The sequence below is a fragment of the Schistocerca serialis genome, chromosome 11 (assembly GCF_023864345.2).
Source record: "Schistocerca serialis cubense isolate TAMUIC-IGC-003099 chromosome 11, iqSchSeri2.2, whole genome shotgun sequence".
Lineage (NCBI taxonomy): Eukaryota > Metazoa > Arthropoda > Insecta > Orthoptera > Acrididae > Schistocerca > Schistocerca serialis.
In genome coordinates this window covers 78,813,588-78,938,528 of record NC_064648.1, presented here as the reverse complement: position 1 = coordinate 78,938,528, position 124,941 = coordinate 78,813,588, and the positions used below count along the sequence as shown (strand labels likewise).

Sequence of the window (124,941 nt, the reverse complement as noted above, 5' to 3'; positions counted from 1 at the left end):
CCCACTCATCTACCCCAGCCGCCTCTCATCATTCATCTTCTACTCCCGGCCACTCAGTGTTCACCTCCTCCCACTCCCATCTCTCTTTATGTCTTCTCCTGCTCCTCTCTCAGTCCATCGCCTCCTATCATCTCCCCCTGCCTCCACTTACCCAGTCCATCATTTCCTGGTCCCTCCCTCAGTCCATCCCCTCCTCTATCCATTTAGAAATTCCCCAGCCATGCCCACCCACATATGTAGCCATTACTAAACATGTCGATAAAGCAGGCTGATAATATTCCCACAACAAACATATTGTGGATTGCAGCTTACTCATCAGGGACTTGAAACCAATCAGAGCCCCTGATGTCATGCAAAGAAAATCGATAAACCAGGTTAATTTTACTTGATCCCAACACACTGTTGTTCAGTACAGCCTACCCACTGTAAAACCATTTTGTACAGTCGATTAGTAGGCATCACAGCAAAGCAGATTCCTAAGACCAGCCACCTCTATACGAACACAACATGCCTATTATACGGAGCAGCTGATATGGCATGAGCTGTCAAAATACGATATGGTCCATATTCCCACTCCAATCGACCTGGAAGGCTACAAGACGAGCAGTGATGATGCTCATACATCATGTAGTTTGTTTGTTTGTCATATTTCGGTGAAATGGGTCCAGGGGTTTAGTGGGAGGTCATAGGCAAACACTACGAGAACAAAAGCATCCGGACACCCCCACAACAAAAGCATCCGGACACCCCCATAAACATAAGTTTTTCATATTAGGTGCAATGTTTGCTACCTACTGCCAGGAACTCCATATGACCGACATCTGCAGTCATTCGTCACCGTGAGACAGCAGAATGGGGCGCTCTGCGAAACTCACAGACTTCGAATGTGGCCAGGTCATTAGGTGTCACTTGTGTCATACGTCTGCACGCGAGATTTACACAATCCTAAATATCACTAGGTCCACTATTTCCAATGTGATACAGCACAAAAGCGTACAGGCTGATCTCGTCTGTTGACTGACAGAGAGCGCCTACAGTTGAAGAGGGTCGTAATGTGTTATAAACAGACATCTGCCCAGACCATCATACAGGAATTCCAAACTGCAATAGGATCCACGGCAAGTACTATGACTTGGGTGGGCGGTGAGAAAACTTGGGTCTCGTGGTCGAGCGGCTGCTCATAAGCCAAGCATCACGCTCGCAAACTGTACGAGGTTAAATTAAAGTATGATTTCTATTTATCTTGTTACTGGTCTGTTGAATCTAATAAAACATGACCCAGACGTCTATCGGCAGTGGAACGTCCAGAGAAGGCAAGGTTGTTATACAAGTAAATTTGTTTACTTTTCATTAAGAATGTAGAAATGTTTATGTCATTGTTGGTTACCAATAATGAGTTGTTTCAGTCGTTCCCTAACCTTTACACGAGTTAGTTTTCTGTACTGTTCAATCAAAGAACACAATAAGAACAGTGTATTTAAGTAAAACCATATAGTAACTGTTGTAGTTTGTAGATTATTTCTGAAATAGGGATGCCTTTCAAATTTACGACGTATGAATACGCCGATATAGTGTTTATTTATGGAAAATGTGATGGCAATGCTACGGCTGAAATTAACGAATATCGCGGACGTTATCCATCTCGGAGGATTCCGAATGGACGAATCATTAGTGGAGTATTTCGAATGTTACAGGAGACAGGTTCTCTACCTAGCGTTCATAATCAGTACGAGAGCTCGACACGTGAAGACGATGATGAAGATATTATGGATGCTGTTCAAGGTAGCCTGTGTACGGTACACGGCGTATCTCTCAACTGTTAGGCATTTCACAATGTAAGGTGTGATGTACACTGAAGTACAATAATGTGTGACTCTACCATAAACACAAAGAGATCCTGCCCTTCGCTTGGAGTTTTGCACCTGGTTAAAAACTAATCGACAGTTACACAAATACGTTATATTTATTGATGAGGCACTGTTTACTCGAGATAGTATAAACAATTTTTTTAACGAGTACGTATGGTCTGAAGGAAACCCACAAGTAACAGTGCAGCGCAATTTCCAGCAGCGATTTAGGATAAATTTGTTGTCTGGTATAATCAACACTCACTTTATTGGACCATTCATTTTCCCAGGACGTCTAACTGGCATGTCGTACTTACAATTCCTTCAAGAAGAAATGCCCCACTTGCCCGAAGATATTCCGCTTGCTACGCGACTGCAAATGTAATTTCAATATGACGGCGCGCCTCCACATTTCACCAGCGCAGATACTGCACATTTAAATGAACATTTTCCCCAGAAATGGGTTGGTCGTGGTGCTATACGTCTGTGGCCACCCAGATTGCCCGATTTAACACCAATGGATTTTCGTTTATGGGGATGGATGAAAGGCATAGATTATGATGACAAAGTCAATAAACGTGAGGCACTACTTGGTTGCATTATGAATGCAATAGACGAAATTATGAACAAGTCTGCGAAACTGAAAGAAGCAACAAAATCTGTTCATACACGTGCAGCTAAATGCACTGAACTCGGTGGAGACGTTTTTGAACATTTATTGTGATTGTGATTGTATTGAGAAATTTTATGTACTTTATAGAAGTTTCTTAACGGTGAGCTTTGTTTTTCTTTTCGGTTTAACACGAATTCACGTGTGCTGTGGTATAAATAAAAGCAGATTATCTGACACGTTCATACAGTTAACGCTTTTACCACAATTTTTCCAAAATTAAATTCTCTACCACTTCTGTTGAAAACTTTCTGCAATTGTCTCGAATTTAAAAAAACAAATTAGGCCAAGTAGTTAATAAATTTAAAATTTCACGAAATTACGCCTTTGCTTCTCTGGATATTCCGGAAAACTATTGTAGATACACGCCTGGGACACGTTTTATTAGATTCATCAGACCAATAACAACAAAATAAATGGGAATCGTGCTTTACTTTAATCTCATCCAGTTTTGCGATATCTTCATATTAGCGAAGTTGCTAAATTTTAGGCAAAATTTTTACTAGCCATAACTCCGTAACTAAACATTTGCATATCTTCGTGAATCACCCTGTATATGAGGACTGTACAGCAGTATTCCAGCAGATCTGTACTCCTTCAGTTGTCGGATCTGACAAGTTTGCATCGAAAGTAGCATGCGCTCGGGAACCTGTGTCTACTGCACACAACATGTAACAATAGTTAGTGTGACCAGTGGCGCCACTACGTCGACTGTGCCGTAAGATTCAGTAGCTGCTGAAATGCGAAGATGACGGGAACCGATACCGGAATGCATATCAAGAGTTGTTGCGCTAGAGGTCGTAGAAACATTTGAGAAAATTGTGTTAAAACTCGATACCACCTCTAGCTAGTCTCGTTTTCACAGATACCGATATTAAGGAGGATAACATTGAGAACAGGAGACCGTCAAGTTGAGGAAAGTGATACGCACGGCACATCGCACAGTGCTGGATGAAACACATAGCTTACCAGATGTGTGAGTTCTGTTCTGTGCCGCTGCAGCCAGTGTAGTGGGCTGTCGCGAAGATCGCCTTTTATCCTTATCTTGGGCACTGCCGGACTACTCTGTCCGCAGTCTGCCCTCCGCTCCAGAACCCCCCCCCCCCCCCCCCTCCTCCCGCGCTTCCTGGTCAAATTTTCTCGGCGTCCGACATTGGAAGTATTCTTGCGCAACGCCTCGTAGCACTGACCTCAAGGGCACGAGATAACTATGGCAACCGCTCTGCTGCTCATTCTGACTTCGCGGCATTTTCCAAACCGACTCCGTGTTAGCCAGGGACCTGCTCACAGCAGGGTGCTCACATCAGAGCCTGTTCCAGTCCATCCCCTGACAAGCACGCCATGAGGATGCAAATACCGTCAACACTGCGTGTACCCTTGACAGTGGCCTCCATTCGGCTACGAAGGAAATACACGGATTTCGTATGACATGGACCAAATGATGATTATCTGTAGAGCTACTAGTCGGGGGTGAGCTGCGATCAAACGCTGTTCCAGGAACTCGCAGACTCGCATTTCTATGGGACTAAGATCGATAGATTTAGTGGGGCTAATAAGATGTGATTGGGTTCCTGAGCGTTTGTCAAGAGGGGAACGTATCCATTCAGTCCTGTGAATGTGGCTGTTGTAATCTATCGAAATGGGAGTGTGTACAGCATGCTCATCAGGAAGTGCAGAAGTGAGTGGTAAGGTGGTAGAACAGTAAGCAGGGCACATGGGCTTCTGGAGTGGAATGTTGGCCTCATTTGTGGACACAAAAATTTATTCTCACGACGTTAATTAAAACAGAGCACTCTTAACAACACAATGCTTAATTTGCATTTGCAAATTGGGATGATGTACACCGGTTATTCAATTGAATAAAAGCAATGAGAATAATTCAAAACATAATTTTAAAGAGAAACAGCCTCATGGCCACAACTCCAAATTAATAAAAAATTACTTTACACAAATGTAACCGTATCATAACTACAGTTCTGAGCTCACTAATCACTTGTGAATATGAAAAATTACAATTTGTAAAAGCTATTTGCTTTCAAAACAAATACTCAAATGGTAAGGTCTCATAAATACGTGAATTAACTATTATGGAAAACATTCGGCAATATGATGTTACGGTAGCCTGAAAGATCTATACAGCAATCGGCACCCTCTCGACGTCTGGCGTTCACATCGGCCGCGCGTCTGAATTCCGTGCTCGAGAGCTAAAGTGACACCAGCAGGCAGGAGGGCCTGCGCAAATCAATAACGGCTTCTAGATCACACAAACCCAGTATTAATACACAGTTCACTAAAATCCTAAAACCAACAGCCAAGTACTGGGTAGCGCCAAACGCAGGACGAGATGTTAAACGTTATAGTGTGCCAATCCCAGTTACTGTTAAAGCAATAGTTCATTACGCAGCCTCCAATGACGTCAAATTTCACTTGATAAATTTTTAAACCACAACTAGTTCAAGTTGATAATGATCAGACAATCCGCACACATCGTCAAAAAGCAAAGCGCCATTTGAAGATGCAAAGTTGTTACTATTACAGTTGCCAACGACAATGAAGTTGGCAATTCGAATTTAAATTGGCGGCTCGAGTTTTATACAGAGAATAAGCTTTGACTCATAAAATTGACGACTTAACGTATTAACAATAATAGTAATAAAAGGAATCGCCGAATATCGGCCACACTTGTAAAGCAACAGAACCAGTGCACAGTGCAGCTAGACGGACTTGCAATACCAAGTATCCCACATCCAAGTGGTTGAAGGAATGACTAGCGGAAATCAAAGACGCTACACGGAGCAAAGACATCCGAAAGTTCTACAACAAATGGCTCACCATTTACAGTTAGTCCAGGAGATCGCCGTTAACTTGCACGCCAGGGTAAACTCCGGCGCTCTGCTCAGGATTCCAGACAGACCCGGCTCTTTCAACAGAGCCCGTGTTGGCCGGTGACTGCTTCCGCCAGACCCAGGCGCCGGAGTGTCAACACGGTGCGTCCCCGCAGTACACGGAGCGCCGACCGGCTGCTCGCGGCGCCCCGCGCGCTGCCCTCTTCCCCCTGTCACTGCCGCCTCTCCTCGCGAGCCGCGGCCGTCCCAATTAGAGGGCGCTGGCCAACCTGGACGCCGCAAAGAGCGTAGCTTCGTCACAGAAACTATCTTGCCAAGAGCATCGCAGGATATCACGGCTCAGTAACGGCAACACCTGGACACCGAGAATGTACCAAAGTACAATCGATGGTCCACGTTCACAGTAACCTGAATGAACGGGCCTGAGTAACGGTACACGAAACACCGCGAAAGCTGACTGAGCCGCTTCCAGCGTGAACTGCAGCCTCCACACGTACCGGGCAGAACGCCTCGTTGCTTCTTCGGTGCACTCAGGGCCTCGCGTCACTTGACGGGGGAGCAGACCTGTGATACGTCGGGCCAAACGGCACACCTCCAGCCGGCTACTGCCCAGTTCCTGTGCTGTCTGGCACAGCTGAAGACCAGCAGTCTCGTGTGCTGCTGGCTACCAACGCAAAATGTTCAGTGTATACGGTTCTCTCAGCAAAGTTCACTCGCAAACTTGTCGAAATGGCCATACATACAGTGACAGCAGCAATCAATAATAGGTTAGATGCCTGCTGTCGTTAACGAGGTGTGACACTCGTCTTGCTTGTTACGATCACTGTTCCCACGTCGCATTACATGGAGTGAGCGTTAAGACACGTTGGGCAGTCCGCTTTGGTATACACTCAAATCAGCCACTTTTATTCAAGTTTTAGTCCTACCTTACAATCATTATACAACTTCAGTTGATTGTTTCCGATGAGGTCATCGGTCTTTTAATTCCTGTATAACTACAGCAATCTATATTCATTTCAACGTCCCTACTCTACTCAAGCCTCAGTCTCCTTCCACAACTCTTACCCCCAATCCCCACGTACCTTTACACAATGAAATTGACAATTCATTATTGCATCAAGACGTCTCCTATCAACTAGTATCTTCCTTTAGTCAAGTTGCGTCATAAATTTGCTTTTCCCCAATTCATTTAAGTACTTCCTCACTTAATCAAATGAAAGTATATGGTCCCAGAGATCTCTTCAAGTCTGAAACATCAGATATGTGTAGACTGGAGAGATGAATGAAAATTCATACCAAGGCCAGGATCTGAACCTGTCTGGCCTGCACACTAGGCAGATGTGCTGGTTAGTACGCCACCCTGCTACAGTGGGTTTGCAGAACAGTGTGCACTACCCTTGCATGCCTCAATGTTCAATTAAAATTCCCATTCCTACCAAACGGCCGCAAGTGTGAATATGGATTTGGTTTGGGGAGGGACGTGCTCTGGGATAGTCTGTGGAGTTGTGCAAAGCCATTGTGCCAGCGTGGCGTAATGGTTACTGTTCTCTGAAGTGCGCAGGATCCTCATTTCAAATCCCTGCCTTGGTACAAATTTTTGTCTGTCTCTTCTATCTTCTTCATTTGTTATTCAGTCCATCATACCTTCAACATTTTTATAAATAAAACCATGCTGTAAAAGCTTATATTAACTTCTTGTCTGATCTGATAATCATCCACGATTTACAGCCAATCAAATACCTACATGTCATATTCCCTAACACTTAAACTGATATTACACCATAACAAACACTTCTTCAGTATAGCTTTCCTTGCTATTGACACTCTACACTCTATATCCTCTGCGCTACAGTCTTCATCAATTATTCTGCTATCCAAACAGTAAAAGTCATCTACTTTTTTTAGTGTCTCATTTCCTAATCGAATTACCATGGCACTGCCTCATGTAATTCTGCCACACTTAATTGTCGTTGATTACTAATCTCGATGTTCATCTTATAATATATCAAGTCGCTATCCGTTTATTCCAAGTGCTCTTCCAAGTCCTTCGCAAGCCTTATAAAATTAGGATGTCGTATCCATACTTAAATGTTTTTATTTTTTTACCCTGAACTTTAATTACCTTCCAAAATATCTCCTGGATTTACTTCATAGCTTGCTGCACGTACAGACTCAATAGAAGCGGCGATTGTTTACAATCCTGTCTCTCTCCATTCTCGACACTTATAACCACCTTCTTGTTTCTGTGCTTAATGTGAATAACCTTTCACTACGTACAGTATTTGATCAAAACTATCCAGACTCCCGGTTCATAATGACTTACAAGTTCGCGGCGCCCTCAATCGGTAATGCTGGAATTCCTTTTGGTGTTGGCCCCCCATTAGCTTTGATGACAGCTTACACTTTCGCGGGCATGCCTTCAATTAGGTGCTAGAAGGTTTCTTGGGGAACAGCAGTTCATCCTTCACAGAGTGCTGCACCGAGGAGAGGGGTCGATGTCCATCGCTGCGGCCTTGTACGAAGTCAGCGTTCCAAAACATCTCGACGGTGTTCTATAGGATTCAGGACAGGGCTATGTGCAAGTCGGTTCATCCCGGTTCTTGTCGTGTAACCAATCCGCCACAGGCCGTCAATTATGAACGGGTACTCGCTCTTGTTCAAGGATGCAATCACCATCCCGAATTGGTCTTCAACAGTGGGAAGCAAGACGGTACTTAAAACATCGGTGTAGTCCTGTGCTGTGATAGTGCCACGCAAAACAACAAGGGGTGCAAGCCCCCTCCATGAAAATTACCACCACACCACAACACCACCGCACTACACATGCTGGCAGATGTCGTTCACTGGGCATTCGCCATTCCCACACCCTGCCATCGGATCTTCACATTGTGTATGGTGATTCGTCACTCCACACAGCGTTTTCCCACTATTCAATGTATACGCTCCTTAAACCAAGCGAGGCTCGTTAGTCATTTACCAGCGTGATGTGTGTCTTATGAGCAGCCACTCGACCTTGAAATCCAAGTTTTCTCACCTCCCAGCTAACTGTCATAGTAATTGAAGTGGACCCTGATGCGGTTTGGAATCCCTGTGTGATGGTCTGGATAGATGTCTGCCTATTACACATTACGACCCTCTTAAACTGTCGTCAGTCTTTGTAACTCAACAGACGAGGTCGGCCTGTACGCTTTTGTGCTTTACGAGTCCCTTCACGTTTCCACTTCAGTATCACATGGGAGACAGTGGACCTAGGGATGTTTAGGTGCGTGGAAATCTCGAGTACAGACGTGTGGCACAAGTGACACGATATCACCTGACCACATTCGAAGTTCGTAAGTTCCGCGGAGCTTCCCAGTCTGCTCTCACGATGTCTAATGACTATTGAGGTCGAAGGTATGGAGTACCTGGCAGTAGGTGACAGCACAACGCACCTACACTCCTGGAAATTGAAATAAGAACACCGTGAATTCATTGTCCCAGGAAGGGGAAACTTTATTGACACATTCCTGGGGTCAGATACATCACATGATCACACTGACAGAACCACAGGCACATAGACACAGGCAACAGAGCACGCACAATGTCGGCACTAGTACAGTGTATATCCACCTTTCGCAGCAATGCAGGCTGCTATTCTCCCATGGAGACGATCGTAGAGATGCTGGATGTAGTCCTGTGGAACGGCTTGCCATGCCATTCCCACCTGGCGCCTCAGTTGGACCAGCGTTCGTGCTGGACGTGCAGACCGCGTGAGACGACGCTTCATCCAGTCCCAAACATGCTCAATGGGGGACAGATCCGGAGATCTTGCTGGCCAGGGTAGTTGACTTACACCTTCTAGAGCACGTTGGGTGGCACGGGATACATGCGGACGTGCGTTGTCCTGTTGGAACAGCAAGTTCCCTTGTCGGTCTAGGAATGATAGAACGATGGGTTCGATGACGGTTTGGATGTACCGTGCACTATTCAGTGCCCCTCGACGATCACCAGTGGTGTACGGCCAGTGTAGGAGATCGCTCCCCACACCATAATGCTGGGTGTTGGCCCTGTGTGCCTCGGTCGTATGCAGTCCTGATTGTGGCGCTCACCTGCGCGGCTCCAAACTCGCATACGACCATCATTGGCATCAAGGCAGAAGCGATTCTCATCGCTGAAGACGACACGTCTCCATTCGTCCCTCCATTCACGCCTGTCGCGACACCACTGGAGGCGGGCTGCACGATGTTGGGGCGTGAGCGGAAGACGGCCTAACGGTGTGCGGGACTGTAGCCCAGCTTCATGGAGACGGTTGCGAATGGTCCTCGCCGATACCCCAGGAGCAACAGTGTCCCTAATTTGCTGGGAAGTGGCGGTGCGGTTCCCTACGGCACTGCGTAGGATCCTACGGTCTTGGCGTGCATCCGTGCGTCGCTGCGGTCCGGTCCCAGGTCGACGGGCACGTGCACCTTCCGCCGACCACTGGCGACAACATCGATGTACTGTGGAGACCTCACGCCCCACGTGTTGAGCAATTCGGCGGTACGTCCACCCGGCCTCCCGCATGCCCACTATACGCCCTCGCTCAAAGTCCGTCAACTGCACATACGGTTCACGTCCACGCTGTCGCGGCATGCTACCAGTGTTAAAGACTGCGATGAAGCTCCGTATGCCACGGCAAATTGGCTGACACTGACGGCGGCGGTGCACAAATGCTGCGCAGCTAGCGCCATTCGACGGCCAACACCGCGGTTCCTGGTGTGTCCGCTGTGCCGTGCGTGTGATCATTGCTTGTACAGCCCTCTCGCAGTGTCCGGAGCAAGTATGGTGGGTCTGACACACCGGTGTCAATGTGTTCTTTTTTCCATTTCCAGGAGTGTAATATGAAAAACGCACGTTTTTGGGGACGTCCAGATATGTTGGATCACTGAGTGTATATTTCATCTCAGTGTCTTTGAGAACTCGAAGAGGTATTTCAATCAACATTGTCAAAAAATTTCCCTAAATCTACAAACGCTATAACAAAATGTTGGCCTTTCTGTTATAGAGAAAGTTGCAGGGTAAATGCAGCCTGGTGTATGCCTGCATTTCCTTGGAGCATATGCTTATCTCCCCTGACATGAGTTTTTTGTCACTTTTTGCATTCTTCCATAAATAATTCGTCTGAACATATTGCGACTGTACCTCACTAAATTTGTCCCTGCGGACAGAATTCAGCACGCTGCTCTTAAAGGAACTACATCGTCAGGTGGAAAGGTGATTTCATTTGCATCAGAAGGACGTCTCAAAGGACCGATACTGTTAACATTACATACCGGGTGTTTCCGTAAGGCCGAACAAAAATTCAACAGGACATAGAGATTGCTCCACTGAACAATTTGAGGTATGGAACCTGGGGTCTGAGAAACCAGCTTAACAAGATATGGGAGTATACTCGTCCACCGCTCTGTCTAGTGTTACTGTTTTCCAGCTTATTTACAACTAACACGTGTAGAAGTTTACTGCTGGCCCTCTGAATTTTACTGTTGGCACGACACACACTGGCAAAAGACGTTCACTTTGCATTCGACATACCACACCCTGCCATCGGATTGCCAAACTGTACTGTGATTCGTCACTCCACACAGCGTTTTTCCATTGTTCAATCGCCGAGTGTTTACGCTCCTTACAGGAAGCGAGGCGTCGTTTGCTATTTACCGGCGTGATGTGTGGCTTATGAGCAGCCGCTCGACCACGAAATCCAAGTTTCACTCACCTCTCACATACCTGTCGTAGTACTTTCAGTCGATCTTGATGCAGTTTGAAATTCCTGTGTGATGGTCTGGGTGAATGTCTGCCTATTACACATTACGACCCTCTTCAACTGTTGGCGCTCTCTGTCAGTCAACAGACGAGGTCGGCCTGTACGCTCGTTTCCACTATCAAATCTGTAACAGTGGACCTAGGGATGTTTAAGTATGGAGAAATCGAGCGTACAGGCGTATGACACAAGTGACACCCCAATCACTTGACCACATTCGTAGTCTGTGAGTTCTGCAGAGCACCCCATTCTGCTCTCTCACGATGGTTAATAACTACTGTGGTCGCTGATATGGAGGACCTGGTAGTATGTTGCAGCACAATGCACCAAATACCAGAAACGTATGTTTTTGCTGGTGTCCGGGTACTTTTGATCACATTGTGAATTTTTTTCTCTTCCTTTTCCTACACTCGAATACCAGTCCTCTACCAAAATTAAATTTTGCTCTCCTTTAACTTATGAATAATTTCTTTTATTTCATATTAAATTGTTTCATTTTATGTATCATTTGCGAAGTTGGTTGACGTATAAAACTGTTACTGCTCTGGTTGGTTTTAGCTTCCTGCTTATCTTCGCCATAATAATGCATTCTCTGCGCTGTTTACAGTGCGTTAGCCACGTTTCTGTTTTCTTCTTCATTGTTAGACCTGCATCTACATTACCCCATTTGACTTTGTATTGGTAAACCTATATTCACTTCACCAGAAGTCCTGTCCTTCGTTCTACCACACTTCACTATTCCCACTGCATCTAAATTGAACCTGTTCATTTTCTTTTTAAATTCTCTAACCAACTTAAACGGCTAACGTATTCCCCTCTGTGACCTCTAGAACGCCAGTTTCGTTTTTTTTTTTCTGTTGATGACATCCTCCCGAGTTTCCCCCGCCCAGAGATCCTCATGGAGGACTACCACACCTCCATAACATTTTACCCGACAGTGTGCCCTCATTATTTAACTATACAACAGAGCTGCAGGCGCCGCGCGGGATTAGCTGAGCGGTCTAGGGCGCTGCAGTCATGGACTGTGCGGCTTGTTCCAGTTGAGGTTCGAGTCCTCCCTCGAGCATGGGTGTGTGTGTGTGTGTGTGTGTGTGTGTGTGTGTGTGTGTGTGTGTGTGTCTTTGTCCTTAGGATAATTTAGGTTACATAGTGTGTAAGCTTAGGGACTGATGACTTTAGCAGTTAAGTCCCATAAGATTTCACACACATTTCAACAAAGCTGCAGGCGCTCAGAAAAGTGAAGACAACTAGTAATATTTTGTTAATAGCTTTTCTTCCTCATCCTGCAGCGTCAAAAGACGACAAAATATTTAATGAAGTATGTATGTATTCTCCACACATCTATGTTCCCTCGACACACAATAGGGATTCTTATAAACTAAAACTGTACTCCGTCCGAACAGGTCATGAAGGTCCAACTGTAACCACCGGGCGCCGTGTCACCGTAAGCCTACATGCGTCACTGAATACGGATATGGAGGGGCATGTGGTCAGCACACAGCTCTCCCGACCGTATGTCAGTTTACGAGACTGGAGCTGCTACTTTTCAGTCAAGTAGCTCCTCAGTTTGCCTCATAAGGCATAAGTGCAGCCCCCTTGGCAACAGCAATCAGCCGATCGTATGGTCACCTATCCAAGTGCTAGCCCAGCCCGACAGTGCTCAACTTCAGTGATCTGACGGGAACCGGTGTTACCACTGCGGCGAGGCCGTTGGCGCTAGGGTTTATTGCAGGTCGTTGTTAAGTTCAGCTCTACAGCCTGCCCACTGAATTAGATACGGCCCTCTCTCCCTGATGCAAGAGACATTTAACCCCAGTTTTGGCAATGCTTATTATGGCTAACTTGTTTTAGGTGAAAAGTATACTTGATGCACAGTAGCCATGTTCTCGCTTGCCCAGATGACAAGGCAACCTCTGCTTCGGTATATTGACTGCCGTCCTCTAAAATCACTACACCAGGAAGAACAGCAATTAACAAAATATTTGTTGACGGTATGCAATATGACAAGGAACACACATGATTAACTCTGTAAGTAACATAAGCTATGCACTTTGGAGAGGCTGCTACACCGCACGGTCTCAGGCGTCTAGTCACGGTCCGCGCGGCTCCCCCCGTCGGAGGTTCGAGTCCTCCCTCGGGCATGGGTGTGTGTGCTGTCCATAGCGTAAGTTAGTTTAAGTTAGGTTAAATAGTGTGTAAAAATAGGGACCGATGAGATCATCAGTTTGATCCCAAAGGAACTTACCACCACCCCATCACCTTAAAACTCTGAACAAAGGTGAAGCCAAAACGAAAATTAGAATTTAATATCACTCCTTAGATAGTTTAACAAATTCGGTATTGTTGTTATTGTTGTGATCTTCAGTCCAGTGACTGGGTTGATGTGGCTCTCCGTGCTACTCTCTCCTGTACAAGCTTCTTCATCTCCCAGTACCTACTGCAACCCACAGCCTTCTGAATCAGCTTAGTGTATTTATCTCATGGTCTCCCTCTACGATTTTTACCCTCCAAGCTGCCCTCAAATACTAAATTCATGATCCCTTCATGGCTCAGAACATGGCCTACCAACCGATCACTTCTGCTAGTCAACTTATGGAACAAATTACTCTTCTCTCCAATTCTATTCAGTATCTCCTCATTAGTTACGTGATCTATCCATCTAATCTTCAGCATTCTTCTGTAGCACCATATTTTGAAAGCTTCTATTCTCTGCTTGTCCAAACTATTTTTCGTCCATGTTTCACTTCCATACATAGCTACACTCCATACAACTACTTTCAGAAAAGGCTTCACGACACTAATTCTGTACTCGATGTTAACAAATTTCTCCTCTTCAGAAACGCTTTCCTTGCTATTGAAAGTCTAGATTTTATATCCTCTTTGCTTGGACCATCATCAGTTATTTTGCCTTCATAATAGAAAAATTCATGGACTACTTTCAATGGTTCAAATGGCTCTGAGCACTATAGGACTTATCTTCTGTGGTCATCAGTCCCCTAGAACGTAGAACTACTTAAATCTAACTAACCTAAGGACATCACACACATCCATGCCCGAGGGAGGATTGGAACCTGTGACCGTAGTGGTCATTCCAGACTGAAGCGCCTAGAACCGCACGGCCACACCGACCGGCGTACTACTTTAAGTGTCTCATTTCCTAATCTAATTCCCTCAGCATCACCTGATTTAATTCGACTACATTCCATTACCTTCGTTTTGTTATTGTTGATGCTCATCATATCCTCCTTTCAAGACAGTGTCCATTCCGTTCAGCTGCTCTTCCTGTTACTATGCTGTCTCTGACAGAACTACAATGTCATCGGCGAACCTCAATGTCTTTATTTCTTCTCCATGGATTTTAATTCCTACTCCGAATTTTTCTTTCGTTTGCTTTACTGCTTGCTCGCTATACATACTGAATAACATAATATTCCATATAAATGTCGTGTGGCTAGGGCCTCCCGTCGGGTAGACCGTTCGCCGGATGCTGGTCTTTCGAGCCGACGCCACTTCGGCGACCTGCGAGTCGATGGGGATGAAATGGTGATGATTAGGACAACACAAAACCCAGTCCCCGAGCGGAGAAAAATCTCCGACTCCACCGGGAATCGAACCCGGGTCCTTCGGATTGCCCTTTTTTCGCGCTGATCACTGAGCTACAGGGGGCAGACATAATATCCGGTAAAATCACATTCGATGTTATACAACAGATTTCGATAAATGCTGTTTTCTTTAAGATTCTTAGAAAAAATAGTAACTAAGCACCGATTCACAGGAGGACAGGCAAGCGGTGGTGGTGGTAGGTTCCTATGGGACCAAACTGCTGAGGTCAATGGTCTCTAGGCTTACGCACTACTTAACCTAACTTAAAGTAAGTTACGCTAAGAAAAACACACCCACGCCCATGAGAGGGCTGGAACCTCCGACGGGGGTAACCGCCCGAACCGTAGAAACGCGCCCTAGACCGCGCGGCTACCCCGCGCAGCCACAACTAGGCGGTGAAACCTTGGAACCTCAAGCAGGGCTGCACTAGTATGTGCGTGGGACTCTGCGGCACAGTTTTTGTGCCCGCAGTTCGCAACAGCAGAACAACATAACACTGAGTAACCTACACCTGAATCATAAATCGCAAGAGGCTTTCAAGATGTTCTACTATAAAGAAGCTGGTTTAACGCTGGACTGCTGAATTTCTTTCCTGTGAATACAAAAAAATTGACAGCTGAAGCAAAATTTGGAAGCTTTCTGGTGTGCTTGCAGGAGTGTAAAATCTAACACAGAATGAACTGAATACTTCTGTTTCAGAGACGCTCACGCATAAAATACAGAAAGGGATATGTGAATCGAATTTTGTTCAGTTTTTCTTGTATGTCTTCCCAATACTTCGCTAGGTCACAGCTTTTGCTGGAGTCGAACAAAGATTTTTTTTAAAGGTAATGAACATTCTCAGAGCTACGACGGAGCTGCAGTTATTGTCGGTCATTTGTGTGGACACGTTTTCTAATGCAATGTTGGGTCACCGTTTCGCTCATCATCTGAATTCAGTGCTGTTGCTAGTCTTGTCAGAGGTAAGTGCAGTAATAGTTTCCTCACTTTAAATGGTCTCGTTCCTTCCATTCCACCTGAACCTAATTCACTTGAGCTCTATAGGAGAAATTAAACTAACGAATGCCTTGAGCATGAGCCGTGTGGTGCAGTACAGCATATATTTTGGTGAAATCCTCATATCGCAGACAGTTAGCTTCACTTTTCAACGACAATATAGCTCTAGATAAGTAGAACGATGAAGCCTGTAATTCTGCTCATGGATTTGAAGTCACGATTCAAGATATTAGTTTCCCTCTTTCGACATACTTTCGCAGATATTTTCCCTCTCACTAAAACCGTACCTGATATATTGTAAGGCCGAGTTTATCACACTGGCAAAAGTGTAACACCAATTTGTGCGTTCCAAGCTGGAGTACCTGCCCAGAGCGGCAATTTCACAGGGCGCCAAGTTCATATTCTTGAAGAAAGAAACCTTGTTTTAAATGTCGCCTGAGCATCCAGTGCATGTTGTCTATCAATAATTCATATGATTTTGAAATGCATCTAAGTTGTTTTCTGGATATTTTTGAACACATTCTAAGTTGGTATCTGAAAGGATCATAAGTTATTTTCGCATGTATACATAGTCTAAGTGATATCTCTACCAGGGAATTCCGTCGCGTCTAGAAATAAAGACAGTGGACGGTGCTATACGAGCTGAGCCGAATAAACATGAACGGGTGAATGCTATTTGCAGTTTGTTTATGTGGCTGATTGGCAGTGCGAATTATCAGCGCTATTTTATTAGTTAAATCCATAAATTCAGACAATCAGAGTGGAAATAACTGGTAAGACGGATTACATATTATATTTCTGCGCTTATCCAATAAAAGGAAATTTTGACAGAAAATTTTTGCCAGAGCTACATTACCAGTTGTACACTCCCCGGTTAGCAGTCGCATTAAGGTCTGTTCTCGGTAGAGAGCGGAAAACGAGTCGTACGAATACGTAATGACGCCTGAATGGGGAATAAACGCGTGATAATTGAACCTGTGGTGCTTGCAGGGTTACTGAAATTAACCAGAGAATAATCTTTCACAATGGAAGGAATACTTACAGAATTTTTGATGAAAAGATTCTTGTTAGAACGAGGAAGGAGAGGAAACGGCGACACCATACAAATTATGTGGCAGAATATGACGACTGCAAATTTATATAAAAGATTTGGTTCTACTATTTTTCGATCTCATGAAGGAAACGTGATACTATTTCTTAATATAAAACTTTCTGCTTATAGTAGGCCTAATAGGCATTTGATATTGATACTTCGTGAATTATGCTGTCATGTTACTTACGTAAGCGACGTAAATAAAAATGATCATTTGTGCGAAAACGGACTCACTTATTTGGTGTGTGTTACAATTGCAGCAATATTAGGAAGGCCAGTTCATTTTATCTAGCAGACAGTGGAAAAATAGACATAATCAAGTCGAAAAACCACACAAGTCTTGAGTACTACGCGTATTAACAGTTTTTACAGTATTAGAAGACGACATCTTGATTTTGCATATAGCAGACAGTTTGACGGACTTTGATGAGGTAGTAGATTCTTTCACAGGAAGGAAGGCACGCCATGAAAATCTGTAGCAAGATTAGAGACAAAAAAATTCTGGGACCTAATGATTAAAGAGATGTGTATTGTTTTGATGGTCTCTTGTTTTTACTGTTTTTTTTATTTCTTCCTTAGGAGGAGGCAGGATGTGAAACCGAATGACTAGGAGCAGGAAAGACACTACAGGACAATTTAAATTCCACTGCCCTGAATATACGTTTGATGCCTTCCACTGCGAAATATACACGATCGAATTCCCCAGAGCAAAATACAGTGGCGTGTGATAGACGAATGATGTGTGAAGAAGCGTGGCACTCCAGTTTGGCATACTTAAGACCTAATAACTTGTCTTACAAATCCTCGAACATATATACTTTATACATCAAACCGTCGAGAAAGATGCGCAGTTCAAAATGAACATATGTTTGAATAATTTAATCTTTTTAAATGTTTTACGTCATATCACAAACACTCGAGGTGGTGGGGGAAGGATGGGTTCCACTACGTTCCTGCCTCGCTCGCCATGTTGTAACTCTGCGAACTGAAACAGCCTCTCCAGTGCACCGCGCTTTGTCGGTGTGACGTAGGGAGCCGCCGACTCAGCCAAGGCGAGGCGCCGCATATCGCTTGTGAACCTGTGCCCTCGACCGCCAGCAGTCGCTATCAAAGTTTATTTTGTCTTTTCTGAGAAGTAATTACTCATCAGTGCAGCTGAGCAACAAACAAACTGCGAAGAAGTTGCACATTTTATGATATGTTTAATATACAGGTTCACGTCAGATTATACCGCCGTTTTGGCCGCGGTGGTCTCGCGGTTCTAGGCGCGCAGTCCGGAACCGTGCGCCTGCTACAGTCGCAGGTTCGAATCCTGCCTCGGGCATGGATGTGTGTGATGTCCTTAGGTTAGTTAGGTTTAAGTAGTTTTAAGTTCTAGGGGACTAATGACCACATCAGTTGAGTCCCATAGTGCTCAGAGCCATTTGAACCATACCGCCGTTTTCATTATACAGGGTGTATGAAAAAGAATCATCCGATTTGGCACGTCTACATTTTTGAAACTAACAAAGATATAGTAGGTTGATTCATTAAGTAATGCCCCACATTTTTTCCTCAGAACGTATATATTGTTTAGACTCAGAATTTTGTGACAATATACATCAACATGTCTTGTTCATGTCCTATTTTTCTACGTAGTCTCCATCACGATCTTTGGCTGTACCCCAATGTTGTGGAAGAGCATGTACTCCCCGCTGGTAAAAGCTCTTGTCCTGCGGGCGTAGCCATGTTTTCACTGCATATCTGGCACTTTCGTCATCATCAGAGAAAATCTTCAAGCGGCCCAAAGAGATGGAAGTGGGGGGCGGGGGGGGGGGGGGATGGGCAGGTCTGGACGGTAGGATGGATGCCGCAATGATGTACAACGCAGTTTGGCGATGTGTTCAAAAATGGTTCAAATGGCTCTGAGCACTATGGGACTTAACATATATGGTCATCAGTCCCCTAGAACTTAGAACTACTTAAACCTAACTAACCTAAGGACAGCACACAACACCCAGTCATCACGAGGCAGAGAAAATCCCTGACCCCGCCGGGAATCGAACCCGGGAACCCGGGCGGGTGGAAAGCGAGAACGCTACCGCACGACCACGAGCTGCGGACGGCGATGTGTTCCCGGGTACTCATACTTACGTGCGGGCGTGCATTATCGTGCTGGATCAAGATTTCAGCTGGTTTCTTGTCTGATCGGACATGTCAAAAACGGTTCTTCAGTTTATTCAGACTCTTCACGTATGCCAATGAATTGATGGTTGACTCCCATGGAATCACATCTACCAGAATGACACCATCACAATCCCAGAATACTGCCGTCATGACTTTTCCGGCAGAGAGGGTTGTCTTGAATTTCTTCTTTTGTGGTGAATGAGGATGATGCCACTCCATGGACAGCCTTTTTGTTTCCGACGCAATGTGGCGCACCCAGCTTTCGTCACTGGTAACGATCCTTGACAGAAAGGTCCTTCCGCCGGTCTCAAAACTTCAGATGAAATGGCTTTTCTTTGAATCTTGTGGTCCGCTGTGAGCATTCGTGGAACCCATTGTGAGCGCCTCTTTGCATATCTGAGAGTCTCAATCACTGCAGACGCACTTCCAGTGCTGAGCGACAACTGTAGAGGCAACTGTTGAGTTGTGTTGCGCCGGTCGGCACGAGTAATGGCTTCCGCACGACTCAGAATGTCTGGAGCAGTGGCTGTGACAGGACGTACCGAGCATGGCTGATCAAGGGGTTCTGTTTCTGGATTTCCTAAGGCTGTAACTTTCTTCACGCATCGACCAGCTGTACTCCTATCAACTGCATCATCGCCATAGACTGTACGCAAAATTTAATGGATGTTCACCGAAGTCCGTTTTTCCGCACACAAGAATTCAATAACAGCACGCTGCTTGTAACGTTAGTCGTATGTAGACGCCATGTTGACGCTGTACTACGGCTCTGCCATCTGCCAGAACGGTTCGAAACTTCACCGGGCACAGCACAAACATAAAATGTGAAGCATCAACAAGGACATTTGTCTAACGCATTTTCCAAACAAAATGTGGAACATTACATACTCAGTGACCCTCGTACAATGAATATTCTTTTTTCATTAACTGGAAACTGAAAAAGTTTCTTTTTCATACCTTTTCGTAGGTGTTCAATAAGCTTCCCTTGACATGAATGGCAAATGTCAATCCGATATTCAAACTGTTCCTCACTGCAGCTAGCATGTCTTGAGTTACAGCCTCCACAGCTGCTGTTATGCGATGTCTCAGTTCACTCATTGTTGTTGGTAATGGAGGCAAATAAACACAATCTTTTATAAAGCCCCATAAGAAATAATCACATACAGTCAGGACCGTAGACCTGTATGCCAGTAATGTAAGGGTGAATCATTTGGTCCATTGCGATCGATCCATCGTTCAGTAATCCTTTGATTTAAAAATTCCCGCACTTCCAACTGCAAGTGTGGCGGTGCCCCATCCTGTTGGTAAATGAAGTTGTTCGAATCCAGTCTCCAACTGTGGGATAGGATCGCTCACAAACATATCGAGGCTTGTGCTTCCTGTAACAGTGTTCTCGGCAAAGCAAAATGGACCGTACATCTTTTACCGTCTAACTGCACAAAACACATTAAAATTTGGAGAATCCCTCTCATGTTGTACAACTACATGTCGTTGTTCCGTACCCCATACTCTCGCAGCATTACGGTCCACCTTTCCTTTAAATGGAATGTTGCGTCGTCACTTAACACTAAGGGTGGAAGAAAACTGTCACCCTCCATCTGGCTGACAACGAAATTACAGAACACACGTAGTTGTTAGTTGTTTGTCACCTTCACGAAGAGCTTGCAGGGGCTGAATTTTGTACGGTTTCACGTGTAAACGTCTACGCAACACACGCCAGACGGACATCGGAGGCATGCTGAGCTGTCAGCCTGCACGGTGGACGGATTTCTGCGGACTCCTTGTGAAACTGTGGCGGATGCGTTCGATGTTTGTGTCAGACACTCGCAGATGTCCCGGCGATTTGCCTTTACGGAAAAAACCTGTTTCTCGCAATTGTGCGTGTCTTCGTCTAATGCTCTGTGCTGTAGGAGGATCCACACCATATCCAGTACGAAAGTCACGCTGAAAAGTTATTACCGTCCCGCACTGCACAAAACGCAGAACACAAAACACTCTCTGTTGCCTTTACTAGAACTGAAGTGGGTGCACACTACTGCTACTTGGCGAGAACCATGTAAAACTTGAGAGTTTTCTCTTTCCATAAGTTCATTATTCACGCACGTATCTCAAGTAACGTAATAGTTGGATTTTTACTGGGTCATCGAATTTTACACTTAGTTGATTGGAATCGAAAGAAGGTCAGAAAACTCGGAAAGTACTGTTGCAAGCGCAAAACGAAGCATTTGAGGAAGAGGAAGGGTTACTATATGCTGCTGGAATCGCAGATTGATCGGAAAGCATTTTACATTATTGTTAACTTCTTTGAATTTCTAGTTTCCGAGAATTTATTTTTCAAAGGCGTTCATCTCGAAATGACTTTACTGACATTTGCGTGCAGTCTAACTCAAAAAGTACAGAACCGATCATTATGAAATTTGATAGTATGTTTCTTTATAACATTGCGAAATATTGGAACCACCGTGTGAGATGATATCATGGTTTTAAGGGTATTTTTCTTTGCTTAATTAGAGGAAAACAATCCTGAAAATCGAAGTAAATTGTTCCTACGCCGGCAGACATTTTAATATTCATTATTTTCACCTGCACTGAGCTTCATATTCTTATAAAATAAACTATTAATGTAAAATCAAAAACTTTTTGATTTCAGATGAAAATCAGAATGGCTGCACTGCACGCAATTGGAGAACTATACTCACAACCTTTAGGGGACATCACAGCCTAATTTTGTTAATTTTGGCTGAAATTATTCAAAATAATTCACAAAAACTGTTCGAAATATGAATTGACTGATATAAAAATGGCTTAAAATCCTGATTAAATCTTCCCACCCCAAAAGAATCTCGAAAATTCGGTGTCAAACAGCTTCCTCATGTGGTTTCCCCCATAAATCACAAGATTATCGACAGCTTTATACACTTTTAGGCACGAACGGCTTCTCCTCCAACAGGAAGGATATAGAAAAGGCCAAGGACCGTTTGGAACAGCGAGAGATATGTAGCAGTCGAGATCTTCTCAATTTTGTAGCTCTACAAATCTGGTCATCAATTGTAGGGCGCATCGCTGGATCGAGACCACTGCCGTGGCTGGACGTAGTGCTGACGGCAAGTGCGGGGCGCCCCCTGAGGGCGAGTAATTGTGTGTCCGGGGTGCGTATCTCGCAGAAGGAGAGAGGAAGGCCACTGAAATGAACACCTCGTGGTGGGCAAGTACGTCGCTGTCGGGGAATGCAGTGGGCTGAGGCTGGGATCGAACAGCATCTGTGGTCCACGTGGCTTTCTGCTAGTCAGAGGTTCCAGCCACCCTGTTCCGCGATCGCTTATTGTGGTGTCACCGCCAGACACCACACTTGCTAGGTGGTAGCTTTAAATCGGCCGCGGTCCATTAGTACATGTCGGACCCGCGTGTCGCCACTGTCAGTGATCGCAGACCGAGCGCCACCACATGGCAGGTCTCGAGAGACTTACTAGCACTCGCCCCAGTTGTACGGACGAGTTCGCTAGCGATGCACACTGACGAAGCCTCGCTCATTTGCAGTGCAGATAGTTAGAATAGCCTTCAGCTAAGTCCATGGCTACGACCTAGCAAGGCGCCATTAGTCTTACATAGCTTGTATCTAAAGAGTCTCACTTGTATCGTCAAGAGCGATGTACCACAAGGACGGATTAAAGTTAAGTATTCCAGAATCTACGTACTTTTCTTTATAGCATTCATCACGTATCCTGTTTCAGACCTATCTCTAGTCTGCGTGAGTGTAACGCGTGCCTATCGGCTAATTCCGAGTGGCGTGGCTGTCTTGTTACGCCACAACACTTATCTCAGTCTCTGCAATTCGGGGCCTTGTGCGATGGTTGAAAGGAGGGACCGTATTTCGCGGTGAAACAGTTTAGAAATACCGAATGCATCACTTTGCATTACGGTGGCAGAATGGCCACTGGGCGACAGAATACGCGATATGAATTCACTTACAGCCTTTGCGTAAGAGCAAGAATTCTTAGTGTTTCGGCTAAAATCACATGGCAGAAATATTTAGAACGTCAGACCTATGCAAGGGTTATCGTTGTCGGTGCGGAGGGGGGAGGGGGAAGGAGTGGGGGAGGGAGGGGGTCTCGAGGAAAACTGCGGACAGAGTGGGTGGGAGGCGGCAGCCCAGTCCAGCACAGGAGGCGAGTCTCGCTGCCGACCACCACTGCACTGGCTGCCGCGGCGCCCGACGTGTCTGGTGAGTCTCCACGTACTCCTTCCATCAACGTACGGTAGGTATACACTGTGCGTCTAACTTCCCTCTATTTCACATTCTTGTGTTCTCAGTGTTATCCACGCTTAAAAGCGGCGGGTATGAAAGCGGGGTTAAACTAAAGGGAGACTGATATGTTTTTCTCTTTTCCCAACTATTTTCCTCTACCTTTAGCGCGACAGCTCTTATTATGAACTCCTGTATTGTCTCACGTCAGCTATGATCTTTAGTAAATACACCTTCTTACAGCACAGTGTAAATAATGGTGCTGCCAGCATTAGTTATTATTGTACGGAGTTGGATGGTTTTGATACAGGTTCCAGAACGAATGTTGCTTTTGATGTATACTTGTCGGACCTAAATGACAACTGAAGCAGGCGAGGCTTCCGCAATGAAATTTTCACTGCGTAAAAGAGTGTGACTAGTGTGAAACTACCTGGCAGAGCACTTTTCCGCGAAAGGCTTATGTCCCGAATTCGAGTCTCGGTCCGGCACACGGTTCTGATCTGCTAGGACGTTTCAGGCGACAGTTGCTGGAAGACTTCTACAGAGTGGTAATATACGTAACATCTATCTGCCAGCTGGAAGAAATTCAGATCCTCTGGGTTCATAAATGTTTTTACTAAACTAAGTAACAACATGGAGGAAAGTTGGATGTTGAATTTATGTTCAGGCTGATTCCAAAAGTTTACTCAGCAACGTTGTGCACAACAGTAGGTGTTCGAAACGACGACTAATTGGAACGCCTACAGCCTTATCTGTGCAAGTACGTGACATACACGATGCCACATATCCCAGTCACTAGATCGAATGTGGAGACCAATTTGCATGTCTCCTGTGCTCCCCTCATCGGACGCCTCTTAATGTTTTTTATGTCTTCTCATATCAGCAACGGCGTCTACATGACACGGTGTCTGTAAAAGTTCAGTTTCGTTAACACATGTTGCCGTAAAATTTACAGTCCATCACTCACGTTGGATGGTGTCACTTTATTTGAACTCACACTTTTGAGAACGTGTGTTTTGGTGCTGTCATTAAATAATCTGTGCAATACTTAATCAGTTTATTGCTTCCCATTCGCTCAAGCTCCAAGTCGGTACACACGTTTTACATCAAAGTCTGCACCATTGCTGTAGTTCAAAATCTCACTCTATTTCTCAGACCATATAATTGTTTTATTTCGTACACCTCCTCTCTTTGTGTGACGTATACTCGTGTTCTGTAACAACTATTGGTATCTTCTCGTACTTCCCTTGTCTTCATCCTTCTTCTTGATAATCTTATATCGTTTCCGTCGATACACAGCTGAAATTTTAGTTCTTGGACCTTTTCTCTTTCCTCCTCCGTGCCTTCGGACTTTTCTTCCCCGTCGATAGTTTCGAAACGAATAGTGTGATCTCCACCTACATTTTAGTACTTTAATGCGATAGTGCTACTGTGTTAATATGCTGGCTACTTAACCTCTGCCGGCCGAAGTGGCCGTGCGGTTAAAGGCGCTGCAGTCTGGAACCGCAAGACCGCTACGGTCGCAGGTTCGAATCCTGCCTCGGGCATGGATGTTTGTGATGTCCTTAGGTTAGTTAGGTTTAACTAGTTCTAAGTTCTAGGGGACTAATGACCTCAGCAGTTGAGTCCCATAGTGCTCAGAGCCATTTGAACTTAACCTCTTCCTTAGTCCCTGGGTGCTCAAATTACTTCCACTCCCTGCGTGCTATAGTTCTTTTCCCTCCGACTATTACTTTTCCTACTCATAAAACAAGACTTTCCTTCTGCCCACCTTTACACAGCCACATACCTGGTTCAGCTAACTCGCTTTCGTCTTCACAAAATTTGCACAGGTTAAAATTCTCGTATCGGACTAAAGTATTCTCGTTTACGCACAGAGCAATAGGAATCTTATACACACTGCGTTTAATTTAGTTTAAGATCAGTAACGCCTACTTGTGTTGGCAACAGGTAATTATTGCATGTCTGAAACCTCACTTTCAAGTCGCTAGAAGGCGATATAGTTTTATGAGGATTAACAACAAGAGTGTGCCCTTTACCGATATCTTTAAGGGACCTCGCGCGACATTTTCTCCCATTCCGAGGCAGTTTCATTCCTCCGACACCCTATGATTTCTGTTATGAAGGTCTGACTCCACCAGTGTAGAAATGATGCCGTTAATGCCACAGCTAATTGTCTGCTCTGTAGAGCTTTGTGGCTCACAGAGTGAAAGAATTTGACAACTTCGCAAAATATACAGCGGGATATTTAATTTTGCTTACCTCTGCAATCGTTCAGTTTCTGGGGTTCGGTTGTGTTTCCTCTATACACAACTCGTTGCGAAAGGCAAACAGTGCGGCTGGTAAGAAGTTTTGGTCAGTCACACAAATCAGTATTCTATCCGAACCACATTCTCATAGACTTTTGAAAGGAATTGAAGGACTCTAATAGGTCTGTAACTAATTTCGATTATCTGCATTTTTACAAATCTCTGTTTCCAAACGTCATTGAAGTCTGTCAGCAAGTACGGCCCCAGTCATTAAATAATTACAGACTTAATTATATTCCTATCAACTCAGGACCAGATTAAAATAGAAATAAATCTAATGCGCCTGTACTGGGCTTGTTGTCACTTTGAAGAAGTAACCAGAGTCGCTATGGCAGAGACTGACACGCTAATGGGTCGGACCCACACGGTAATCAGGTTATGAGGAAGCTATTTATTTTAGTAGGTACCTACTATGAAGATGTGGCACTGATAAACTGTTTTTCATAATTCCTTAGTTTCTCGTCGTAATAAATTATGCTTCGTTTCTCCACACATTCCCCATCCACAAAATTCGTAGGAATTACCTCTTAGCTCAGATACTAAGTACACACTTGGTTACAGCAGTTATAGCTGTATGGCGCTCTACTTAGCGACTACGATAGGTCGACCATTATCTGTAGAAGGTCAGAAAGGACTGAAAACTGTACTTCTGGTTGTAGATAAACTGAGGAAGGAATGAGGTAACAAGTCCGCATGAGCGCTTTACATTATGTCCAGAACACACGTGATCACACTCCCATGCATGTACTGACCAGGTATGTAAGCGTACTTTAGCATTTGTGTGTAGTTGTTGTAGTAATGGCGTTAGTAGCAGTAGTAGTTTTTTATTAGTAGATCACTATTTACAGGCATATCGGACACGTCCTGGTATTACAATCTAGCAACGATAAAATAAGATAATTCACATATAGAGACATTTGTAGGCTTATAGGTCTAGAATGGCAAGAGTGTGACAAATAGTTAGCCGCGGCCTTATAGTAGGAATAAACCTAGCATTTATCGGAGATAATTTACGTATACCACGAAAATCTAAATTAGGGTGGGAGAATGAAGAGCGGACCATCCACCCTCCCGAATACAAGGCCAGTCAGTTTAAGACAGTGCTACCTCATTCGGTTTATCCATTGCATACAGTACTTCAGGCGGCAGGGAACTCGGTTGGAGGGGTAAGCTACTACCTGAAACAATTTACAACACAATACGAATTCATCAAACACGCTCGATGTCTTGAAAAATTACAGAATTATCTGTGTTACATGATAACAAAATTTAAATGTAGTTATTACTCTGAGGTCATCTAGCAGGATTACTCATGCTTCACAGCAGAGGTTACTTCGAACTTTAGACCGAGAAAGGCATTTAGTTACATTCAAACAGAATGAAATAATTTGTCAAAAAATGAAGGAATCATTAAGTGAAATTAAATGTATATGAAAGGAAGGGGAAACTACAGCCGTAATTCTTCCCGAGGGCATGCAGCTTTACTGTATGCTTAAATGATGACGGCGTCCTCTTGGGTCAAATATGCCATAGGTAAAATAGTCCCCCATTCAGATCTCTGGGCGGAGACTACTCAGGAGGACAGCGTTATCAGGAGAAAGAAAACTCCCGTTCTACGGACCGAAGCGTGGAATGTCAGATCCCTTAATCGGGCAGGTAGTTTAGGAAATTTGAAAAGGGAAATGGATAGGTTAAAGTTAGATATAGTGGGAATTAGTGAGGTTCCGTGGCAGGAGGAACAAGACCTCTGGTCAGGTAACTACAGTGTTATCAACGCAAAATAAAATAGTGGTAATGCAGGAGTGGGTTTAATAACGAATAAAAAAAATTGGAGCTCTGGTAAGCTACTACCAACAGCATATTGAACGCATTATTGTGGCCACGATTAACACGAAGCCCACGCCTAGCTCAGTAGTATAAGTTTGTATGCTAACTAGATCCGCAGATGATGAAGAGATTGATGAAATGTATGAGGAGATAAAAGAAATTATTTAGACAGTGAAGGCAGACGAAAATTTAATAGTCATGGGTGACTGGAATTCGATAGTAGGAAAAGGAAGAGAAGGAAACGTAGTAGGTGAATATGGAATGGGGGTAAGGAATGAAAGAGGAAGCGATCTGGTAGAATTTTGCACAGAGCATAACTTAATCATAGCTAACACTTGGTTCAAGAATCATGAAAGAAGGGTGTATACATGGAAGAGGCCTGGAGATGCTGGGAGGTTTCAGATAGGTTATATAATGGTAAGACAGAGATTTAGGAACCAGGTTGTAAGACATTTCCATAGAGCAAATGTGGACTCTGAACACACTCTGTTGGTTATGAACTGTAGATAAAAACTGAAGAGACTGCAAAAAAGTGGGAATTTAAGGAGATGGGACCCGCATAATCCGACAGAACCAGAGGTTGCAGAGAGTTTCAGGGAAAGCATTAGGGAACGATTGAAGAGAATGGGGGAAAGAAATACAGTAGATGAAGAATGGGTAACTTTGCGAGATGAAACAGTAAAGGCAGCAGAGGGTCGAGTAGACAAAAAGACGAGCGCTAGTAGAAATCCTTGGGTAACAGAACAAATATTGAATTTAATTGATGAAAGGAGAAAATATAAAAATGCCGTAAATGAAGCATGCAAAAAGGAATATAATGTCTCAAGAATGAGATCGACAGGAAGTGCAAAATGGCTAAGCAGGGATAGCTAGAGGACAAATGTAAGGATGTAGAGACATATATCACTAGGGGTAAGATAGGTACTGCCTACAGGATAATTAAAGAGACCTTTGGAGGAAAGAGAACCACTTGTATGAATATCAAGAGCTCAGATGGAAACGCAGTTCGAAGCAAAGAAGGGAAAGCAGAAGGTTGGACGGAGTATGTAGAGGGTCTATACAAGGGCGATGTACTTGAGGACAAAATTCAGGAAATGGAAGAGCATGTAGATGAAGATGAAATGGGAGATATGATACTACGTGAAGAGTTTGACAGAGCACTGAAAGATCTATGTCGAAACAAGGCCCAGGGCGCAGACAAAATTAAATTACAAGTACTGATAGCCTTGGGAGAACCAGCCCCGACAAAATTCTACCATCTGGTGAGCACGATGTGCGACACTGGCGAAATACCCTCAGACTTCAAGAAGAATATAATAATTCCAATCCCAAAGAAAGCAGGTGTTAACAGATGTGAAAATTACCGAACTATCAGTTTAATAAGTCACGGCTGCAAAGTACTAACAAGAATTGTTTACAGACGAATGTAAAAACTAGTACAAGTCGACCTCGGAGAAGGTCAGTTTGGATTCCGTAGAAATGTTGCAACACGTGAGGCAATACTGACCCTACACTTATCTTAGAAGATAGATTAAGGAAAGGCAAATCTACGTTTCTAGCATTCGTAGACTTAGAGAATGCTTTTGACAGTGTTGATTGGAATATTCTCTTTCAAATACTGAAGGGGACAGGGGTAGAATAGCGAAAGGCTATTTACAATTGGTTCAGAAACCAGATGGCAGTTGTAAGACTTGAAGACCATGAAAGGGAAGCAGTGGTTGGGAAGGGAGTGATACAGGGTTGTAGCCTATCCCCAATGTTATTCAATCTGTATATTGAGCAAGGAATTTCCGTAATCTCCTTTGGAAACTTAGTGTGCAGTTTTATTCCTTTACTTAAAATTATGCTTATTTTTTCTTGCTAAAGTAAGTTCCGTCTTCGCCTTGTTCCACCTCTTCGGGCAGTAAAAGCGAATTTCACCTTTGATGTGTACAACTGGTTTGTAAATGTACACACACGGTGCACTTAAAACCCCAGCGTTTTGAACAGATCTCTGCAATCATCTCGAGTACTACGCTTGGTTTATGATGTTATGGCACTTTTATGCAGTTTGAAAAATGTGTTCGTATTTTGTACATTTGATTTCCAGAGGAGAATATTATAATCAAGAATTGAGCGTACATATGAACAGTATGTAAATAAAAGATGCTGGCTGTTATACACTGAAGAGTCGAAGAAACTGGTAACGTGCAGGGCTCCCTCGAGTGCGCAGAAGTGCCGCAACACGACGTGCCACAGTCTCGGCTAATGTCTGAAGTAGTGCTACAGGGGATAGACACCGTGAATCCTGCAAGGCTCTCCTTAAATCCGTAGGAGTACGAGAGTGTGGTGATCTCTTCTAAACACCACGTTGCAAGGCATCCCAGATATTCTCAATAATGTTCATATCTGGAATAGTCCTGCTGGAATAGGCCAACCCCGTAGGAATGCAGAACGGACATGAATCGGTGTAGGTGAGCAGACAGGATTCTTACGCACATGTCACCTGTTAGAGTCGGATGTAGACACATGAGGGGTCCAATATCACTCCAACTGCACATGCCCCACACTATTACAGAGCCTGCACGGGCTATAACAGTCCCCTGCTGAAATGTCGGGTCCATGGATTCATGTGCTTGTCTCCATAATCGTACTCGTCCGTCCTCTCGATACAATTTGAAACGAGACTCACCCAACCAGGCTACAAGTTTCCAGTCGTCAGTAACACAATTTCAGTATTGAGAGGCCCAGGCGAGACGAAAATCTTTGTGTTGTGCAGTCATCAAGGTTACACAAGCGAGCCTTCGGCTCCGAAAGGCCGTGTCAGTCACGTTTCTTGAATGGTTCGCTCACTGACATTTGTTGATGGCCCAGCATTGAAATCTGCAGAAATTTGGGGAATGGTTGCACTTCTGTCAAGATGAACGATTCTATTCAGTCATCATTGGTCCCATTCTTCCAGGATCTTGTTCCGGCCGCAGTGATGTAGCATATTTGATGTTTTACTGGTCTCACGGTATTCACAGTAGGCTCGTGAAATCGTCGTACTGGAAAATCCCGACTTCATCGCTGCCTCGGAGATGCTGTGTCCCATCCCTCGTGCGCCGACTGTAACTTCACGTTCAAACTCACTTGAATCTTGACGAAGTGCCATTGTAGCATTAGTAACCGATGTAAAAACTGCGTCAGACACTTGTTGTCTTATGTAGGCGTTGACGACCACAGCTCTGTATTCTGCCTGTTTAAGTATCTCTGTATTTGAATGCGCATGCCTATACCAGTTTCTTTGCTGCTTTAGTGTATAATGACGGCGGGTCTCTAAGGGAATAGCATGCTGAATACATCACTTAGCTGTTCAACTGAGATTCAGTATTCATCCCTAGAAGTTTTTCATTTGCTACATTGTCTATAGAGGTGCCACTACATTTAAATGAACAGGATTACTTTCCCTCTTCAAACTGAAATTCATGAAGTTTGTTCTCTTTATGTTCAGTGTCACATTATTGCTCATTTTACGATTGTAAAACTCCTTAAGGGTCTTGTTTGCTCCCTCTACAAGGAGATCCCTAGTTTTCTCAGAGATCAGCAAAGATATTATTTCTCCGTGACTCTCACTAGTGGGAGAGCCTTCGATGTATATCAGGAAGAATATTGTTCCTAAAATGCTACCCTCAGGCACTCTTGTATTAATATGTTCTGACTCTGATAAATGCTTTACTAAGACCTTAGACTTATTTGAGGTATGTGTTATCTGTGCCGGCCGGTGTGGCCGAGCGGTTCTAGGCGCTTCAGTCTGGAACCGCGTGACCGCTACGGTCGCAGGTTCGAATCCTGCCTCGGGCATGGCTGTGTGTGATGTCCTTAGGTTAGTTAGGTTTAAGTAGTTCTAAGTTCTAGGGGACTGATGACCTCAGATGTTAAGTCCCATAGTGCTCAGAGCCATTTGAACCATTTGTTATCTGTATAATTTTTACCCTGTGTGATAGGTATGGTCAGAACCAGCCACTAGCTACTGCTCTTATCACTAATGTTTCTACCTTATTTAGTAGAATGTTATGGTCAACAGTATCAAAAGCAATCGAATCATCTAAAAACTACGTGTGACACACTTATCTTTGCCAAGAGTATTAAGTTATGAATTACACTATGGCTCATTCTATACTCATACTACTTCGAGAATCAAACAATTATTCACTTAAAATGTTGTATTTAGTCCAGTAACTCAATAATCTGTCTTTCATAAATGTTCATATTTTCCAGAATGGTCATAACAGCGTAATGGGCCACTAATTTTCTATGCTGCCTGCTTACCTCTCTTTAGCAGGGGTGCAACTCCTGCCTGTTTTAAACATTCTGGAAATTTCCCTGATGTCAAGAATTCATGTCGTGTGTATTAAGGGAGCATGTATACTCTCTATGTAGCGTTTGAGTACACACATTGTTACTTCATCCAATCCTTTTGACCTTTCATATTTTAGTTTTGCATAGTCTTACTAGCTTCTTGCTCTGTTGTTGTAGCAACAAAAGTGTACTTATGACTTTTTGCCACAGTTAGCAACGTTTTGTAAATCTTTCGCCACGTGCGATAAAGATTTAATAAATCAGGCTCATTATCACTCTTTTTAATGTAACTGAGGCACAGAAGGATTCGGAAAGATTTCTACACAACTGCTGTTATCCATTTATTTTTGTGAAACATTTTTAGTGATTTGGGTGCTTTTCAAAAGGTCTTTTGAAAATTCAATTTAAATAATGTTGAGAATATAGACGATTTTACATTTACATTCGTTTCTCATTACAGTTCATCCCAGGTTTGGTTTGCTGGTTCTTTTGGAAAATCTTGTACTTTGATTTCTGATAAATATGTTTCATAAGTTTGCCGTTTAGGGAATTTTCCATACCCGATTTTACTGTTATTTGATAGAAACGCTGTGATAATCCAAGATCTTGTACAGCTATTTCACACTTTTCTCTGTCTATACTTTTGGCCACATGGTCAATCACTGATGCCTTTGTTGTAGTAGCCATTGTTGTACTATTGACCAACTGGGACATCCCTAAACTCTGAAGGATGTTTGTGGGGATGCTACTAGTTTCTTTTGTGATACTCGTCTTCATGTTTATGTCTTCACACAACAATATGTAGACTGTTCTACTTGAGATTTTAGACGGTACTTCTCTTAATTTATTGAGGAAAATGTCCACACTATCACCAAGAGATCGAGACAAACACATACATATTGATTAATTTCTTAGCGTTATGAGATCCTGTCCATTAAATAGCCGATGTAACAGAGTTTTTCTGTACTTATCGTGCTAAGGTCATGTCTTGCTTAGAATTCTGATCCTTTTCTGAAATAAATACATGACCATCCGCCATATGAAGTAGTCATACAATAAGAGTCTATCCTTTCATCCAACGAAAATACTGCGTGTTCTATATCTGTGACTCTACACAAATGCTCAGTGACAGGAAGTATTGTACAGCTGAACGATTACACTCAAGATATAATTTTTGTATTTTATTTTGTAGCTATTACATGTTTATTTCTTATTCAATCTACCCATCTAATCTTCTGCGTCCTCCTGTTGCACCACATTTCAAAATGTACCATTATCTCCTTGTCTGAACTATTCATCCTCCACGTCTCACTTCCAGTTACGGCTGCACTCGTAACAGATACCACTAACTGGCACTTGATATCAGATCGTAATAGATTCCTTCTTTTCAGTAATTCTTTTCGTGATGTTCCAGTCAGCATTTTATATACCATCTACATTGACAATCAACAATTATTTTCCTCTTCATACAAAAAAGTTTAGCAACTGCTTTTACTTACTCAATTCCTAGCCTAATTCTCTAGTCATCACTTCATATAATTTGACGACATTTCAGAACTATCGTTACACTTTTATTGATGCTCATTTTACACCCTATTTTCAAGACTGTATCCATTATGTTCAACTGATCTTTCAAATCATTTGATATTTATGACATAATTACAGTTTCATCAGATAACCTTAAATTTTACATTTCCTCTCCATTAGTTTTTTATTTTCTTTCTCAATTTTTCCTTGGTTTCTTCACAAGACACTCAATGTGCAGATTCAAGTACGTACGCTAAAGGCTTCAAAGCTACCGTTTCATGTCCTTATAACTGCAGTTCAATTTCTGTACAAGGTGTAGATAACGTTCCATTTCCTTTTTTTTTTCTTCTAATACAATTAGAAGTAATTCTGATACAATTAGACCCACCCCCTTCCCCCCCCCCCCCCCCACGAACCATGGACCTTGCCATTGGTGGGGAGGCTTGCGTGCCTCAGCGATACAGATAGCCGTACCGTAGGTGCAACCACAATGGAGGGGTATCTGTTGAGAGGCCAGACAAACGCGTGGTTCCATGAAGAGGGCCATTAGCCTTTTCAGTAGTTGCAGGGGCAACAGTCTGGATGATTGACTGATCTGGCCATGTAACACTAAAAGAAAAACAGCCTTGCTATGCTGGTACTTCGAACGGTTGAAAGCAAGGGGAAACTACAGCCGTAATTTTTCCCGAGGGCATGCAGCTTTACTGTATGGTTAATGATGATGGCGTCCTCTTGGGTAAAATATTTCGGAGGTGAAATAGTCCCCCATTCGCATCTCCGGGTGGGGCCTACTCCAGAGGACGTCATTATCAGGAGAATGAAAACTGGCGTTGTATGGATCGGAGCGTGGAATGTCCGATCCCTTAATCGGGCAGGTAAGTTAGAAACTTTAAAAAGGGAAATGGATAGGTTAAAGTTAGATATAGTGGGAATTAGTGAAGTTCGGTGGCAGGAGGAATAAGACTTTTGGTCAGGCGAATACAGGGTTATAAATACTAAGTCAAATAGGGGTAATGCAGGACTAGGTTTAATAATGATTAAAAATAGGAATGTGGGTAAGCTACTACAAACAGCGTTGTGAACGCATTATTGTGGCCAAGATAGACACGAAGCCCACGCCTACTACAGTAGTACAAGTTTGTATGCCAACTAGCTCTGCAGATGACGAAGAAATTGAAGAAACGTATGACAAATTAAAGAAATTATTCAGATAGTGAACGGAGACGAAAATTTAATAGTCATGGGTGACTGGAATTCGGTAGTAGGAAAAGGGAGAGAAGGAAACGTAGTAGGTGAATATGGATTCGGCTTAATAAATGAAAGACGATGCCGCCTGGTAGAATTTTGCACAGCGCACAACTTAATCATAGCTAACACTTGGTTCAAGAATCATAAAAGAAGATTGTATACATGGAAGAAGCCTGGAGATACTGGCAGATTTAAGATAGATTATATTAAGATAAAACAGAGATTTAGTAACCAGGTTTTAAATTGTAAGACATTTCCAGGGGCAGATGTGGACTCTGACCACGATCTATTGGTTATGAACTGTAGATTAAAACTGAAGAAACTGCAAAAAGGTGGGAATTTAAGGAGATGGGACCTGGATAAACTGAGACAACCAGAGGTTGCACAGAGTTTCAGGGAGAGCGTAAGGGAACAATTGACAGAAATGGGGGAAAGAAATACAGTAGAAGAAGAATGGTAGCTTTGAGGGATGAAGTAGTGAAGGCAGCAGAGGACCAAGTAGGTAAAAAGACGAGGGCTAGTAGAAATCCTTGGGTAACAGAACAAATATTGAATTTAATTGATGAAAAGAGAAAATATAAAAATGCAGTAAATGAAGCAGGCAAAAAGGAATACAAACGTCTCAAAAATGAGATCGACAGGAAGTGCTAAATGGCTAAGCAGATAAATGTATGGATGTAGAGGCTTATCTCACTAGGGGTAAGATAGATACTGCCTACAGGAAAATTAAAGAGACCTTTGGAGAAAAGAGAACCACTTGTATGAAAATTAAGAACTCGAATGGAAACCCAGTCGCAAGCAAAGAAGGGAAAGCAGAAAGGTGGAGGGAGTATATAGAGGGTCTATACAAGAGCGATGTACTTGAGGTCAATATTATGGAAATGAAAGAGGATGTAGACGAAGATGAAATGGGAGATATGATACTGCGTGAAGAGTTTGACAGAGCACTGAGAGACCTGAGTCGAAAGAAGGCCCCAGGAGCAGACAATATTCCATTAGAACTACTGACGTCCTTGGGAGAGCCAGTCCTGACAAAACTCTACCATCTGGTGAGCAAGAAGTATGAGACAGGTGAAATACCCTCAGACTTCAAGAAGAATATAATAATTCCAATCCCGAAGAAAGCAGGTGTTGACAGATGTAAAAATTACCGAACTGTCAGTTTAATAAGTGACGGCTGCAAAATACTAACGCGAATTCTTTACAGACGAATGGAGAAACTAGTAGAAACCGACCTAGGGGAAGATCAGTTTCGATTCTGTAGGAACATTGGAAGACGTGAGGCAATACTGACCTTACGACTTATCTTAGAAGCTAGATGAAGGAAAGGCAAATACGTTTATAGCATTTGTAGACTTAGAGAAAGCTTTTGACAATGTTGACTGGAATATTCTCTTTCAAATTCTGAGGGTGGCAGGGGTAAAATATAGGGAGCTAAAGGCTATTTACAGTTTGTATAGAAACCAAATGGCAGTTATAAGAGTTGAGGGGCATGAAAGGGAAGCAGTGGTTGGGAAGGGAGTGAGACAGGGTTGTAGCCTATCCCCGATGTTATTCAATCTGTATATTGAGCAAGCAGTGAAGGAAACAAAACAAAAATTCGGAGTAGGTATTAAAATCCATCGAGAAGAAATAAAAACTTTGAGGTTCGCCGATGACATTGTAATTCTGTCAAAGACAACAAAAGACTTGGAAAAGCAGTTGAACGGAATGGATAGTGTCTTGAAAGGAGGATATAAGATGAACATCAACAATAGCAAAATGAGGATAATGGAATGTAGTCGAATGAAGTCGGGTGATGCTGAGGGAATTAGATTAGGAAGTGAGACACTTAAAGTAGTAAAGGAGTTTTGCTATTTGGGGAGCAAAATAACTGATGATGGTCAAAGTAGAGAGAATATAAAACGTAGACTGGCAATGGGAAGGATAGCGTTTCTGAAGAAGAGAAATTTGCTAACATCAAGTATAGATTTAAGTGTCAGGAAGTCGTTTCTGAAAGTATTTGTATGGAGTGTAGCCATGTATGGAAGTGAAACATGGACGATAAATAGTGTGGACAAGAAGAGAATAGAAGCTTTCGAAATGTGGTGGTACAGAAGAATGCTGAAAATTAGGTGGGTAGAGCACATAACTAATGAGGAGGTCTTGAATAGGATTTGGGAGAAGTTTGTGGCACAATTTGAGTAGAAGAAGGGATCGGTTGGTAGGACATGTTCTTATGCATCAAGGGATCACCAATTTAGTATTGGAGGGCATCGTGGAGGGTAAAAATCGTAGAAGGAGAGCAAAAGATGAATACACTAAGCAGATTCAGAAGGTTGCAGTAGGTACTGGGAGATGAAGAGGCTGGCACGGGATAGAGTAGCGTGGAGAGCTGCACCAAACCAGTCTCAGGACTGAAGACCACAGCAACAAGAACAATACAATTAGAAACTGAGAAGAGACAATTCCAAATCTAGGAACGCTTCGCTCCTGAAATGACATACGGTACATTGCTTCTAGAAGATGACAAAATTCTTTCACATACTCTAAATAGAAACAGATTGAGATTCTGTCAGATCCAGTGGCTATTCCTCTGTAGAGTGATTTCAGTAGTTTTTGTGCCCAATGGACGTTTATTTCGGCATATGTCATTCAGGCGTTCGCTTGACGAACTAAATAAGGAACCACTGTAAAATCTTCCTCAGAGAAACAATTTTGGAAAAAAGTGTAGTATGTCGGTTATCTCTGTCAACCCCCATTTCGATGCCGTAATGTGGGGACTTATCGCTTCAATATTTTCACTGACTTAACGGAAGGATGAAACTACTCAGCATTTTATTTGAACTCAGCAGAAGTAATGTATCTTTCCAATTCGTTGAATCATACAGCTTATTTTCTTTTGTCCACAGGACCTGCTGAGCAGTAGAATTGAATTGCTTCATTAAATAATTTCTTTTTCCTATTTTAGAGTTCTGTACTGTGAGTAGAAAACTTCGTATTACGCTACTGTCAAAAGAATTTGCGAATTTACGTATAACAAAACTTTCGGTTCGGTTTTCAATGGAGATAAATCCTAAACTGTAAATTTTATTAGCAAGTGAGTCTCCTCCATGTCTTCTGGCAGTGGTGTCTGGACGTCGCAAGGCCGGAATATCAGACCCACACTACGGGCTGGCTCTCCTTTATGTGTCACAGAGGTTGGTCGCAAACTGGCGTTTTAATGCACCGGTACTCAGATAAGAAATGATTCACTTCTCAAGCAATTTATGAGCTATTTAGTGGAGTATTGAGAAATGGACTGAACAATCAAAACCGTAGGGCTAACGAAATCACCAACACAATCCGATTATAGGTCAACATTCATAAATATTTATTGATATTACTGAAATATCTGTGAATGTTGATCTCACTTCAGTGTGGATTCAAAGCAAAGTCATTAACATACAATCATAAATAAAGAACAGAAGTACAGCGTAAACGCAGAACATATGTTTGCAGATTTCCTTTTCCTCAAAACAGTAATTATCAAAACTATGTGCAAACATTTCAAGAAATTTCGACTCTTTGCTAAACACAATGCAAAACATCGTTCACTGCTCACATGCCACCAATAACATCAGCTATAGCAAAGTAATCTACACTGTGACAATTATTCAACTGTATGGAGAAAATCGCAAATTAGTCATAAACTGTCGGGCGTGCACTCCCTTTACTTAACACGTAAATTTCACTACAGATATTCGACTTTAGGTTATGAGAGGTTCGTTATGTCTGCCATCATTGGCGATGATGTGGTGCCCACGAATAGCGAAATTCTACACGGCCCGCTGAAGCGTCGGAACTTCGATGCTGAATGGTTGTTTTCAGTTAAGCAGTGGTCTTGGGGTTATTGCTGTACACCTTATATTTAATATAGCCGCACAATGTGGAGTCACATGTGTTCATATCCGGAGACTATGGCAGTCAATCAAGGCTCAGGCCGGGGGCCTCTGGGTACCCAAGATCCAGAATGCGGTCCCCAGAGTGCTTCTTCAGGACATCAGACACTCTCCTGCTTCGATGCTGTCGAGCTCCGTCTCGCTTGAACCACATCTTGTTGATATCAGGGTGATTTTGGATAATGGGGACGACATCATTTTCGAAAACCTTCACGTACCTTTCGGTAGTCACCGTGCCATCAAGAAATATCGCACCGATTACTACGTGACCAGTTGAGGATGGAGAGATTTCTCGATCGCGGAGTACGGATACTCAGTCCCGCAAATGCTCTTGTTTAGCTTATCGACGAACCGATGCAAATTAAACCGGGGTTTGTCACTAAAGCAAACCAAACGCATGCCGATTTTAATTCCCATCATGCCCCATGGCTAACCGCGTAGTTTTAACGTCCTAACGCAAACCGTTGACACGTTATGGCGATTTTATTTCATTCACTTCAATAATATTCACCCTGTAATTTCATTTCTGCCTTGATTCTCACTAGTACGAAGCTAAAGTTACAACAAGTTCTCCAAAATAAATCATCGAGACTTTATTTAGAGTATTCCAAATCCTGCACGAAGTAAAAGTGTGGGGCAGAGCTCAGTAAATTAAGGGAAGTCCAGCGCTCTGCACCCGCAAACAGTTCGCGTTAACTCGCCGACCAGATCACTGTTCAGATCTACCTCTCGTGAGATCAGCGGAACGGCACTCTGAGACAGAAAGCTGCCGAAACTCGAACGACGAAACACCAAATACCGAATGAACCGAAAGACGCAAAGAGAACACGCGCAGTGATCCACACCCTTCCACATTCTCTGTGGCATCGCCCATCACTGACTGGACGTTTAACACTGAGAAAGATTCATATTGAAGGCCGTCCCTCAAACGTACTTTACATTAAATTCCAAATCATTAAATTCAAAATAATCTCAAAGTTATCACAATGATCAGCTGTGTGGTATTACCTAATATATTAAGAATAATGTAAATCATATTTAGGTACGTTGTTCAGTACTCTCAAAAATTGTGCTACTTAAATATATACGATTAATGTGTGACTAATGTAAAAGGAGTGTTAATCTGCCATCTGTTCATTTCTTCTTTAAAACTTGAAGTGCACATTTTACTAACGCCGATTGGCATTTATGAATAAACCTAGTATGAAATTGTATTCAACATTAACTATGGTATTCATAATCGATTATGATTACCTATGCAACTGAGTAACTTAAACTACTATCTTATTTCGTTCAACTGTGGCTAATTCAGAATATTGTCACATTTACACAATCGTGCTGCCAGAAGACAGAGCAAGTTACATAAATGAAATCAGACTTCTTTTAGTGTTTATGACCGTCCTTAGCTTTGATTTGACTTCATATATGGTACGACACCTCGAAGAGCGAGCTAGTTATTAATTGTGAAAGGCCTATCGCAATATTCGTAATCAAAAGAATTCCTAAATGTTGCAATAAATATCGCAAAATTGTGATCCATGTTGTGGTGAGGTCATTTCTTCACGAAAATCTCTCTCATACCCTCGGTTTCATGATATGGTGTTTAGTAGAGTGTCGCGTTTCGAGCCACCGTCAGTTGCCGGCACTATACAGGCAACATCAAAAATAATCATCCTATACGGCACACCTATACTTCCGAAACTAATAAACAAATACAACTGATTTTGTTTTTTTATGAACGGGAAATTCAAATTTTTTTTTCATACCTTCTCATAGTTCTTCAATATGCCGGCCTTGAGACGTACGGCAAATGTCAATGCCGTGTTCAGATTGTTCCCATACTACAGCGAGCATGTCTTGAGTTACAGCTTCCGCAGCTGCTGTTACGAGATTTCTCAGTTAGTTCACTGTTGTTGGTAATGGAGGCACGTTAACAGAGTTTTTCATAGACCCTCGCAAGAAATAATCACATAGAGTCAGGTCTGGTGACGTTGGGTGCCAGTTATGTAAGGCTGAAACGTTTGGTACGATGTGAACGATCCATCGTTCAGTAATACTTTGACTTAAAAATTCCCGCACTTCCAGATGCCAGTGTGGCGGTGCCCCACCCTATTGGTAAATGGAGTCGTTCGAATCAGTCTCCAATTGTGGGATAGGAACGTTCTCAAGCATATCGAGATATGTACTTCCTGTAACAGTAATCTTGGAAAAAAAAAAAAGAAAAAGGAAAAAATGGGCCGTACACCTTTTACCGTGAAAGTGCATAAAACACATCCAATTTTGGAGAGTCGCTCTCATGTTGTACGACTTCATGTGTTTGTTCCGTACTCCATATTCTCACATTATGGCGGTTCCATTGAAATGGAATCTTGGCTCGTCACTAAACACTAAACGTGGCAGAAAACTGTCATTCTCCATCTTCCCAAGAGCGAAATTACAGAAATTCAAACGTTTATGATTGTCACCTTTACTAAAAGCTTGTATTAGCTGAATTTTGTATTTTTTCGTGTGTAAACGTCGAAGCAACACACGCCAGATGGACATCGGGGGCACGTTGAACTGTCGAGCTGCACGGCGAACGGATTTCTGACGACTTCTTGTGAAACTATGGCGAATGCGTTAGACGTCTGTGTCAGACACTCGGGGATGGCCCAGCGATTTGCCTTTACACAAAGAACCTGTTTCTGCGGATTGTTCATGCCACCGTCTAATGCTCTGTGCTGTAGGAGGATCCACACCATACCTAGTACGAAAGTCACGTCCAACGGTCATTACTGAACCGCACTGCGCGAAACGTAAAACACGAAACGCTTTCGGTTGTCCAGACACCATTTTTACTACAATTGAGGTGGGCGCTCACTCCTGCAAACAAGCGGGAACCATGTAAAGCTCGAGAGTTTGCTCTTTCCTTCAGTATGTTGTTCACGCACATATCTTAAATAGCATTATAGTTATGATGTTTTTGAAATGGGATTATACTTTTTCGTACAGAATTCGTTTGTTAGAGACCAGTTTCCCCAAGCACCACACTCGGAAGTACCCGCTGGAGAGGCCTTACCCTCCCAAGGCTCGTCTAGCCGGCTAACGCCACTGCTGTAGGCGAGACACGCCCACATCCTAGACCGAGCGAGGTGGCGCAGGGTTCAGCACACCAGAGTCGCATTCAGGAGGACGACGCTTCAACCCCGCGTCCAGCCAGCCTGATTTTGGTTTTCCGTGATTTCCCCAAATCACTCCAGGCAAATGCCGGGATGGCTCTTTTGAAAGGGCACAGCCGACTTCCTTCCCCCTCCGACCTCGCCGTCTGGCATCCTCCCTCACAACAACCCCCCAACCCCCCATCGTCCCCCCCCCCTCTCCACAGTAGCTCATCACGTATTGACATGCACACTACTGCCCATTAAAGTTGCTACACAACTAAGATGACGTGCTACAGAGGCGAAATTTAACCGACAGGAAGAGGATGCTGTGATATGCAAATGATTAGCTATTCAGAGTATTCACACAAAGTTGGCGCCGGTGGCGACACCTACAACGTGCTGACATGAGGAAAGTTTCCAACCAATTTCTCATACACAAACAGCAGTTGACCGGCGTTGCCTGGTGAAACGTTGTTGTGATGCCTCGTGTAAGGAGGAGAGATGCGTACCATCACGTTTCCGACCTTTTATAAAGGCCGGATTGCAACCTATCGCGATTGAGGTTTATCATATCGCGACATTACTGCTCGCGTTGGGCGACATCCAATGACTATGGAATCGGTGGGTTCAGGAGGGTAATACGGAAGGCCGTGCTGGATCCCAACGGCCTCGTATCACTAGCAGTCGAGATGACAAGCATCTTATCTGCACGGCTGTAACGTATCGTGCAGCCATGTCTCCATCCCTGAGTCAATAGATGGCTACTTTTGCAAGACAACAACTATCTGCACGAACAGTTCGACAACGTTAGCAGCAGCATGGACTATTAGCTCGGATACCATGGCTGCGGTTACCCTTAGCGCTGCATCACAGACAGGACCGCCTGCTATGGTATACTCAACGACGAACCTGGGTGCACGAATGGCAAAACGTCATTTGTTCTGATGAATCCAGGTTCTGTTTAGAGCATCATGATGGTCGCATCCGTGTTTGGCGACATCGCGGTGAACGCACATTGGATGCGTGTATTCGTCATCATCATACTGGCGTATGACCTGGCGTGATGGTATGGGGTGCCATTGGTTACACGAGTCGGTCACCTCTTGTTCGCACTGAGGCCACTTTGAAGAGTGGACGTTACATTTAAGGTGTGCTACGACCCGTGGCTCTACCCTTCATTCGATCCCTGCGAAACACTACATTTCAGCAGGATAATGCACGACCGCAGGTCCTGTACGGGTCTTTCTGGATACAGAAAATGTTCGACTGCTGAACTGACCAGCACATTCTCCTGATCTCTCACGAATTGAAAACGTCTGGTCAATGGTGGCCGAGCAACTGGCTCGTCACAATACGCCAGTCACTACTCTTGATGAACTGTGGTATCGTGTTGAAGCTGCATGGGCAGCTGTTCCTGTGCACGCCATCCAAGCTCGGTTTGACTCAATGCCCAGGCGTATCAAGGCCGTTATTACGACCATAGGTGGTTGTTCTGGGTACTGATTTCTCAGGATCTATGCACCCAAATTGCGTGAAAATGTAATCACATGTCAGTTCTAGTATAATACATTTGTCCAATGAATACCCGTTTATCATTTGCACTTCTTCTTGGTGTAGCAATTTAAATGCCAGTGGTGTACTATAGTTTCATTTGAAAAAGAGAAGTTCATCCCCGTCTCCTGCAATGAATATGAGTATGACAACGGACTATACGTCGCTCATACAGCAGTCTCTCTCATTTAATCAGGTGCAAACATCATAAAGATCTCTTAAATGCTTTCAAAAGTTTTTGCAGTAAACAGTTCAGCTGATCAGCCAGTATACAGATTGATTTACGAGGATATGCAGGTATTTTAATATGTTATTCTATTAGTAAAACTAAAGAAAAAAGTTCATATAAACAGAGATACGCAAAAGTTTAGTTACGGAGTTACGGCTAACAAAAGATTTTGCCTGAAATTTAGCTACTTAGCTAAGATAAAGCCATCACGAAACTGTACAAGTTTAAAATAAAGCACTGTGTCATTCATTTTGTTGTTATTGATATGGTGAATCTAATAAAACATTTTTCCAGGACGTCTAACTGGCGAGAAGTACTTACAATTCCTTCAAGGAGAAATGCTCCGCATGCTCGAAGATCTTCCACTTGCTACGCGACTGTAAATGCATTTCCAACACGACCGCGCGCCTCCACATCCACCAACCCGTCACTACACATTTAAATGAACATTTTCCCCAGAAATAGATTGGTCGAAGTGCTAAACGTCTGTGGCCACTCAGATCGACCGATTTAACACCAATGCATTTTTGTGTATGGGGATGAGTGAAGACATAGTTTATGAGGACAGAGTCAATAGACGTGAGGCATTGCTTGTTCTCGTTGTGAGCGCAACGGACGAAATTAAGAACAAGCCTGTGAAACTGAAACGAGCAACGAAATCTGTTCATACACGTGCAGCTAAATGCATTGAATTCAGTGGAGACATTTTTAAACATTTATTGTGAATGTATTATGAAATTGTATGTACACTGTACAATTCCCTTAACACTGAGCTTTGTTTTTTCCGGTTTAACATGAATTCAAGTTTGCTATGATATTAAAAAAAGCAGATAATCTGACACCTTCATACAGATTCAGTTAACGTTATTACCATCATTTTTTCCAAAATTAATTTCTCTGCAACTTCTTTTAAAAACTTTAGGCAGTTGTCTGTAATTTAAAAAAACCAAAATTGGGGCAAGTAATAAATTAAAAATTTTACGAAACTACTTATTTGCTTCTATTGATGTTCTGGAAAACTACTGCAGATACACATGTGGGGCATGTTTTATTATATTCACCAGACCAATAACCACAAAATAAATGGAAATCGTGCTTTACTGTAACCTCGTTCAGTTTTGCGATGGCTTCATATTAGCAAAGTTGCTAAAGTTCAGGCAAAATCGTTTATTAGCCGTAACTTGGTAACTAAGCATTTGCGGATCTATGTTTACTTGAACTTTTCTCTTTAGTTTCACTTGTAGAATAACATATTAAAATATTTGCATCTCTTCGTGAATCACACTGTATATTCGGAACAACGGAGTGGCATCCACCTTGTAAAATGGTGTGATTCAATTTAATTTACGCTACTTTATTTACTAGACAGGTAGTGGCAAAAAAATGTGTTTTGTGGTTACACTTGTTCGTAAAATTTCAGGTTGTTCAGCAGACTGCAAGTTTGGTGAAGTTATTTTGAGAGAAAAGTTCCCTACTTGGCTCGACACCCTCGTCCTTCCACCATGTTCTGCAAAAGTTTTAGTTGGTTCATCAGCATTTTTGTGGCGGTGGCCATATTTACTGGCTTCTGTCACCCAGTTCCTGTTACAGGTAAAAATGTTACTTTGTTCGATTCATAAGAGTCTGAGTATGATAATGGATAACAATTTATTGTGAAATAATGAACAATAAGTTTAATTTTTTTATTGAGATTTTTGCGAATTTCTTTTTCAGAATCCTATACCGGAGTCACCTTGCATACTTTAACAACCGACAACTCAGGTAAGTGTTTGATCCATTGCTGCTACAGACACCTCATGGCCCACGGGGTTCATTTGGTGCTATTTTATTTAATCACGGCAGTCTTATCTGGTGGTCTGAGACGTCCACGAAGGCGCCGTGGGGCGGCGGTCATATTCAAACACAGTGGATTGCTACTTGAATATATCGAGCTTTTATTTTTAAAACAGAGATAGATGATGTAAAATAATTGTTCACTAATTTCATTTTAATAATGTGATATCTCATTTGTTCAGAATCCTGTCTCGTCCAAGGGTCACACAAACTTGTATTCAGTACTGTTCATTGCTCCTGGATGACAGGCAATACGTACGTCCCACGCTACTGCTTTGCCAGTAGCATAACACCCGTGGTATACGCCGGAGTGACCTTGTTCGGGTATTTACTTTGTGTCACGTTGCAGACATAAGGATACTGCGAGCGAACTTCGCAACATCATTGGGTATCAGTGTATCATCGCTTTTGGTGTTCTACAAAGCTCCAGTTCGAATGCCATTTAGTCATCACGTAGCGTATACAGGATGGTTTTTACCACCGTATACAGACTCTAGGGATTGATCGATGAGAGGATACGGAACAAAAAGGTCTAATGAATTTATGTTTGGAAACGCATGGTTTCCACACCAGACACAAATTATACATACAGTGTTACAAAGACTGCTGTCTAATACTCGCTGTACCACGCAGCGACAGGTACAGCACGTAATGAAAATGGTTTCCGTGTGCCTCAACGCATGTGTGTATACGCGCAGTAGCGTGCTCCGTCTGTCACGTTCAAATCGGCCAGGCTGCATACGAACAGCGTCATAGGCAGGATGAATACGCTGCTCCAGTGTCTCCACATCTGCAATGTCCTCTGCGTACACGATACTTCTGAGGTGGCCCCATAACCAGAAATCGCACGGATTGAGATGCAGTGAACGAGCAGGCCATGCAACTGGACCCTCTCGTCCGATCCTTCAACCTGGGAAGACACGTTTGAGATGCATCCTGACGTTAATGGCGAAGTGGGCTGGAGCACCATCATAACACAACCATTAGAATCATCAATGGCACTTCTTACAGCAAGACGCCCGTAAGAAACGCCGATAGTTCCCGTCTGTTAGGTGACGTGGAAGGAAGACAGGTCCCAAAATACGATCGCAAATTATCCCAGCCCAGCCATTCCGGCTGCTCCGATGCTGATGATTCGCTGTCAGCGTACCACAGGGGTTCTGCATACTATCCCACCGATGACTGTTATGAAAGTTGAAGATGCCACTCCACGTAAGGCTGGCCTCATCGTTGAATAGGATGGATGACACAAATCCTGCAATCATGGTTGCCTGGTGAAGCAACCGACGACAAAACTGCTGCCGACGTGGAAAGTCTGTCGCTAGTAACCCCTTCACACACTCTAACTGATAAGGGTAGTAACAATCGTCATGGAGAATGTTCTGCACGGTCGTCTGGCTTACCCTGTACAGGCCGGTCCATTGCCTGGTACTGACAGTTTTAATCACATTTTATTCCATGTCTAGTGTCTCTTCATTTCGGGTACGTCCTTCATGATTTCCTGCATGTTAGGTCATGACGTGCGAGAAACAGTACGACCCTCTAGGAGGAAAAAATGCATTCTAAAGTATGGCTGCGTGGTATTGCACTGCAGCTTCTGTAACAAAGTATGATGAAATAAATGGTCTCTGTCATGGGAACCATGCGTTTCTGGAGATAATTAGAACATATTTGTTCCTTATCATCTCATTGATCAACCCCTAGTGTTTTTAGATCGTAGAAAAAAATCACCTAGTATCTTCCATAGACCCTTACACTGATAAAAGCACTCTGTCTACCGAAGGTAATAGTAAAATTTTCAAAGAGGGTTACCAACGCGCCTTTAGTTGCATTATGCTGCACACTGTACGTCTTTTTTTTTTTTAGAGACGTACTGATGTTGCAGACTTCATCTTTCACACGCAAGTGCCAAATGTGACACGAAACCAGCAAAATGGAGAATCCGGCAGTTCCCTTGGCTACTTAATCATAATTTCGTATACAAGCCAACTTCCGCTATTTCCTTCGTGTCCGAGTAAAACCAGATGTGTCAGATAAATTCGCCTCTAAAAGTCACGTCCTAACACTTCATATCAATTTTAAACAAGTTATTCGTGTTAACTGTATCAAAATCCGTGTTTGTGTCGCACTATATTCCGTATTTTCGTACGCTGTGTGCCATGAGAAACGAATTTTGTGCTATAGCATCCGTTACGAGCAGCATTTATCCTCTATAAAAATTCCGGAGTAGCAATCTCATTCAATGATACGTTTATCCCATCATTCATTGTATATCAACGCGAATAAATATAAATTTTTGAGAATTTTAATAAGTTACCAGCGATGAGAATTACGTATGTCGTAGAAAATCAGTACTTTTGTAGCGCTTGTTGTAAGTTGCATGTCGTGTTCCATTGTCTGTATTCACCGCAAAGTAATTATTATCTTGATTTTGTTTTCGACTACAGTCTCTAAAAAAATTCAGGAGATTAGTAGCGTTTATAGAAGGTGATACTGAGGCTGTAAAGGAAACATCGATTTCAGTACGGACTGCTTCAGATATTAACGGTAACTGGTCATACTTGGAGGTTAACTGGTCCAGAGTATAAAAATGATTCTCTAGGCTTAATTTAATGACGTTTACTATTCTGTAAGACATTACACCAGCCACACTGCAGCCCTACTATGAACACTCTCCTCGAACGTGGGAAGAGTAAGCTGGCGTTCATAAGCTAAGATCAGCCGCCTGCAAGCTGCTGTGCGTGGCTGTTTCGGGAGAGTTACCAACAGTCATGTATCCGATATACCACAGGTACCTGAGTTACTACCATATCTTGGTGTCACTTCTACACGAGGTACATGGTCTGTCACCGTTCATGCACTTGGCTGTGAGCGGTCTGCTAGTGGTAGTACTAGGCTGCATGGAGGGTGGAGGCAGGGACCGGGGAGGAGTCATCACGTGGTACTCATCACCATAACCAACAAATAGGAGGTGCAGGCTTCCACTGAAATCGAAACTGAGTCAGTGAGACTGACTTCAGCTGTTGAGTAACATGGTATGTGCTGTGTCAAGAAGAGGCAAACATAAAAGGATAGGATCTATTAACAGCAGGAAGTTCAAATGTATGGCAAGTGAATGTATCCCTTAGGGAAATGCAAAAAGCGATGTGAGGGAACACAAAGTGCACTCAGTGTGTATGGGTGGGAGCCTTATTCAGCATTCTACAGAGGCCATTAAGTCAGCCGCTGAGAGAGCAGCGCGCTACCAGCTGCTGACTGTGCTCTGCGGCCACACTTGGATCATTCAAATGGCAGAGAAGGTTGACAAAGCTGGCCTCATCTAATTTTAGTGAGACTCACAATTTGCTGCAGTGCAAAACTGGTCGTGCATCCCACGTTCTGAATCGAATGGAACGACTGACTCAGTGTTCGAAGGTTCTGTGACAAAGCAGCCTGAAAATTCTTGGACTTGCATCAAGGGGTTGAGTACTGTATGGACACCCTAAATGGGTCAGGTGTGTGGTACACATCAGAGGCTGCTGCTCAGGTAGCTGTTTGGGTGTGGAGTGTACATGTTTTTAGATTAGACTACTCTTCATCCAGTCCAGATAACGATAGGGACCTGAAAGTGTCAGTAATAATTCCAAAGAAGTGTCACATACTTGCAAGAGTATTAGAGTTCAAATGACTAACTTCCGAAGCACTGATATCAACGTGCCAGGGTTTGAAGCTGCCCCAGTACAGCTCACATAATACCCGGTACAGGAAGTTGGTGAAAACGCGGAATGGACAACAGTGAGACACTGATAAAACTTTCAACCTGTATCGAAAATATACACTCAGATAGTATGGCATTTGCCGCAGGTCACAAACAAATTGTACCAACCAAAACAGAAACATAAATTGCGTGTGAGGCTTTCTGGGAAAGACTCAGTATCATGGTGGGCATTAATTTGGAATACGGTTCCTCTGTCAACTTCTAGACCTACTCCAGATGCAACCAAAAATTATGCAGAAGGCTAAATCACTGTTATATAAGTTTCCAAGTCACTCTCTCATTGTTGAAATAGATGTTAATTGTGCAACAATCTACTGGTTAAATGACAGTTCAGTAAGGGGTGGTTCTAGGCGCGCAGTCCGGAACCGTGCGACTGCTACGGTCGCAGGTTCGCATCCTGCCTTGGGCATGGATGTGTGTGATGTCCTTAGGTTAGTTGGGTTTAAGTAGTTCTAAGTTCTAGGGGACTGATGACCACAGCAGTTGAGTCCCATAGTGCTCAGAGCCATTTGAACCATTTTATGAAGTAAGGGGTGGGGGAGACAAGACTTCTGGTGAAACATTTCTAAATGAGTTGTCTGATGATTACCTAAAACAGTCTGTTTGGGAGCCCACTCATGATGTTGCGCCTGATAGTTTCAAAATGACCATACCTCTTTGAGGAAGCTCACACAGAAACTAGTATCAATGACCATGATTTACAACGTGCAAGTGGCCACTAAAACAAGTAGCAGAATACATATATGTTCAGCAAACAGGATAAAGAAGCAATTGTGACCTATTTGAATACAAAACTCGAAATATTTAGCTCTTGAGAACAACATGTAGAAAAATTGTGGTTGAGGTTTACAAGAACAGTCAGCTGTGCACTTTGTACGTATGTAGAGCAGTTCATGATAAGAGGGATACTCCACAGTCTGCAGTCATTTTAAAGAAACATCTAAAGAAAAAGAAACAACTGGTCAATGAATGCTAGGCAAAACGTAGCCCTACATGTAGGATCATGCTAAATGTATTTGGCTGATGAGAGAAAATTCCGTCCAATCTACTAAGCCTACTGACTCAGAGACAGGCACAGCAAAAAGACACTCATAATTAAATAAACACTGTATTTCGTGGTGGAATGACGGTTATGTAGTGCTGGATGGGAACAGGGCACCTTGCTGGATGGGTGAGGACAGTGACTGACAAAGGTTCCCACAACCTGCCTGGTGTCCTCCTTTGTTGGTCACTGCCCTCACCCATCCAGCAAGGTGCCCTGTTCCCATTCCAACACAACCCAGCCATCATGCTACCACCACCCCAGTCTTTTTATTTCTCTACTTTTCTGCTACTTCCCCTCCCTCCACACCATTCTGCTGCCCTCTGTCTAACGTGTAGCACTGCACTGTCCACCACCCCACCATCCTGCTGCTCCTCCTCTCCCCACACCCAGTCGCCACTCCCACCGTACACTCGCGCTGCTAGTCACAATGTGGTTTCAGTTGCCTGAGACTGCAGTCGTGTGTGTGAGTTGCGTTTGCTCTTGCGTTTCCATGCGCGCGTTTGTGTTTGTGTATGTGTGCGCGGGGGGGGGGGGGGGGTGAACGTGTATGCATGTCTGGCATCTATTGTTGACAAACGCCTTATTGGCCAAAAGCTTTAATTCTGAGAGTTTTTTGATGTGCCTATCTGCAACTCAGCATTTCCGTTCTATGGAGAGTTGCAAGTTTCCTTTTCTTAATATTGTCACATTCCATCCTGGATTTTTCATAATTTGCTTCCGGCTAAGACTATTGTAATAAAATAGGACGGATCTCTCATAAAACCAAGGAAATTCCGGTACTATGTAAAGCTGGTACCAAAATTAGTGTTCAGACACTTGTAGACTGGGTAATGACAGCAATTAAGAATAGCAAAACAAAATCAGAAACTCTGAATTAGTTTTCCGAAATGTTTTTTTAGAGATGGTACTGTGGGCTATTTCTCCAATTCGTGACAATGGCAGATATAGATGTAGAATTAATGTCACTAGTGTTGAGAAACAGCTGAAATTGAACAAGGCTCCAGAGCCTGATGGACTCTCTATCAGATCCTACACCGAATTTGCGACTAAGTTAGCCCCCCTCTTAACCAAAATCCTCGTACAAATAACACAATGGTAAATTGTAAATCTCTATCACAAATAACAATGTCCAGTAGTTGGGAGAAGTCCGAGGAGACACCCATCAAGTAGAGGGGCTGCAGGAGTCATTCACAAAACTACCATATAATATCCTTGCCATCCATTTGTTATAGGATTCTTGAACATATTCTGAGCTCAAAGGTAATGAGGTTCTTTGAATAGAAGGACATCATTGTCAATCAGTATGGATTTCAAACATAGTGACATTTCCTTCATGACATCCTTAAAGCCATAATCGAGACAGTACGATAAATTCAGTAATTTCGGATTTTCGATAAAATCATTTGACTCAGTACCATAACCACACTTATTACCAAAAGTAAGATCATATGGCGTATGATGCGAAATTTGTGGCTTAACTGAGGATTTATTTGCTAGGGAGGACTCAGCGTGTTACCTTCAAAGCAGAGAAATTGGTGTGGACAATGTAAGTGTATTGGGACTCACAGGTTCTGTTATATATTAATCGTCTTGCAGCAATTTAATAGTTTTAGAATTTTCGTGGATGATGCAGTTATCTATAATGATGTACTATCTGAAGAATTCTGCACAAATATTGAGTAGGATCTTGATTTAAAAAAATTATAGTCACCAATGAAAGAGTACAGCTGGTACCAGTTAATTCCTACAAATCTCTGGGTGTTACAATTTGGGACATCAAACGGAACGATGATGCGCCCTCAGTTGGAGATAAGACGGGTGGAAGGCTTCGGTTCATTGGTAGAATACTAGGGTGTTGGAATCAGTCCACAGAGATGATTGTTTACAATTGTCTAATGTGACGATACCGAGAATAGTGCTCTAGTGTGTAGGAGCCGTATCAAATAGGACTGGCAGCAGGTATTGCAAACACGTAGAGAAGAGCGACACCAACATTCAGTGCTTCTTTGATCCATGAAGAAACTGAACTGGCACACTTTGAAGATAGACGGCAACTATTCCGATAAAGGCCACTCTGAAAGTTTCAAGTAGCTGCTCTACACCTCCCACACAACCCACCACTTATCGCTCTCACAGGTGTCGTGAGGATGAAATTAGCAGACTTACAGGACGCACAGAGGTAATTTAAACAATCATGCCCAAGCTCCATATGTGACTGGAATGTGAAGAAGCCCTGATAACTGATACATTAGGAGGTACCCTCTGCCATGCACTTCAAAGTGGTTTGCAGAGTATGGATGCAGATGTATAAGTAGATGAACAGAGTTGATGGGGTTATCGAACAGAAAATGTAAGATTTGTGTTTGAGAAATAACTTCCCTTTTTCTTAAGCGTCTAAATTCAGTGGAGAGTGGGTTAAAATTAAAAGCTATTAGTTTCTAATATCTCCGTTAATCAATGGCCGATTTTTCAGTCCATTGTGGATCCCACTATTCTGGTTTACGAGAAAATTTGCTGTCACGCATACTTGAGAACCCTACATGACGGTTTAAAGCGAGCTGTCGTAGCGATCACTTTTTGATGTGCTCCCGTGTGTTGACTGTGTTGCGTGTTTGACGATTCGCACTCTACACGTTCTTATAAGTCTTTTGGTACTTGTAGCGTCGTTACTGTAGAGGAGGAGCGTATAGTGTGAGGTCCACACCTCAGCCTAGCCACACCTTCAAGATCGTAGTCATCGTCAGTTAACCTCACAGATCGCCGATCCTTCTGACACTGTCCTGGTCATACCGCCACCCTAACAGCTTCATTCTTGACACCAGTGCAGCAGGCCATTAGCAGCAGAAGGGCAGGCCATATTACTAAAATGACCTGTGCCGACTCTCTAATACTGTCCCAGACTGTGAGGTACCGGGTTCAGATCCCCTTCTGCTGTTGGCACAGTGCTGAAATACGGAGAATACTCTCGGGGTCATCCCCCGACCCCCCCTTCCCTCACCTCCCCACGACACATTTGCGCGGTCAGGTGTCTACAGTGTGAGTCACTAACTATTGCCACCAAGAATAACTTGAAAAGTGTGATAGAACCTGAAACGTTTGTGGGACAAAGGGTGCATGGGACGATGGGAGCGATAATATGACGTTGGTTTTTTGTTGCTTGGTGGAGTCGTGTCAGAGATATGAAGGTCAATTTTGTTTTTTTAAATAACATGCTACAGTTTGGTACTTATTTTATGATAGCGGCTATCGAGACGAATCCAATGACGTGTAAGTTCTTTGAAGGTCAACAGGGTCACAAAGGTAGCATGAACGTCAATTTACAGAAGGTGTCCGAATGGCTCCAACCTTCTTATCATGGACTGAGTGGTATTCGTCATCACATCAGCACTTATGAAAGCACCATCTCTGACATTTCTCTCTTGAATATCGTAGGTGTAGTAGGAACGTCTTTATAAATAATGTCTTTTACGAATCCACATAAGAAAAAAATCCAGAAGTGTCAGGTCTGGCGAATGAATCTGCAACGACACATCTCCTACGCGGCCAATCCAACAATTTGGGATTGTCCCTGCAGATCATTTTTAGCCATCAGCGAAAAATGTGCCGGACACCCATCTTTTTGATACCACATTCTGTTCCTCGTTCCTAAAGGTATTTCTTCCAATAACAGACCTAATGTTCCTTGCAGGAAGGTGGTGTACTTCCTACCATTAAGATTTCCTTGGATGAGTAGGGGCCTATAATTCTGTCCTCCAGCATCCCACACTATAGATTCACAAACCACGGTTTTTGGTGTGCAACTTGCCACTGCCAACATGAATTTTCAGTTGCTCACTAATGCATGTTATTCAGATTAACATTTCCATGAATGTAGCCTCGTCAGTAAATAAAATCAAATTAATAAATCTGTCATCCCTCTGAATATGTAGTTGAGCCCGCCGGCAGAATTCAATGCGACGCATACAATCGGTAGCAGTTAATTCTTGGTGGAGACTGTTATGGTAAGGATGATATTTATGTAGATGCAGAACACGAACAACACTACTCTAGCTCATGGCAGATTCCCTTGTGATTTGACGTGATCTAACGAAAGGATCTCGAACCAAAGTGGCAAGAGTACCAAGTTCCGTTTCCTAGTTAGTAACTTTCCTTTGCCAGATATGCTTCCGATACGTTCAATATCCAGTTGTTCTCAATTTATGATACACATATTTAAATGTACGTCGTATAGGGTGAGTCGGTTAATGATATCTTTCAGCATATAAGTCTCTATTTCTCACTGAATTTCGTTGGCACTCGCCGTAAATGAGAAACATATCGACTTGTTCTTCGAAGGAATACATCATACACATTCGCTTGATTCGACGATATTAGTGCTGTATTGCGAAACCGTTGAATGGTGTTTACATGTGAAAGGCACGTTAGATGGATATACCATATGCGGCGAATATTTACTATTTGCACGATATACGAGAAAGAGTTGTCAGATTATGTGCTTCTCTAAGTGGTGATGTGGTAAGGAATACCAGTCAATCCATGATAAGAAGATTGCAGCAATGCATTGATACCGATGGTCATCACTTGGAACACCTTCTGTAAATGGACGTTCATGCCACCTTTGACCTTCAAAGACCTTACTCTTACACCATCATTGCATTCGTCTCGATAGTCGTTATCAGAAAACAAATACCAAACGATAGAATCCCATTTAAAAAAAAAAAAACAAAGTTGACCTTCATATTTCTGACACGACCCTATCTACCAACAAGAAACGAACGTCATATTGTAGCCCCCGTTGTCCCATGCAACATTTGTCCCACAAACTGTTTAGCTACTGTCATACTTCCGGAGTTACTCTAGGTCACATCAGTTAGTGACTCTCCCTGTACATACGGTACAGTTGATCTGATGCATGCCCATACTTCCTCCTCGTAGATAACTTCGATAAGAATAACGGTAAACGCAGTAACATTTTTCTGGGTTTGTGACTGCATTGTCAGTATATAAAACTGCTGGCGTTTCGGTCACTATTGCATATGTCCTTCTTCAGGGTGTTTTTGTTTACAAAACATTAAACCAAAGCATACTGAAGAAGGTCACTTGCAACAGTGACAGAAACGTCGGTGATTTTACAATGCAGTCACAAACCCAGAAAAATTTTACTGGCTGTGACAATGGCTGCGGAAGACTACGGCTATATTTAACATTGTTAAACTCCATCTGGTGTCACTGGCCAAGCTGTTGCATGCCTATAGCTCTCATTTAAAGCGCGACATTATCAACATTAGCCTGCCAGGCAGAAACAGAGTTAATATAAGACTGAAGTCCGCTGTGGCTGCCAGTAGAGTCGTCCGCTCTCAAATTTCGCTGTATGTACCGCCAACTTCCTGCTTCATACATAGCGCATTATTCGCCATGTTGGTGTTAACTCGACAGACAAGCAGATAGGCGACGAAATGCAGAGCCTGTACCATATCGTAAGCACCAAATGCTAAATCAACAAACATCATTTAAATCCCCAATTAAATGTGCTGCTTCCAGTCTGCGTGGTAATTTTTCGATCACAAACTACCCTCACATGTTGCTGTCTTGGGGACCGACCATTCTGTCGAACCTGTTTGTCTGTATTTGTCTTGCATATTATGTAACTTCTTTGCTCGTTTCTACTTAATACGGCTTCTGTATGCAAAGCTCTTTAATGTAACAACGACCCAGCATTGAAATCACTCGAAGACAACTTAAGCAGTTGGAGAGACGAGATTATAGGAGAGGTGGTGCGCATATGTGGCTATTCATCCAAGTAGCGTTCCATACCCGAAAACGGTGGTTGAGCCTTATGCAACCTGACTAATGCACATTTTCGTCAACTGTGTCGGTGGAACATTTTACAAAAACAAGAAAACGCCACACAACGACTGTGTAAATGTGGAATCCCAGTTTGTTTTTGCCGTATAAAAGAAATGTATACTTCTCTTTCAGCTCTAAAAATTAGCCAAAGCTAATTCATAATATTTTAGCAATGAATGTAATATTCTGAAACACAAAATCTAAATACGTTAAAAATCAAAAAACATTTTCTGCTTGCACAACAACTCATTAATTTTTCAAGATGTGTGGGTAATGTGCTAACGCCTTAAAATTGTGGGAAACTGACTATTTCAAACGAAAACTATTGAAAATATTAGAAACTAATTTATTTTATATTGAATTTAGATTAGAGAAAAATATTTTTAAACGAAACAGTAATAGAAAAATGCTTCAAATGCGAAGTTCACTTACAAAATTCGCATATGTTAATATCTCCTTCATTTTCGGCACGCAGGGGTGACTCCACTCCTCACGCACTACACATTTAATCTACAGTTCTCCCTGAACGTCTCTGGAAAATCCGCCTCCACAAAAAACACAAATGGCATCTTCTTCAGTAGGTTTTTTTCCCCAACTGGGAGATCCAAATCTGACTCGCCTGAAGAGACATTTGGTGCATTGGGCTCTTCAACTGAATCCTCAGATAACTTAAGCCGTTTTCTGCATGGTTTTCTGGGAGGAGCTTCACGTTTTTTCTTGCTTTTGGCAGGTGCCTCAGGAAGCTTCTGTTTCCCTTCATTAAGGGGTCTTCAGGGCGTGTTTTATAAGGCGAAGATGTCAAAACAGCTCTGTTGTAAACCTTCCTCTTTATAGGAGGGATTGGCGTGATGTCTTGTGCAGACACACCCGTGTTTGATGAGGTAGTTGACAACGATGTTAACCATCTGTTTTCTCTTTGGCCATCTTCACTTGGGCTGTCAGTTGTCACAGGTTTGAATGCGTTTTGAGTGTCTTCTTGTCTGAGGTCATCACTTCCACCTGGAGATACTGAATTCTCATCAGGTCCTCTCACACTTCTGGCCTCATCTAAAGTCGACGTTACAGCTATAAAGTCGATTTATGCAAAAACAGTCCTGTCACATAGGAAAATTCCAGTCTCCAAAAATCATTTTACAGCAGTAGAGCCAGTCTGGCACTTTAGGTAGGCTTTCCCAAACAACACAGATATGTCATATGGTCCTAAGGGCCGGCTACTGTGCCGCAACCATTGACGAACAAAGCGTAATAGGTTTTTAGAGTGCCCATAAAGGTCTTATCAAGTGGCTAAATTTTATGAGAGGTGTGAGGCGGAATGCTTACCATTGTAACATGGTTCTCCCTTGAACGTTCTATAATTTGAAGGTTTCTGGCATAACTGTTATGCCCATCAAGAATTAACAGCACAGAAGATTCTTTTGAGGGATGTGCCTTAGAGCCGGCTGGTGTGACCGCGCGGTTCTAGGAGCTTCAGTCTGGAACCGCGTGACCGCTATGGTCGCAGGTTCGAATCCTGCCTCGGGTATGGATGTGTGTGTGTGATGTCCTTAGGTTAGTTAGGTTTAAGTAAGTCTAAGTTCTAGGGGACTGATGACCACAGATGTTAAGTCCCAAAGTGCTCAGAGCCATTTGAACCTTTTTTTTTTTTGTGCCTTAGAAATGAAGTTGTCAAACCACTCTGAGAAGTGCTCAGTTTGAATCCAGCCTGAAGGATGGCATTTACCAATTACCCTTAGGGCTATTATAGTCTTAATCATGTTTTCAGCATCTCACTTCTTCACAATAACTCTTGGTTTCCCATCAGTTAGCTTTCGTGGCATCTAGAAACAGACGCCAAACGTATTAGAAGTAAAGTATTTGATGTTGGTATTGAGGAGACGTTTCCACAATGCCATCCTATGTATGCTTCCACATTACCTACACAATCGCTATTTTGAATTTCGGTAGATTACATTAAGCAACTATCCATTTAAGGTTGACAAACGACTGCTGAAACCTTCTACGCACCTCCCTTTATAAGCTATCAGATGTAAAGGTAGATAACTACAAAGTATGTAGATAAATATAATACCACAACTTACCTCGAAAAAGGTTTAGAAAATGCACGAACGTGAAGTGCATCATTGTCACAGCGTCTGTTGCTCAACTGACTGCTAACCCTCCACCATGAGAAATAGGAACTATTGCAACAATTTCTGGCTGCCCTACTAGAGTACAACACTCTGCAGGCCAGGTACTAGACGTTTCCACATTACCCATACGCTTCCACAGTTGCACCCCTACCTCTATATATGAACGTTTCTTTATTTGTCCCTCCTTCGATTCTATACCAATCGATTATTTGCAATTAAACTTTGCTGATATGTTGTGTGTCAACAAATGGAGGCTTTTGAATTGTATTAAAGTTGTTTAAGGAAAATCTAGAAACTGTAAGTGTCGAGAATAGAACACGCCAAGAAAAAACAAGAGCAATTATTGATAAAAGTGAAGGAAACATTTTAGCAGAAGTAACACACAATGCAAATGTAGCTGAGACGCATCTCGGAAGTTGCCAACTTGCAACTGAATGCAAGTGGCGGCAGGCGAAAACGCTATCCGTCTGTGCAGGTGCGCCAACATTGAGGCGTTACCATAGACGTCTACTAAAATTTTATTTTCGAATATGTGGTGCGCTGTCCTTTCAACATATTTGTGTGTGTCACATTGTTCAGCGGCAGTTCTTGCATTCCCGTATGTATGACGTATGTGAAATGAGTTAAACATAGATATTGATATTTCAGTTCGTGTCTGACGTAACAAGTGGTGTTAATTATAAACTTCAAACTGCAACTCGGCATAACACAACTGACTCCATTTTCTCTTCTTTTTACAAACTAATTGTAATAGTTTCCGCGAAGCAATACTTTCACTATCAAGCGAACCGGATGGTGCAGTCGTTACCAAATTGGATCCTTATTAGGGAAGACGAAGGTTTCGAATCTGTGTCTGAGCATCCAGATTTAGGTTTTCGTGATTACCTTAAGTCGCTCCTGGCAAATACTGGAGTGGTTTCTTTGAAAGGGAACTGCCGGATTCGTTCCCCGTCATTGAAACATTCCGATCGTGTGCTCCGTTTCTAATGACCTAGATCTCGACGGGACTTTAAGCCCCAATTTCCTCCCTTCCTCCCTTCAAATCAGACTTTTACAAAGAGCTATTGGTCAATGTAGACCTCTAGCACGGAAGAAAAAGGCATCACAAACCGCAGAAACAAACGAGCAACGTGAAGTAAGAATGGAAACGATCGACAACATGCTTTTCGATTCAGACGAACACTGCATACCGATCTATATCTTGGTGCATTAGACTGTGGTTCTAATTATGATTTGAGGCTGACACAGGTGGGGTTATCGTAAAAACTGATAATTGGAACTTGTAGTGCCCTCTAAAATGAAACACCAGCAATGCTCTGAGCAGGTGGATAAGAGAAACAGACGAAATTACATTCATCACCCTCAACATTATCATTGTTAGTGACAGGTGACATAACCCTATCAACATTTGTTTGCACAAATGACCGCTCAGGCTATTTTAACATATTCACACGCAGACACTCATGGGATGATGTAAAGGAACTTAGGTTGACTGGAGGGTCATCACCTGAATGTCATAATATGTTCTGCGCCTGACATTAACCAAAAACAGAAGTTCTGAATAATTTTCATTGCAGATCATCATGGTTTTGGAGAGTCACGCTTCTGGATGTATTCCGTTGAACGACAAAGTAGAGGAGTGTCACACGTATACATTTCTATTTTATTGACCACAAAATCCAGGCAACTTCACACTGATCAACAGAAGCACAAATACCCGAAGTCGACATTGACCCATACTTAATAGAAGTCTTCAACAAAAACATGATTTATAGTCCATATGACTTCTGCAACAGCGATTATCCCTGCATGCCTGTCGTGAAATGCAGGAAAAGTAAGAAAAGATAACTGTCGGCGAGACAACACCTGGCAATGATACCAGTTTTGTCGTCGAACATTGACTGAAGATACCGGAAAATCGACCACTTTAAAACTATGTAACAATGATAGTGATGTAGTTAATCATTACGATATACTACATTCACCGTCGTCCTCGAAAACGTGCAAGTCTCACACCAACAGCGAGTAGTGGAATTTGGCAATTTGGGAAAATGTTAAATCCAGCCTAGTCGTCAAATATGGGGCGCCTAGATAAACCTGCTTTCTCGGATCGCTAGGCAACACTCAGACAAATCGTATTCGTGAGTTTTATTACAAAAGGAAAAGATAACAAAAGTTTGTCAATTAGACAGATGTGTCGCAAGCAATGGGCGACATGAAAAATACGCAATGATCTTCAGTATAAACGCCGGCCGCTTTGGCCGTATGGTTCTAGGCGCCTCAGTCCGGAACCGCGCTGCTGCTACGGTCGTAGGTTCGAATCCTGCCTCGGGCATGGATGTGTGCGATGTCCTTAGGTTAGTTAGGTTTAAGTAGTTCTAAGTCGAGGGACTGACCTGAGAGTTAAGTCCCATAGTTCTCAGAGCCACCTGAACCATTTTTTTCAGTATAAACAATCCTAAGTCGCTGATATACAAGTGCCTAATCTCGAAGCTGTTGTAGAACTTGTTGACCTTGAAGCTACCACTCAGTTTGGCCGCGACCAGTCGGGAGCGGCGCTAATGTCGTCCTCTGGCGTTGTCATCCTGGAGAAGCGTCGGCCAGCGTGCGATTCTCACAGCCATCTCCTCTCTATCGTTCACGACTGGTATACCGGCGCTTGACTTTACGCTGTAGCAGAAAATATCGGCGAACAAGTTGCAACGCCGCCAACAACGTAGAGCAGTTCCAGGTCGTCCTAATTTGAGTCGTCCGACGGTTTAGGCCGCTTGTATACTGGTCACCCAAACAATGCAGAATGCTTTTGTTTACCATTCAGAATAATGATGTCAGTGAAGCGATTTATGTTCCTGTTATCTGATTTGAGATTTCAATATATGAATTCTAGGGAAGAAAGAAGAACTAATGGACGCGCTACTCTCACTTAGAAATATTTCGAAATTTCATTCTGAACTGTCAAAAAAAAAAAAAAAAATAGCTGCTCAGAGTATTTGACAGTTGATGAACTGCTTTGCCCCTTTAGAGGGAAATGTTTTTACAGGGTTTATATGAACTCGAAGTCTGCTAAATATGGCATCAAGATTAAGTGCCTTTGCGACGCTAAAACACACTGTTTATACAATGCTTTATCTATACCGGCAAAGCAATTACTAATAAAATAAGCCAACTTTCAGTTCCAACACAGAATGTACTGCAGCTTGCAGAACCTTTATTTGGAACAAATAGAAATATAACTGCCGATAATGGGTTTTCTCCTGTGGAGCTCGTTGACAGACTGATTGAAAATGGTTTGACCTTCATTGGAGCGATGAACAAAATTAAAAGGAAATACCACCAGAATTTTTAGCCAATAAACAACGGGTAGTAGGATCTACGTTATTTGGTTTCATGAAGGATAAAACATTGGCATCTTATGTCCCTAAGAAGGACCGAAGCGCAGTTGTGATCTCATCAATGCACCATAACAATTCAGTCAATGAAAGTAGTGGAAACCCTGAGATAATTGAATTTTACAACAGAACGAAAGGTGGTGTTGATACATTACATCAGAAATTCGCCAATTATTCAGTCTTTACAAGAACATTCAATGTTGCGAGTGAAAATGGATTCGTTTTATGGAAGGCATCAAATGGTAGAAAACATATGAAAAGTAATAATTACAGAAAAGAAATTGCACTAAATTTGATAGGGCCCTTGATCACAGAAAGAAAGATTCTTCATGTTTAGTAGATTTGAGAGAAGGATAGATAAATTTCAAGGGGCAGCTGATGAACCACAAAATGACCAATGACCAGAAAATTCACCTTTTAATCAATGTGGATCACGAAAAAGAGGAAAAGGTTATTTATGTGGTCCTAAAAATGACAGCAAACATTCACAAAAATGCGACACTTGTTTTAAATTCATCTGTAAACGGCATGCAGGAAAAGAAGTGTTGTGTGCCAAGTGCCGTTCTTCGTTCAGGTACTGATACAGATAACATTTGGACACTTCCATGTTTCATTTTCATTATTTTTGTTTTAGAGTCGTTATGTTAAGCGGAAGTTATGAGAAACCCCACAGTATATCTAGGTTTTTTTATGTAAGCAGTCATGTAGCATTCCAAAGTAACATGCTAAAAATTCTTATAAAATATAAAACATAGGACTTAAAGTTAAACAAATAACACAATATAAAATTTTTCCTCAATAAAAGTTTATTTATATTTGAAATAAAATTTATTTAAATACAATCATTACGCATTTACATATGAATTATATCTTTTATGGGGAGTGTGTTGAATTTTTATTCAAGGGTCCATTAGGACCCGCGATTTTAGTTACGTTCGTTAGAATATCGCTTCCAGTTAAGGGTTAACATCCATGCATTCTAATAATCAAAATCCGAACATTCGATTCACGCCAAACCTCTATAACGAGGTAATGGTTTCGATGGACGACATATGCTCATCAGTCCCTAACAAACTATTGGGAATGGCTGCCCCGAATCTGCCTCAAACAACGTTTTCGTTCACAATAAGCAGCAGGAAACACTCTATGACGTTTAATAATTGGGCACATCTGTTCAAACGAATCTTCTGGGATTGGTTCCAGAACAACATATAGGCTATGACACAAACATGCGTACAATTACAAGTCAATGTCGTTGATAGTTTATCCTACATGCCCCAGGAGGCAAAATCAGAACGTTGTCCGTTTCATTTATTTTGAAAAAGATATGGTCGAATAAATTAGTACCCTTGCACCTGCGTCATCTGCAACTGTAGCAACTCTTTTCGATAGTGGCCAAACATGGCTTTCAGCAACAAAATTACTGTCGACTGTTCAATTAGTGCGATATCTCCATCCAGTACCCACAAAACTGCCGTAATGGGTACAGAAACTCCAATCACGTCAGCTCATTATGAGGGACGAATGCACTACAGAGCCAAAAAGAGTTCATCGTACTCTCAGAGTTGAGAGAAAATGAAGAGCACTTTGGTGGCCCACTCGCCTTCCTGTCTGCTGCTTCCTGACAAAGCTCTATCAGTTATACCTCATTCAGAAGCCACTGATGAAGTGAAAGCACTTCTCAAATTATCGGTTTTATAGAAATATGTGCAGAACGAGGGTGACCCACAGGATTTCCTAATGGCGACCCAAGAGGCAATCGACTATTTATTATCTAAGCTGGACGTCTGCTTGTGATTGCTCTTCTGTGAGTGTAAATTTACAATTGGCGGTGTCCTAATTTAGAAACTGTTATTTATTGCTCTGCTTATAAATATGTGATTTTTATTAAATCGTGTTGTTTCTGTAATTTTTACTGTGATGTTATGAGCCATACGCTAAATAAATAAATGTGCAGAACTGACTTTGGAGACGAATATCAATGAGAAACAGCTACATGATGCATTTGCTGAACGTTATGCAGCACAGTTGTTCTATATTTGGAATGGAAGAGTGACAAGCGATGAATCAACACAATGCATCACATTGGCAACGAACTTCCGCAAAGCCACAGCAATCATATACAAAATTATGCTCAAATTTTTCAAAATATCCCACACAATTATAGAAATTGTGAGATGGGCGATCCAGTTCTTTGTACACAATTACTCCTTTGGAGATATTTCTTCTTATTGAATAAGTTGGATGAACCAGAAATGAGCAAAAAACAAGAGCAGTAATAAAAAACCCCAATAAAAACCCACAAACGCCTAAACCGCGCAGCCACTCCGCGCTGCAATAATTAGAAAGTCATATTTAATAATTTCATTGCCTACAAAACTGAATACAATGATGATGCTTGTGGGTATGCCAGGAGCCTCACCTGTGTATGTCCAACCACTTGTAGCAAGGCTTTTCAGGTGAAGTCAATTGGGATGAAATGATGTTGAAGTCAACACAACACCCAGTCCCTGGGTGGAGAAAATGTCTGCTGTGCCTCATTGACCACTTCTTTTACCATATTTCTCACATTCTTGACTATAAATAGGCATACAAAGAAAAGAAGAAGATAATACCATCGCCACTCTTGTCTAAAACTTAATAAGAAGCCCCCCCACCCTGAAAAAATCTCCTCAACTTCATGTGTAGCCCCAGTTAATAAGACACCATTAACGTTTACCAGAGGGGAAAGGAGGATACAGCTAAGTTCTTTTTTAATTGTGTTTTTAAGCCATCTCCGCTGCACCAGCACTTCCCCATGAAGACTGACGATAGCCTTCAGCATCATCGAGAGAAAATCTGGGTGGTAGGGATACGTTAGCAAATCATTGACACATAGCTTTTCACAAGTGTGTATGAATAACTGTTCGGGGGATAGATTCTGTAAAATGGAGGAAAGGAAGGTATGTCGCTGTTGCTAGCATGTATGATCCAGCTGTGAAGGTGGTTACAGAAAACACCCTCGAGAATGTCCGATAAATATTGTTGGTTCTTAGAGTTCTTGACAACTGCACAATGACAGTCATTAAGGTACTGCCACAAATCGACCACCACCAAACAGGTAGACCGCTAATCCAAGCTTCTGATTGAGTCTTAGTCCACAGGAAACAGTCCATAGCTGGGAACAGAAGCTTTTGGGCTGTGATAATGTCAGGAGTCATGTGTGAAGTAAATGCCGACATCTGCTGGACCAAAGTCTAAACATTACTCGCCTGGCCTTCACAGCCATCGTTGTAGGCCACATGTGGTATATAATGGCGATGCTACGAGGTGTATCCTGGATAGAAGCGACTCCAATACCTGCTTCCCAATAACCATCATGTATCTGGTGGATTGGACATCTGACGAAATACAGCATTCCACGCAACAAGGGGTTGTTTCTCCTCAATCACATTCAGCAGAGGCTACGATTGCAATTGAGGCATAATCTTGGCCATCGGTAGATGCGGAGGAAGATGCGGGGTCCAGATGTAGTTGTATTAATGGAAGAAATAGCTCCAGCAGGGAAAGGACATTGGGACATTTGTCAGTGGCATACGGGCAACGACAGCGACTGGTCAATAAGTTGATCAGACAAGTCAAAATACGTTGCCACATCTTGACATCCAAGAATTTAAAGAAGTGGCGTCAAATCGAAAGACTTGCACCCGGTGAATGGTCTACCTGACGGGAGGCGCTGGTCCCACGACATTTATATTTGAATGAATCGTGGAGAGGGCTTCATATGGTGTGTAGTTGTCAGATGGTGTAGATATTTACAGTTCTGATGCCATGGAGAGTGAGCGCCGTGCTGCTTCTGTGAGGCAATCAAGCCTTCACAGAGAAGGACGTCATGATGCGTGGAAAACATGAGTGGTGTATCTGAAAGAGCTGACGAAATACATCTCCTGGAGGAGGACTATGCCTGCACCTGCTGCATTCTGTGAGCCTTGTAACATCGTCAGTTTATGGTGTGCATTGATGTTATTGACATTGAGCGTGGCCTGTCGGTATTATCTAGTCCCCATGCACACCTGTCAGTGGCTCTCCATGGTATACCAACTGTGGCATCTGTAGCATTGTCAGTCACTGTGCTGTTGCTCTGTCCCGCTAGTGCGGTGTCATGCTGTACCTCATATTCCCAGAAGCTCATTACTATAGATGTTGCGTCGTCTACTGTGCACACAAGTGGAGTCGGTACCAAAAGAGTTATGCCACCTGGGATGCACGGAAAAAGGGTTGGGTGTCAGTATGACATTAAGCAATCATGAGACAAAATTTCAGAGGACTTGGCGTCATCAGACATTTGGTCATCGTCAGGCACCATTTGTTAAAGGTAGTCATCCAATGGTCACAGTGCCATTTCTGGCGCTTAAATTGAGGCTTTTGTTTGTAAACATGCTTTTCAGAGTTGTGGTAGCAATTGCCCATTGGTTCAATGGCTGACAGAAGGAAGGCAGAAGTCGGTACAACATTAGGAGCCATTTCTGTGTTGTTGTCATCGGTGTTAGGCAGGAGAGTGTCTCCTCCAGTTAACAGCTCTGGTTCCAGTGATGTGATAAGTGCCAGATCAGTCTCTGCGATGGCAATCATCGTTTGTAATGGATCACGTGAGTAGTTCTGAAGACCAGCAGTTTGTGCAGTGCGCACAGCATAGATGACAGGATGGACAATGGACGTCACAATGAGGCAGCGTCGTTGAGCGGTGTCTCTCCAAGCCAGCTCCAGGGGCGATTTTGGCGGAATGTCCTTCCTAGTTGCTGCAACTACAGGTACGGGGCTGCATGTCATGTGATGATGGCCCTGCATGTTCCTATAAACAGGTGAACTAAGCCAACTAACGGAATTGCTTCTCTCCTCTATCCCACGCAGTTCGCACAGTTCGGAACTGGAGGCTGAACTTAAGTAAGAGGACATATGACGGGACATCCTCCTCTAGCACTACTTTTTCATAACAGTACTTGTCGATACCAGTATTATTTTCCGAATCTTGGACAGGTCAATATTATGTCAGCTGTCTTTCTGAAAACTTTCATATGATTTCATATGTAGTATGTAATATTACGAGCTAAAATGTATGAAATGCAATTACTTTATGATATATTTTAGTTTAGATGATATAATCAATAAGTACTAGTTCTGAACATATGGTTAAAATAATTTTTTTAGAAACATTTGAAATTACGAGTATTTTTCTTTTTGTCATCAGTCTACTGACTGGTTTAATGCGGCCCGCCACAAATTCTCTGTCTTCCTCTACAGTTTTTGCCCTCTACAGCTCCCTCTAGTACCATAGAAGTCATTCCCTCATGTCTTAGCAGATGTCCTATCGTCGTGTCCCTTCTCCTTATAAGTGTTTTCCACATATTCCTTTCCTCTCCGATTCTGCGTAGAACCTCCTCATTTCTAACCATATCAGTCCACCTAATTTTCAACATTCGTCTATAGCACCACATCTCAAATGCTTCGATTCTCTTCCGTTCCGGTTTTCCCACAGTCCATGTTTCACTACCATACAATGCTGTACTCCAGACGTACATCCTCAGAAATTTCTTCCTCAAATTAAGGCCGGTATTTGATATTAGTAGGCTTCTCTTGGTCAGAAATGCCTTTTTTGCCATAGCGAGTCTGCTTTTGATGTCCTCCTTGCTCCGTCCATCATTGGTTATTTTACTGCCTAGGCAGCAGAATTCCTTAACTTCATTGACTTCGTGACCATCAATCCTGATGTTAAGTTTCTCTCTGTTCTCATTTCTACTACTTCTTATTACCTTCGTCTTTCTCCGATTTACTCTCAAACTATAGTGTGTACTCATTAGACTGTTCATTCCCTTCAGCAGATCATTTAATTCTTCTTCACTTTCACTCAGGATAGCAATGTCATCAGCGAATCGTATCATTGATATTCTTTCACCTTGTATTTTAGTTCCACTCCTGAACCTTTCTTTTATTTCCATCATTGCTTCCTCGATGTACAGATTGAAGAGTAGGGGTGAAAGGCTACAGCCTAGTCTTACATCTTTCTTAATACGAGCACTTCGTTCTTGATCGTCCACTCTTATTATTCCCTCTTGGTTGTTGTACATATTGTATATGACCCGTCTCTCCCTATAGCTTACCCGTACTTTTTTCAGAATCTCGAACAGCTTGCACCATTTTATATTGTCGAACGCTTTTTCCAGGTCGACAAATCCTATGAAAGTGTCTTGGTTTTTCCTTAGCCTTGCTTCCATTATTAGCCGTAACGTCAGAATTCCCTCTCTCGTCCCTTTACTTTTCCTAAAGGCAAACTGATCGTCACCTAGCGCATTCTCAACTTTTTGTTCCATTCTTCTGTATATTATTCTTGTAAGCAGTGTTCGATGCATGAGCTGTTAAGCTGATTGTGCGATAATTCTCGCACTTGTCAGCTCTTGCCGTCTTCGGAGTTGTGTGGATGATGCTTTTCCGAAAGCCAGATGGTATATCGCCAGACTCATACATTCTACACACCAACGTGAATAGTCGTTTTGTTGCCACTTCCCCAAATGATTTTAGAAATTCTGATGGAATGTTATCTATCCCTTCTGCCTTATTTGACCGTAAGTCCTCCAAAGCTCTTTCAAATTCCGATTCTAATACTGGATCCCCTATCTCTTCTAAATAGACTCCTGTTTATTCTTCTATCACATCAGACAAATCTTCACCCTCATAGAGGCTTTCAAATACAAGTTATGTGACACTTAAAATTTGTGTAATTAATTACACAGTCCTATACCGTTTACTATGTTGATATCTGGATTCATTTGCGAAACAATAATCGAAATTAATTATTTAAACAAATATAGTAAAAATTATTTTGTTAACTAAAATTGTAAACCTTTTCGAATATTGCTACTTCTGCAGAATGAGAGAGTCGTAAACATGTCTGTGATCGGATGTATTTTTGTGCGAACACTTTAATTTCGGCTTTGTTAATGTGAAAAATGAAAATGCTGTTGGTATACTACAGAATTTGAAAATATATTTCTGTGAAAAACTTGCTGCAACCACAATATTCAAATGTATTTGGTTTAAACCAAGGACGAGGGGCTGATTTGACATTTATATCTTCAAAGAGTCAGACCTCTAGAAAAGATGAACTGGAGACAACTAAAAATGACAAGCTAAGTAATCTAGAAAGTTAACTATAATCTTCGCTCCTCTCAAATCATCATGAAATCTTTTGCCTTATGTGGACAACAGATGGAAGTAGGAAGGGGGGGGGGGGTGAGATTACAAACTGACAGAACGGTTTCAGTCTTCTAATCAGATGCAGTCCGTACAGACCACCACTAGGAGGTCAGAACGAAGGACATTTACTTCCTGGGAATCGGCTGTACTCACAATGAAGGGAGGAGAAATTTGTTCACACGGATTCTAACTACCAATATGTAGGGGAAACCAGAAGTAAACGAACTAAGTATTACTAAGACAAAGGCTACTTCAAACAGTTCCTTTCTCAGAATAGTTCAATTCAACTAATTCGATCATGAACTACACATCATTAAACATACTTATTCATCTGCATGTAAAACAAAGTATCGGGCGAAGCGACTGTTATCTATGCACTGATACTGCAATGAATCAGAATGTTGTTGTTGCTGTTGTAGTCTTCAGTCCTGAGACTGGTTTGATGCAGCTCTCCATGCTACCCTGTCCTGTGTCAGCTTCTTCATCTTCCTGTACCTACTGTAACCTACGTCCTTCTGAATCTGCTAAGTGTATTTATCTCTTGGTCGCCCTCTACGATTTTTACCCTCCACGCTGCCCTCCAATGCTAAATTTGTGATCCCTTGATGCCTCAGAACATGTCCTACCAACCGGTCCCTTCTTCTTGTCAAGCTGTGCCACAAACTCCTCTTCTCCCTAAAACTATTCAGTACCTCCACATTAGTTATGTGATCTACCCATGTATGAAGTTGTTAAAAGTAGTATGAAGTTCTTAAAAATTCAACCAAATTCCTAAATTCACTTCAGGTCTTCCGCTGCACGGTTTAACGATGGAAATTTGCTTGGATGTCATTCTCCTTCGAATCATAAAGCCACCACGATTTTCCAATGGTACCACTTTTTTGGCAAAAAAATTTGACAACATCGTTAATACCTCACGTTTAAATGGGAACATTGCAGGAGAAGATATACTGTTGCTTCACATCTCAATGAATCCAGCAGATATGCCGCTCGAGTTGAAACGTTTGCTGTTTCCGGTTGCGACTCACATTTTCAGAAACCAGCAGCAAAGCACAGAAACTTTCGCAGCAAGTGTGATTACTAAATTAGGCTAATACATGCTTCTGACATGCTACATGTGGCCTGATGACACGTTGGAAAACCTTCTGATTCATTCGTGTCCGCGCCGGATGGAGAAACAAAAAATACTGTATATCCAAAAATATTTCACTACACAATTCTTACATACAAACACTTCCTTTGATTGAATGGCAATGGAACGCATGCACAGTACTCGACACAACTCGAAAATCGAACCTTAAGTAATTAACGTGGCTGAAATAAAAGTAGCTCACTGGTCTGCGTATATCCAACAATAATTATGAAAGGAAGACAAGTAACTGTGAGCAGTGCTTTTAAAGAAGTACGTGTGCGTTCAAGGGGAAGACATATGACAAGAACATTTAATGATTAAGACTAGTAAGTTATGTCTGGATATATGTACAAACTACATAACCACGGAAACGTTTTCCGTGTTGTTACAAATGTATGGAAGGAAAAGTTAACAGGCAATACGCAAAGAACGTGTATGTCTCTGTATTCAGTGAGATTTATGGTGAGTTATCTACACTGGAGTGCCAAAGAAACTGGTATAGGCCTGTGTATTCAAATACGGAGATATGTAAACAGGCAGAACACGGCGCTGCGGTCGGTAACGCTTGTATAAGACAACAAGTGTCTGGGGTAGTTGTTAGAGCGGTTATGCTGCTTTTAATGGCAGATTATCAAGATGTAAGTGGGTTTGAACGTGGTGTTATAGTCGGCGCAAGAGCGATGGGAAACAGCATCTCCGAGGTAGCGATGAAGTGGGGAATTTCCCGTACAACCATTTCGCTCAACGTAACTGAAGTGCCATCCTTCCGCAAATTGCTGTAGATTTTAATGCTGGGCCATCAACAAGAGTCAGGTTGCCAACCATTCAAAGAAACATAATAGATAATGGACTTCGCAGCCGAAGACCCACTCGCGTACCCTTGATGACAGAATGACACAAATCTTCACGCCTCGCCTGGACCCATCAACAACGACTGTTGATGACTCTAAACGTATTGTCTGGTTGGGGGAGTCAGTTTCAAATTGTATCGAGTGGATGGAAGTATGGAGACTACCTCAGGAATCCATGGACCTTGTGTGTCAGCAGGAGATTGTTCAACTTGGTCGATGCTCTGTAATGGTGTGTGGCCTGTGATGTAGGAGTTAAACTGGACCCCTGGTACGTCTGGACATGACTCTGACCGGTGACACGTACATAAGTTTCCTGTCTGATCACCTGCATCCATTCGTCTCCATTGTACATTCCGACGGACTTGGGCAATTCCGCAAGGACAATACGATACCCCACCCGTCCAGAATTGCTACAGACTGGCTCCAGGAACACTCTTCTGAGTTTAAACACTTCCACGGGTCACCATACTCCCCAGACACGAACATTATTGAGCATAAGTGAGATTCCTTGCAACGTGCTGCTCAGAAGAAATCTCCACCCATTCGTACTCCTACGGATTTAGGGACAGCCGGACAGCCCTGCAGGAGTCATAGTGTCGGTTCCCTCCGGCACTACTTCAGGCATTAGTCGAGTCCATGCCACGTCGTGTTGCGGCATTTCTGCGTGCTCGCGGGGCCCGACACGAAATTTCTTTGGTTCTTCAGTGTATATAACATTCAAATGCTTAGTGTGTATAATTAGTTACATGTACAGATCGTTCACCTTCCTACATGTAGACGTACATGGTGTAATGGGTATAACTGAAGATATTTCTACTGGTGACTGAGAACAGTGTACTAAACAATATTATATCACTACTTGCGCCATTTGCAGACTAATATTTATGGCTGTTAGTGGTCGTACGTTTTAGATGGGTTATTACTTGCAAGTAGACATGGCACAAGTAAGCAATTGAAAGTGTACTTTTCTATGGGCAGCAGATCAGGTATTGAAGGGTGGATGCGTAGAGGCAAAATGAAAGTCTATAGTGACAGGCGTAGTCCATTTTTTCGTACAATTACGACGATGAAGTACACAAGATATATAAAAAAACTGAAAGAAGTATATATGGTTGCTAAATACCTAAGTGCCTATACAATTTAGGTTAATCTTATTAACTTTTAATTTGTGTCTCAGAAATCTTTTAATTTTTTTGTCAGGAAAACCTGGTAAGAAACAGATGTAATGTGCATACAGCAGAGACGTCTTTCGTTATTCAGGAATGAGACCAGAAATTATGGATAAACCGTAGAGAATTAAAAAAATTAGACACAACAGTATAATGTTCACTGACGAAAGAAAGACACTGAAGCAATCTCCTCTTCTCTGTTGACCACACAGGGGCAGAAACGAAAGTAAGAGAAGAATTGTGAAAACATCACCGAGTTTTTTAGCATCGAGGAACAGGGTGTGTAGTCTCCAGACGGACTTGCATTTAGACCAAAACATCTTTCCAACCCTGATTGCTTGGCGACCAAGTTGTTTTGGCATGGAATATGACGACCACGGTGGGGTACAGCTCTCTGTGCTCGGCAACGAGCAGCCTCAACGACAACATTTAATGAGTAAGCACAGTCAGTTGTGTGTGGATATACGTACAAAGAGGCACAACCATAGAAATACTTGCCAAAGAGAATATATAAACGCTGTCCGTGTGGTTGCAAATGTGTGAAAGAAAAAAGCCAACACACAATGCACAAAAGTTCCATATGTGTGGGTATGCAGTGATTCTGTATATGTATTCACCCCAGAAGTGCCAAGGTGTAAGCTGGTGTGAGTCAGCAGCTTAAATACCCAAACATCACCTTTATTAACCCTTTAGCGACACGCAGAAGAGGGAGCCTTTTTCGTCCAGGCAACCCCTTTCCATTGTCTTAAGACTTGGCGCACTGCTCACCTCCAGAAACAGGTGTTCCCCCTGCGGCAGTGCGACTCTGCGGCCACTGGCACTGAGGACAGTTGACGGTGATCAAGGACAGCGACAGGTCATACGTAAAGCACACCAGTGGCGAGACGCAATCAATACCTCCACCACGCGATAACAACGGCGAAGTCACTGATGACAGCGCCACTAAAGCAGAGTTATTAAACAGGTTTTCCGAAACTAATTCACCAAAGAAGACGAAAAAAATATTTCGGAATTCCGATAAAGAACGACTGCCTAGATTAGAAACATAGAAGTAGACATCCATGCTGTAGCAAAGCAGGTTAAATCACTTAATAAAGGCAAGACCTCCGGTCCAGATTGTGTCCCACTGAGGTTCCCTTCCGCTTATGCTGATGCTGTAGCTCCATATTTAGGAATTATATACAACCGACTGTTCACAGAAAGTTCGGTACCTAAATTCTGGAAAATTGCTCAACTCACACCATTACCCAGAAATGGAAGTAGAAATAATCCGCTGAATTCCAGATCCACATCAATAACGTCGATTTGCAGTAGGGGAACACATACTGTGTTCGAACATTGTGAATTACCTCGAAGAAAACGATTTATTGACACATAGACATCACGGATGCAAAACGCATCGTTGTTGTGAAACACAACTACCTCTTTACACTCATGAAGTAATGAGTCCTCTCGACAGGGGATGTCAAACTGATTCCATATTTTTAGATTTCCAGAAGACTTTCGACACCTTTCCTCACATGCGTCTTCTAACCAAACTGCATGAATATGGAAAATCGCCTCAGTTGCGCGACTGGCTTCGTGATGTCCTCTCAGTAAAATCACAGTGCGTAGTAATAGACGGAAGGTCATCGAGTAAAACAGAAGCAATATCCTGCGTTCCCCAAGGAAGTGTTACAGGCCATCTGTTGTTGGACAGCGGGGTATCCGCGCCATCTAGGGCGTCTTGTCACGCTCCGTGTGACTCCCACCGTCGGAGGTTCGAGTCCTCCATCGGGAATGGGTCTGTGTGTCACCCTTAGCGTAAGTTAGTTTATGTTGGATTAAATAGCGTGTAAGCTTAGGGACGGATGACCTCAGCAGTTTGGTGCCATAAGACCTTACCACAAATTTCCAAATTTTTCCCTCAGTTGTTCCTGGACAATATTAACGACATAGGAGACAATCTGAGTAGCCCTCGCAGATTGTTTGCAAATGATGCTGTTATTTACCGTCTTGTTAAGTCATCAGATGACCAAAACGAACAGCAAAATGATTAAGATAACATAGGTTTCCTGCGAAAAGTGGCAATAAAGCAAAGTGTGAAGTTATTCACATGAGTGCTACAAGAAATCCAAATAAATTTTGATTACGTGATAAGTCACACTTAATATTAAGGCTGTAAATCCAGCTAAATACTTGGGGATTACAGTTACAAATAACATGAATTGGAACGATCACATAGATAATTTTTTGCTTAGAGCAAACCAGAGACTGCAGTTCATTGACAGAACGCTTAAAAGATGCAACAGCTTTACTAAAGGGACTGCTTACACCAGGCTTGTCCGCCCTATTCTGGAGTATTGCTGTGCGGTGTGGGATCCCCATCGGGAGGGACTGATGGACGACATAACAGTACTGCGCTCGTTTTTCATTCATAATTCAATCTTGTCTTCCAAAGCTGAAAAAAATGTATTTGTCTAAGGTGAAAGACGTAAAAGCAATACACTGGCGTATGTTTACGATTATTTGGTTTATTAAGGAAAGGCAAGCCTACGTTTCTAGCATTTATAGACTTAGAGAAAGCTTCTGACAATGTTGACTGGAATACTCTCTTTCAAAGTCTGAAGGCGACAGGGGTCAAACACAGCGAGTGAATGGCTATTTACAATTTGTGCAGAGACCAGATGGCAGTTATAACAGCCGAGGGGCATGAAAGGAAAACATTGGTTTAGATTGGAGTGAGACATGGTTGTAGCCCATCCCCAACGTCATTCAATCTATGTACTGAGCAAGCAGTAAAGAAAACAAAAGAAAAGTTCAGACTAGGAATTTAAATCCGAAGAAGAAATAAAAGCTTTGAGGTTTGCCAATGACATTGGAATTCCCTCGGAGAGAGCATAGGACCTGGAAGAGCAGTCAAATGGAACGGACAGTGTCTTCAAAGGAGGATAAAAGATGAACTTAAACAAAAGCGAAACGACGATAATGGGAAATAGTCGAATTAAATCAGGTGAGGCTGAGGGGATTAGATTAGCAAACGAGGCACTTAAAGTAGTAGTTGACTTTTGCTACTTGGGGAGCAAACTAACTGGTGATGGGGGAAGTAGCAAGGATGTAAAATTTAGACTGGCAATGACAAGGAAAGCGTTTCAAAAGAAGAGAAATTTGTTAACATCGAGTATAGTTTTAAATGTCAGGAAGTCGTTTCTGAAAGAATTTTTATGGAGTGTAGCTGTGTATGGATGTGAAACATGGACGATAAATAGTTTATACAAGAAGAGAATAGAATCTTTCGAAATGTGGTGCTACAGAAGGATGCTGAAGATTAAATGGGTATACCACGTAACTAATCTGGAGGTACTGAATAGAATTGGGGAGAAGAGAAATTTGTGGCACGAATTGATTAGAAGAAGGGATCTGTTCGTCTACCTTTTTTTGAGGCATCAAGGTATCACCAGTTCGGTATTGGAGAGCAGCGTGGAGGGAGACCAAGATATGAATACATTAAGTAGACAGCCGTAGGTACTTTGAGATGAAGGAGCTTACATAGGATAGAGCAGCATCAAACCAGTCTCTGAACTGAAGACCACAACAGCAACAACAACAACAACATGTTTACGATAGAAATCAGGAAGGAAAGCTATTCATACAGGGTGACAATTCGAGATTGAAATTTTCACACTGCAGCAGAGTGTGCGCTGATATGAAACTTCCTGGCATATTAAAAGGGTGTGCCGGACCGAGACAAGAACTAAAGACCTTTGCCTTTTGCGGGCAAGTGCTCTACCATCTGAGCTACCCAAGCAGGACTCACGTCCCCTCCTCTGGGCTTCAGTTCTACCAGTACCTCGTTTCCTACCTTCCAAACTTCACATAAGCTCTTCTGCGAATCTTGCAAGGCTAGCACTCCAAAAAAGAAAGGATATTGCAGTGACACAGCTTAGACACAGCCTGGGGTAATGTTTGCAGACTGAAATTTTCAGTCTGCAGCGGATATGAAACTTCCTGGCAGGAGTGCTAGTTAAGTTTGGGAGACGAGGTACTGGCAGAACTGAAGCCCAGAGGGCGGGACGTGAGTCGTGGTTGCGTAGCCCAGTCGAAGAGCAGTTGCCCGCGAAAGGCAAAGTTCTTGAGTTCGAGTCTCGATCCGGCACACAGTTTTAATTTGCCAGGAAGTTTGAGGGTGACAGTTATTTACCTACATGAAATGATATCTTCATAGCTTCTGAACGGTTTCCTTTATGACGTTCAAATTGGACAGTTGGCTGCGGGGGATGATGGGAGTTTGCGTATGCACGTGCGGCTTGATGTTGTCGCCTATGTGCACGAGAAAACGTCACGGTACAGCGTACCTGAACATATACCACTTGTGAAGGCCTACTACACGAGCAATAACAGCCCAAATGCGGTTCAAAGGAAGTGGTGCGACCGAGATCAAGATGAAGACAACCGGTCCGTGTGTTCTAAAAATCAAGAATACGATCCGCTAGTTTGAGAGAACGGGTAGCTTTCGTGCTGACAGTGTTCGCAGTGTCAGTGGACCAAAACGGATGGAAACGCCTGAAAACATCAAGATGACAAGCGCTGTGTTTCAAACCAGCCACAGGAAATCTATCAGACGAGCTGCACAACAGCTGGGAATCAACTGGGAGGCACTGCGACGTATAGTTGTTGAAGACCTGCATCTTTTCCCATACAAAATTCAAACTCCTCAGCCATTAAGCCCGAGGGCCATGGAACAGCAGTTTTGTTTCGCCTACACTCTTGTCTCCAGATTTGACGAACAGGACTTTGATGTGAATATGGTTTCGTTTCGACCCTAAGCCCACATCTATTTGGATGGGTTCGTCAATAAGCGAAATTGGCGCATTTAGTGGCTGAGACTGCACATTCGGTGATCGAGAAGTCTCTTCACCCTCAACGGACCACTGTGTGGTGTGCAGTCTCCAGTCACGGAATACTCAGTGCAATATTCTTTTGGTGACTACCGAACGGTACATAAAGGTTTTTGAAGATGAGATCATCACGATTATCCAAAGTTACCCTCATTTCGAGAAGATGTGATTCATAGTGCCCGACCCCTTCGAAGCATGGAAGTGTTTGATGTCCTGGAGGAGCATTTTGGGGACCGAATTCTGGCTCTGGTGTACCCAGGAGGCACTGGCATGGGCCTCGATTGGCCGCCATATTCTCCGGATCTGAATACATCGACTTCTTTCGGTGGGGCTATATTAAGGTCAAGGTGTACAGCAATAGCCCAGAGACTATTGCTGAGCTGAAAACAGACATTCAGGAGGTCATCGCCAGCATCGATTTTCCGACACTTCAGCGGGTCACGCAGAATTTCGCTATTCATCTGCGCCACCTCATCGCCAATGACGGCAGTCACACCGAAGATGTCATAACCTTGATCCGAATATATGTAGTAACGTTTGCATTTTGAATAAATTATAACATGCCGAACTTTGTAACGAATTAACATTTTTTTATTCTTCTTTATATACAGTCAGCCAGAAAAATGTATGCACACCATAAGGAGCGAGATGTATTACTTAAGTGTTTATTTTACAATTGTCTGGCCCCGGTAGCTGAGTGGTCAGCGTGACGGAATGTCAGTCCCGAGGTCCCGGGTTCGATTCCCGGCTGGGTCGGAAATTTTCTCTGCTCAGGGACTGGCTGTTGTGTTGTCCTAATCATCATCATATCATCCCCATCGACGGGCATGTCGCCGAAATGGCGTCAAATCGAAAGACCTGCACTAGGCAACGGACTACCCGACGGGAGGCCTTAGCCACACGACATTTCATTTCATTTTACAATTAATAATTCATCACATATGTTGTACAACTTTCAGCTTAGCATACGGTTACTTTAAGTGTTAAAATGTTTACAGTCGGTGGTTCCACACATAGCAGAATGACGAGCGGTCGTTAAAGGTCTCTAAGCACTATGGTACTTAACATCTGACGGCATTACTCCCTTAGACTTAGAACTACTTAAACCCAACTAACCTAAGGACATCCCACACATCCATGCCGGAGGGAGGATTCGAACCTGGGACTGTAGCATGAGCGCGATTCCGGACTGAAGCGCCTAGAACCGCTCGGCCACAGCTTCCGGCTCGTCGCAACTATGTCAGTCACTGTTAGAGTGTAGATCGCTGCACATGTCGCTGTAATCTCCTGGCGAAGTTCCTCCAGCGTGCGTGGCTTACGTCGATAGACGTTATCTTTCACAGTTCCCCACAAGTAAAAGTCCGTAGGTGTTAGATCTGGCGACCGTGGAGGGAACTCTATGGGTCTTCTTCATCCAGTCCAATGCCCCAGCCGCGGGACACGAAGGGAATTAGAATCCCCATCGAACACCCCATGTTTTTGTCGGCCACTTTTATTTGTATGGATTCGTTAGTAAGTGAAATTGGCATGGTTGGGTGCTGAGGGTCAGTATTTGGCGATCGAGATGTCACTTCACCCTCAATGGGAGACTGTGTGGTGTGCAATGTTCACTCATGGATTATCCAAATTCACCATGGAGGTGCACTTTTGGGACCATTCTGGTTCTGATGCACACAGAGGCCACTAGCATGGGCCTAGATTGTATTGACTATCAGATAAAACAGCTATGCCATGCATACATGCTCTATTCTCCTGTATTACTACATGTAACACTTCTCCGCCTTCCTAAGTACCTGTTCGTTGAATAGATTAAAGCTAATTGTTTGTACACCACACTGCCAGACTCATTTGTGAACATGCGTAGAACCTGTGTAGAGTGCACTCCAATGGATGTCTTCTCTTTTATTATACAGCTTCCACATATCACTCTCTATGCATATTCCTACTCTCTCCTGTATCTCAGACTTTATTTGGCCATTTTACATCATGAGACGTTTCCTGTATACCTACAAAAGCTATGTATTTACAATTTCAAATTAAGTTTAATGATTTTACTCCTTCTTGGATTCTTCGTTTTTTTCCGAATCCAAACTGACTTTCTGATAATCGTGTGTCCACTGTTCGAAGACAGTGGAAGCCTTTATTTGATAAGGCATTCACAACTAAGTTAAGACTTCGGTAATTTTCGTATTTTAAGACATTCCTCCTTTAAGGACAAATATTGTATAATGTTTTTCTAGAATCTGAGGGCAAATTCCCCTGTTTCTATATGTTACGCTAGGGAGTATCTAACAGATTTCTAATTCCAATTCTTCCACGTTCGACAAATTCAGCTAGAATGTTGTCTTTCACAGGGCTTTCTTGTTTCTCGGATTTTCAGAGCTAGCTGATAGAAAATAAGTGCAATAAATAGTAGTAATTTAAAATGTCAATTAGAGGATCAACCTGATCATCTAACGTAGTAACTGGAACTGTGACTATTTTCAACGCTAATAACAGCTTGTAATGAAGAAATCACACGAACAAAGGTCAGTTATCAGTACCATCTGCAACAATTTGGTAAGGTGTCATCAATTATCAAATGACGGAAAAAATGTGTGTTGAAAATATGGCATATTCTCTATGACTGGCTCTGACATATACCCCTACAGTAATGGCTTTATCCCAGAGTGCAAACAGACACTAGCTAGAGCTCCACTTCCCTCACTCCACCCCCCTACCCTCCCAAACACACACACTAAGTCATCGTCTTTAGCAATTAACTAAACTGCACTAAGAAGAATATTCCCTTTGAAAATTTTTATTTTGAAGGTGATGAAAGGTAAATGATACTTAGCTTTTGTAGACGTTTTATTAAACCTCAGACTAATGTGTCAATTATACAATTGGTACTTCTTATTTGTAATGATGTAGCCGTTCTCATTGTGTCTAAGACTACTCAAAAATGGAAGTTAGCTAACTGTCTGCAGTGAAGTTATGCAGTTGTTACAAAACTTGTTTCCTCTACACCACTTCTCTCTCTATTGAAACTTGTGTCACTGTCACCCGGCACCTTTACTTAAAATCAGTCAAGTGAAAATTCGTGCACTCTACTTACTGTTTCTGTATCACTTGATTGCTGGACTCCTTACTTCTGCAGTGTCAGAAACCGAACGATTTTAACTTGCCAACGCTTTGAGTCTGATTAGGTGCCACAAATAATAATAAAAATAAAGTACTGTACACATCTTACACTACAATAGTAGCCACTACATAGTAAGTGTTGAGTTGAAGTTTAATATTCTTTCATTTATTATTATTATGAAGTGAGTGATGACGAAATTTCTGGTCATTTGCTACAAATTTTTATGAGATATTGAAATATATGTGATCTATATGTCTCGATTTCTCCATCATGGTACAAAGTGAAAACTATTGTGTGGAGCAGGATGATTATGTATGGAAGATGAAGTTCATATATTCGTTTGACAACCTGTAGCATGCACCACATTGTATCATTCATTACTTCTATAATTTAAAATTAAAAATTAACTGATGTTAACTTATGTAATAACTATTACATTGTTGTGAAATAGTAATGATAAACATGATCTTTTAGAAATAATTTAGTATTGTGAGCGAAACACAGTTGGACACAGTTGATTGTACCCCATACAAAGTTTAATTTTATCCACTGGGGGCGGGGGGTCGAGGGGGCCGTTATGCCACTACCCTACAAAATATTGGTTGTTGTCATGTTGGAATATGTGAGAAGTTGCCATCAACCTATGCCTGCCACCTCTATATCATGTATCTAGAAAGTCATTCCAGACTGTGACAGCAGTTAGTTGATCCCCTGTATCAGTTCCTGGAGAGAAACATGCTGGGCTAGCGGTTAAGGCAGAGGGATACAGATTTCAGACATAAAATATCATTGTTTTCTTAAATAGGTACAGAAATTGGGACTGTGTGTTGAATAAAATAATCTCTTAGTTGTGTGCTAGATGTCCATTTTGATACCTTGAGCAAGTAATTGTACAAAGAGACAAATGATAGGAGGCCTTTATTCCCCCCCCCACCGTGGCATTTTTTACAAGCAAATAGGGAAGTATTAAGAGGAGATGTAATACATTTTCAAAAGTATTATTTCCTTCATCTACACACTTTAATCTACGTTGTGTGTGAATTTTATACTGATGGCAGCTTGATAAATGCACTGCACTGGCAGCCACTGCACTAGCAGCCACTCCCACCCTTCCCTTGGGAAATTGTGTTCCAGAATCCCTCACAGTGGAACGAGTTCAGGAGGCTGAGAAGGCCACGGCCGTGGATCTGGGTGCCCTGCTGGACGCCGGGGACGGCGCTGTGGTGACTCTGCTGGCCGGGGACACGCGGCTTGTGGCTCACAGGGCTGTCTTGGCCGCCAGGAGTCCCGTGTTTGCGGACATGTTCCGTCGCGTCACTGTAGAGGGCAGCAGCAGCCAGCTCGTACTCTCGGACACAGAGGGTCCTGTGCTGCGCCAGGTGCTGGCATACCTCTACACCCTGCAGGCGCCCCAGCTGCCCAGCATGGCCCCACAGCTGCTGGTCGCCGCCGACGTATACGGCCTGTCGGTACTGAAAGCACACTGTGAGCAACAGGTGGTCGCCCAGCTGTCTGTCGAGACTGCGGCAGCTGCAGGTGTTATCGCGATTAGGCATTCCGCCAACAGGCTGAAACAGGCCGCCGTTGCCTTTATAAAGGCCCACTTGCTCCGTGTGATGGCGACGCAGGGCTGGGCTCAGGCTGTAGTCAACGACCCACAAACTGTTGTGGTGTTGACTCACCTGATTGCAGAGACACCGACAGACACCAGGTAAGCATGAGACAAGCTGCTCAACTATGTTACACAGCTCTAAGTGTGTGTACTGACAAGCCTTCAATGTCCACCACAAAGTTTAATTAGATGTGCATGCGCAGTAAAATACACTACTACTGATATCCATTTTCTTGTATACGCTATGTGATCAAATGTATCCAGACACCTGGCTGAATATGACTTAGAAATTCAATGAAGCCCTCCATCGGTAATGCTGGAATTCAGTGTGGTGCTGGTCCACCCTTAGCCTTGACCTCAGCTTCCACTCTCGCAGCCACAAGTTCAATCAGGTGCTGGATGATTTGTTGGGGAATGGCAGCTCATTCTACAAGGAGTGTTGCACTGAAGAGAGGTATTGATGTTGGTCGGTGAGACTTGGCACGAAGCTGGCGTTCCAATATATCCCAGATGTGTTCTGTAGCGTTCAGGTCAGGACTCAGTGCGGGCCAGTCCTTCACAAAGACGTTACTGTCATGCAACCACTCGGCCACAGCCCATGCATTATGAAAAGATGCTCTTTCATGTTGAAAGATGTAATCGCCATCCCCAAACTGCTCTTGAGCAGTTGGAAACAAGAAGGCGCTTAGAACATGAATGTAGGACTGTGCTGTGATAGTGCCACGCAAAACAACAAGGGGTGCAAGCATCCTCCATGACAAATACGACCATATCATAAAACCACCGCCTCTGAATTTTACTGTTGGCACTACACATGCTGGCAGAGAGCGTTCACAGGGCATTCGCCATACCCACACCTTGCCATCCGATTGGCACATTGTGTACCATGATTAGTCACATCACACAACGTTTTTCCACTGTTCAATCGTCCAATTCTTACGTTTCTTACACCAGGCGAGGCGTCATTTGACATTTACCACTGCTATGTGTGGCTTAAGAGCAGCCGCTCGACCATGAAATCCTGGTTTTGTCACCTCCCGTCTAAATGTCACTGTACTTGAAGTGGATACCGATGCAGTTTCGATTTCCCGTGTGATGTTCTGGATAGATGTGTGCCTATTACAGATTACGACCCTCTTCAACTGTCGGCATTCTCTGTCATTCGACAGACGAGGTCAGCCTGTACGCTTTTGTGCTGTATGTGTCCCTTCACGTTTCCACTTCGCTATCACATCGGACCTACGCATGTTTAGGAGTGTGGAAATCTCGCGTACAGACGTATGACAAGTGAGACATCAATCACCTGACCACATTCGAAGTCCGTCAGTTCCGTGGAGCGCCCCATTCTGCTGAATCACGGTGTGAAATGTGCACTGAGGGCGCCAATATGGAGTACCTGGCAGTAGGTATCAGCACAATGCACCTAATATGAAAAACGAATGTTTCTGGGGGTGTCCAGATACCTTTGGTCACATAATGTATGTCATACAAATACCGGCGTTGTCTGCATTAGATTGTCACACACTAACAGAATAGCTTGTCTAAATGCTCTCAAGGAACACGCATGCTCGAAGTAAGCAAACAGAAAGACATTGTACTTCGCAACTAAGCAGCTTGAATGCCATAAACAAGTGCCGATGTCGAACATTTCAAATATGGTATCTCGTAAAAGACTCGTACTTGGATCCTGCAACAAACACCACTGACACTCTGATCTACGCTACTTTTCGTTTGTTAATATCAATAGGAGTTGGCCTATTTAGAAAAGTGTATCTTGTCACAACACATACACTTCCTAGGTATTAGTACAATCTATGAATTGGCTAACAATACGAGCTCCAATGCACTGTATGAAAACAGCAGATGAATAGCACTTTCAATACCCGCAATATTTCTGGAGGAAGCATTAGGTGGTTTACCCTACATATTGGCAAAATAGTTAAATTTCTTCCATACTGACACTCTAACATGGATCCTGGAAGTTGTTAAGGCCACTGCTCGCATAAAGTGGGAAATCCAGGTTCGGATCCCAGTCTGGCACAAATCTTCTAATGTCACCAGAAAATTGTAGAGCGAGAATCTCATCGTATTTTAAACTGCAAACTCATTTCTTATGCTAAATACAGCTGTGAAATGCAGCAGGATCTGTTCCTTCAGACATGCATCCTTGTCTGAAGGACATGCCATAGGAGGTTTTTAAACACAGGCACTGTAAATAGTATTCATATGCCCAGGCAGAGGTCGTGGCAACAATAAGTAAGTCTCTTCCTGTGTGAGAGTTACAGTGATTGTTCTACAGCAAGACATGGAAACTCACGCTGATATGTGGAGTTTTAGGTCGGTCATTGAAGCATCTTCGCATAGACGAAGTTGTTCGGCAATCATACTTGCACATTGGGAAATTCAGATTCCAGTCCAGGTCTGAGATCAAGCTTTTGACATCACCAGTAAACTGTACAGTTGGAGTGAATACATTTCTCGTACTTCATGCAGCTGTAGGTCACAGCAGTGCCTGTTTCTTCAAACATGCATGGATGTCAGAAGGCCATTGCACAGTAGACCCATAAACACACACACTGGAAATAGTAATAGCACTTTCTGATGGCTCACAATGCTTTCGTTCAATTGTAATAACATTTTCAACAAATCTTTGGTTAGCAGATAAGTTAGCAATCATGCAATAGCCAAGATTTCCATAGCTACATGGATTATTTAGGTCTTATTTGCAGTCCACATTTCTATTGAATTGCATGTGTACAACAAGCTGTTATTTATGTTAGCTCCTGAAGTGTTTGAAGAAAAAGGAAAATTAGCTGTGGCTACTGCAGGTTCCGTTCTAGTGATGGACACAATGATGGACTGCTCAGATCACAGACAGCGACCACAGTGACATGTGCTGTTGGCAGCTAGGGAAAGCCCGCTCTGTTCTCTGTGCTGTACATGCTACCCTAAACCTCTTCCTTCAAAGTACCCTCTGTTCTCGTTTGTTGTCTCCCCTGCGTCTGGGAATGAGATACCTATAAAGGGCGTTATACTGTGTAAAGTGAAGGTGAAGAAGCGGAGCAGGTCTGTCGCTCCTTACCAGGACCAGGGAAACATCTACACTAACGTGGTGAAAAGTATCCGGACTCCCCATAAAACATACGTTTTTCATATTAGGTGCATTGTGCTGATACCTACTGCCAGGTACTCCATATCAGTGACCTCAGTAGTCATTAGACATCGTGAGAGAGCACAATGGGGCGCTTCGCGGAACTCATGGACTTCGAACGTGGTCAGGTGATTGGGTGTCACTTGTGTCATACATGTGTACGCGAGATTTCCATACTCCTGCACATCCCTAGGTCACTGTCTCCGGTGTGATAGTGAAATGGGAACGTGAAGGGACACGTACAGCACAGAAGCATACAGGCCGACCTCGTCTGTTGACTGACAGAGACCGCAGACAGTTGAAGAGGGTCTTAATGTGTGATAGGCAGACATCTATCCATATGATCACATAGGAATTCCAAACTGCATCACGATCCACTGCAAGTACTGTGGCAGTTAGGCGGGAGATGACAGAACTTGGATTTCATGGTCGTGTGGCTGCTAATAGGCCACACATCATGCCAGTAAATGCAAACAATGTCTCGCTTGGTTTAAGGAGAGTAAACACTGTACGACTGAACCGTGGAAAAACGTTTGTGGAGTGACGAACCACAGTACACAATGTTGCCATCCGATGGCATGGAGTGGGTGTGGCGAATGCTTACTGAACGTCATCTGCCAGTATGTGTAGTGCCAACAGTAAACTTTGGAGGCGGTTATGATGAAGAGCAATTCTTAGGTGGTGATTGCATTTTTCAACCCGATCAAACACCTGTTCTTAATGCACGGCCTGGGTAGAGTGGTTACACCTCAGTAACATCCCTGTAATGGACTGGCCTGCACAGAGTGCTGACCTGAATCCTACAGAACTTTTTGTGATGTTTTGGAAAACCAACACCGTGCCAGGCCTTGCCGACTGACAAAGATACCTCTCCTCAGTGCACCACTCCATGAAGTATGGGCTGGCATTCCCCAAGAAACCTTCCAGCACCTGATTCAACGTATGTCTGCGAGAGTAGGAGCTGTCATCAAGGCTAATGGTCGGCCGACACCATATTGTATTCTAGCATTACCTACAGAGGGCGCCACGAACTTGAATTTCAGCCAGGTGTTTGGATACTTTTGATCACATGGTGTATCTCAAAATGCTGCAGCACAGTTCAAGGTGTGCAGCAACGTATTTTAAATTCCCTATTCCTGACGTTTCCATTCTGCAAAACGTGAAATCTTCGTTGTAGTGGAGTAGTCAGCTACATTAGTCGCTACACCCATATCAGTACAACACTTTTGCGTGTTGTGTATCTCCCTTTTACTTTCTAGATATATATGTGGGATTCGCTGACTATTTCTGTGACAAAATTCATTAACTCTAACGAACTATTCGAGGGGAATTAGAAAAAACGTTTTTGAAGTTTACTAAGCTCTAAGGAAAATGTTATTCTCAATCGGAGCATATATGGAAAATTTCTCTTAAAGAAGGTGATATAAAAACATAATTCTTGAACACCACTTGACCACCTCACAAGATAGGCGACCGGGTTTCACAACAGCTCTGCCGCTTCAGGCAGTTCCACATAATGCTCTGTCTTCCTTCACATTTCCTTCCCGCTTCTAGTCTGTTCCTTCCCATGATATTGCCATACTTCAGTGCACTCCCTTGTGCAACACACAAAGGAAGGCGCTTTTTTGTGTGAAAACTCCGTACTTGGCTCTTAGAGGAGGGTCTGTCAAATATCTACTGACCATTCTTTGCTTAATTTCCCTTGTGGCTTTTGTAAATATTAGTCTTGCAGTATTTTCTTCTGGTAGAACTTAGTGTTTTCCTTTTCTGACCCGTTCCAGTTATTGGTCCATCCCCAACCATGTCAAAATGAAAGAGATCTTTAGATCCTTCTATTCTTTTTTATGAACATATCACATTATAAATACTCACTATAATGCTAGTGACTAGTAATTACCATAAATTACTTTTATTTTTAGATATATCTGAATTTTTGCGCACCACTTACTGAGCTGCTTCAAAAACTGGAATTCATATCCTTCACATAATAATCCTTACTCTCAATGATTCATTTCTCATTTATTTTTATTGTTACAGAAGTGTATTCCATAATTACAAACGAAAATCAATGTTTGAATGAAAATGCTTATCGGTATAGCCATGTTTTCAAGATGCCTGTTATTTACACATTAACCTTAAGGGGAGCCGGAGGTAGTCAAATCCAAAAAAATGACGATTTTTTTTTGCTACCGAAAATTAATTGGAACATTCCTCTTTTAATGTAAACTTTGAATTATTGTTCTACTCGCCCTAGAAGTTGAGTTATTATCATTTTCCCCCACGCCTGCAGTGGAAATGGGCGGCCGCTAAATGCATCTAACACCCTCTCGTGACTTCCTGGCAAACTGCTTGGGATTTTCTCGGCCTCTTATGCATACAGCGGCTTATGTTACGCATACAACGAGTGTGCAAGGGTTGGTTACATTGTTTTCTGTGACAAATGAAGCGCTAAGAGCAGGGAACATCGTCTCTTTGCTGTTTACCGTTTCGAATTAGTTCAGTGTTGCTCCTGTTGTTGGTAGTATTATACTTCTTGTATAAAGCGTTGTTCTGGTTACGATGCCACGTTTTAGTAACCGTGTATATAAGAAGAGGAAGAACGTAGGGAAAAGAAAATTAACGCTAATACCAAGTTGCGATACTACAATTACTGAACCAGTGTGTTCTGCTAAGCAACACATGGCCGGCCATAGCCCTGTGACATCTTCTAGCAAGAAGCTGACTGGTATAAGTGACAGATTTCGTGAATATGTTAGTGACAGTGATGATATTAACGAAGTACTGAATATTGGATTATTATCTTCAGTGCTGAAAGAAAGTGTTCTGTGCAAAATGTGTTCAAGTGTAGGAGTGGGACTAGAGATGACAAAGCACTTTGGTTTAGCTTGTGAGATGAAGATAATCTGTGCGTGTTGCAAGTATCAAGTGACTTTCTACAATTCACATGCCAGTCTCTTTGGTGAAAATGGACGATCTGGAGTGTTTGATGTGAATGTTCAACTTGAGTATGGTCTTCGATCCATTGGATAAGGGTCTGCCGCTGGTAAACTGTTTTGTGGTATTATGAACTTGCCATCGCCTCCAAGCAAATTTGGGTACTACTGTGAACTGGTAAGATCCTCTGTTGAAGAAGTGGCTTTGAAAACCATGAAGGAAGCAGTGGAGGAATCTGTAGAAATGAACGGTGGGTCTAGGGATTTGGTAGTGGCATTAGATGGTTCCTGGCAAAAGAGGGGTCATAAATCCCTGAATGGGGTTGTAACTGCTACTTGTGGTGCTAGTGCAAAAGTGATAGATGTTGCAATATTATCAAAACATTGTAGGTGCAAAAATAAAGTCAAAGGAGAGTACAGTGGAACCTGTGAAGCAAATTTCAGTGGATCAAGTGGAGCAATGGAAGTGGATGGAGTGAAACAAATTTTTGAAGGTTCAGTTCCCAGATACAACGTTAGATGCAAATACTACCTTGGGGATGGTGACTCCAACGGTTTCAAGACTATAGAGGAACTGAAACCATATGGAAATGAATTTGTAGTTGAAAAGTTGGAATGCATTGGGCATGTGCTTAAGCGTATGGGTGCACGGCTTCGAAGGCTCAAACAAACTTTGGATTCAAGTAACCTCAGTGATGGAAAGACAATAGGAGGGAGAGGCAGGCTTACTGATGAGGTGATTGAACGTCTACAGAGATACTATGGGTATGCTATAAGGCAAAATACTAGTAATGTTAGTGACATGCGAAAAGCAGTGTGGGCATTGTTCCTTCATACTGCCTCTTCCAATGAATACCCTCAACACAGCCTGTGCCCAAAAGATTCCTGGTGCAAATATAATGCAAAAAAGGACTATGATCACAAACATGGTTTGCCAGCAGCTGTGATAAATGCAATAAAACCAATTTTTAATGACTTAGCACAGCCAGAATTGTTACACAAATGTCTACACGGAAAGACGCAGAATCCTCATGAGAGCGTAAACAATTTGATTAGGAAAGTGATTCCTAAAAGGGTGTTTGTAAGCATAAAAACACTGCACTTTGGCATTTGTGATGCAATACCAAACTACAACCAAGGGAACAGTGCGAAGTGTGAAGTTCTGAAGGCATTAGGATTTACAGCTGGGGTGAACACTGTATGAGCACTAAGAAATATTGACAGAGACAGGATAAGAGGTGCAGAAAGAAGAGAAAGGCATATGAAGTAGGATGGAACAACGGGCCAGAAAAGAAGACAGAAGAGGAAGCGTTTGGAGGATGAAGAAGAAGACCCTGATAATCCATTCTATAGTGCAGGAATGTATTGAGAAACTTTGATAGCCATTTCCCACAAATTAGAATTTTTCGAATATAAGGAACAGTTTCTCAAAATCCACACAAGCTAGAGGGATGAAATTTTTATACAGCACTCCTAGTGGTCAAACTTACATTGTAACACAGCCATTTGGCAAAATGTGCAGTAGTTTCATTTCAGTTTAATTATAAAGCAATTATTTGTAAAAAAATTTGGATCATTAATAAAAAAATTCATGGAAGGAAACTAGAAAAGATACTCCAAAATCCCTCTGTCATAACTGCAATACTAAACCACTCTTTATGCAAAAAAAGTTAAAATTTTTCTATTTGGTAGTTTATTCGTAAATGTTCCTCAAACTTAGTGATTTTAATATGGGCAGCATAGGCACCTCCGGCTCCCCTTAAATATGTAATTCTATCCGAATTATTTACAAATAAAGTTGGGAAATCTACTTCTTAACTTAAATAGCGTGCATGTCACAAGACCTAACCAGTAACTTCTTCATTGCCTCAAGCTATGTACACTACTGCATTGTACCTATTCATCTGCTTACCATGACATCCAGTTCACACACAAGTATCCATCCACATTACCTGCATGTACAAGAAGCCTCTGTTCTTATGTCAATCGTAAATTCATCGTCCAGTTTCTTTGTGAGAAATCACAAACGTTAACCAACACACACACACACACACACAACTACAAGTGTCAAAAGTAGAAACTGCCACATCTTCAGTAACACAGTTCTCATTTGACACACGTATCTCCAAACAGTTACTGCTATTGAACACCGCTGCTACATGTAGCATTGTTTGCAGAACCCTGGAAATGCTTGTCTTTTTCCATGACAACACTTGCTTCATAAGCACCACTTGTAAATTGCACGTCGTCCAAACACCAGCCACAACATTTTCACTCGTTATCACACTATATACAAATTTCCATCTACTGGCACATGTAGCATAGTTCCTTTATCTGTGCATTGCACTTATATTTAAATTATTATGCACTAATATAAAACACACACACACACACACACACACACACACACACACACACACACACACACACACACACATACACGCAAACACACACACACACACACTCACTCACTCACACACACTCAAACACTTCAGTGACCACCTTGCAGTCTCCAGATATTTGCCTGTATCTTCTTCTAACTTGAAGAAGGCACAATGGACTTTCTCTACTTTCTATGTGAAAGCATGATTTCATGAATCTTTACTGAGATATATTTGGTGCATTGCCTTACGTAACCTATTTCTCATGGTTTTCAATCATATTCAATCATTCTTGAATCCATGACATATACTAATACAGTCTGATAAATATCATTACACTGAACCCAGTAACAAAACCAAATTCTTCATTTCAGTGAGAAATAACCTGTAATCAGCCATGAGCGTATATATATATATATATATATATATATATATATATATATATATATATATATATAATTAATGTCTGCTTATTTTGCTGATCATACTCATAGACTCGTTCAGCCTCCCAGTCAGGTACTATTCAACGTTCACCTGTTTCGTGTGAGTGCTCATTGGCCAGTGTGAATCAAATAAATCTATTGGCCGAAGTATCAGTTCTGTGATAAAGGTTTTAATGGAAGTTAAATTTTTAGTGCAGTAGCTTCGTAATATGACAAATACTGTGCTCCATTTTTCTCTGAATTTCCTTCCCCAGTCATTTCAGAAGTATCTGTCATCATATTTACTGTATGTTCCCCCTACCGCCCAGTCTGTAGCATATGACCTACAAACACCATCTGATGGACATAGTAGCAAATGAAGTAAATTTAAATGTTTAGCCAATCTAATTTCTGAGTGATTGTAACTTGGTATGTTTAACCGCTAGTATGAGGAACTCATGAGAGGCAGTGTGTAAACTGATTGTCTCACTAGGTAAGCCATTTATCTTAGTGGATTAGTGGACCCATTGTTGCCTTTGGCTGTATTGGTCCCATTATCTGTGGATAGATAGCTGCCCTCTGGTCCCCGTGTGAATACATGTATCTAAACAGTCTACATCAGCACTGTGGGCCAGCCACTGGACACAGCAGGACCAACCCCCAATATACAGCCACACAGTGAGCACAGCGACTGTGACCAGACCCTTGTCACAGCTGTGCAGACCACAAGTCCCAACTCAACCCCTGTCTGTGGCATGTCATGAGTTCTGTCAAAGCATACATTTAAACAAATCAGAGGAGGGTGGCGTTAGCGAAGTATTAAGGCGAAAAAATCGAATTTTAGTTTCTAAAAAGCAGAGATGGCAATGGTTAACATTAAACTTATTGTTTGAATCGATGACAACATCTTTCTTTGTGTTATGTTCATTCAGTGTGGTAGTATGGGAATTGTTTCCTAAGCTAAAATTCTTTTCCAAAGTTTCTGTATATATTAATGTAGTGGATTGAGTTTCTAGTTTCATTGTTGATTATATATCTCCCAAATTAATCTTGGAGGGAATGGATGTGGAAGTAGAATTCTGGTGTATTGCTATATGAGTATCACACATGAACATAAATTTATGGACTTTATCAGCTGCGAAAGAGAAAGGTATAGTCTGCAGAAAGTGAAGCAATTAAGACTGGAAAGATAACCTCCACGTAAGACTATGAACATCGCTTGATGTAGAGTTTATGTTTAAATATACATTGCATCAAAAAGAACTGAAGTACTCGGAAGGGCTCACGAAACGAAATGATACTTCACATGTTGAGACAGTATGTGACATTACATCAGTCATTGAAAAATCGAGTCAAATATACACAGAACTTAGTGGTATGAACTAATTTATAGTTTGGCATTGCAACCACACTGACCTGGACACATGCATTGGTTCTGTTGGGAAGTAAATCTTAAAGTCATTTTGTCCTCTCCTGAGGGAAAGTCCTTGCTACTCGTCCTTGATATCACAGTTACTAGCACTTGCGATGGATTGACACCCGACATGTTAGATCTGGATGTCTTTCGGGACATGGGGGTATTTCAGCGTCACGCAGACAATTTATGGAGATACATCCCATGTGTGGGTGAGCATTTTCCTGTTGATTGTTGATGTCACAATACTGTTGCATGAAAGGTAGCAAACAGGGACAAGGGATGGCAGTGGCATACCATTGCGCCGACAGCGTCCTCAGTCACTATGAGTCTTGAGCTGAGGTCTTAGCCAGTGGATCCACATACCATGACCCAAGAAGTAACACTGCTGCATGTCTCCAGAAAACAGAAAGAATGCGACCTCTACCAAGGTCGCCGCCATAGTGCCTGACGATGCTCATCTGGGCCAGTACAAAATGTGATTCATTGCTGTAATGCGAGTAGTCTATGCATTATATTCACAGAACCACTCTAATAGAAGTCTTTTCTGTGTTGGTAGTAATGACAGCTACACGTGGCTGAATAATTCCACAGTCCATCTGCTAGTAGTCTCTGACACCAATGCAGGGACAAGGAAGATATGCTCATGACCTTAGGGACTGTGAACAAAACAATACATTACTGCGATTGGCTGGTTCAATAACAAAGACGTTAAGGGAGGTGGCCACGAGTGTATCTAAGAAGATTAGAAAAATGAGTGAAATATAAGTGATACACTTTGATCTGTTGCAATGCTGTCTCGAGGCAGTAAAATATTGCCAGACCTGATAGCGTGGCTCCAAACCTAGAGAGACCCTAGATACTTCTGTTAGTACAGGGTGGAGCAAATGAAAGTGGCCTGGGAGATTGGATACGGTTGCACGTGAATATATGCACATAGCCACACCCTGTGACATGCATGCCATGTGTAAGTCCACCACGTGATCCACATCAGTTCAGAGTGTTGTGAGGCCTGTGTCAGTGTGAGTGAAGCATTACAGAGGGGACAATGGCACTCACAGTGGAGTAGCGGGCGTTCGTTGTGAAAAGTTATGTTACAACGAAGTCATGGGAACGGTGTGTTCACTTGTTTTCTGCGGAGTTTAGTGTTGTTAAACTTCGAGCAACGACTCCCATGCAACGCTTAATCCGAAAGTGATGTCAAACGGACCTGTTTTGAACCAGTCAAAAAAAATTCATAAACTCCCCTGCACACCACAAACATAGCTGCAGTGCACGAGAAAATGTATCAGAGACCTACCAAATCAATCCAACACCTGTTACAAGAGACTAGGATATCACATTGATTATGCAGACCTGCCTACAGGGTTGTCCACTGATAGTGACCGGGCCAAATATCTCACGAAATAAGCATCAAACGAAAAAATTACAAAACGAAACTCATCTAGCTTGAAGGAGGAAATCAGATAGCGCTACGGTTGGCCCGCTAGATGGCGCTGCCATAGGTCAAACGGATATCAAATGTGGTTTTTAAAATAGGAACCCACATTTTTATTACATATTCGTGTAGTACGTAAGGAAATATGAATGTTTTAGTTGGACCACTTTTTTCGCACGTATAAGTACGTGGTATCTCGTAACATTCCGCCAGTGCGGACGGTATTTGCTTCGTGATACTTTACCCGTGTTAAAATGGACCGTCTACCATTTGTGGAAAAGGTCGATATCGTGTTGATGTATGGCTATTGTGATCAAAATGCCCAAGGGGCGTGTGCTATGTACGCTGCTTGGTTTCCTGGACGACATCATTCAAGTGTCAAGACCGTTCGCCGGATAGTTACGTTATTTAAGGAAACAGGGAGCAGCCACATGTGAAACGTCAACCACGACCTGTAACAAATGATGATGCCCAAGTAGGTGTTTCAACTGTTGTCGCGGCTAATCCGCGCATCAGTAGCAGACAAACTGCGTGATAATTGGGATCAAAAACGTCGGTGTTGAGAATCCTACATCAACATCGATTGTACCCGTACCATATTTCTATGCACCAGGAATTGCATGGCGACGATTTGGAACGTCGTGTACAGCTCTGCCACTGGGCACAAGAGAAATTACGGGATGATGACAGATTATTTGCACGCATTCTATTTAGCGACTAAGCGTCATTCACCAACAATGGTAACGTAAACCGGCAACGTAAAATCCACGATGGCTGCAACAAGTGGAAAATCAGTGACCTTGACGGGATAATGTATGATGCGGCATTATGGGAGGAAGGATAATTGGCCCCCTTTTTAACGATGTCAATCTATATGGTGCAACGTATGCTGATTTCCTACATAATGTTCTACCGATGTTACTACAAGATGCCGGCCGGAGTGGCCGTGCGGTTCTAGGCGCTACAGTCTGGAACCGCGTGACCGCTACGGTCGCAGGTTCGAATCCTGCCTCGGGCATTTATGTGTGTGATGTCCTTAGGTTAGTTAGGTTTAAGTAGTTCTAAGTTCTAGGGGACTGATGACCACAGCAATTAAGCCCCATAGTGCTCAGAGCCATTTGAACCATTATACTACAAGATGTTTTACTGCATGACACAATGGCGATGTACTTCCAACATGATGGATATCCGGCACATAGCTCGCGTGCGGTTGCAGTGGTATTGAATAGCATATTTCATGACAGGTGGATTGGTCGTCGAAGCACCATGCCATGGCCCGCACGTTCACCGGATCTGTCGTCCCGGGATTTCTTTCTGTGGGCAAAGTTGAAGGATATTTGCTATCGTGATGCACCGACAACGTCTGACAACATGCGTCAGCGCATTGTCAATGCATATGCGAACATTACGTAAGGCAAACTACTCGCTGTTGACGGACATAATTTTGAGCATTTATTGCCTTAATGTGGTATTTACAGGTAATCACACTGTAACAGCAAGCGTTCTCAGAAATGATAAGTTCACAAAGGTACACGTATCGCACTGTAACAAACGAAATAAAATGTTCAAATGTACCTACGTTCTGTATTAGAATTTAAGAAACCTACCTGTTACCAACTATTCGTTAAAATTTTGAACCATTTGTTTGTGACTATTACAGCGCCATTTATCACAAAGCGAAAAAAGTGGTCCAATTAAAACATTCATATTTCTTTATATATTACACGAATATGTAATAAAAATGGTGGTTCCTATTTAAAAAATGCAGTTCATATCCTTTTGACCCATGGCAGCACCATCTAGCGGCTAAGCATAGCGCCATCTGGTTTCCCCTTCAAGCTGGACAAGTTTCGTTCTTTGTAGTTTTTACGTTTGACGCTTATTTCGTGAGATATTTGTCGCAGTCACGATCAATGGACCACCCTGTATATATATATATCTATCGCGTGTCTGTTGGTCATGCATTAAAACAAGCAGATGTTCCTCAGCACCTCCACATTTGTGAATGGCTGTTCACTGAGATAACAATGAATTGCTTGTACATGGATCTGTTCTTTATGTCTGGTGGAGCGTGATTTCAGCTGAGTTGTTACTTCAGTTCACAGAATAACAGGTCCTGGGTAGCAGAGAGTCCGCAGAACTTCCAGGAAACACCTTTGCACGACCAGAAAGTCGGTTTCTGGTGTGCAGTGTCTGCACGCAGCATTACTGGTTTTACCTTCTTAAATCAGCTCCTGACTTTGGCCCATCACATTGCCAACATTTTCGAGCTATTTGTGGCATCATTAATGGAGGAGGAAAGGGGTACATTTACTTCCAACAGGATGGAGAAACTGTCCATCCAGCCAGCCGAACCTTTGAGCACAGATAAACAATCTTCAAGCTTCACATTTGTTAGCAGAGGTCAGTCTGGTCGTGGCCCAAGCTGGCCACGTGGGTCACCTGATTTGTCAGTGTGTTATTACACTGTGTGCAATCCTCATAGTCTTCAAGAACTGCAGCAGTTATTCCAGATGAGACTGCAGCAATGCAGGCATTCCGCCTTCAGCAACCTACTGACCAGAGCCCAAAAGTATCAAAAGATGAATCGTGGTCATTTTGAACAGCTGCTGTAGTCAGCATAGTGCTGCATTTACTTTCCTGTGTTGTGTTACTTTGTACTATAGAACTCTATTCTCTGGCTGCTTTTATTTGACCCCACCCTCTAATAAATTGCGTGTGTATGTGCGGCCACCTTAGACGACTGTATATGGAAATAGCAGATCTATACAAGGCTATAAGCTGGTTAACTGTTCTCTCTGAGTCATAAAATGAAATGTTATCTTTTGTAATAGCAGTAGAATTATTAGTATTATTGTCAATATTAGTAACAACTGTCAGTAGTAACAGTAGTAGTTGTAGCTTCTAAAGAAAATTCATGATGATTTAGTATTTAAAGAGGCTTTTAATAGTTAGGAGTCTTCAGTGCACTGTGTGTTCAGACACACTTGTAGCCTGCACCATCTGCCACGTTCTACCAGTCTATCCAACCTACAACATTCGAGATATGTAATAAGGGATGGCCGCCCAACCCCATGACGTCTGGACATAGTTTCACCTTGGTTTCCTCACATGTCGAAGGCACTCACCACAGCACTCCTCGAACACTCAACAAGTCGTGCATCCTGAAAGGCTCGTGATGAGGGTCCAGGTCGTTCCTCGTGAAGTGACGCTGCTATTGCCAGTACAGGTTTAATCGATGATAGGCAGACGATCATAATGTTCTGGCTAATGAGTCTGTTATTTATAAATTGCAATGATCGCTGTTTCAACCGACAGGGTATTGAGAAAATGACATAAATAAATAAATACACTAATAAATGAAACTCTTAACCATGGTGCATGACAACACATTGGTCAAAAAAGACCAGTATTTGGTCTCATGGTAGGCACACTTGTAAAGGGGTCACTGTGAGCCCAATATGCAATATGGCATTCTTCCCTTGTCTTGAGCAGACGTGATAGACTAACCTTGACAATGATAGTGCCGGCCCTCATGGTCATTTACAACTCAACACTACTACATTGTAACATCTAAATGCCCCAAAATCTTATTGTTGCCAGGCAACTAGAGATCAAGAGTGGAGGGACTTTCAAATTATGTCAGCTGCACATAACACATGCATAGAAATGCATAACACATGCATCACAAGTATCACACAACATCTGACACTGTTCACTGGCATTATATAAATGCTCTGTGGTGTCCGGTCTACCAGTCATGGAGATTTGAAACCCTGTTCAGTTACACTGCAGCTGATGGCGTGTTTGTGTAAGAAGCCAGAATGACATCTCACCGCTTTTTTGGTATGCTTCAATTTATCTGTCACGCATCAAATTATTAATTCTTAAACACTAACTTGTAACAGTACACTTCTTTCAATCGGTGTCTTCTCTCTTCTTTGGATTTACAGACTGAATAGTGTTCTGTTTTGAATTTGAATGTCACACCTTTCATTTCATAGATAAGAGAGACATCAGCAACTACCGACCTGTTTCACTGCTTATATCATTTACCTAAATTTTTGAGAATGTGGTGTATTCTAGAAGATTATCTCACCTTGGGAACAATACTATTGTCACCAAATCAGAGTTTGCCTTTCTGTGACCCATCCAAGGCATTTAATTGTGTAAACTATAATATACTGCTAAATGAATTTTATGGGGTTGATGGTGTAGTCAACCAATGGATCTTATCATATCTATTCAAAAGGTTGCAGAAAGTTGTACTTAGTAGTAATTCAACCAACAGAATTCAGGGACATAATTCTGACTGGGTGGAAATCACATATTGCGTTCCCCAAGGCTCAATCTTAGGTCCACTACTGTTTCTCATACATTATCTACAATCTAATGTACAACAAGCAGAATTTGTTGTTTTTGCAGATGACAACAGTATTGTAATCACTCCCAGTATTAATATAGAACTGGAAGAAATGATAAACAAAATTCTCAAAAGTATCACTGTCTGGTTTTCTGAAAATTGCCTCACCCTGAATTTCACAAAGACACATTATATTCAGTTCAGCACCTCTGGGGGGTACTGCATCAGTGACATGTGTAACACATGGGGATGAAGTAATACATAGGATGGAAACTTTAAACTTCTTAGGAGTCCATATTGATGAGAACATAAATTGGAAAAACATAAATTTGGGAACTCCTAAAACAACTTAGTTTAGCTACATTTGCCCTTAGAATCATAGAAAATTTTGAAGAGAGATAAATCAGTAAGTTGACATAATTTACTTATTTTCATTCAGCAACATCGTATGGAACAATGTTCTGGGGTAACTCTTCTTTTAAAAAGAAGGTCTTTATTGGTAAAAAACGAGCTGTAATAATAATATGTGGCACTCACGTGCGATCATCTTCTAGACATCTGATTAAGAAGTTGGGCATTCTGACTACTGCTCCACAGTATATTTATTCCCTTATGAAGCTCGTTGTAAACAATCCACTACAGTTCAAAGGGAACCATGAGGTACATAATTACAATACTAGAAGAAAAAATGACATTCATTAGTCAACATTAAGGTTGTCTTTAGCACACTATTGGAACAAAAAATTTTGACCTCTTACAATGTGACATAAACTGTCTAACACACAGTAAGGTAAAATTTGGAAATAAATTGAAAAAGGTTCTCCTTGAGAACTCCTTCTATTCCGTAGAAAACTTACTATGTTTGTAATGTGTAAAAAGTTGTGGGTGGGACTGGTAACTCCATCTGTATTTCTTGTTATCATTTTGGGGAAAAAGAATAGTAATTAGGTGGTGATGTTTAGAGTACAAATAGTTGTATGAATTAATTATCAATATAAATGTAAAATGACTGATTCCACGACATGACGATCTATCGTGCGAAACGATCCATGGAACATGAAAGTGACTAACTAACAAGCGTTTCTTTCTATTCATCATGAATGGGCAAACTTCCTTTAAACATCTCAAAATTCGGTAACTGTCTTCTATCCTACCTCATTCGTTTCATATCATGCAACATTTATCAGCCACATTGTGCCTTGTAGACATAATGTTATTGGCTATTTTTTGACATCCTTGTGAGGCATTAAAATATCAACATAGAGAAAAAACACTCAGAGCAGCTGTTACTCGGCAATGGCGTACGAGCACTCTGTCTAAGACTAGTGGAAGTCTAATGACTTGGTGGAACAGTAAAGTGATAAGAATTAATCGCTACATGTTATAACTCTACTTCTAGCACGCAACGATCAACTTTTTCATTGTGCCATAAATACCTAACGTCTCACTTGTCTTTGAAAGCGAGTAGCGAGCGGCAAGACCGAAATGCCATCCTGTGTGGCGGTAGTCTGCTTGGCAAAGGAGCAGTTCTGCGCTTTCGAGTTTCTCTTGCTGTACACAGACATGGGGGTCGACTCCAGTTTTCGGCGCAGCATTCGCCTCACCCAGTGGTGACCCCCGATACAGCCGCCGGGCTGTCTGCCGTTTACCCAGGGGGCGACGCGACTCCTGGGGCGGCCGGCGACTTAGGCTGTCGTCATCCTGGCCCCAGGGGAGAACTGGCGCGGTTCCCCGTGTCATCCCACGTCACGCGAGCGTTGCGGTCCTTGAGTTGTTTTGGGTCACCAATAATGTTCGGGAGCAGCATCCCACAAACTAACGGCCTCACAGAACATCATATCATGGGCATAATTTATCCCTTTCTTTATTTATACCCGTTTCTTCGTGTTCTGTGTTTATTTTCGCATCATTCTTACACACAACAGCGACGAAAAAACCCAAAGAGATTTTTAGCATCCCTCTATAGGCCGATTCCTGACTCTTAAGCGGGGAGGATTACAAAAATAAAAATGAAACGATTTTTCGAAAACATGCCTATTTTGTAGCGTACATCTGTCTGAATAGTTTGATGTATAAAACATAAGTACTTAAGAGTTTATAGGGCACATTATTTGGTCCTAAGTGTACCAAGATGCAGCGCCACACCCCTTTGCACAGCATTCTGCTGTCATACATACATGTATTTCGCTCTGTAGAATTCGATTGTTTATATTTGCGCCAGTGATGGTCATACGTGAAACAAAGGACTATTGACATAGAAGAAATGTCTTCATGGCGGTACCCAAAACCCTAATGAAAGCTTTAACGAATGTGCTTGGAAAAGATTGCCGAAAACCATTTTTATGGGAAGAAATGCACTTGCTGTTGGTTTTTATGATGCAGTTTCATGTTTTAATGATGGTGTGCAAAGCCGGATTGTTTTAGAGAAAATGGGAATCAAGCGCAGAGTGAACTGTGTCAAAGCTTTGTATGCGATAAACACAGAGCTTGTAGTGAAAGCACGTATATGATTTTTGGAGGTAATGAATTCGGAAAGAGTGAAGCATAGGAATGTGAAAAAGACGAGAGCTGATTTACAAAATGGAAAAGAACCTGTTTATGGTGCTAAAAGACGCCATAAGTAGCCAGAAACTTTAATGACCCTATTCCACAGAACACGAATTTCTGTTCTCTGGTACATGTACCATCCAAAATAAATATCCAATGCTTTTCAAACGTGGTATCCTTATTAAACACAAACTCCTTGATGCAAATCTCTAGAATTTTACATGTTTATTAAATACTGGGGCAAAATTTGAGATAATTAACTATAAAATCTGAGGTTTTTTTAAACATCAAGTTTAAAATATAACAGGTCATTTCTTTTTATAAATTAAATAAACTCTAGAGTTTCATACACATGTAAGTATGGTTTGTAGGCTGTGTAAAATTCATCGAATATTCTCTCTTACTTATGAAGAAAAGTGTACATATAGCAAGAAATGCAGCCAGTAGTAAGTTAAAAAAATTATGAAATTTCACATGTAAAAAAAAGGAACGTTATTTTTTTGAACTTCCACTTCTGTGAGTGTGAATCCTGAATTCTTCCTGGTCATATTGAGAAAATTCTATGAACTTATTTGTAAAAATATAGACAGAAGAAATTAGTGTCTTGTGCTGCCTCGTCTGCGCCAAGTTGGCCCGTTTGACGTCCAACGCCCCTTAACACACGAGCTACAAACACCATCTCATGACGGCAGTACCACGTTAAGTGCATTGATGGGGTACTGTCATTCAAATTTCTCTGTGATTTATGCTGTTGTCTATTGAAACTATGTTGACCAATGGTTGTTGTAAGCAGAATTGTTGAGCTTTGTACAAATCTTATATTTATGCTTTATTTTGTACCAAATTTTGTGTAATATGCTAGGCTACAGGTATGAGAAAATGAGGAGATGGAAGATGTATGATTACCTGAATGAAATCTTATATTTATGCTTTATTTTGTACCAAATATTGTGTAATATGCTAGGCTGCACGTATGAAAAAATGAGGAGAAGGAAGATGTATGGTTACCTGAATGCTGTCATTCGTCTTACGTGGGCCACTACTGTCTTTGGTAGTGTGTGTTCTATTATCTGTGTGTGGACAGTACCTCAGCTGTACCGTCTGTGGTAATCTGCCCACTGGACTCGATGTGAAAACCGTTTTTGAGGCAGTGTTCCTCCTGTGCAGCACGCCAGGTGCTGGAGAGAGCAGGACCGGCCCCTCCCCGCAGCCGCACAGTGGCCTCAGCGACGACGGCCGGAGCCCAGCCACAGCTGCGCCCCCCACCTCTCCCCAGACGACTCCCCAGCCTGATGACGTCGCCGTCTCTCTCCTGCGGTGAGTTCAGTCACTTTACGTGCAGACTGTCCACAATCACAGTGCGACATGTTGGGCAGTTAGCCAAGTGATAAAGTCAAGAAATCGAATGTCGCTATTTTACGTTTTTGACGAAGCAGAAGTTGTAGTTCTCGTATAAAGTTTTTCCTTTCATGAATTGTGACGTTCGACGAGGCAAGGATATAAGGGGATCTCAGCTCTCCTCTACAGGATTGTAGCGTGACTTATTTTCAGTTCCTAACACAACTAAGTCATTCAATGTATTTACTTGTGTAAGATAACACTAAATATTTCCCCAAAAATAGAAACTGTTCTGGTGTGTTGGGAGCAATTATAGTTTTCAGCGAAAACTCTGTCTCGGAATCTGGCAGAAAGCCCTAAGACATTCTGGTAATATGTAAAGCACACCAGTAGCAAGACACAGTCAATAACCTTCACTCCACGATAATAACAGTGAAGTCACTGATGAAAGTGCCACTAAAGCAGAGTTATCAAACATAGTTTTCCGAAACTCCTGGACCATATAAGAAGTAGTAAATATTGCTGAATTCCAATAAAGAATAACTTCAAAGTGAGAAACATTGAAGTAGATATCCTCGGTGTAGCAAAGTAGCTTAAATCGATTAATGAAGGAATGCCTCCTGTCCAGATTGTATACCTGTCAGGTTCCTTTCAGAATCTGCTAATACAAAAGTTCCATATTTACCAATTATATACATCAGCTCTCTCAGAGAAAGGTCCGCACCTAAAGACTGAAAAATTGCTCTTGTCACAACAATACCCAAAAAGGGAAATAGGAGAAATCCGCTGAATTACAGGCCCATTTCACTAACGTCGATTTCCCGTAGGTTTTTGGAACATATACTGTCTCTGAACATTATGAATTACCTGGAATAAAACGATTTGTTGACACATTATCAGCAAGGGCTTAGAAAATATCGTTCCTGTGGAACACAACTAGGTCTTCATACTTGTGAAGTAATGAGTGCTATCGACGGGGGAGGTCAAATTGATTCCATATTTTTAGATTTCCGAAACGCTTTCGACACATTTTCTCAAAAGTGTCCCCTAACCAACTGCATGCCTGTTGGATATTGCCTTAGTTGCGTGACTTGATTCGTGATTTCCTGTTAGAAAGACATCGTGTAAAACAGATGTAATATCCGGCGCTCCCCAAGGAAGTGTTGTAGGCCCTCTATCGTTCCTGGTCTATATTAGTGGCAATTGACTCTGAGCAAAGAAAAGTATGAAGTTGTTCACACGAGTACTAAAATAAATCCACAAAATTTCGATTACGCGATAAGTCCCACAAACCTGAAGGCTGTCAATTCAATTAAATACTTAGTGATTACAATTACAAGTCGTTAGAGGAATCGAAAGACAGCGAATCATTGGCAGAACACTTAAAAGGTCGAACACGTCTGTCTAAAGAGTTGGCTTACACCATGTTTGTCCGTCCTATTCTCGAGTATTGCTGTGTGGTATGGGATCCGTATCAGGTGGGACTGCCGGATGACATCGAAGAAGTTTAAAGAAGAGCAGCTCATTTTTTATTACCGCGAAGTAGTGGAGATAGTGCAACGGACATGATACGTGAATTGGACTGGCAATCCTTAAAACAAACGCGTTTTTCATTGCGACGGGATCTTATCATTAAATTCAATTACCAGTTTCCTCCTCCGATTGCGAAGACATTCTGTTGCACCCACCTAAATAGGGAGAAATGATCTTCACGTTAAAATAAGATATCTCAGGCCACGCACAGAAAAATTTAAGAGCTCATTGTTCCCGTGCTCTGTTCGAGAGCGGAACGGTAGAGACACAGCTGGATGGTGGTTCAGTGAACCCTCCGCCAGGCACTTTATTGCGAATAGCAGAGTAATTACGTAGATGTAGATTAAGATGGTTTCCTATCTTATGAATTAACTATGTAGGGAAGATCCCTTGACTTGCATTTCCATCGTTATTCTCCCAACGGCATAATGAGAAATTCTCTCACAGGGTGTGTGGTAACACCGCAGCTGGGGGAGTGGAATCAGTTGAGATCCATGGCTTACCCTACTACGAGAGACGTATGTGACAACGTCTACCGGCAGTTTTTGGAAATCATTCGTGGCAACATCAGCTTCAACGAAAGTGGAAGTCGGACCTGTCGGAGTCCTAGTGATAAAGGCGGCCATTCTGGTTCAAGAATAATTTTGTCAATCCTGTTGTGTGGGCATGGTTGAGTGGAGATGGACACAGCAGTCACATGCCCCCAGCTGTAAAACCTTCTGCAGCTCAGACCAGTTTCAGAGTAAATTCGTAGTCACTTCACTTTTGTTTTTTGAAATGATTGATCTATAGTGGTAGTCACAGAATTTGACTGTCGCTTTGTGAGATAACCCTGTCTGATAGTGAACTGATATTGTTGTAAGACACATTTCAGTTAATGCCTGAATTCTACAGGCCCAAAAGTGGCAATTCAGAGTATTAAACACTCCTTTACAATTAATCAGAGCAGAATCCAAAAAGTTTTTGGACAATAGACGAGTCTGTATCTATTCAAGAGAAAACAAGATATCTTGTCAAGAATTTTAACAATGACATTGGGATCAGTAATGTTTCAGTGACTTATGAAAACTTATTCTCTCCCAGTGATTCAAGGATTTCGGGCTTTAATTACCTATTATGGTCAGCCACAGATGTACGATGTCTTACATTTAATGTTTGCGCCAAATTGAGCAAATACTTATCAGAATACGTTTCCCAATCTAAAAGCTTTATGTACACAAGCAGTCAACAAAAGTTCACCCATGGGTCTGATAGTATAGAAAGATACTGATAACGTACCCTGAAATTTTATAAGTAAGAGAGCCTGACAGGTATTTACCCATTTTGTCGTATACAGGTAGCATCAGCCATTTGACATAAGAAGACAACCAACGAGAAGTAATTGTAGCATTAAAGACTAAAGATAGAGAGCACAGGAAAGAATACTTTGTAGATAAGCCAGAAACTCATCAATGTAGGATGTTGCAGCATAATCAATAATAATTAATGAATATGATGACAGGCAAAGTCAGTAAATTATGTTGCACGTACTAGACATAAAATTAACAAAAACTCAGTAGAAAAGGGGCAGAAAAGAAATGAGGAAATAAATTATTGTTGTTGAATAAGAGACAAGACATGGAAAGGGGAAATGTTTCAGCATAAAAATACTGATATAAAAAGAGGAGAAAGCTGGCTAAAAAGTAACAGAGAAGCATCAGCATGAGGAAATAAAATATTAAGAGCAGGAAATGAAACATATTAAGACAATATTCTATAATGGAGTGAAAAATTTGTTGAGAGAGAGTTAAGAAAACCAGGCTGGTGAGCAGATCATGGTACTGATGTAAATAACAATGTACAGGGGGAAGAGAGTCATGGCTTCCTTTTTTTCGGCGTCGGACGCCTTTGGTGCCTAATGAAAGGTCCTACATAAAAAATACAGGCTTTGGATGACTAAAAGTGACAACACCTTTAAACAAAAGTAGTTTACAATCATAAATACACTGATGGAAAAGAATCACAAAACCAAAAACTTGTTAATATAGAATAGTGAAATATCGGGAATACATTTGCCAGGGTAACATATTTAACTGATTAACATTGCAAGATCGCAAGTTAATGTTAGTGCGAGATATGACACTGGAAACGTGAAATGCTTGTGCACTGTCAGAAGATCGAATTTAAGCATGCAAACATGCATGCATTGTGGTGCTCTAGTATCGGATGTCAGTATTTAAAATGGAGTTCTATGCCTGACACACTTGGTTGGTCAGTACAGGGATGGTTAATGCTGTTGGTGAATCATGCCAGAGTTATTGTATGATGATGTCCCATATGTACTGTGCTGGAAACACACCTGGAGATCGAGCATGCCAAGACACGTGTCAACACTCTATAGAGCATGTTGGGCTATAAGAGCGGTAAGTAGCCCTATTACAAACTTCATTTAATCTCTATGAGATGTTGAGAACGGCGTCTTCGTCGTCTCAAAGGCCTTTTTGCCCTACATCAGCTCACTGCGTCCAATCTCAAAGGTAACTAACGCTCACTGCCGTCACAGCATGTAATTAAAGGAAGCTTGATTTGCTTCCTCGTAGTGGTGCCATTGGCGCCACTCTTAAGCGACTGCAGCGAAATTTGAAAAGACATCATATTCCAGATGTAGAAACACACCTACCAACTTTCGTTAATGCTTCTTCTTGTTGCTGCAATCCTTCATTGTATGTACTATTTCGAAAGTAAAAGACGTTGTTAACAATGTTACCCAAATCTCAAAAAGTTCTTGAACGACTTACTTCACATTCTTATACGAAACTCTAATAAACGTTGGGACAGTGTTTGCTTTTATATACCAATGAATTAGGAGTGCGCCATTGACTAGTGGTCAAAATTTTCCGTGTCCCAGGTTCCAAGACAGGCACTGCTTCACGTCTGAACAAAAGTTAACAGCAGTGTCAGCAGAAGACGTCCAGCGTAAGAAGTCACCTATATCCTGACAAAGGCTTTGTCAAATAGGTTGGAGGAACGACAGAGCTTCAAGGCACTCCCTTGCCCTTGAGGTGGGAAACTGCCCTTAAAAGGGAGAAGAGTCACTAAAGATCAATGACGCGAGGATGCAGAAGGCAATGGAATCGAAAAATTAAAACGTGTATCCACAGGACATACGTCGTTAACAGGGAAACTGTCGTGATGCAATCTGCATTTAGAAAAGTTTCCGGACAAGTTACCCTTTTGGATCTCTGGGAGTGGACTACCAAGGTCGAAGTGACCATGAAAAAGAGACGGAATAATTTACGAAGGGAGCTTTGAATTCAGAAATTTGATCGTAATTGGAAAGCTAGGGAGTCTAAAAACGGAAGTGCAAAGGGCTCAGTCTAGATATGGTGGGGTCTTTGATGTGAAACAGAAGAAGGCTAAGGATTTGTCATAAGACACATTGGGGTTATATCAACAGCAGCAGAAAATGGCGCAACGGAAGCACGATTCGTTATGTATAGGAAGTAGGAGAGAGAATGGGCTACTGTTAACAGTTCTATGACAGAGTTTTCTCACCAGATTCGAAATCAAACGAACGCCGACAACGATAGTTCATGTACACATGGCAACGACACAAGCAAAAGGAGAAAAGAAAGGAAGTGTACAACTGAAATCAGTTGCAGGGAAAAGAAAAGAAGAAATGGTCATGCGGTATGTGGGCTTGGCATAGGGATGGGAGGGGTGAAAGTCTAATTAATTTCTGCAATGAAATTGAGGTGTTAATAACGAATATTCTGTTCAGCAATCATATGAGGAAAAATAAACTTGGAAAAGACCCAGAGACACTGGAAGATTCCGGATATTAGAATGTAAGGCGTACCCAGATGTTAACATAGATTTAATAATTATGAAGAGCAGAGTGAGGTTTAAGAGAGTCAACCAGAAGAATCAGTGTAGAAGGATGTATCATACTGCAGTGCTGAGAAATGAAACTTAAAGTTTACCAACGATGTGGATATTGCGGTAAGGAATATCACAGTGGGCTGTTCAGTTGAAGAGGAGAGAACATCTTCAGAAAGTAAAATCACAGACGGTGGTCAGACGAACACAGATAATGGGAAGCTAACTTCGAAGAAATCTTGAGTAAAAAAAAAAATGCTACAGATCGATGATAGAAGAAAGTATAAAAATGCTCGGCGAAAGGCAGGAAGACAGCTACATTCACTGAGGTGGCAAGAGTCGTGGGATACCTCCTGATATCATGGCAGACCTCCCTGTGCCCAGCCTATTGCAACAACTCGACGTGGCGGCGAACCAAGAAGTTGTTGGAAGTCCCCTGTACAAACAATATGCCATGCTGCCCCTATAGCCACCCACAACTGCTAAAGTGTTGCTGGTGCAGGATTTTGTGCAGGAACTGACCTGTCGATTATGTTCCATAAATGTTCGATGGAATCATGTTGAACGATACAGGTGGCCAAATCATTTACTCGAGTGGTCCACAATTTTCCCCAAACGAGTCGTGAACAGTTCTAACCCACTGACATGATATCGTTATTTGAGAACATGAAGTCCACAAATGGCTGAAAATGGTTTCCAAGCAGCTTAACATGACCGTCTGCATTCAATGGTAGGCTGACTTAGAGCAGAGGACCCAGCCCCATTCAATGTAAACAAAGCCTACGTCGTTATGGAGCCAACACCATTTTGCGCAGTGCCTTGTTGGCAACTCAGGTCTGTAGCTACAAGCGGTCATCGCCACATTCGAACACTACCATCAGCTCTCACCAACTCAATCCCAGACTTATCTCACCAAGCCTCGCTTTTTGACTCGTGTAGGATTCAACCAATATGGTCATGAGACCAGGAGCTGCAGGTGACAACATACTGTTAGTACATGCACTTGCATTGGTCATCTTTTGCCGCAGCCCACTGACGCCAAATTTAGCCGCACTTCCGAACAGATACGTTGGTAGTACCTTCTACATTGATTTCTGCGGTTATTTCATGCAGTGCTGCTTGTCTCTTGCACTGACCAACCTATGTACAAGCCGCTGCTTTAGGTCGTTATCTGAAGGCTCTCAGCCACAGCATTGACCGTGGGACAGGTAATGGCTGAAATTTTGTATTCACGGCACACTCTTGACACTGTTCTCAGAGAAAGTGAAGAATTACGGGATCTGTTGAATTGAATGGAGAGTCTCATGAGTAAGGAATATTAATTGATAATGAACCACGGAAATAAATTTCTAATGAGAAGTAGCAGATACTGGAATTTTTTACATTTAAATTTGTGGTCATGATGTAGACGATATCAAGGCATTCTGGAAGCAAAATAACCCATGATATACAAAACAAGAAGGACATAAAAAGCATACTAGCAAAGGCAACATTGGTACAACTAGCCAACATAATTCTACTACTATGAAACAAAGGTCATAATTTGAGGAAGAAATTTATGAGAATCTATGTTTAAAGAACTACTTTGTATGATACTGAATCGTAGACAGTGGCTAAACACCATGACTGAGGAGACTACGAGTGTCTGAGATGTGGTGCTAGAGAAAAGTGTTGAAATTTAGGTGTACATGTTGGATATGGAATGAGGGGATACTTTGCAGAATTAGTGACATGGGGAAAGACTGACAAGACGAAGGGGATGTAAAAACTGAAGAGAAAGACGGATTGGCCTACATCCAGCAGTTAATTGAGCATGTAGTGTGTAACTGCTATTTTGAGATGTAGGTTGGTGCAAGAGAGGAATTCATGGCAGGCCACATCAAACCAATTAGATAACTACTGGCTAAAACAATTTCATTTGACAGATTAATAGAATTTATTTGTACTTAATTGTGTTTAGTTCACAAAGAAAGTTTTACATGTTATTCCTGTGGCTGCAACACACAGTTTCTAACATCAAAATGTAGGTGTTGCTGTCACATGCAAATAACATGGCCCGTTTCTCAGTAGACATTCAGTTACATCGACAGTTTCTGGACACTCATTAGTGAACATTAATAAGGGATGTGACAAAAGTTTCATCTCTATGAAGGCTTTGACTCTGCTGAGGAAACTTTCAGTAATGGGTCTGAACTTCAGTGGAAAAATTAAAACCCATCCTTCCTCAACGTTGGACTCTTCAATCTGCAGTGAAGTCAGCTTCTACTCATCCCAAAATACCCCATAATGTAACGCCATCTCCTCACTCCTTCACTTTCGGCATTACACAAAATGGCAGATAATAGTCGTCAACCAAAAACAGAACCTTCCATCGGACTGCCACAGGTGATTCATCTGTCTGGACCATTCGTTTCCACTCATCCATCGTCCAGAGGCATCACGCTTTACACCAACGTAAGTGTTGCTTAGCACTGACTGCAGATATCTGTGGCTCATTTGGGGGGGGGGGGCTACTCGACCATTTTACCCCCTTCTTTTTACCTCCCTGTGGACAGTCGTTGTGCTGGCTGCAGTGCTTCATGCGATTTTTTACAACGACCCTCCATAAAGCTCCATGGTCCCTATTGGTCGGTACATGGATCCGCATAGTTGTTCCTTTGCATTCCAACTTCACAAGTGCTACTGTGTAAGGGTCGAAATATTACTGGTACATTTGTTACTCAGGTCCACATTCGAAATTACTGAACCGCCCTGATGGACCCATTCTGCTATTTCTGGTTCTCTGCTGACAACACATGTGTCTCTGCCTCCTTTTATACTGGCGGATCGTTCTTTCATTACATTTGTATGTCAGTCACACATCAGATAGAGGTGTTTAGATAGTTTTGATCCTAGTGTGTAGCTTGTCCCCAATGTTATTCAATCTGTATATTGAGCAAGCAGTAAAGGGAACAAAAGAAATATTTGGAGTAGGAATTAAAAGAAATAAAAAGATTGACATTTGCTGATGACATTGTAATTCCGTCAGGGACGGAAAAGGACCTACAAGAGCAGTTGAACAGAATGGACAGTGTCATGAAAAGAGGATATAAGATGAACATGAACAAAAGCAAAACGAAGATAATGGAATATAGCCAAGTTAAACTAGGTGATGGTGAGGGAATTAGATTACGAAATGAAACGCTTAAAGTAGTAAATGAGTTTCGCTATATGGGGAGCAAAATAACTGATGATGGTCGAAACAGATATAATATAAACTGTAGACTGGCAATCGCAAGGAAAGAGTTTCTGAAGAAGAGAAATCTGGTAACGGCGAGTATAGATCTAAGTGTCAGGAAGGCGTTTCTGAAAGTATTTGTACGACATGTAGCCATGAATGGAAGTGAAACTTGGACGATAAACAGTCTACACAAGAGGGGAATAGAAGCTTTCGAAATGTGGTGCTACAGAAGAATGCAGTGGATTAGGTGGGTATATAATATAACTGATGAGAAGGTACCGAACAGAATTGGGGAGAAGAGGAATTTGAGACACAACTTGAAGCAGGGATTGGTTGCTAGGACATGTTCTGAGGCATCAAGGGATAACAAATTTAGTACTGGAGGGCAGTGAGGAGGCGAGAAATCTTAATCAGAGACCAAGAAATGAATGCACAAAACAGATTCAGAAGGATGTAGGTTGCAGTACCTGTAGTTACTTGGAGATTAATAAGCTTGCACCCAGTAGAGTAGCATGGAGAGCTGCATGAAAGCTGTCTCTGGACTGAAGACCGCAAGAACCTCAACAGTTTATGTAAATGCTGTCAGATCTTTAGTGTGTTCACTCAGCCAAGATCGAGATTGCCTAGTAATTTGAATGGTATGAAAAGCGCATGAAATTCGATGTACGCTGATGTCCAAAATTAAAGCAACAAACTGAAATTTTGCGAGGTTGCGTTTATTTAGCCATAAATTAGTAGAAACAGGCGATAGTGATGTAGGAAAAATGTTAAGAACAAAGAACATAAACAACTACAATATTCATAAAGGTAGAAAAATTTTCTTCGTTTTTTCCAACTTAACAGATTTGCACACACAATCCTACTACTGGATAATGTGCTCAGCATAGGCTGTGACCACCTCTGGCTCATACAACCCTGACATCGACAGGGCAAGCTGTGAATGATGTCACCAATCTCACGTGGAGGCAATAACTCCATTCCTCCTGCAGAGCTACTCTCAAGTCTTATGGAATTGTTGGTGGATGCTTGTGTGATGCAACCCATCTCACTACTACATATATTTCGTATGCGTACTACAAACAATTTACGGTAAATCCACATATTATAGAATAATTTGTCCTCTATAAAATTTACAATATGACAATGCTAATTTATAAAATAAAATTCATGGAAAACTATATACAGCATAATAAAATTTTATACAGTCTTTGTTTCACATGTCATTCTTCCAGAAGTCCACATATGCCCTCGCTACTTTGCTGCACGCCATCAGGTCTTGGGCCGTGCACGCTCTTGGATGGTTTAGTAACGGACACTGAAGCAGGTGGTTCATCGTCTGGATGTTCCCACACGGACACAAAGCACTTTCACTAATTCCCCACTTGTGCAGATTTCTGTTACATCTTTCCATTCCTGAACATAGCCTGTTCAGGGTTTTCCATCTCTCCCACACAAGTTCCGCACCTGATGGCAGCACTTCCTCAGAATCGTGTTCATATTCTTGTTGTTCCTGCCATAGTCTTTTTCTAGAAGTTATTGGTGAACCTGTGAGCAGTTCGGGTGAGTGGAGAAAACTACTTCTTGACGTAAGGCGTTTAGGTACCATTTGGTACCCATGGAGCAGATGACGTTGATTTTGATCCTGTTCTGTTCGTTTAATTCTGCTCTGTATTGAACGTCGGACATTTGGTGGAGCAATTCCTGACAAGCAGTATGGGTGTTCTACTCTTGTTGGCTTAAGACATCCAGTAATATGTCTACACATCTGCCTCAGGACAGTGTCCAGCTTGCAAACTCAGCAGCAGAGTAACAGAGAGCCATGGCGGTGGTGCAGAAAACTTTTGGATTAGGTCGACATTTTGATGTTGTTAGCTTTCCAAGTAAGTTATTCCGTGATTGGATTTCTGCCCTGCTCTTCTCAATGAGCCACTTGAATGACAGTGTCCTATCAGCAGTAACTCCCAAGTACAATGGTAGAGGGCAGTGTGTTAATCTTGTGCCATTTCACCAAACATTCAGTCCTTGATTCGCCCCTCTGTTGTTAAGATGGAATAGGCAAGTCTGGATCCTACTTGGATTAGGTTTCAACTGATTTTCATTGTAATAGTAGGTGAGACTTTCCAGGTTCTCAGCTAGTATTTCCTCAATATCCTTGTAGTTTTATGGCTGAGCTGCTATTGCCCTATCATCAGCATAAATGAAAAATCTTGACCAGGGACTAATAGGCTGCTCATTTGAATAAATATTGAATAACATGGGGGCAAGAACACTGCTCTGGGGAAGCCCATCTTTTTGTAGTCTCCATCTGCTCTTGCTACCTTGGAATTCAACAAAATACCTTCTGTTAAATAGATCTGATTCGAGTACAGCAGTCAATTGAGGGCTTTTTGTCGTTTTTTGCACTTTTGCAATGACATTTCTGAGGTTGATGGTATCATATGCTTCCATAAAATCTATAAACACCATCCCTGTAGTAATTCTTTTCTCAAACCCATCTCCAATATAGTGGGTTAGGCTGAGAGCTTGATTGGTACAAGATTTGCCAGGCCGATATCCTGCTTGCTCTTTTATTAGGGTGCCCTCAGTAAGCTCTTTGAATCTGCTTAGTATCAAACAGTTTGTGTGTTGTGCACAACAGAGAGATTGGCCGATAACTCTTAGAATCTTCTGGGTCCTTACCAGACTTAAGAATTGCAGTTATTTTTGCCTGTGCCGGCCGTAGTGGCCGAGTGGTTCTAGGCGCTGCAGTCTGGAACCGCGCGACCGCTACGGTCGCAGGACCGAATCCTGCCTCGGACATGGATGTGTGTGATGTCCTTAGGTTAGTTAGGTTTAACTAGTTCTAAGTTCTAGGGGACTGATGACCTCAGAAGTTAAGTACCATAGTGCTCAGTGCCATTTGACCCATTTTTTTATTTTTGCCTGTCTAGATTTCAGGAATTCGTCCAGTTGCCCAACAGCAGTTCATAAACTCCAACAGCCACAATTTAGAGCGAACACCAAGACGTATTATCCGTTCATTTTCAATATCATCTAGGCCTGCGTCCTTACCAGTCTTTAAACTTTTGATTGCTTCTTTCAGTTCTGATATTGTAAATTTATGATCGAGTGTATCATTATTTTCTTCTCGGAAAGCATTTAGTCTACTCGTATGCCCTTTCTTCAGTCTGTGTTTCGCTTTACCGTTTTTCTGCAGTTGGGAGGCTATTTGGTTTGCTGTACCGCCAGCAAAGCCTGGTGTACCTGCAGGTATACCATCTAATTTTTGAGCAGTCTCTACGCTTTCCGACTACTGTGCGTCATGTTAATGCTTTCTACAGTGTGTTACCATTTCTGTCTTCTATTTTCAATCATTGTTGTTATTACTTCTTTGCCCGCCTCCATTGTTATGGGGAGAATGGGTTGGCGTCATAAAGACCACAATACGTTTCGTATTTCTCTTTTGTCTCTTCGCTGTAGCCTTTAATGTACGATTTTCTACATCCTCTCGTGTACTCTGCCGTGCACAGTATTTTAAAGCTTTAACAAACCCACTGAAGTTTTCTGGTAGAGGTGTGTATCCGCGATATGCTCTATGGGATTCAAATTGGGAGGTCGAGCTTAGCATCCCAGGTGTGCAATATCTTGCATTTCCAAGAAAACTTCAATCAGCTGATCTCTATGGGGCATACCTCTATCGTCCATCAATACGAAGTGGTAGGCCACAGCACCTCTCAACGATGGCATATGAGGTTCCAAGATCTCGTCACGATACCTGACTCGAGTTAAGCCTTGCCAATTCACCCATACAATGTCATGAAGAGGTGTTCAGGTAGTCCACGTAATCGCTGAGGACACCATTAAAGAACCTCCCTGATATCAGTCTCTTTCGCCAGATATTTGGGTGACGAAATCCTGTTACACGTTCCCTCCAAATGAAAATCCGCCGAGAATCACTCTCCAGACCATTTTGGGACTCACGTGTGAAGATAACATTGGCCCACTGTTGGGCCATTCAGTGGGATGTTGACGATTTCACTAAACACATTTCTTTCTGTGAAGCGTCAGAGGTACATAAACCACGGGCCCCTGACAATAAGTGGCACTCTGGTGAGATCTTCTGTACAACGTCTGCCTAGATACAACACATCCAGTGCATCCTGCGAGGTGAGGTGCCAGTTGCCGTGTGGTAGTACTGTGATGCCCTTTCAACGAAATAACGGTCCTCCCTTTCTCGTATGACATGTAGTCTGCCCTCGTCTTCGAGATACAGTTTCTGTCTCTACGAACAGTCGCCACATCTGAGAAACAACAGTGTGATTCACATTAAGCCATCGGGCCACATCAGGTTGTGACTGTCCTCCTCCCATTCTTCCTATGGCCCTCCACTGCGGAGAGCCTGGAATGCTTTTCTGTACCATACTGCACCATCTGTGACTGTGTCTACAGCGACTGCGGATGTGGGAGTACCCAGCAACCACTACCCAATTGCTAGCTGCACTGACTTCGTCGTGGGCGTGGTTGTCCATTGACTGGAATGCTAACTTCCGTGTAGAACACGGTTGTGCAGACATCTGTTGACAGTTTGCATGATTACATCGTGAATTGGACACAGGATGGGAAATCGCAGTTAGAAGCTTTAATTTTGGACACTAGTGCATTGCGGTAACCTTCTTGACTTTTAGGGACTCATCACAGTTCTGCTTCTGCCATAGTGTTTCCTCCTCGGGTGTGTGTGTTTGGAGCTGTAAGTATTCTCCTTTTGTTGCAGGGATCTTTCTGGAGAAGAGAAGGGCAAGATGCTGATTGCGGCAGCTAAGGAGGGGTCAGTGAGCAAGGTGCGAACGTTGCTGGTAGTGGGGGCGGACGTGGAGGCGAAGGACGAGAACCAGCAGAACCCACTGCACTGGGCAGCAGCCAGGGGACACGTGGAGGTGGCGAGGCGTCTGCTGGAGGATGAAGCTGATGTCAACGCCAGGGACCGCTGGCAGAACACGCCTCTGCATCAGGCTGCATGGAATGGCCATGCACCCGTGGTGCGGCTGCTGGCAGCATCCTTTGCCAACCATGACGCCAGTGATGAAAGTGGGAACACACCACTGCACGATGCGGCACGGCGTGGCCACGCAGACGCGGCGACTGCGCTACTGGAGGCAGGGGCCGACAGAGAAGTGAGGAATGACAATGGGGACACGCCGCTGGACCTAGCCAAGCGGAACAACCACCAGCGGCTCGTAGACATCCTAGGATCAAGCTAAATATAGTGCAAACGACTCTGAAGTAAAATAAAAAAAGCCTTCTATGTGACCTTTGTTACTTATAAAATAAAGAATACAGAAAAGTATATCCTGCAGCCTTGGTTTGCACCCATATTTACATAGTAAATACAACGACTCAAGTACCATTACACCAAGAGTACTTATAGACTACTATAAGTTCAAGGAGGGACTCTCCTTTTGCTGAAAATTCAAAACAAACTGAATAATTCTCGATTACTAATGAACAGTTTTCTACAATATTTTTTTTCTGAAAAATACTTTTTAGGTGCATGTTTGGTGCTATGTGGAACTTATATTAAACTCTTATGAATTTCCTTATATCCAGATTGCTGACATATAAGCTCTGCACTTAAAATACATCTTCATTTGAGATCTTTCAGCGAATTTACTTCTGTACCTCAAGTGCTAACAGTCCTGCAACTTGTGTCTGCAGTTAAAATGTTGTATTATTACCAGTACTTACAACACATTAGTTCCGATTCCAGACTGAATTTTGTTGTATACTGCCAAGCTGTCGAATACCGTTGGCCTAGGAAATCTCCTTCTCGGATCACAAGACAATAGTTCTAGCAAATCGTAATAAAGAGTTTCATTACGAAATGAATCAATGACAATGCTTAACTCTGACAATAACAAAGAAGTGCTGCAAGCAAAGGGCGACATGCAAGAATGAAATCTCTTCAGTATACACAATTCCCAAGTCACTGGTCTTGATGTGACTAATCTCTGATGTAGAAGTGGCCGCAACAAGCTGGGAGTGGCGCGCATGTTCTCTTTCCCTGAAGGCCGCAGCTGTCGCGTTGTCGTCCTGGACAGAGGGCGGTCAGCGTGATATTGGGTGACGTCTTCTTCACAGCCCTGTCTGCTCCCTAGTTCCTGACAAGTGTGCAGGCACTAGACTTTACGCTATGACATTCCTCCCCCCAAAACGACGAACCGTCGTCGTATAAGGAGCGTGACAACGGGAGGGAAGGCAGGAGCGTGGATGCTGCGATGTACTGGAAACTGTAGCTGCAGCGGACGTCACGCTTCCAGTTGTAGCCCCCATCTGGCCTGCGCTCAGGTGGAAACGTCCCCCGGAAAACGCACGGAATGGCACGCATCCAACTCCTGAGACCCATAACCAAATGCAGAAGCCGCTAACTGCTGCGGCGTTGGCGGGTCCAGCTCCATCGGTTGGACGAGAGGAAGCGAAGGGGGCGACGCCTCCGTCTCCATGGGGTCGTCCTACGGTGTCGTCACGACACCCTTTGACAGCTGCTGTGGCCACACTGTCTCGGGGTCTGTGAATCTGGGGGAAGAGATACACAAGGATCACTGTGCACATTACAGTGACGAATTTGATCCTGATGTCGGCGCTGCAATCCGTCTGGGCCTGAAATGCGATACACACAAGAACCAAGACGACAAACGACCTCGCCTCGCGCCCACCGTCTGCGTCCATACTTCGACGCCGGATATTGAGGATGGTGGAGCAGGTGGAGCAGTGTCCGCTAGCGATGGTCCATCTTGTGGATGCGAACGATGGGAGGTGAGAAACCGTTGCTATAAGCGTATACCACAAGCAACCAAAAAGATCCCACAAAATCTATGTGCACACGTTGCCATGGTGATTGCGACTTAGGCCAAGAAGAGAATTTTTATGTTGGAGCAGACCGAATATCCCCACATGCGTGACGCTGTTCTATTTGGCTGTCCGTGCCCTTCCAAGTACAGTCACGATGCGCTAACTGTTTCGTAATAATCCCCCAGTGTCAGTCCACTGTCATTTTGAACAAGAATCACCCCTCGCTTTATAGCGAGGCTATGTCGACGTGCTAAGTGTTGGCGCACTACGAAGTTCTTAATGCTATACTATGAGCGAGGCAAAATTGTGCGAATGTAGTTTAGCAGAATGTCCAAATCTGAATCAGCTTCCGTGGCCTGTGCAATTTTCCTCTTGTTCGGGAGAAAAGGTTGAAGCAATTCAGAATCCTGACCATCGATGTGACAACAAGATCCTGCGGAAGCGTCAAAGTCTGTATCAGGGTCAATCGGAAGACGTGAAAATGCGCCCGCATTACCGCGTTGATCTGTCATAAGATTTACAATCTCGTACTGATATTGAGACAACAACAAATCCCATCATTGCAATTTTTGGCCAATAGGTACAACGACTGCAAAGGCTTGTGATACGTTACTAAGCAGAATTTCATGCCATACAAACAGTGGTGGAATTTGGTGACACAATGCACTATAGCCGGTGCCCCTCTCTCTATTCGTAAATGATTACACTGAGCTTTGGAAATCACTTTTGATGCGAATGCAACAGGCCATTCTTTATCACCAAATCTATGTGAAAGAACTGCACTGAGTCCATAAGAGGAAGCGTCAACTGGCAATACAGTTGATTTGTCAAGATGAAAGTCAACTAAGCATCGATCATTGAGCAACGCATCTTAAAGTTCTCGAAAAGCTAATTGGCACTTATCTGTTCAAACAAAGGGGACATTCTTGCGACGCAGCGGTCGAATAGATCTCCAATTTCTGCAGCATTCGGTTTTAACCCAGAATAATAGTTCATTTTCCCTAAAATTGACTGCAATTCTGTGACATTGCGAGGAACTGGCGGGTCTCGTATGACTAACAAATGCTACTGAAGAGGATGTAAACCTTGACTGTTTATGACATGACCAACATACTGTAACTCATATTTAAAAAGAATTACACTTGTCCAGTCTACACTTTAGTCCTGCATCAGGTAACACACAAAGCACGCAAATCTGCAGTAGGTTCTTCAGGTGTACGACCTGCTACAACAATATCGTCCAAATAGTTTCAACAGTTTGGCACTTGAGCAGTCAGCTGATCTTAATAACATTGGAAAACATCATGTGTGGAAGCACTGCCATTAGCAAACGCAAATATTTAAACAAGCCCAAATGAGTATTCACTATACACACTTTTCGAGATTCTTCATCGAGCGTTATTTGATGAGGCGCATCACACAAATCAATTTTTGAATAGTAGCGACCAGCGCCTAATCTATCAAAGAGATCCTCTGAGCGAGGTAAGGAGTACGTATGAATCACAGTTTGTGGGTTGACCATGTACCTGAAGTCGAGGCAGAGGCGAATACGACCTGAAAGTTTGGAAGAAAAACCAATGGAATTGCCCATTGACTAGCTTGTATGGGAACAATAGCTCCGCTAGCTTGCAAGTCTTTATTTCCAGTGGCTATTTCGCCCAGTAATGCAATAGGAACAGTTTTAGCCCAGTAAAATTTCGGTTGATCATTGTCATTCAGAGTAGACTAATATGTGGAACAAAACTGTTAGCCTTGCCAAAACGTTCAGAAATGAAATGAGTTAACGGAATTCTTTTAGCAAACTAGCTACACTGTCTTTAGCAGTGAATGCATTGAGTGCCAACACATTGTACTGAATTTGAAAGCCAAACAAATCAAATGAATCAAGGCCAAATAACTTCTCACAATCGCATGATTGTACCACAGTGAAAGTTAAAGTTCACTAATGTGAGCGATACATGGCAGGCAAAGTACATATTCTGAGAACGGGAATGGCTTGTCTGTTATAAGCTATCAGGCACATGCTAGGTTTATACAGGCGTGGGGAACCTAAAAGTTACGATTCAGCGATGTTACTGAGGCACTTGTGTACAACTGAAATTTCACATGTTTTCGACTAGTGTGCAAATGAACAATAAGTCTGCCCACAAACTTTTTGTGCGCACTGAAGAAACTGTGAAACGTCCCCTTTGAACAATTTTTACACAACTGTGCTTTAACTGACACACAATATTTTTAGCGCAACGCAATCTGACTTTCAAAAATCCCTACAAAAGAATGGCCCTGACTAACATTAAACTATACCTTTCACAAATCACTAAATCACTTACCTCACAATAATCTTCGTTTCTCCCACTACTGCAATACAGCAAGCGCCACTACTGCCAGCTAAATAAAAGATTCAAACTATGGAAGGCACTAACTACTGATAGGGATAGTTAGCAAATGAAAGATATTAATAGAGAACAAACAATGTATTTACCTTGATATCATCATATATAAATATAGCAGTTCATGACAAATTTCAAAACTCCGCCATCTCTCTCCCCACATCCACCACTGCTGGCGGCTCACCTCCAACTGCGCAACGCTACGCGCTGTTCACATCCAGCTGCCGCTGCCCAACACTACAATGGCAGACAACAATGCAAACTAGCCACAGACTGCACACAGCACAGCCAGTGATTCTCACGCAGACCGCTACGTAACGTTGCCAATAAGAAAACATAAACAGCCTACTTACATAGCCCCCATGCTCCCCACAAAAAATTTTTACAAATGGTGTTGGGCACTGGCCAATACAGATTTGACAAAAAATTTTCACAATTACAGTAACAAAGATATAAAATGCACACACTTATTGATACAATGTTGGTCAAAAGCTAAAATTTTCTCACAGTCCATAAAGATAGTCCTGATCATTCATCATAATAGTAATTACAGTTTCTCATTAGTAAAAGAAATTGCACATAGAAGTAGTGGATTTCCATACAGTCTTGAAGAAGTAGTGTTGTCCTTCCAACAGAAAGACAGTGCTGACTCTTGACATGCTGACAGGTAATGGGCCACAATGGAGCAAACCCACAGCAGAGTCATTCGAAGTTTTGAAGAATATTGGTAGGTAGGTCATCACAGAGCAGACCCACTGGAGTCCTGGTAGAGATTGTGGTATTGGTGGGCCACCAGAGGTGCAGACCCACTGCAGTCCTTGTAGAAATAGTGGTATTGATGGATCATCAAAGATGTAGACCCACTGTAGTCCTTGTAGAGATAATGGTACTGGTGAGACATCAAAGATGCAAACCCACTGTAGTCCTTGTAGAGATATGAAACGTCCCCTTTTGAACAGTTTTTACACGACTGTGCTTTAACTGACACACAATATTTTTAGCGCAACGCAATCTGACTTTCAAAAATCCCTACAAAAGAATGGCCCTGACTAACATTAAACTATACCTTTCACAAATCACTAAATCACTTACCTCACAATAATCTTCGTTTCTCCCACTACTGCAATACAGCAAGCGCCACTACTGCCAGCTAAATAAAAGATTCAAACTATGGAAGGCACTAACTACTGATAGGGATAGTTAGCAAATGAAAGATATTAATAGAGAACAAACAATGTATTTACCTTGATATCATCATATATAAATATAGCAGTTCATGACAAATTTCAAAACTCCGCCATCTCTCTCCCCACATCCACCACTGCTGGCGGCTCACCTCCAACTGCGCAACGCTACGCGCTGTTCACATCCAGCTGCCGCTGCCCAACACTACAATGGCAGACAACAATGCAAACTAGCCACAGACTGCACACAGCACAGCCAGTGATTCTCACACAGACCGCTACGTAACGTTGCCAATAAGAAAACATAAACAGCCTACTTACAACTGCACTGAAGAAACTGGTCGCTTGCTAGTTATGCTGATGCCTGTAGCAGGCTTTGACTACACTGCATTGATTACATGGGCCTTGTGACTACAATTTAGTTTATGTTTGTTCTATTGCATACATAGGGATTGTACATGACCTTTCTTCCCCAAGCATAACACTGTGATTGTGTAAACAGGCAGTCTTGGCGTCTGTGAACAGCACCAGGGGCATGACTTCACTCTGTATGCCTGTGTAGAGAGCTGTTTACATGGCATGGCGCTCGCAAGTGGATGCTGCCTAATGGGCCTGTCGGGAGCAAGGGTCTCAAAAATGGTTCAAATGGCTCTGAGCACTATGGGACTTAACTTCTGAGGTCATCAGTCCCCGAAAACTTAGAACTGCTCAAACCTAACTATCCTAAGGACATCACACACATCCATGCCAGAGGCAGGATTCGAACCTGCGACCGTAGAGGTCGCGCGGTTCCAGGCTGTAGCGCCTAGAACCGCTCGGCCACTCTGGCCGGCTAAGAAACTCAACCTGACGGATTGGCGGCTGCTTAAATTTATGAGCCGACGTGGCACCCTAATTGTGCTGATCTAGTATTTGCACTACTTGCTGAAATGATGGATCAGACAGTTTCAAAGTCTGATCACTAAGTGTGACATCAGTTACATTGTACACGATCGCATCACGTGACATAACATCTGAATATAAAGCAGCACAAGCACTTTTGAATTAGCATTTACTCGTCACACCATGCAAATCTGTTACCCACTCACAGTAAGTTTGTTCTGACCGTTTCTTGCAACGAAGGAATTGATATCTAGCTGCTACCTCATTTACTTGTTGGTCTTAATAGTTAATTAGTGAATCTACAGCCTTATCATAGGAAAGTTCACTCAGAGTAGCGGTAGGGAATAATCTCTGAATGAGACAAAACACAGCACTTCCTACTATTGGTAAGAAATAATGAGGTTCCAGAGTGCCTGGTATGTTGTGACCAATTATGTGGGCTTCAAACTGTTGCAGCCACTCGAACCATTCGTGTTGTTGTCAATTAAACTGGCGGAAAGGCAGTATGGCACTCGGAGCTAGAGGTGTGGTATTTTGCGCTTCGTTAGTGGCTTGAGCGGTGAGTAGCTGCTGTACTGTACTCAGTAGAATTGCGATTTGCTGGCTCTGAAACTGAAACATCTGTGTTAGCTGCGTTGCATATATCGCTAGCAGCTGTGGCTCTGAGCACTATGGGACTTAAGTTCTGAGGTCATCAGTCCCCTAGAACTTAGAACTACTTAAATCTAACTAACCTAAGGACATGACACACATCCATTCCCAAGGCAGGATTCGAACCTGCGACCGTAGCGGTCGCGCGGTTCCAGACTGTAATGCCTAGAACCGCTCGGCCACCCCTGCTGGCCGCTAGCAGCTGTGCCGCTGGACCTAGGGGGGGGGGGGGGAGAAGTGGGTTGTTCGATTTGGAAGAGAGAACTGCAATAAACAGACAAGGAAAGCAATAAAAAGAAGTACAGAAGGAAAGAAAATTTCCGCAACGCCCACCTGGAAACACTGATTAGCGAATACAATATGAGAGAAACTATTAACCCTGTGGTGCGTGAATTTCACTGCAATGGACAACTTCTAATGGTCAATTTTTTTCCATTTTCAATCAGTCATGTGGCTGCAAATGCATGCAGGGCACAACACCAGTAGGGACTGACGACTGCAGTGAACTGGATGCATTAGCAGCCTCAGGACTGATTTAAAATACCGGAGAAGCGACCATTAACAGCTGTCCACTGTAGTGGGCGCTATGCGTCACAGGGTTAAAGCAAGTAAACACACCCTTGCAAAGAAAGCCAACCCAGAACTAAGGCGCCAGTAAAATAGAAAAGGAAATCCGTGGCCGTCAGGGACTGAGTTCTTCTTAATACTCATCGGCTTCTAGGATCACTAGACAGCAGATCAAGCAAATAGTATTAAAGTGTTTTACTACAAAATGAACGAATGGCAACACTTAACTTTGACAATAACACAGAAGTATTGCAAAAAAAGGGCGACACGCAAACAAAAAAATCTCTTCAGTATATACTACTCCTAAGTCGCTGGTCTTGAAGTGGCTAATCTTGACGCTGTTGTAGAAGTGGTCGCGACCAGTCGGGACCTACCCTTATGTTCTCTTCGCTCAGAGGCCGCTGCTGTCGCGTTGTCGTCTTAGAGAGGTGTCAGTCAGCGTGCTATTTGCAGACGTCTTCTGCACAGCCCTCGCTGCTCTAACGTTCCCGACTGGCGAGGCAGCACTTGACTTTACACTGGAACTAATTGACTCATGTATGTGCGTGACAGATAGCTTAGAGATTAATCTGTATAACTGCAGTGTGCCATTTGTAGCAATAATCAAACCATTTTATGTTCCAATCATTTGAAAAGTTTATCTTAAAGTAGAAAGAACTGTAGAATGACATATAATCGCAAGTAGAACACACAGCAGTAATACTCCACTTAGGAGATGTATTAGCACGTATTATGTAATATTGATCTCCACTATCACATGACAGGAAGCTAGAGATATTTTTCCCTTTTTCCACACTTTGCTTCTGCCCGTCTTCAGTGCATTTTCCTCTGTCAGGCACCACGTCTACAACGCGTCTGCAGGGGCCGCATTGTTACCAGCTACACAGCAGCCCTGGCCAGACAGCCTCCCCTGCCGATAGCGTCTCCACTGCCTCAGGCATCGGTCTGCCCAACTACAGCCTGCGGGAAGTGTACAACTGAATGAGGAATTTGCATAAGCAATTCTGTCAGAAAATTTAACATGGGAGATAGTGCGTGAATGCCACTCATCTCTCAAGGGGTAAAACCCGAAACCGCTCATAATATTTAAAAAATGGCTGCAAAGATAAAGAGGTATTTGTTTACCTTCTGCCGAAACAGGCAGTAGAAGATTACAGTCAACAGACTCAGTTCTCAAACAGAGGACTGCCAGTGACTGCCAGGTAATATCTAACAAGCTCCAATACAATGGCATTGTAATATAATACTCTTTGAGACTATCGGAAACCACGTTATATTCAATAAAATATGAACACAGATCAATTTGGTTTAGAATAAAAAAAGATGAAGGAGTGACCAGATGCAATAATACAGCCGTGAATGAATGACGGCGTATGCGGAAAATAAAATGAGTGTTTTCTTGATATTATCTTGTCAATTTTGCGACATCAAAGTACAACCGTCAAAAGAACTGAAGTTACACTTCAGACAGAAGGCAGACTGCCAACTATGAACACAAAACAGCAACACATAGTCCACAATGCTGGACGCACACATCAGCCAGAAGGGTGCAATTACGGTTGTAATTAAAGTAATTGAAATAAAATTCTATACTTTGGCCCATAAATTAAGTACATAATTCAAATGAATTTATTGTTTCAGTAATTAATTGAAATGTCAATACATTTATTAATCACAGTTACAGACTTGCCTTGCTAAATCAGAATATTTCTTCTCATTTTTGGTGTAAAGTATGGTGTCGAATGCAGCTCCAAGCAAAATCAGGGGCAGACAATGAGTGCCTCATACTTCAGTATCAAGATCGTGTATAACTTATGTTTTTCGTATAATCACCTGTCCAATGTTTAACAGTGAATAAGGAGACTTCATTGCAAACATATTTCAGAGTTATCTGCAGATAATTCAGGTTTTGTATATATTATGTGCAGTTGGAATGTCATTAGGACTACTAATATACATTTATCTTGGTTTAATGTACTAATCGGCAGAGTATCTCCAAACATCTGACCTCATCCATGCCAATCTGTACAAACCATTAAAACATTGATCACACAAATTCCAGCTTACAGTTTCCCCGCAAGTACAGTTATCCAAGATGGGGGCAATTACATCATCCAAGATGGCAGATTTTGGCGGGAAGTTTGAATTTTGGCACGAAAGTGCCAAGCCCACCTTCCCCCAGAATAATGGCGGGAAGTTCAAATTCCACCATGGAGTAGTTGCCTTCCCTCCTATGGACACCTTGCGACAAAATAGCGTAATAGGACTAGAGTCTAAGAACAGTGTATGACCGGAAATCATGTGACCGGAAGTGCAGTCATCTCGGATTTGTAGGGTATAAAAGGATGCATGACATCCGCATCTAATCAGTCAACATGGATTCCTCCAAAGTGCTTAACATGCCTCAACTATTAGGGAGGAAGACGAGACCAACTGATGAACGCTTTGGTTTATGGTTACTACTGGGGAACCTTGACAATCTGCTTTCTGACATTGGTAACATAAATTACACCGAAAATGATACGCTCCTTAGCAAGA

At 42.5% G+C, this 124,941-nt stretch overlaps 1 protein-coding gene across 2 annotated transcripts; it reads left to right on the top strand.

Annotated features, from left to right (window-relative positions):
* Nucleotides 1–23,127: 23,127 nt before the first annotated feature.
* LOC126427063 (ankyrin-3-like) lies at nt 23,128–115,229 on the top strand. 2 transcript variants are annotated; one of them, XM_050089241.1, is made up of 6 exons: nt 23,128–23,219; nt 44,732–44,901; nt 45,025–45,072; nt 80,829–81,405; nt 101,123–101,272; nt 114,655–115,229. In XM_050089241.1, exons 2-6 carry the CDS (start codon nt 44,814–44,816, stop codon nt 115,139–115,141), a joined length of 1,350 nt encoding a protein of 449 aa, XP_049945198.1. In that variant the 5' UTR covers nt 23,128–23,219; nt 44,732–44,813; the 3' UTR covers nt 115,142–115,229. The 2 variants fall into 2 exon arrangements, with proteins under 2 accessions (XP_049945198.1, XP_049945199.1); XM_050089242.1 differs by having other exon boundaries at nt 23,146–23,253.
* The last annotated feature ends 9,712 nt before the right edge of the window (nt 115,230–124,941 follow it).

What these genes read in the sequence shown, in the direction of transcription:
- LOC126427063 (XM_050089241.1), top strand. Translation starts at nt 44,814, where the DNA reads ATGTTCTGCAAAAGTTTTAGTTGGTTCATCAGCATTTTTGTGGCGGTG. An exon ending in TCACCCAGTTCCTGTTACAG is followed by an intron (nt 44,902 to 45,024) that starts GTAAAAATGTTA and finishes TTTCTTTTTCAG; the next exon opens with AATCCTATACCGGAGTCACC. An exon ending in GAGACACCGACAGACACCAG is followed by an intron (nt 81,406 to 101,122) that starts GTAAGCATGAGA and finishes CCTCCTGTGCAG; the next exon opens with CACGCCAGGTGCTGGAGAGA.